The sequence below is a fragment of the Leptonychotes weddellii genome, chromosome X (genome assembly GCF_054177405.1).
Source record: "Leptonychotes weddellii isolate Sample4059 chromosome X, ASM5417740v2, whole genome shotgun sequence".
In the NCBI taxonomy this organism is placed as follows: domain Eukaryota; kingdom Metazoa; phylum Chordata; class Mammalia; order Carnivora; family Phocidae; genus Leptonychotes; species Leptonychotes weddellii.
In genome coordinates, this window is record NC_138385.1 from 39322316 (window position 1) to 39427107 (window position 104792).

Consider the following 104792-nt stretch of genomic DNA (forward strand, 5'->3'; position numbering starts at 1 on the left):
GTTTATCATCCTTCTGCTCATTCCCACACCCCCAACGGATGAATGCATTTCTCCCTTTCTCGTGTATCTCCTATCAGTGGGGTATTTTGATGGGGAAGTCAGCTAGATGCCTCTAAGTTAACCGAGGAATCGAGGCTAGTATGGCCACTGCCTATTGGGACCTAGTATCCCAGCATTTACCTAATGCTTACCCCTCACACACCAGGAAAAGTCGAGAATCCCTAGTAGCATGTGCCAATTGTTGCTACCACAATGTTTTGAGAAATTGTGAACGATCTGACCTAAAACTTCTCGTCCCCATCCAATTTTACTCATGAGATCATGTTAAGAGGTTATCTTTAGCCGTTTCCCTTTTATCCAGTGTCAGGAGTTTATGGCAGAGGAGCTCCCTCCTTGAAGTAGCAGGACTGTTAGCCAGAACCTTCCTATTTCCTGGCATGTCTAGTGTGGTTGTCCCATCTTCAACCACTGTTTGGGGGCTAAAAGGATTGGAAGATTAATTTGGGGGGAGAGTCAAGTGACTTGCTTTGGAGCAGTGGACACTTTTTTTTTTTTTTCAATCCATCATTTTATCTTTGATGAAGAGACTTAACTTAGGTTGGTGTCAGAAGAAGTTCACACTCCCATCTTCTGACTGTGTTATTTAAGGTGAATTTGAAAGAATCTATTAAGGCCTCCAGAAGAACACTCTGTCTCTTTGGAATTCAAGCAATAATTTCTCCCTGGTGGTTAATATGCCCTTCTATTAAAATCAGAAGCAGCGTGGAAATGTAATTTGGTCCATAAAAGCCATGTGAATCAGCTACTTAAGGCACAGGTGCTGTGGGAACACAGTGACACACATTAAGCCAAGCAGGCCAATTAGAGCTAGAGTGGAGATACACAGGGCAGAAACATGTGCCTTGGTACTGGACCAGGCGTATTTTTTCCCACTACCCTCCGCAGCCTCCATGACTTAATATTTCTGGAATGCAGGGAGTTCAGGGTGAGGGCTGTGGAGCAGCTTTGGACCTGAAAAACCTGCTGCCCTTAACCCAAGGAGAAGAGATTCTAGCGATATGTTATGCAAATGAATTCTCAGAACCTCCTGTAGGTGGTGGCCTTTCTGTTCCACAACAGTCTTCCAATACACCAGAAAAGGAGAAATTTTGGAATATGGTGGTGGGGCAAGGGAAGTGCTCCCATCTGCAAACACCTCTTTAATTGACTACTCTCTTTGTACCCTTTGAAATCTTAAAGTGACACAGGGTAGTTGTGTAGGGGCAAGTGGTAGTGGGAGAGGAGGCAGAGATGGGGCCAGCAAATGGGTCTTGGAAAAGGAAGGCAGAACCATGAAGTGTGGTGGGAAAGAGAGGCTATTGTAGCAACAGCTTTTTTTTTTTTTCCACATTATTGGAAATTCGGTAGGCTGAGTATGGGCAAATGAACATGTTAAGGAAATGTATTAAATAAACTCATAGTTGTCAATTTCATTTGTTCTATGGGGCATAGAACTGGGAGGCACTGTAGAATTAAATAATAGCTGATATTTATAAGCATTTACTGTATGTCTGGCATGGTGCTTTATATGCATTATTTCATTCAGTCCTCAAAACAATCCCTTATGAGGTAGGTACTATCATCCCCCATTTTACAGATGAAGATTCTAAGGCATAGAACAGTGAAGTGACCTGCCCAAAGTCATGGCTAGTATCAGAGCCAGGATTCAGTCTTAGGCACTTAGGCACCCCAGAGCTTACACTCTTCATCATGACACAAGCCTCTAAATCCTCTTAGGTCCTTTGTGGAATTAGTTTAATATGTTAGTGGTTCCAGGAATCTTTTCTGGGCTGTGGCTCGGTTCATATCAAGCATTCTTTCTTACAAATACTTGTAATCAAGAGGCATCACTCGATTTACTCTAGAGAGAAAAAGGTCAAGTCCTAAAAGGCCTGGGATGAAAATGGGGTATGTGTTCACCTGTACTTATAGGTTGATGTTATTTAATGTTCATATGTACTTATATGTACTTATATTTAATGTTTACAGGTACTTATGTACTGGGAGTGGGGGGATAAGGTGGGGGAGAGTGGTAGGTGGATCCATTTCCTCTCTAGTTTCAGGATTTTGTCTCCTGTGTGTTCTTAAACACACAGCTTCCAGACCCTGGTCGTGGGAATAAAACTAGAGGGAGCAATTACTACCCAGGTTTGTATGAATCTTCTCCCCCCTCACCTCCCAAACAACCAACCACAGCAGGGGAGTGCTGAAGCCCACTCTCTTATACTTCCTCTTAGCAACACTGCCCTTACTCCTGCTGAGAAGCTGACTCCTAGTTCTTTTTTTTTTTTATTTAAAGATTTATTTATTTATTTGAGAGAGCGAGAATGAGAGAGAGTACATGAGAGGGGGGAGGGTCAGAGGGAGAAGCAGGCTCCTCGCTGAGCAGGGAGCCCGATGCGGGACTCGACCCCGGGACTCCAGGATCATGACCTGAGCCGAAGGCAGTTGCTTAACCAACTGAGCCACCCAGGTGCCCAGCTGACTCCTAGTTCTAAAGCAGGCCACGGATAAGGATGTGGAAGAATAATGCCCCTCCCCCATCTGTCCTAGTCCTGAGAGCCTAAATCAACATTCAGTGCTCTTTCAGCTAACCTGCTCCCACCTGTACCTCTCAAGCTCATGGTCCTCAGCATTCAGAGTTGATTGCTACTTCCATGGTAAGGGTGGTGTGAGCAGCTGAAGGGTAGAATGTTCACCGGGACATTCCATCTAAACCTGTGGAGTTCCGGGGCACCTGGCTGGTTCAGTCTGTGGAGCCTGCAATTCTTGATCTCGGGGATGTGAATCTGAGCCCCTTGTTGGGTGTAGAGATTACTTAAAAAGAAAATCTTAAAAAAAAAAAAAACCTATGGAGTTCTGTTTCTGAAAAGTCCTTTAGTATAAAAGCAGTGAACTCTGGACCCTCCAAAATATTTACCTCCCCAAGAGTGGGGAACCTCATTCTCTGAAACTTTTGCTGTTGGGCTTTATTACTGTCTTCAGGGGACACACATGCCCAGAATCTTATGCCTTTCCTCTTGAAGGACTAGCACCATTAATCACACACTTTAGACCTTAGAGCCTCTGGGGTGCACAGGGAAAGTGTGATATGAGCCTTGGCAACAAAGCATATACCATGTGAAACTGGGAAGCAGCAAGGCTAACCTGTGTGAGCCCTCTGAGCTGTACATTTGAATTTGCATTGTTCTAACCTTTAATTTATTAAACAATTATTAAACTCATTTTGTGCCAGGAAAACCTACATGGATATTTCAGAGTGCTTTATAGATGCTGAAAGACTCAAAAACAAATCCCAAATATTGAGCTTAAGTGACATTGGAGATAAATAGCCACTGGTTCTCATCACTGGTATGAGAGTAAAGTATTGGCCTAAGTTTTTGGAAGGCAATTTGTCAGTATTTGTCAAAATTAAATGGGCATACTTTTTGTCTCAGAATTTTAACCTCTAGGAATTTTTCCTATGGCAACATAGCCACACTTGTGCAAAGAGATGTGTACAGGAATGTTCATTATAGCACTGTTTGTAACAATGAAAAGTTGGTAACAACTTAAATTTCCACCTATAAGGAAATGATTAAATTCTGATAATTCTATCATTGGAATACTGTCCAGCCATTAAAAAGATATATGCACCCCTATGTTTATTATAGCATTATTTACAGGAGCCAAGATATGGAAGCAACCTAAGTGTCCATCAATAGATGAATGGATAAGGAAGATGTGTGTGTGTGTACGTGTGTGTGTATAATGGAATATTATGTGGCCACAAAAAGGATGAGATCGTGCCATTTGAGACACCGTGGATGGACCTAGAGGGTATTACGCTAAGTGAAATTAATCAGACTAAGAAAAATACCATATGGTTCCACTCATAAGTGGAATCTAAAAAATGCGTAAACAAAATGCAAAATCAGACCTATAAATAGCGAACAAACTGATGATCGCCACAAGGGAAAGGAGTGGGGGATTGGGCCAAATGGGTGAAGGGGAAAGGGAGATACAGGCTCCCAGTTATGGAATGTATAAGTCATGGGAATAAGAGGCACAGCATAGGGAATAAGTCAATAATATTGTAATAGTGATGTATGGTGACAGATGGGAGTTCCACTTGTGAGCAAAGCATAATGTGTAAACTTGTCAAATCACTAAGTTGTACACCTGAAACATAATGTAGCATTGTGTGTCCACTACAAAAAAAAAAAAAAAGAATCGGGTAGACATATACAGTATGTGCTAAGTGAAAAGATTGGTGAAAAACAAGTTGAAAAACAAAATGTATAGGACGAGATTATGAAGAATTATTCAAAATTTGGAAATGAGTATCATAGGAAGAATAGTGTCTCCCTCCCAGATCTCCACGTCCTAATCCTCAGAATTTGTGAATATGTTACGTTTCGTGGTAAAGGGGAATTAAGTGGGGAATTCAGGTTGCTAATCAGCTGACCTTGAGATGGAGAGATTACCCTGAATTATGTGGGTGTGCTGGATGTAAACACAAAGGTCCTCATGAGAGAGAAGGTGATGTGAAGATGGAGACACAGATATGGAAGACGTTAGACTGTTGGCTTTGAAGATGGAGGAAGGGGCCACAAACAGAAATGCATCTCTAGAAACTGTAAAACACAAGGAAACATTCTCCCAGAGAGTGTCCAGTAGGAGCAGGTCCCTGCCAACACCGCCTTGATTTCACCTTGAAATCAGTGAAACTGATTTCGGACTTCTGAACTCCAGAGCTGTAAGAAAATAAATGTGTGTTTTTTAAATCACAACTGTTTGTGATGATTTATTATAACAGCACTAGGAAACTAATACAAAGGAAAAAGATGATTACTTGATGCTTTAATGTCACCTTAAGAGCATTTTCTAACAGGCCTGAGGGTCATCTGACTCTCTACACCTAGAGAATTGTAATTTAGCACAAGTGATTAGGGTTCAGTCATTTTAAATATCCATGAAACTCACCAAATGCAACAAGATTTTCTATCTACCTAAAGCATGATTTTGGTTCTTAGTGCCTGGTAGGACTAATCAGCTTTAATTCTAACTTAGCAATATTATTTTAGTGTTATTTTAGCATTTCTTTGTTTTTAAGGGGACTATAAAATGCCAGTTCTCATATCCTCTTTTGAGTGAACTTTGCCATCTTTCTGGTTTCCTCGTTTGTGAGTTAAAATTAAACTTTGACACATGCTCACTCTCTATTTGTATGAAACTTTAAAAAAAACATTCTGAGAATCATACTTTAACAGTGATCCTGCTTTTGTAAAAACAAAACAAACTATATGGTAGTTGCGGGAGCTGGAGAAAAATGCTCCAAATTAATTTACAGCAGCTCTCTGGTTGGGAGGGGGTGTTGGGGGATTTCTTCTGTGTTAAATAGTTTGCAATATTTACATTTTGTATAACTTTACATGATATTTGCAATCAGAAAAATATATTTAAAAAGTAAAGACGTGTAAAAAATGACTCATACACAGTGTCTGCCTTCAAGTTTAAGATCTGATTGGAGAGAGCGAGAGACGTGTATTGCATACAACTGACTAGAAATAGGCAAATTATGATAGGTGCCCTTTAAAGAAGTGGACTGTCATCTGTTGAGTGTTTATGAGATACCAAGGTCCACGTTGTTTCATTTACACAATTTCATTTCATCATCATCATGATCCTCTGAGATAGATGCTATCTCCATTTTTCAGATGAAGAAGCTGAAGCTGAGTGACTACCCAAGATAACACAACTAATAAGGGGGAAGAGTCAGAATTTAAACTCTGGTCTGATTCCAAAGCTCATATTCTTTCCAATCAACCACACTGCCTCCCATAGATGTTGGGTCCCATGGTCTGGACTGGGTAGGACTGAAGAAGTTGGGTATTTTATACTCATCTTTGGCTCTTTAACTGGGGGCAGGTGCATTCACATATAACAGAAGGGAACAGGCAAAGGTCAATATTTACCCAACTAGCCTATGGCTTAGCCTGCTCTAATATGGTTCCCAGCCATCTACATGTGCTCATGTTCTTGGCTTTAGGCTCTAGTCCCTCCTTGGTTTCTTGACGTAATTTGGCTCTGCTGCTCTGGTTTACCAACCTCTGCCTGCCTCACTTGACTCTCCAATTTGCTCTTCCCCATTGGATTGGCTCGCTTCCCAATGAGACATTCCTCCCACTAGCCTCAGCCCCAGGTACCCACACCTGTTAGGCAAGCTCCCTTGTCTTTCAGCCAGGAGAGTAGGATTGAACAGGCATAGGTCAGAAAACTAGATTATCCTGGGAGTGGCATGGAAGAATCATGTGCTTGGGGCCAAGCCAGAAATCCAGCGCCAGAGCAGAAAAGCAGAAATGTATTTGAGAATGAAGTTGAAGCTGGGGTTTGAAGGTTGGGGAGGTAAATAACAGGGCACAACTAAAGTCTGCAGGTGTAGCCTGGCCTGGAAACCAGTGGGTCATTGGGCACCGAGGAAAGGAAAGAAGGAATGCAAATGTTTGACACTAAGTGAATACTTCTGGGTGAGGTTTGGGGTTTTATTGCCTAGTCATTGGAGCCTGCTGCTGCTTGGGCTTTCCCTATAATACCTGGTGGTGTCAGGCAATGAGATCTAAGTAAAGTGCTGTGGGAACACTGAGGAAAGAGAGATTCAGTTCTGACTGAGGAGCTGAGGATAGGTCCGCGGAGGATGTGAGATTTGAACTAAGCCTTGAAGGACAAGCAGGGTTGCCACTGGTGGTGGGTGGGGATGCATTTTAGCAGAGGGATCATTACAAGCAAAGACACACAGGTATCAAGTTCACATGTGACATATGTTCACTGAACAGCAAGAAGTTGTAGTGTGGCTGGAATATAGTGTGCATTGGGGGTGAGGTTCAGTAAGGAGATGAGGTTAGAAAGGTAGACTGGGGAGCCACGGAAAGCCTTCCATATGTTGGCTTAGTGCTGAATTTGAATCTAAGCAATGGAGAATCATTGAAGGCTTTAAAAAATTATCATATGGAAAAAATGGACATCCTGGGGTAATGTAGAGCTCTATGAATTTTAACACATGTAGAGATGTATGTAACCACCATTTCAGTCAGGACACAGAACAATTCCAATACCTCCAAAGAATTCCCTCATACTACCCCTTTGTAATCACATCCTCCTAACACTCCTAACCCCTGGCAACCACTGACTTGTTCTCTGTCCCTATAGTTTTGTCTTTTTGAGGATGTCATATAAATGGAATCATACGGTGCATAACCTCTAGAAGGTTTTTGAGCAGAGTAGTGACATAGGGGTATTTCAGGACGATTATTTTGGTGTTTGTGGGAAGGATGGATTAGAGTAGGGTAAAACTAGAAGCCAGGAGACCAGCTGCAAGAGTTCAAACCAGAAATGACCATTCCTTTGGCACATGTGGCACATATTCATTAAAAGGCTGATTGTGGTTAATGAAACAGCTGTGGGAAGAAAATGGCACTAAACTAGGTCATGTTTTATATCTACAATGTTTTGATGTACTTTAGTATGATTACCCAAAGGATATAACGGTACACACACACACAGAAAGACAAACAAACAAAACAAAACAAAAACAGGCCATGAAAGAACACATACAGTATTGTTCAAATGTCTTTTTTTTTTTTAAAGACATACATCTGTTTTCAGAGAAAAATGTCTGGAAGGTGTCAAATATACACTAAGACCTTAATTTGTTATTTCTGCATGGTGGAATTAGAGGTGATAATTTTCTTCTTTAGAATATTCTACATTTCCAAAAGCCCTGTTTCCTCTGACCCTGATGCCTTGAGAATAGGTAGAAGAATAGGTAGGATTGATACAGTTTTTGTTTTTGTTTTTTGGTCCTTTGTACTACTTGGTATAATTCTAGGTATGTGGCATACATGATACATTTTAATCAGTTATTATTTCTGTATTATGAGAGAGTTGAGGTACTGTAATGAAGTGACTTGGCCAGGATCACACAGCTAATTAAGGGCAAATTAGAATGGAAGCCAGGGCTCATACCCCTAGTTCAGATTAAAACAACAACAACAACAACAACAACAACAACACACCTCTCTCTTATGAAAATGTTCAAACATACATAAGAGAAAATAATATAATGTATTTCCCTGTACCGTCACCCAGCTTCAACAATTATCATTTTGACATTCTTATTTCATCTAGCCTACAATCTTTTTTCAACTGGCTGGAGGATTTTTTTTTGATTATTATTTTTTGTTGAAGTATAACTAATATACAGTGTTCTATGAGTTTCAGGTGCACAATATAATGATTCAATGTTTCTATACATTACAGCTCTTAATTGCCTTTATCTATTTCACCCCTTTCCTCACCCATCTCCCCTTTGGCAACCACCAGTTTGTTCTCTGCATTTAAGAGTCTGTTTTTTTGTCTTTTTTTTTCTTTGTTCATTTGTTTTGTTTCTTAAATTCCACATATGAGTGAAAACATGGTTTTTGTCTTTCTCTAACTTAATTCACTTAGCATTATACCCTCTCGATCCATCCATGTTGTTGCAAATGGCAAGATGACATCTTTTTTATGGCTGAATAATATTCCTCTGTGTGTGTGTGTGTGTGTGTGTGTGTGTGTACACATATATACATATATACCACATCTTTATCCATTCATCTATGGATGGACACTTCGGTTACTTCCATATCTTGGCTATTGTAAATAATGCTGCAATAAACATTGGAGTGCACATATCTTTTTGAATCAGTGTTTTTGTTTTCTTTGGGTAAATACCCAGTAGTGGGATCATATTGTAATTCTATTTTTAATTTTTTGAGGAACCTCTGTACTCTTTTTCACAGTGGCTGCGCCAGTTTGGCTGGAGGATTTTAAGGAAAATTTTACAGTACTTACTTTGGTATGCAATCTGTGACTGATAAGGACATCAAGAAATACACAGAATCACTATGCCATCATCATAGTCAACAAAATTGACACTAATTTCTTAATTCTTAGTTCATATTCAAATTTTCTCAATTGTTTTCAAGATATCTCTCTACAATTGACTTATTCAAATCGGGATCTGAACAAGATCCACCCATTGCACTTGGTTCATAGATATCTTAATAGTCCATCCTCCCTTTTTTATGTCACTGATTTGTTGAAGAAACTGGGCCATTTTTTTCTGTAGACTGTCCTGCACTCTGGATTTGGCCAACTGCTTCCTTATGATGTTGTTTAACTTGCTCCTCTGTCCCCTGTATTTCCTATGAACCAATAGATCTAGAGGTTTGAGTAGATTCAGTGTCAAGTTTTAGACAAGGATACCTGATGGATGGTGCTATTTACTTCCTACTGCATCACATGAAGTACATTATGTCTGCATATCTCATTTTGATTGATGCTAAAATTGGTCAGTAGGGTTCAGATGATGCCAGCCTATCTCCCCATTCTAAAGATTTCCATCAACCTTTTACCTAATAATCATCACCTAGATCCATTATTTTATATTGGAATTGCAAAATGATTTTTCTAATGCTGACATTTCTCCTACATTTATTAGCTGGAATTCTTCTATAAATAAGAATTCCCTCCCATCAGCTATTGCTTACTTTGAGACACAATTTATATGGGAAAGGCAGGATAAATGCTGCATTTTTTTTCTCTTTATCAGTTTTCTAAGTAATAAGTTTATGCTTTAAATCTCCAGTAGCAATCAACAAAGGTTTTTTGCCTTTAGCATCATTATGAACTCATACATTTTTATATGTTTCATATGCTTCAATCCAATGCAGTCATTTTTTAAGAAAGTTTTTATTTTAGACCAATTTTAGACTTACAGAAAATGGCAAAGATAATAGAGTTCTCATATACCCCTCACTCATTTTCCTCTATTGTTAACATCTTACATTGCTATGATATATTTTTCCACAACTAAGAAACCAATATTGGTACACTGTTACTAATTAAACTCCATAGTTTATTCAGATTTCAGTAGCTTTTCCCTAATGCCCCTTTTCCGTCCCAGGATCCCACCCAGGATACCACATTACATTTAACTGTCACGTCTCCCTTAGCCTTCTCAGATTTATGACGGTTTGGTCCTGGTCTTTTCTTTGTTGGGAGGATTTTGATTACTGATTCAATATCTTTACTTGTTATAGGTATGTTCATATTTCCTATAGCATTTTGAGTCAGTTTTGGTAGTTCGTGTGTTTCTAGGAACTTGTGCATTTCATCTATGTTATCTAATTTGTTGCATACAATTGTTCAATGAATACTCGTATAATTCTTTCATTTTCTGTATATTTGGTTGTAATGTCCCACTTTAATTTGTGATTTTAGTGATTTGAATCTTCTCTCTGTTTTTCCTTTTTTCTTTTTGTCAGTTTAGCCTGAAGGCTTGGCAATTCTGTTGTTTTAAAAGAACCAACTTTTGATCTTGTCAATCCCCTTCATTGTTTTTCTGTTCTCTACTTTGCTTGTTTTCACTCTAATCTTTATTATTTCCTTCCTTCTACTAACTTTAGGTTTAGCTTGCTCTTCTTTTTCTAGTTCCTTAAGGTGTAAAGTTTAAGTTATTGATTTAGGATCTTCTTTTTTTAAATGTAATTATTTACAGCTATAATTTTCCCTCTTTGCATTGTATTTGCTGTATTCCATAAGTTTGGGTAGATTATATTTTTATTTTCATTTGTCTCAAAGTATTTTCTAATTTCACTTGTAATTTCTCTTTGACCTATTGGTTGTTTAAGAGTGTGTTGTTTAATTTCCAAGTATTTATGAATTTTCCAGTTTTCCTTTTTTTATAACTTCTAGATTCATTCCACATCTAGTTAGATAAGATACTTTGTATGATTTCAATCATTTAAAATTTATTGAGACTTGTTTTGTGGCCTAACATATGATCTATTCTGAAAAATGTGTACTTGCGAAGAATGTGTATTCTGCTGTTTTTGAGTGGACGTTCTATATATTTTTCATAGGTTTAGGTGGTTTATAATGTTATTCAGGTCCTCTGTTTCTTTATTGATCTCCTGTCTAGTTGTTCTAGCCATTATTAAAAGTGGAGTATTGAAGTCTCCAAGTATTATAGTAGAACTATCTCTTTTTCCCTTCCATTATGTTAGTTTTTGCTTCATATATTTTGAGGGCTCTGTGGTTAGTGCATAAATGCCTATAATTTTTTATATCTTCTAAATGGGTCAACCACTTTGTTAATATGTAATGTTGTTCTTTGTGTCTTGCAGCGATTGTTGGTCTTAAAGTCTTTTTTTGTCTAATATTAGTATAGCCTTCCCAGCTCTTATTTTGTAATTATTAGGGTGAAATATCTTTTTTCCATCCTTTTTATTTCAACCTATTTGTGTCTTCTAATTTAAAGTGAGTCTCTTGTGGGGTGCCTGGGTGGCTCAGTTGGTTGAGTGTCTGATTCTTGATCTTGGCTCAGGCCGTGATTTCAGGGTTGTGAGTTCAAGCCCCATGTTGGGTTCTGTGCTGGGTGTGGAGCCTATTTGGAAAAAAAAAGTAAAGTGAGTCTCTTGTAAACAACATATAGTTGGATCATGTTTTTTAATCCACTCTGCCAATCCCTTCCTCTTAATTGGTGAGTGTATTCCATTTACTTTATGGTTATTGTGTTTGATATTTTGTAGTATACCAATCTGATTATCTTCTCATTTCTTTTTCTGTATTTTGTTTTTTAGGCTTTTTTTCTTAGTAGTTATCCTGGGGATTACAATTATCATCTTAACTTTATAACAATCAAGTTTGAATTAAGACTGAGTTTCAATAGTATACAAAAACTCTGCTCCTATACAGTCCCATCATCCCCTCTGTATGTTATTATGATCACAAATTATATCTCTAAACATTGTATTTTCCTTAACATAGATTTATAGTTATTGTTTTATGCACTTGCATTTTAAATCATATAGGAAAAAAAGAAGTCCATTATCTGAATAATGGTGTTCTAGTCAGAGAGAAGAAGAGAAAATGAAGGGAATAAAGTTTTTAGTATATTAATTCAAGAAATTTCCTCAAAACTGAAGGTCAGGAGTTTCCAGGTTGAAAGATCCCATGAGCAATGAAAATGGACCCATACCAAGACACATCTTCATAAAATTTGTCCACATTGGGTTAAAAGGAAGATTCTACAAGCTCCCAGAGGTAAAAACATGTCACATATAATAGATCAAGAATCAGAATGGCTTTGGATTTCTCAATATTAACAATGTAAACTAGGAGATAATTAGATACACCTTCAAAATTTTGAAGAATAATTATTTTCAACCTTGAGTTCTATAGCAGCCAAGCTGTCAATCAAGTGTGAGGACAGAATAAATACCTTTTCAGACAAGCGAAATCTCAAAAATTTAATCCTCATGCACCTCTTGGTTAAAACAAGATTTTAAAACCAAGAAAGAGGAAAGGTTTGGTTTACTGGGGAAAGGATCCAGCATAAGAAAGAGGCAAAAGGGAAGCTCCAGAATGATGGTGAAGGGAGGTTCCAGGAGGACATCTGCACATCAGAAAGAAATAGAGGGCAACCAGCTCCTACAGGTCAGAAAGGATCAGAAGAGATATCTGCAATACCTCATACACCTGAACACATGGAGAGGTGACGGAAGTAACTGAGGAAGAGCTTAAAATTGAATTTCTGCTAAGTAAATAAAAAACTATTTAAAGAAAAAGCAAAATAAATATTAGCTCCAGGAAAAAACAATATGTTGTGTCAGTAAGGAAAAGTTATTTGTGATACTTCATGGCTCAGCTGTGAATAATGTTTACTTGGCCAACTATAAACGCTGAATAGTGGTCCAACCAAAATTATGACATGCCTATGTTGGAAGAATGTAAGGATAGGAAGGGTCTTTGGGTGAGGTGGGGAGCAGGGTGTGGGTAGGTAGTTCAATAGACAATGTAAAAAACTTAAAGAAGTAGCAATAAAATAATGTTATTTAGAGAACCAAGATAAGTACCAGAAGAATCAGCTAAAAGAGTTGAAAGCTTGGGCCCCTCTGAGGAGTGGGAAATTATGGGGAAGGAGAAAGAGAGCCCTGTTTTCAGAACAAAACTCACAGAATGATTTAACTCTGTAAATTATGATAATGTAGAACTTTGATAAAAATAAAATATAAAAGCAATGCATGCTCATAAAATTTTAGGAAATTCAGAAGAGTAAAAATAAAAAAAATCGCAAAGAAACTCACTTATCAATAGCCACACTTAATATGTTTCTATATTTCCTTTCAGGTGTTTTTACATGCCAAATTTTACATAATTGTGATTACGCTGTAGCTTGTTTTCTTTCCTCCATTAACTTCAAAGCATATACATTTTCCTGTTACATTCTTTGAAAGAGCTCTATAGTGTTCCACTGTTTAGGTATGCTATAATTGACTATATTCTGCTATTGAGCATTTAGATTGTTACCTTTTGGTGGGGGGGGGCATTATAGCTAATGCTTCAATGAACAATGAACCTCTCGATTCATAAATTTTTTCCTGTACTTCAAATTATTTCCCTAGTATATATTCTGAAGAGTGATATTATTAGGAACTGAACCATACGTTGAAGCCCTAACCCCTCCCCCAATGCAACTGTATTTGAGATAGGGCATATAAGGAGGTAACGTATATTAAGTGACATTATAAGGATGGAATCTTAACCCAGTAGGGCTGGTGTCGTTATAAGAGGAGGAAGAGACACCACAGTTCTCTCTCTCTCCCTCTCTCCCCTTGCTCTCCTCCCTCCCTCTCTCCTCTAGCTCTCCTTCTGGATCCCTGTTTCTGTGCACAAAGAGGAAAGCCCATGTGAGGGTGATAGAGCGAGAAGGCAGCTCTAGGCAAGCCAGGGAAAGAGCTCTCACCAGAAACCATCCTGAGGGCACCTTAATCGTGGACTTCCAGCCTCCAGAACTGTGAGAAAAGAAATTTCTGTTGTTTAAGCCACCCGGTCTGTGCAATTTTGTGAAGACAGCACATGCAGACTGATACATATACTTACCGTGTATTTTAAATAACCCATGTCAGATTAAGGAGTGCACTTGTGAGGAGGACCAGATGTTGTAGGGAAGTGCGGAATCACTCTATTGTACAGCTGAAACTAATATTACACTGTACGCTCACGAAGTGGAATTTAAATAAAAACTAAAAAAAAACCCCAAAACACCCATGTCAAAATATCAGTGTCCCTGGGGAAGACTAACACAAGGGGCTGTTGTCAGACATTCATGCCCTAGGATTACTTAATTTAATATGCTTTCTTTACAACGAAGTGAAATACTGGCACCTGGAGGTCAAACTAGCTGCAGTTAATTAGGGATTGGCAGAGCTTCTGGAAGTCACAGACACTCCACAGTACCGAGTTAATAAATGCCAAAACAGGGACATCTGGGTGGCTCAGTCAGTTAAGCATCTGCCTTCAGCTCAGGTCATTCAGCTTAGGTCATGATCCTGGGGTCCTGAGATGGAGCCCAGGGTCGGGCTCCCTGCTCAGCGGGTAGTCTGGCCCTGCCCCTCCCCCTGCCCCTCCTTCTGCTCATGCCCTCTTTCTCCCCCCCCACTCTCAAATAAATAAATAAAATCTTTTTTAAAAATGCCAAAACAGGGGCGCCTGGGTGGCTCAGTCGGCTGAGCATCTGCCTTCGGCTTGGGTCTGGGTCGTGATCCCGGGGTCCTGGGATTGAGCCCCGCCTAGGGCTCCCTGCTGGGTGGGGAGAGCCTGCTTCTCCCTCTCCCCATCCCCCCACCCCTCGTGCCCTCTCTCTCCCTATCTCTCTCTCTCAAATAAATCAAATCTTTTGAAAAAAATGCCAAAACAACCATTAATAACTCTGGGAATGATTTAGATATTGTAGCAATGTTTTGTTTTTGCTTAGTGAGTTGTATAAATTGTTTATCAATGTGAATAAACATTGCTAGTTCCTTCTGTTCAAAATATATCCTGACTCCACCCTTTCTTCCTACCTCGCGACTGCCCTGACCCTAACCAATCCACTTTGGTCACAGCCCCCTCTCTCATGATTTGTTCTTTACCAGAGTATACTTATTAAAAAATGGAAAACAGATCCCAACTCTTCCCTGCTCAAAAGTGCTTTCTATCACATTTAAAATAAAATTCAAATTCAGTCCTTGCTATGTTATATTGTGTATGTGCAGTGTTTTATACTATGATTTACTTCAAAACGCTTCAGTATCAGCTGTGCAATATACCTTATTTATTCTAAGATGCAATTTTTTTCACTTTTTATCACCTCTAAAATTGGGGTGCATGTTACTATTAATGGCATGACATAGTTTAAATGAAAGCAGTGTTTCCTTCTTGGTGCACAAAAGAATGATGGGTCTTAAAATCTATGACTTCGTGGATTCATAGAATCAATGATTTAATGAAGTGGTATATCTATCCACAAAATGATCTTTTGAAATACTGGTCTAGGGTGGGGCAGTGGAGGTAGGAAGAAGGGGTGGATTTAATATATATTTTGGGTTTTTTTTTTAACACACTACCATAGTCACCATAACTATTTTTTTTTTTTAAATAACTTTCCTGTAAGAGTTTCTTTTTTTTTTTTTTTTAAGATTTTATTTATTTGCGAGAGAGAGAATGAGAGACAGAGAGCATGAGAGGGAGGAGGGTCAGAGGGAGAAGCAGACTCCCTGCTGAGCAGGGAGCCCGATGCGGGACTCGATCCCAGGACTCCAGGATCATGACCTGAGCCGAAGGCAGTCGCTTAACCAACTGAGCCACCCAGGCGCCCCGTCACCATAACTATTTTTATTACATTACAATTAGGAGCAGTACAGTTCATGACGAAAATATTACAAATTTCAGATCACCTCACAGCACATATTCCTATAAACATTTATTTTTTAATATATTTTATTTATTTATTTGAGAGAGAGAGAGAGCACAAGCTGGGGGAGGGGCAGAGTAGAAGGAGAAGCAGACTCCCCGCTGAGCAGGGAGCCCGATGTGGGACTCGATCCCAGGACCCCCCCGGGATCATGACCTGAGCCGAAGGCAGACGTTTAACTGACTGAGCCACCCAGGTGCCCCAGAGGGTATAAACATTTAAAAGTTCATTTTAATTAGGGGCACCTGGGTGGCTCAGTGGGTTAAGCGTCTGCCTTTGGCTCAGGTCATGTTCCCAGGGTCCTGGGATGGAGCCCCACATTGGGCTCTGCCCAGCAGGGAGCCTGCTTCTCCCTCTGCCTGCCGCTCCCCCTGCTTGTGCTCTCTCTCTCTCTCTCTGACAAATAAATAAATAAAGTCTTGGGCGCCTGGGTGGCTCAGTTGGTTAAGCGACTGCCTTCGGCTCAGGTCATGATCCTGGAGTCCCTGGATCGAGTCCCGCATCGGGCTCCCTGCTTGGCAGGGAGTCTGCTTCTCCCTCTGACCCTCCCCCCTCTCATGTGCTCTCTCTCATTCTCTCTCTCTCAAATAAATAAATAAAATCTTTAAAAAATAAAAAATAAAAAAAATAAAGTCTTTAAAAAATGAAAGTTCCTACTCAGGTATCCTTAACCCAAAAGTAGCTATACCCAGATGTTCACATTTTCCTATCTGAACCTGTGCTAAAGCAGGAGTACTTAAACTTTCTTTGTGCCATGGGCCCCTTTGGCCAACTGGTGAACCCTTTTAAGAGACATGTTTTATTTTATTTTTATTTTTTAAACATTCTTTAAATTTAAATTCGATTAATTAACATGTAATATATTACTGGTTCAGAGGTACAGTCCTGTGATTTGTCAGTCTTATGTAACACCCAGGGCTCATTGCATCACATGCCCTCCAGCAACCCTCAGATTGTTTCCTATGATTAGGAGTCTCTCTTATGGTCTCCCTCTCTGGTCTTGTTTTATTTTATCCTCTCTTCCCGTATGATCCTGTTTTGTTTCTTAAATTCCACATATCAGTGAGATCCTATGATAATTGCCTTTCTCAGATTGACTTATTTTGCTTAGCATAATACCCTCTAGTTCCATCCACATCATTGCAAATGTTAAGATTTCATTCTTTTTGATGGCTGCATAATATTCCTGTGTGTGTGTGTGTGTGCGTGTGAGTGTACGTACGTACCACATCTTCTTTATCCATTCATCTGTCGATGGACATCTTGGCTCTTTCCACAGTTTGGCTATTGTGGACATTGCTGCTATAAACATCGGAGTGCACATACCCCTTTGGATCACTACATTTGTATCTTCGGGGTAAATACCCAGTAGTGCAATTGCTGGGTGGTATGGTGGCTCTATTTTCAACTTTTTGAGGAACCTCCATACTGTTTTCCAGAGTGGCTGCACCAGCTTGCATCCCCACCAACAGTGCAAGAGGGTTCTCCTTTCTCCGCATCCTCGCCAACATCTGTTGTTTCCTGACTTGTTAATTTTAGCCATTCTGACTGGTGTGAAGTGGTATCTCATTGAGGTTTTGATTTGTATTTCCCTGATGCCGAGTGATGTTGAGCATTTATTCACGTGTCTGTTGCCCATTTGTAGGTCTTCTTTGGAGAAATGAGAGACGTGTTTTTAATGCACAAGATAAAACACATAAGATTATAATTAAAACCAATTGTGTTGTAAAGCAATCATCAAAATATTAAAGATACAATTTTGACATATTAATATGCACACTTGTTTGCTAACCCAGCAAATAACAAGAGCTAGCAGTAGCTCTAGTACTAACCATAGTTTTGAAATAGTGATGAACATAAATGAACTTTTGAGATATGGGCAACAGCTGTAATGTGATGTGAAAAAATTTTTGATATGTATTGATGACAAAGTCTCAGATACTGCTAATAAGACTGTGGTTTGTTGACTCTATTCAGTTAGAAATTGATAAAAATAAAGGCATAATTTTTCCCATCAAAGTCCACAGTCCTCCTGAATTCTATCCACAGGACCCAAGGGATCCTTGCTCCACAGACTCCATTAATAGGCATAAGAGATGTAAAAAATAATATTTCACTGGTGAAATGAATTGTGTTCAAAATACGTGGAGTGGCTAGAAATATTGCCTAGGTCCTACCACCCTTGCATGAAGAGAGTGTAAACATCTGGCAAGTCAGCCCAACAGCTCCTCACTATTTGGAGCTGCATTCTCCACCCCAGACTCTGTGGAGTCCTCTATCCCGCTATGTGGTAGCCGGCCTGCCAGATGGTCTGCAGTGATTCCTTCCTTGTGTAGTTCCTTCACACATTGAATGGGGACAACTGTGTAACCACTAGGATATTATGGAAATGCCAGAGTGTGACTTCCAAGGCTAGGTCAGAAAAGATACTGCAGCTTCTGTCTTGCTCTATCTTGGATCATTGCCCTGAACTTGCACATTCTTATAGCATATGGTAAGGAACTGAGATCTCCTGCCAACACCTAACACTAACTTGTTAGGCATACGGGTGAACCACTTTGGAAGCAGATACCCCAGCCCACTCAAGCCTTTAGATGACTACCACCCTAGCCATCATCTTGACTGCAAACCTCATGAGAGGCTCTCAGTCAGAATCACCCAACTGAGATGCTTCCAGATTCATGATACATAGAAACTATGTGGGATAATAAATGTTTGTTGATTCAAGGCACTAAATTTTGGGGGGTAATTTGTAGCACAGCAATAGTTAACTAATATATACCACTCGGTAGAAGATTTTCCTGCTTCACCCAGAAGATAGACAGATCCTGTTACCTACCATTTGATGAGGCTATCTGTTTCAGGTAAATCTTTCACGGAAGGAACTTGCTAGAGTTCCTAAAGGTCAGAGAGCAAGTCCTGCCTGTTTTGGTCCCTAACTGCTAATAACTGTATGTGTCATAGAATTCAATCTGGCAGTTACCTTCATTGCAATATACTGTAGTAAGGAGGTTGTAGGGGAGGTGATCTACAGCCCTCACCTACCTCAGATCTTCAGGGGCTACCTAAATATACCCGAAACACTAGGTTTAGGTCCATTCGAAACACATTTGCAAAGGCCTGCAAGGCCCTAGAGAATCTGACTTTTATTTCCCTCTCTGACCTCAACTCTTTTTTAAGATTTTATTTATTTATTTGAGAGAGAGAGAGCATGAGCGGGGAGGAGAGGGAGAGGCAGACTCCCTACTGAGCAGGGAGCCCGACGCAGGGCTCAATCCCAGGACCCTGGGATCATGACCTGAGCCAAAGGCAGTCGATTAACCGAGTCACCCAGGCGCCCCCTGACCTCAACTCTTACCACCTATTCCCGATGTTTCTCAGCAGCACTCACTGTATCAGTTTGCTAGGACTGCCACAAGCAAGTGTGATGAGTGGCTTAACCAGCAGAAACGGGTTGGCTTATGCTTCGGGAGGCTACATGTTTGAGATCAAGATGTCGGCAGGGCGTCTCCTTCTGAGGGCTGTGAAAAAGAATCTGTTCCATGCCTGGTCTGTCCCCCTAGCTTCTGGGGGCTCGGTGGGGGGGGCAACCTTGGGTATTCCTTGGCTCATTGAAGCATTGCCCTGATCTCTGCCTTCATCTTTATATGGTGTTCTCCGTGTGTGCATGTCTGTGTTTGGATTTCCCCCTTTTTGTAAGGACAGTAATCACATGGGATTAAAAACCCACTCTACTCCAGTACCACTTCGTCTTCACTACATTAAATAAGGTCACATGCTGGGGTACTGGGGGTTATGCCTTCAACATATGAATTTTTTGACACGATTCAACTCATAACATTGGCCTTCTTTCTGTTCGTCTAGCATACCAAGCTCATTTTCTCCTCGGGTACTTTATACATATTAGTCCTTCTGTCTAGAACCCCAAAGAAGCATGACTCTTCCCTTCTCAGCATGCAAGTGTCATCCCCACAAAAAGGCCTTCCCTGATCACTCTATCTAAAATAGCCCCTCCACCACACACACACATCATTCTCTATTCCCTTATCTGTTTCAATTTTTGTTAGTGATAAGGAAAATCTGTGTCCTAAGATGGCCGACCGAGCCAGCGAGAGAGTCCCAGTCCTTGCCCTGGGGCTCTTCCAGGTTCTTCTCCCTGCCCCGCTTCGCACACGTGCCAAAAGTGCCAAGTATGCGGAAGTAGAATTATATAAATTGCCCCCTTTGTGCTCGGGGCTCAGACCTTTGGAGACCACTCTCCTCTGAGCCCGCCGGCATTAAATAAACCTCCTATCCTTCAAGATCTTCGAGTGCGCTTGGTTCTTCCGTCGGGTGATCCAGTCCAGGTTCCGTAACAATAGCACCCTTCACTACATGAAATAGATTTATTTTTACCTTTTTAAAAATCTGTCCCTCCCACCAGAATATAAGTTCCATGAGGACAAGGAGCTTGTTCAGCTTATTATTCACCTAACACAGTATCTGTTAGGGAGCAAATATTTAATAAATGTTCGTTGAATGAACGTTGGATGAGCAAATGCTTACTTTGAGATTGTCTGATATAGTCCCTGGAAAGCCCAGGAGAATCAAGTTTTCCCTAAGAAAATGGAAATTATCCCGGGGTAATCCTCAGATATTCACACACTACCCCCCACTTGGAAATGAACTAATCTTCTGTAAGAGATCAACTATAAAACAATAAAATAATATTACTCCTCGCTCCCAGAGTTACTTAGCTGTTTTCTCTCTGCTTGGACTACCGGGAAACAACCTGAAGGCAGCAAAAATTCAGAGTGAAGAAAGGTCATTTTCAAGGCAGAGGCACATTTTCAATCTTTCCTCAAAGATTGCCCACTTTCTGCTCTTTCTCCAGCCTGGCTAGTTCTTTGCAGGGCCAGTAGGCACCCATTTATGGGTGTGGCTGGGCTGCTCATTAGGAAAAAAGGGGATTCCTTTCATTGGATCAACTTGCTCAGAAAAGACCAAGGAACTAAGCTGACTTCTAATTGAGATACCTAAATGTAAGAGTCTTAAGTCAGAGCAATGGCTATAGTTTGTTCTTCAAAGCTTTTTAAAAAGAATTGTACATTTTGAGTTCTGACCTGCGAAGTTTGAAACTAATGACCTCCCACCTGCCTCCCTGCTCTGAGCTGTATGAGCTATGACAGGTGTTAAGATAAAGTGATATTTAAACAAAGTCTCTTGGGAGTTTTTGACCATTGCTTGTTTTCATATTTCCTTAATGGTCATAAGAGGACTCTAACCTGAATCTTTGATGTTTATTCACCTAAACTTATATTTTTCCTGTAATAAAAAAGGGGATTGTTTGTGGTTTGTGATCTGGGAAGATTCAAGCAAGAGGGGAAGAATGTTTAGTTTCTAAACTATTTCTTAAAAGACAAATTTCGTCAAATAATGGAGAAGGAATTTAATTAAACCATTTTGTGAGATCAGTTCCCAGCTTTTTTCCGTTTAATCTTTTTCCAAAACTGCTTGAGTCAATGGTTGTTTGAGCCCTTGTGGGTTGCAGACCCGTTAAAGCAATACTTCTCAAACTTAATGTGCACACGAACCACCTGGTGATCCTATTAAAATGAAAATTCTGATTCCGTAGGTCTGGACAGGGCATTATAAAGTAGATCAAGTGGGTCTTCAAGCTTCCCCTGTTAGGTACGCGCTTATGCCTCAACCCACCTCCAAAGACCCAAGGCATCCGTTTTCTATTTTTTTTTTTAAGATTTTATTTTTTTATTTATTCATTTGCGAGAGCGAGAATGAGAGAGAGAGAGAGAGCACATGAGAGGGGGGAGGGTCAGAGGGAGAAGCAGACTCCCTGAGCAGGGAGCCCGATGCGGGACTCAATCCCGGGACTCCAGGATCATGACCTGAGCCGAAGGCAGTCGCTTAACCAACTGAGCCACCCAGGCGCCCGGCATCCGTTTTCTAAAGCTCTCTGCTACAGTACCCCATTTTAACTACCACTTTTTTTTTGCCAGAAGCCCCAGCTACAGATGTTTCTGTTTTTACCGCGCCTTCAAATTTACCTATTTTAGGTCCCTTTCTCTCTGGACCCTGCCATCTGTGAAAATATAATGGATAGCAGGTGATAGTGGATTGATTAGTTACTTTTCTCTCTCTCTCTCTCGAGCAGAAGACCAACCCCACCCACTCCTCCACCAGCACAAGGTAGCAATGGAGTTTAACCAATGGTAAGAATTTCCTGCCCTATAACAGACTAATTAAAATGCTATTTTTTTAGTGGGGTGGGGAGGAACAATATAATTTTGAATTTCTCAAAATATTATACACCATAAGAGACTACCTACCTGACCTACTTATACTTTCTGTTCTACCTCTCATTTGCGCTGGTCTCATTAAAAACAACATTGTCTAATTTTAGAAGTGGAACCATGAAACTGTCAAATGACCAGTTATTTCATGTTTATGTACAAAGGAGTTGCAGTTCCAAAGCAAGTGAATCAAGAGATCTAGACATGGGGCGCCTGGGTGGCTCAGTCGTTAAGCGTCTGCCTTCGGCTCAGGTCATGATTCCAGGGTCCTGGGATCGAGCCCCGCATCGGGCTCCCTGCTCTGCGGGGAGTCTGCTTCTCCTTCTCCCTCTGCCCCTCCCCCTGCTTGGGCTCTCTCTTTTTCTCTCTCAAACAAATAAATAAAATCTTTAAAAAAAAAAAAAAGAGATCTAGACATGATAGTACATTGCTTGGTATTTACTGAAGCTTAAAGAATCTTGATATTGGTGGCCTGGGGACTGTGGTGGGGACTCGGGCTGACATGTCAGCTCTGACGCTGCTGGCATCTTTCCTCTACGTTGGAGGCCATTTCTTGAGAGGTGGCTCCCCGGCAGCTAGATGCAGTGGAGTCCATCTTGCTGGCGGTGGTGTGCATATCGAGCCGTGGTATACAGTTTCCCCAGCTGACCAGGTCCCAGGTGACCGCAGCAGAGTTCTTCAGTATGACCATGTGGTTTTGGATTCCCTGGCATTTTTGGCATGACTCGGATGCTGTACTGGGTCACTTTCCATATCCAGATCCTTCCCTGTGGACTGATGAAGAACTGGGTATCCTTTCTGATGATGAAGACCGAAAGTGTAGCCTGAACTCTTTACAAGAGCCAGGTGAGAATTTCAAGCAATTGCAGACTTCATATAGTACATGAAAGTTGTAAATTAAAGTATTTTGGTTAACAGCAAGGGGTAAAAAAAGAATCCTGATACTGTTTGACCAGTATTTCACCCAATAATTTTTCTTTAATTTCTTCATTTTTGATAGAATTGAAACTATTTAAAACTATTGATTTAGGCCTTCAACCCACAGCACAAAGTATTTTATATGGCTTATTATCTCTCTTTTTAAATTTTTAAAAAAGATTTTATTTACTTATTTATTTGAGAGAGAGAGAGCGCGCATGAGAGAGTGAGAGAGCAAGAGAGCCCACAGAGGGAGAAGCAGACTTCTCGCTGAGTAGAAAGTCCAATGCAGGGCTCGATCCCAGGAGCCTGGGATCATGACCTGGGCCAAAGGTAGACACTTAACTGACTGAGCCACCCAGGTGCCTCTATATGGTTTATTCTCATGCCCATTTATAGGAACAAAAATGGGCTCCTCAAGAGATAAATTTGCATACTAGAGATGTAAATGATTGTCTGCTCTACTTAATGCCATACCTATACTCTAGTGTTTTCATATCCTCCTCCTGCTTGAGTGGCATGTCCTGCACTAATAGTCACACGAACTGATTGGATGATAACATAACCCAAGGATAGGCAATCCCGTCCAATAGAATGGCCAGCGACCACACACATCTGGCCTGTAGCATAAGAAAGCCTCAGCCAATCAAATTCTATTCTCAGGAACATTGGTGAGAGAACAGAGACGGTATAGAGATGAGAGGGAAAGTAATCCATAGAAATAACAGAGAAAATGCACCTGAAACTAGCCCTCTTTATTCTTGAAGTACATTTAGTTGGTTTTTATTCTTTGAATCACAAGGGTGAGAAAATAAGCAATAATGAAGGAAAAAACACTGGAGCCTAGAGGGATAAATGAATAGTAGATTATGAAGTCAGTGGCTTCCACATAAATATAACATTAAAGCCACTCCTTCCATCCCTCCTGCTACACTGTGACCTCCTTGAAGGAAAAGACTATGTCTCATTCATCTCTGACTTCCTTATATCTTGTTTATGACAAGTATTCAATAAATATCAAATATAAAATTCAATTTTTCTATGATGAATGAAAGTCACCAAAATTGGATAGCATAGTTTGGTTGATCGCAATCTTTTCATCACTTAGGACTTCTTTCCTTATATTTCTCTCTATAGACCTTATAGTTTGAAAAATATTGTCTAACCTGCATTAAGTAATAATGATTTTTAAAAGATTTTTATTTAGGGGTGCCCAGATGGCTCAGTCGGTTAAGTGTCTGCCTTTGGCTCAGGTCATGATCCCAGGGTCCTGGGATCAAGTCCTGCATTGGGCTTCCTGCTCAGTGGGCAGCCTGCTTCTCCCCCTGCCCATGTTCGTGCTTTCTCTCTCTCTCTCAAATAAATAAAATCTTTAAAAAAATTAAAGAAAAGTTTTTATTTATTTATTTTGGAGAGAGAGAGCACAAGAGAGCACACGAGTGCATGCAGGTGGGGGGAAGGGGCAGAGTGAGAGCGAGAGCAAGAGAGAGAGAGAATCTCAAACAGACTCCCTGCTGAGCGTGGAGCCCAACACAGGGCTTGATCTCACGACCCTGAGATCATGACCTGAGCTGAAATCAAGAGTTGGAGGCTTGAGCAACTGAGCTACCCAGGCATCCCAACAATAATTTTTAATAAGGTGGCCACAAACTTCATTAACTTTCACATTGTAACATCCAAAGAATGTCCAGATTAGATATTAGAATTTTAAAAAATTGAGCTAGGTTCTTGGATACAAAATAAATATATCAGTTGAATCCTATATAGGTGACAAACAGATAAAAGTGAAATCTAAAACATCATTCAAATTGTCAGGCAATAATAAATATAAATTTTTTTAAAGATTTTATTTATTTATTTGATAGAGCACAAGGAGGGGGAGTGGCAGGCAGAGGGGGAGGGAGAAGCAGGCTCCCCACTGAGCAAGGAGCCCAATGTGGGGCTCGATCCCAGGACCCTGGGATCATGACCTGGGCCGAAGGCAGACGCTTAACTGACTGAGCCACCCAGGCGCCCCAATAAATATAAATTTTTAAGAATACACAGAAAAATATGCAAGACTTCTATGGTTAAATAATACTTTATAGAGAGACATTACATTTTAAAATACCAAATGCTGTGTCCCAGCCCTAGGGTTTAAATTTGCTCTGTTCACATTCCCTCCCAGAACAGATGTGTATGATCATCCTCACTACCCTAATAAATATCTAAGGCTTATAGGTGTTGAGAACAGAATAGTCCATGGGGCGCCTGGGTGGCTCAGTCGGTGAAGCATCTGCCTTCGGCTCAGGTCAACATCTCAGGGTCCTGGAATGGAGCCCTGCATTGGGCTCCCTGCTCAGTGGGGAGTCTGTCTCTCCCTCTCCCTCTGCCACTGACCCCCACTCATGCTCGCTCGCCCGCTCTCTCTCTCAAATAAATAAATAAATCTTAAAAAAAAAAAAAAAAGAACTGAAGAGTCCAGGATTTTACCTTATTTACAGGCTAATAAGTGAGATGGCATGTGTCATGGATGCTGGCAAAGACCCGAGACTCGTGGCTCAGAGACACTGGACTTTATTACCCATGGCACAGCAAGTAGCACGAGCTTCATGTTGGTTTGTGTGGGTGCCCCATGCCTCTCAAGTCGCACAGGGGAGGTGTAAACAGGGTAGGGTAGGGCCAGGCAGATGCTATGCTCGGAATGGGTTTGCTTTGCGGCCAAGGAACACTCAGCTTGGGGGATTCGCTGATTTGCAGCAAGCGGAAGAAAGCCCGCTTTTTGTCTGTGGAGAGGTATTACCTCATCCCGCAAGGCTGCTCCCTGTGAATCTGACTCGGAGAAATGGCTTGGGCAAAGAGCAGGTCGGGACCTTGCCTCCTTGGCATATCCAGCAAGATTTGTAGGAGCATAAGGGATTCTTGGAGGAGGAGCTCCAACAAGTGGTGTTTGTGGGTATTGTGGGGAGATATCTGCCTGGAATATGGGTGGTTGGTGACAGGGAGAAATATTGTTTTTCCTTTTTTCTCAACAGAGGTATAATTGACATAGATTCCTTTCTGGTGTGCACATGATGATTTGATGCTTGTATACATTGTGAAATGATGGTAGAGACTGGTAATGGTTGTACAGTATTGGGAATGTACTACCTGCCACTAAGCTGTACATTTTAAAATGGTTCAAATGGCAAATTTTAGGTTATGTGTATTTTACCACAATTAAAAAAAATCTTCCTGAGGTCCAGGCATTGCTGCCTCCCACAGGATGGTCGGCTGGTAAAGCACTGGGCAGAATGGAATCATGTTCCTGCCCCTGTGCAGACCGGAAGACCAATGGGCACCGGTTCTAGGTGCGGGTTTTGCCTTTTGGTGTGGCTCTTAGCGCCCTTGATTAGCGATAGGTGGGGGGACAGCTTTCTAGGACTGAGCCCCAGAGCATCTGGGCCACTTTTCCCTAACATATCCAGCAATTCTTTTCCTTGTCTCACCACCCCCCTGCAAATCCACCCTGGGTTTCAAGATGCCTCCTCTCTATCCCAAACCCAGTTCTATTATCTTTTCTTTTTTTTAAAGATTTTATTTATTTATTTGAGAGATAATGACAGAGATAGTGACAGAGATAGCAAGAGCAGAGAGGAGAGGGAGAAGCAGGCTCCCTGCTGAGCAGGGAGCCTAATGTGCGGGGCTTGATCCCAGGGCCTGGGATCCTGACCTGAGCTGAAGGCAGATGCCCAACCGACTGAGCCACCAGGCACCCCCAGTTCTATTTTCTTTTTTTTTTTTTTTTAAGATTTGTTTATTTTTTATTAGAGAGAGAGTACAAGCAGGGGAAGTGGCAGGCAGAAGGAGAGGGAGAAGCATGTGGGGCTCGATCCCAAGACCCTGGGATCATGACCTGAGCCGAAGGCAGACGCTTAACCGTCTGAGCCACCCAGGCGCCTTCCCAGTTCTATTTTCTTTACCAAGAAAATCAAGGTTTCCTTTCTGATATAATCCATGGTGAAGAGCCTGAAACCAGAGTCCCAACTTTTAACAATCAAAAATCCTTTTCCTGACAGCAGGAAAAGCTCAGTTTTCAAAATTTAGGTAATCTCATCTCGTGCTCTCTGGAAGGGAGGGCAAATATTTGCATCCTGTTTTGGGAGGGTTCCCTTACCCCAAGAATGGGCTAAATCTTTCTTTCTTTCTTTTTTTTAATCAGAGAGAGAGAGAGAGAGCCCAAGCAGGGGGAGTGGCAGGCGGAGGGAGAAGCAGGTTCCCTGATGAGCAAGGAGCCCGATGTGGGACTTGATCCCAGGACCTTAGGATCATGACCTGAGCTGAAGGCAGACACTTAACTGGCTGAGCCACCCAGGTGCCTAATGTTTCTAATACAACAAAGGAAAACTTTTTTTTTTTATAAAGCAGTTACCTTTCTTTATTAAAAAGGCCAATCATTTATATCCTGCTTTGCTTGCAACCAAAATAGTTCTAACTCATTTCCCCTACAGCACATGTTAATAGTAGGAACTGTAGACTCTCAAACTTGAGCTCTGAAAACTTGAGGCTTTATCTTGTTAGGCTGAGTAGGAAGTTCAGAGCCACTGAATACAGTCACAGAAAAGTCATTTCTTGCCATCTGTATTACTTTCCTATAGCTGCAGTAACAAAGTCCTGCAAACTGCTGGCTTACCCTTTTGGATGTTAGAAATCTGCAGTGGGTCTCACTAAGCTAAAATCAAGGTATTGTCAGGGCTGCATTCCTTTCTGTAGGTTCTAGGGGAGAACCCATGTCCTTGCCTTTCCCAGCTTCTAGAGGCTGCTTACATTCCTTGGCTCTTGGCCCCTTTCCTCCATTGTCAAAGCCAGCAATGGAGGATCATGTTCTCACATTATATCATTCTGACGTATTCTGCCTCCTTCCACTTTTAAGGGTCCTTGTGATTACATCAGGCTCATTGCATAATCCAGAATAACCTCCCTGTTTTTTTTTTTTTTTAAAGATTTTATTTATTTATTTGACAGAGAGAGACACAGCGAGAGAGGAAACATAAGCAGGGAGAGTGGGAGAGGGAGAAGCAGGCGCCCCGCGGAGCAGGGAGCCCGATGCGGGGCTCGATGCGGGGCTCGATCCCAGGACCCTGGGATCATGACCTGAGCCGAAGGCAGAGGCTTAACGACTGAGCCACTCAGGCGCCCCAATAACCTCCCTGTTTTGAGATCAGCTGATTAGCATCCCTAATTCCACCTGCAACCTTAATTCTCCTTTGCTATATAAGGTGACATTCACAGGTTCCAGGGATCAGGATGTGGGCATTTTGGGGGGAGCCATTATACTGCATATCATGCCATCACTTGACAAGTATTTTTTGAGCACCTATGAATAGAAAGCTTTTTGCTCTGCCTTAGGGGGCCATGTGGATGAGACAGGACTTATTCAGAGAAAGGTAAATAACAATAGAAGGTTTCACAGGCTGCAGGAGCTGTAAGAAGATAAGAGGAACCCCTGTGAAAATTAGAAGAGGGTGTGGTGTGATTGTTGATGTATTCAGAGAAGGCTTCCTGGAAGAGACAGAACTTGCTCGGTCGGTCTTAAAGGGAGTTTGACTATTGTTCCAACAATAATGAAACACTGAACTGAGTTCAAGGAGTTGAACAGGTCTTACATACTGTTAAATTAATTAAACAAGGAGGCCATGAGACTGAGGTAGCTCTAATGCTTTGGTGGCCTATATAAACAAACTAAAACCTCTGCCTGTAAGTGCCTCAAGATTAAGAAATAGAAACCTAAAGACAACCAATCACAAACAGCCAACTAGGCTCTGAGCTACAGTCAATCAAATAATTTCCTTTCTTTGCCTCTGCACCTTCTCTATGGGAGTTACTGCCCTAGCTCCTGCCGGCCGACGGCTCCTAACCATTTCCGGTTCAGTGCTCCCTGATAAGAATTGATCTTTGTTCACAGAAACAGTCAATATTTTTTTAAAAAAGATTTTATTTATTTATTTGACAGAAAGAGACAAAGCGAGAGAAGGACCACAGCAGGGGGAGTGGGAGAGGGAGAAGCAGGCTTCCCACTGAGCAGGGAGCCCGATGCGGGGCTCAATCCCAGGACCCTGGGATCATGACCTGAGCCGAAGGCAGATGCTTAACGACTGAGCCCCCCAGGCGCCCCTGTCAATATTTTTAATATACCTCAGTTTCTCTTTTAACACAGTTTGAGTGCAGCTTTCCAATGTAATAGTTGTAAAATGAAAGTACTCACTATTTAACATGATGTCTCTGTAACACTTATCCGCTTAAAAAGCACTGTCATAAGCTCATTTGATGCTCACCACAGCCCCGTGAGGGACAGAGAGGGGACAGGGAACCACATGAACCTTGCCATCATTAAGTCCCCAGGCCCCTTTCCAGGTCTAGGTCTGCTTCCCATGTTCCTTCTTCCTTGTAGCCACCGAGACACCCCTGTTTTCTCTCCTTTTGGCAGCTGTCTCTCTAAGCCTAAATGCAGAAGGAGACAGTCTCTCTACCTCCCCCACTTCCTTGCTGCCATTGAAGCCAAGCATACAGGCTCATTGAATTTTAAGTTTTATCTGCTAACCACTCTGGACAAACAGGGGATAAAGCTAATAGGTACAAAGCAGTGGCAAATGTTCCATAATCTTACAAAGTTTATATAATGTTGGCCTCTGATTAATAATTTTTGCTTTGCCTGAACACAAAGTACCGTTGGGTTCAGGCCCTCTGCTTATATTTTCTTAGGGATCCTCATCATAGCAGCAAGCAACTATAGAGTGCATTGTTATAATTGCTTTACATATTTTAACTCGTTTTAATTCTTACAACAACCCATTTTATGGATAAGTAAAATGAAGCAGACTTCAAATCCCAGTAGACTGGCTCTGAAATCTGTTTCCAACCACTATACCCCACTGGATCATCACTGCCTCTTCTCTAACACCACCTCACCTTCTGCCTGTTAATATAGACTACTACTTGGACATTTTCACCATGAGGAACCAACACACTAAGTTACAGATAAAGAAACTGAGGCCAAAAAAAGTGACACTTTTCCAAGGCAACACTGGTAGTGAGTAGGAGCTGGGAGTTAAATCCAGCTTCATCACTCCATGTTGTCTTTAATAGAGGCCACTTTGTGAGGTCTGGTTGTGATCCGACATAGGAAAAAGAATTTAAAAGAATAATAAATAATAGGGGCGCCTAGGTGGCTCAGTTGGTTAAGCGACTGCCTTCGGCTCAGGTCATGATCCTGGGGTCCCTGGATCGAGTCCCGCATCGGGCTCCCTGCTCGGCAGGGAGTCTGCTTCTCCCTCTGACCCTCCCCCCTCTCATGTGCTCTCTCTCATTCTCTCTCTCTCAAATAAATAAATAAAATCTTTAAAAAAAAAAGAATAATAAATAATAAAATATTTATTTCAAATAATACCACATTATCATTATGGAATGTTTTCTTTTTAGACACTGTGATCAAGGCCAGATTAATACCTTTAGAAACTCTAAGTTCTAAAAAAGAGAAGGCTGTCTTTCCCAAACCATCCTCTATGGATTCAAATTAAAAACAATTAATAATAATTATAGTCATAAATGGTAAAATAAATACAAATACCATTTTTTTCATCATGACTGCTTAAATTTTTCTTTTTAAAAACCAACAAATTCTTTTTTTTAAGATTTTTATTTTTTTTAAGTCCTCTCTACACTCAACATGGGGCTTGAACTCACTGCCCTGAGATCAAGAGCATGTGCTCTACCAACTGAGCCAGCCAGGCACCCCCTCAACAATCAAAGTCTTAAAAGAATTCTTAAAAGCATTTTTCTGGGTGTCCTAAGCACACGTTTCAATGGTTAAGTAATTCAGTACTGACCGTTACTGTTACATATTAATTCCTGGAAAAGGTGTATAAAAGTTACAGTTGTAAAAGTACGTTTGGGACAAACAATGACAGAGGCAAGTGATCAGGAAGAAGACAGAGCACGCAAGTCAGGGAGGGACTCTGTGTTTGCAATTTACAAAAATCTACCTACGATGGGTGGGATCAACTGTCTACAGGAAATTTTTCCAAAAGACTACAGCCTATAGTTTAACTGTGGATAAATTACTGATGACATTTAAGTACTCCATAGAGGTCTCCAGGAAGCAGCCAACCTCAAACTTGTCAATCTATAAACCTGGGAAATGCAAACATTAAGACAGTCTGGTAAAACAGAAGGGAGGGGAGGTATTATAAGGTCTGCAGCCAAAAGAAGGAAAGCAATTCTTGGAGAATTTATAAAAAAAAGGGAAGTTGACAGAATTTTTTATTGTGTCCAGGATTGCCCAAGAAAAAGGAGCCTCAGATTTGGGGCATGGATAATTTATTTGGATTAATAGTGCCCTATTTTGAAAGGGCCCAACTGATCCTGCTGCTGTAGTTTAATAATAATATTCCATTAAGATCATCAGACTCTCTTTGCCCAGATTCTATGCCCACCAATTTATTAACTGACTTCTTAGTACTCTGATATTGGGAATAGGGGCCCCTCACACAGACACAAGGCTCCATTCAGTGTGGCATGTATAATAGTTTAGATAATACATAAATTGTCATCTAGATTATGAATCATGCTCTTATGAATCACAGGATCTCAACATTGAGGATACTTCAAAGACATTTAATTAACCATCCATCTGGTGCTGAAATTTCCCCTATAACGTAGCTGGGGAGGAGTCATTCATTTTTCCTTAAGCATCTCAAATAACAGGAAACTCATTACCTCTTCAGTTCTCTGAACACCTGTGTTAGAAAATTCTGCTTTATATTGAACAAAAATGCGTTACTACTTTAGAGCCCTCAGTCTTAGGTTGACCTCTTGGGACCATATACAAAACAAACTAAACCTCAAAAACAAAAAACAAAAAACAAAAAACAACCCAACACCCAAACATAGATAAGCTCATGTTCTGGACAAACCTCTTTTCCATGGCCAAATTCCCTAAATCCTTTAACACCTCCTAATATAAGATGGTTTCAAATCATTACATCATCCTGGTTACCCTCCCAAGGACAGGCTTTCGTTTCTCTTTTAAGGTGTGGTCATGGGCATGGTCGAGTGTTTTTGTAAAATTTGCAAAAGTAAGATATTTTTATCACACGTGGTTGAGATGATGGCCTCTTTCTTCTCCTCCTTCCCCTCTGTCATACTTCCTCTCATGTCAAGCCACACTGGAATGGCCATGAGCATTTCTGGATAGAGCTAAGGGGAAGTTGTGTTGGTGGTATATTTAGTTTGAGTTTAGGAGAATATATATCATGTGGTTCACTGATACTTTCATATATAGTTAACTGATTGCTAGCTGTCATAGTGTAGGAATGGCTTCCAGGAATACCCTTACCACCCACTGTGCTAATTTCACGGAGCATTGTGACACTAAGTTGCAGGTATGTTAGAAAGCTAATGAAAGTGTTATATTTATGAGCTTTGTGATATTGAAGATATTTATCAGCTTTTTAAAATACAAAATGTGCTATGCATTGAATTATACCCTTACAATGAGGAAATTTTATGGTATGTAAAGTATACCTCAATAAAGCTGTTAAAAATGTGCTATGATTTCTTTTCTTATTTTAAATATTCACTTTTGTAATAAAGTGAGCCTGGGTGGCTCAGTTGGTTAAGTGTCTACCTTTGGTGCAGGTCATGATCCCTGGGATTGAGTCCCACATCAGGGTCCCTGCTCAGCGGGAGTCTGCTCTGCCTCTCCCCGCTGGTTGTGCTCTTGCTTACTCTCTCTCTCAAATAAATAAAATCTTAAAAATAGGGTGAAATGTTGAAAGAATCCCCTTTGAGACCAGGAATTAGATAAGGAGATCACTATTATTATCTTTGCTCAACATTGTATTGGAAGTTCTAGTGAGTGCAGCAAGCGAAAAAAAAAAGAAAGAAAGAAAGAAAGAAAGGAAAAAGAACTAAAAGATATAAGAATCAGGAAGGTAGACATAAAACTGTAATAACTGTAATACCAAAAGTATGACTTAGTTTATAAAAATCCAAAACATTAAATACAAAATTATTATTAGAATTAATAAATAAGTTTAGCAACCTTGCTGGATATAAAAATCAATATGTAAAAATAAGTTGCCCTTTTATGTAATAGCCACAATTAAAAATTAAAAAGGTATAATTTACAATCCTATAAAAAATATAAAGTACTGAGCAACAAATGTAACAAAGGAGGTGCAAGGGGAAGTTGAATCCAAAACTTACATAAAAGTTCAAAAGGTCAAGAATAGCCAAAACATTCTTAAAGAACAAGGTGGGGAAACTTGCCCTGTCATATGTCAAGATTTATTATAAAACCATAGGAATTGGGGCGCCTGGGTGGCTCAGTCGTTAAGTGTCTGCCTTCGGCTCAGGTCATGATCCCAGGGTCCTGGGAATGAGCCCCCATTGGACTCCCTGCTCAGCGGGAAGCCTGCTTCTCCCTCTCCCACTCCCCCTGCTTGTGTTCCCTCTTTCGCTGTCTCTTTCTGTCAAATAAATAAAATCTTTAAAAAAAAAAAAAAAACCATAGGAATTCAGACTGTGGCATGGGGTGAGCTGAATAGAGTTCAAGAATAAACCCACCTGTATATAGAACTGACACTTTAGATCAGCGAAGAAAGTGTACTTTTCAAAAATGGTGCTGGCACAATTAGTTTTCCATATGGAAAAATAGTAAATTGGGCCCCTACCTCACACCATACTTAAAAACATCAACTCCAGATAAGAGTCAATGTGAGAGTCAAATGTGAGAGGCAAAAATATAAAACTTAGAAGAAAATGTAAAAGAATATCTTGATCTCTGGGTATTAAAGGATTTCTAAAAGAAGACACAAAAAATGTATAAATTACAAAAGAAAAAACTCATAAATCAGAATACATGAAAATTAAGAACTTTGTTTATCAGGAAACATTGTTGAGAGGATGATAACACAGCCATAAATGTAACCAATCAAGGATTAATATCAGATTCTAAAGAGAACTCAACTCTATAAACATAGAAAAATAAAACAATAGAAATATAGGTCAAAAGCTAAAAGTCACTTCTCAAAAGAGAAAATTCAAAGGGTCAATGGTTGAGTTAAAAGATGCTCAACCTCTGGTGCCTGGGTGGCTCAGTGGGTTAAGCATCTGCCTTCGGCTTAGGTCATGATCCCAGGGTCCTGGAATTGAGCCCCGCATTGGGTTCCTTGCTCAGTGGGGAGCCTGCTTCTCCCTCTACCTGCAGCTCCCCCTGCTTGTGTTCCCTCTCTCTCGCTCTCTGTCAAATAAATAAATAAATAAATAAATAAATAAATAAATAAAATCTTTATTAAGAAAAAAGATGCTCAACCTCATTAGTAATCAGGGAAATGAAAATTAAAATCACAACAAAGTATTTTATACTCACTGGAATCATAAAAATAAAAATGTCTAATAAGAAATACCAAGTGTTGGTAAGCACGTGGAGGAAGTGGAATGTTTATCCATGGCTCATTGGATTATACATTTATGTGAGCACTTTGGAAAAAGGTTTGGCATTATGTAGTAAGGTTGAACATGTGCAAATCCCAGGACCCAGGAGTTTCACTCCAGGGTATACTCTAGAGTAACTGTAGCATATATACATCATTTTATCAACATTATTCTGTCATCATCCAACACAATATTGAGTGAAAGAAGCAAATCCCAGGAGCGTATATACATACAAATAACTAGGTTCTATTTATTAAAAAGTTCAAAAACAGGAAAAATGAAACAATACAGTATATTGTTTAGGGATGCATACAGTTAGTAAACCAATGAAGAAAAGCAAGGCAATAATTACCCCAAATTTTAAGGTAGTGGTTACATCTGATGGGGAAGGGAGAGAGGAATAAGGGAGTTGTAATCAGAGAGGGACATACAGAGGGTTTTAAGATGCTGGAAATAAATATTCTGGTTTTTTTAACCTGGGTAGTGAGTACATAAATAATCATTCCTTAAAATTATTCTTTTACATACATATATATGTTTTATGCATGCTTTTGTGTTTGATATATTTCACCATTTTAGAAAAGGAAAAAAAAATCAGTGCCCAGAACTGAACACACAACTCCAGTTAATCCATACTAGAAAACCATCACCTCTCTATTTTGAGTATTCTGTCTCTGTTTTTTTTTTTTAAGATTATTTATTTTGAGAGAGAGAGAGAGAGAGAATGCTCATGGGCTCACACTCACAGGGGGAGGGGCAGAGGGAGAGAGAATCCTCAAGCAGACTCCCCGCTGAGTGTGGAGCCTAAGGCAGGCTCGATCCCAGGACCCCGAGATCACGACCTGAGCCGAAATCAAGAGTTGGACGCTTAACTGACGGAGCCACCCAGGTGCCGCCCTGTCTCTGTTTTTTCGAACTGAGGTGTACTTTTATATCTCCTAAATTTTCTCTTATTTATTTAGCCATTTTTTCCCCTTGTCCTCCCAGCCAGTCAAGCTCTCCCCAGAGCCAGATCATCCTCCAGGAGAACATATAGAGCGACATTTCTGAGCTAGCCAGGCTGAGGTCCAAGTCGCAGTGGGCAGCTGCGGCAACTCTTCCGAAAGCCCACCTGCAAGCTTAACGTGCTTGCTTCCTCTCCTGCTTCTCCTGAGGTCATCTGTTTATAGCCCTAGCCTTTAGTGAGCAACCGTAGCAAATGTCTTATCAAGGCAAGCAATGCCTCACATTAGGTCATGTTGATAAGATGATGAAAGAATATTCTCACTCAAGAAGATTGCTATTTCCTGAAGGGATAAAACCCCACCAGGGAAAACCCCTGTGGTTGTCATAGGTAGGGCTGGTCTCCTCAAGCTGATAACATAGTTCCGACCAGAGGAGGAAGGCTGAATGCACTTACTTCATTGCTTGAAGCTTTCTGGGTAATTGTGCATCTTTCATATCTTAAAGACTCACATACTCTGAGCTAGACAGAGGTCCCGACCCTGAAGAACCTCTCCAGAATCCAGGTTGCTGAATCTTCCCTGCTGCCTAGAGAGACTCCAAACCACCTTTTGGCAATGGGCAACTGGGTGGTTAACCACTGGTTCTCAGTTTTGTTTCTGGTAAGTAATGTTTCACTATCTATTAATTACTCCTAACAGAGTAAGGACAGATTATGTTTGTTAATATTTCTTTTTTAAAAGATTTTATTTATTTATTTGACAGCGAGAGAGCACCAGTGGGGTGCAGGGTAGAGGGAGAAGGAAACTCCCTGCTGAGCGGGGAGCCGGATGCGGGGCTCCATCCTGGGACTCCGGGGTCATGACCTGTGCTGAAGGCAGATGCTTAACCGACTGAGCCACCCAGACACCCTGTTTGTTAATATTTCTAAAGTTATTTGAAATGGAACTATTCCATGCCAAGATTGGGCCCATTGAGGCCAGTTATCAGTTAAAAAGCCCAACTCTAAGATTACACGTGTTTTATAAAATCTTCTGTGTATGATGTATTTCACCATTTTAGAAAAGAGGAAAAAAATCCAACTCCAGAAATTGGTTGGTAAAGAGACAAATGATATAAACCACAAGTATTTGGAATTTCAATGTTTCCTTTTCCATCTTTTTTCTCTTCCATCTCACTTCTAACTACTGCCATGCAGCCTTCATTTCTCTTCATCCTTTCTGTACCACCAAAGGCAAGATTTCATAAAATCATCGAATGTCTGAGATAGAAATACTCCTGGAGATCATGGCCCAGTGCTGTCCATTTTAGAAATGTAATGTGAGCTACATATGTAATTAAAAATTTTTCTAGTACTTACATTGAAAAAGGTAAGAAGAAATAAGTGATATTAATGTCTAGTAATTTTTTTAGTCTAACCCAATATATCAGTAATGTTATCCTTTTGGGGCGCCTGGATGGCTCAGTCTGTTAAGCATCTGCCTACGGCTCAGGTCATGATCCCGGGGTCCTGGGATGGAGCCCCACATCGGGCTCCTTGCTCAGTGGGGAGCCTGCTTCTCCCTCTCCCTCTGCCTGCTGCTCCCCCTGCTTGTGCGCTCTCTCTCTCTCTGACAAACAAATAAATAAAAAATCTTTAAAAAATGTTATCCTTTCAACATGTAATCAATATTGAAAATATTAACAAGATGAGGGTGGGCAGTGCTCTTTTTCTAAAACTAATATGCCTTACATGTTTGGCTTATGCACTTTGCTGTAATTCACTGTGTATTTGGGTGTGATGTGGTTTACTTTTCTACCATATTTGTAATTTTATGTGTTCCAACTCCTTTGTGTGAATTCACGTATTATAGCAAAATACAAGGGAAATGGGACTAATTTGCAATGTCATATGGGAAATCTTTTAATAAATATATGTAAATAAAATACAAAATATTTGTCCCCATCTCCTCCCCCAGAGCAACGGCAAGATATATTTTGTTAGATATTTAATTTTTAATGTTTTCTATAATTTAAAAATGTATAGCTTCCCATAATTATTATTTTCTTAACCATGATACTACAGCTTTCCTAATTAGTTTTTTTTAAAGATTTTATTTATTTATTTGACAGAGAGAGAGAGAGCACAAGCAGGGGGAGCAGCAAAGGGAGTGGGAGAAGCAGGCAACCCCAATGAGCAGGGAGCCCGACTTGGGACTCGATCCCAGGACCCTGGGATCATGACCTGAGCCGAAGGCAGACGCTTAACCGACTGAGCCACCCAGGTGCCCCAATTTTCCTAATTAGTTTTATCTTAAAATACTGAATGTCCTGACCTTTTATAGATGTTTTTAATTTGTTTTAAGTAATTTTAGTCTTTTTTTATGTTCAATTAGCCAATATACAATAAATTATGCTTGACATAGAGTTTCCAATAAATTTTCCAGTCAAAAAAATATTTAAAAAAAGACAAAAGAAAATAATAATGAGATCATTTTTTTTTTTAGATTTTATTTATTTATTTGAGAGAGAGAATGAGAGACAGAGAGCATGAGAGGGAGGAGGGTCAGAGGGCGAAGCAGACTCCCCGCCGAGCAGGGAGCCCGATGCGGGACTCGATCCCTGGACTCCAGGATCATGACCTGAGCCGAAGGCAGTCGCTTAACCAACTGAGCCACCCAGGCGTCCCAATAATGAGATCATTTAATGTCTTTTATTTTTACTAAGTTTTTGAAACCTGATATGTATTTTGCACTTACAGCATATCTAAATTAGGACTAGCCACATTCCCAGTGATCGCAGGTGGGTCGTGGCTAATGGCATTGCCTAGTGCAGCTACAAACCAGCGCCTTTATTTTTTACAAGGGAAAATAAGACCCATTTGTCACACAGTGAATGGATGCAGAGCCATCACTCAAACCCAACTTCCCAGTGTTCAGGCCAGAAATTGTTTACTGTGCACACCACGTATGCACAACCCCCTTCTCCTCACACACACACACACACACACACACACACCCATCCCCACTCTTTCTTCCATTTCTGGGCCACCCCAGAGCTTGGAACTCCCTTTGTCCTTTCTCACATTCCTAGATCTTCATGTCATCACCCCTTCTGGGGTCATCTCTTTTCTTCCACTTTTTCCTTTCAGTCCCCTAGGACGACCCAGGTGCTCGAGGGAAAAAGGCGTGAGGAGCAATCAAACTTCCCTGGAGGGTTGTTTGTTTTGCATTTAACAAAAGGCCAAGTGCTTATTTTGGCAGGTTACCCTATGCTTTATATTTTCCACGCTCAATGCTGTATATTTAATTTCTTTTGCACTAGTTTAGGAGACAGGGAACCTGGGAATGAGTTTCACTTCTGCTGTTAATTGAGGGATCTTGATCAGATTATTTATTTTCTCTGGACTTCACGTCACCTGCGTGTGTGTGTGTGAGATAAATTAAATAACTAGATTAGATACAAATATAAGCCTGCTTCTACTTCTAAAATCCTCTGCATTTTGTATCCCTCTCTTAGTTTTTGCTCAGACAGTTCATCACCCATTATGGTGACTCACATTTAACTATGTAGCTTTGAATTTCCACCCCCTACCAATCCTGCTGGCAGGCTCAGACTTCTTGCTATCTCTGACATATACTCTTATACACTGTTTTTTTTTTTTTTTTAAGATTTTATTTATTTGAGAGAGAGAGAGAAAGAAAGAGAGAGAGCATGAGCCGGGGGAAGTGGAGGGACAGAGGGAGAGGGAGAAGCGGACTCCCCGCAGAGCAAAAAGCCTGACCTGGGGCTCGATCCCAGGACTCTGGGATCATGACCTGAGCCGAAGGCAGAGGCTCAACCGACTGAGCCACCCACGCGCCCCGCACTGTTTTTTTTTAAAAGGACTTATTTATTTATTTGTGCGAGAGAGCATGCAGGGAGGCAGGGCAGAGGGAGAGGGAGAGAGAGAGAGAGAAACTCTAGCAGACTCCAAGCTGAGCAGGAAGCTGGTCTCATGGCTTGATCTCATGACTCCGAAATCGCGACCTGAGCCAAAACCAAGAGTCAGCCCTTAACCGACTGCATCACCAGGCACTATTTTTTTAAAATAAAAAATAAATTATTCAGAAAACATTCTTACTCCTCCTCTTGCCAGGTCTTCTACTTCACTTTCCACCCATAATGTAGGAAATGATAGTGAGGGTGGGAAATGGAATTCCTTACTCCCAGATGTCACTCTATTCACCTGGCCCACAGTTGGTGATGGTCTGATGCAGAGACAAAGAACTCTTGGATCCTAAAATAGTTCTGCTCTCTCTAAAGAAACTTCTCTGTCTTCTGAACTCTTGAGGTATCTGTGGTTCTCACCTCTCTTTTTCTGTTAGGATCAAAGAATCTCTGAAAGACACTCAAGTCCAGAAATGGTGTCTGAGCAAAGGATGCAGGAAGAAATGGACTAGGGAAGCCTGGTAATAACCCAAATTGCTCCTACTATGTACCTATAATGTACCAACCATTGTATTAATCACTCCGCATGTGTTATTTCATGTAAGCCTCACAGTATTGCTGTGAGGGTAGATAGCATTATTCTCTTCACTTTATAGAAGACTCCAAGGCTTAGAGAAGTTAAATCACATGTTGTCTAAGATTACAGAGTTAGAAAGTGGTGAGGCTAGAAGTTGAACCCAAGGAGTTTGACTCCAATATCACTTGAAATAACTATGCTATGCTGCTGGAGGTATGTGAGTGGTCCATATCTAGGGAATCTGAATGGGCCATGTCCTAAGCTAAAGGCTCTCTACTTGTGGGGCTGAGATGGTTCTGATCCATCCTGGGGCCAACAATATATATTAAGGGCATCCCAGTGCCCTAGAGTCCTGCTCCGTTACAAACGAGCACCTCAAAGCTTGGGCTAGAGCTGCATTGGTTGGTCTCCAAGGCAATGCGGCAGTGGGTTCCAAGTTCCCCCTTTGCCCACAGAGACAGAGCCTGGGATAGACAAAAGCAGTCTTAAGAGCTCAAATGAGTCCAGGACAATGACAGGTTAATTTGAAAAGAGACTCACAATCTGAAAACAGGAAAATGTGTGTCAGGGAGTAATTAAAGAGGCAGGCCCATCTGGAATGGTTTAGTCCTTTTCAAATGGGTATTGTTATAGATGTTAAATTTATTCTTTGTTTCTTTAGAAATCCATTTATTCACTTATTGCCATCTTTTGGTTGCAATAGTTCGAATGCTACCAGTCCAGAAGTTGGCAAATGTTTTCTGTAAAGGGCTAGGTAGTACATATTTTAGGCTTTGCAGACCCTATGGTCTCTGTCACAGCTACTCACTGCCTCCATCGAATTATGGAAGCAGCCATAAACAAGATAAGAATAAGTAGGCATGGCTAAGTTCCAATACCACTTTATTTATGGACACTGAGATTAGAATTTCATATAATTGTCACGTCATGAAATATTATTCTTCTTTTAATTTTTCCAACCACTTAAACGTGTGAAAACAGGGGTGCCTGGGTGGCTCAGTTGGTTAGACATCTGCCTTCAGCTTGGGTCATGATCCCAGGGTCCTGGGATCGAGTCCCACATTGGTCTCCCTGTTTGTTGGGGAGCCTGCTTCTCTCTCTCCCTCTGCCCCCTGCTCCCCCTGCTTGTGCTCTCTGTGTGTCTAATAAATAAATAAAATCTTAAAAAAATAACATGTGAAAACAAACAAAAAAGTAAAAACCATTCTTAATTTGTAGGCTGTACAAAATAAACGGTGAGCTAGATTTGGCCCATGGGCCTTGATTTGTTGACCCTGGTCTAATGAATGCATGTCTTGAAGTGCTAACTCTCTCTGAAAGTAAGTTAGATACTAGAGGGATTGTACTCATTTAAAATGAAAACAGGTAAACACAAAATCGCCAAAATGGTGACACTATTTCCTATCCCTTACCTATTCCTTCCCATACCCAAATTTTACTTGAGTCTTTGCTTGTTTTTTTTTAAATTTTTTTATTGTTATGTTAATCACCATACATTACATCATTAGTTTTTGATGTAGTGTTCCATGATTCATTGTTTGCGTATAACACCCAGTGCTCCATGCAGAACGTGCCCTCTTTAATACCCATCACCGGGCTAACCCATCCCCCACCCAAAACCCTCAGTTTGTTTCTCAGAGCCCATAGTCTCTCATGGTTCGTCTCCCCCTCCGATTTTCCCCCCTTCATTCTTCCCCTCCTGCTATCTTCTTCTTCTTTTTTTTTTTTAACATATATTGTATTATTTGTTTCGGAGGTACTTGTTTTTTATTTCCTCCAGGCTACTTGGTTGGGGCTGAACGTTTTCCTCTTTGTGCATGCCTTCCTGTCATATGAGAAAGCCGATAAGTACTACTACACAAGAGAAATCCTGGGGGTGAGTATCACAGTTGTGATATGGAGAATCTCTGTTTGTTGTTGATGTTGTTGTTGTTGTTTGTGACTTTGGTTCCTTTGAGACCCAATGCCCTGATTTCCTCTAGGGTTAGGGTTCCCAGAAAAAAAAACAGGATACCCAGTTGAATTTTTTTTAGAGATTTTGTTTATTTATTTGAGAGAGAGAGTGAGTGAGAGAGAGAATGAGCTGGGTGAGGAGCAGAGGGAGAGAGAGAAGCCCAGGGAGGAGGGAGCACGAGGGGGGTGGGGAGGCTTGATCCTGGGACCCCAGGATCATGACCTGAGCTGAAGACAGATGCTTAAATGACTGAGCCACCCAAGAGACCCCCCCCAACCCCGCTTAAATTTGAATTCCAGAAAAATCATTTTTTTGGTATATTTTGAATATTGCATGGGACATAGGTATGCTAAAAAAAATTACTCACTTTTTAAAATCTGAAGTTCAAATTTATCTGGGCATCTGGTATTTTTGTTCACTAAATCTGACAGCCCTATCTAGGGCACACTCCCCAGACCCAATGATAAAAACACACAGTAAAGAAAACTATTAAGCAGTCATTTTCAAATGACTCAAGGACTCCTATAGGGTGTGAGGGGAAAGCTAACTGGGTAGCACTCCTGCCCCTGCCCCTACTTCAACCAAAGCAGCCTTTACCTGTCTTTTTTAAAGATTTTATTTATTTATTTTTGTGAGAGAGAGAGAGAGTGCGCACGAGTGGGACGGAGGAGCAGAGGGAGAAGCAGGCTCCCTGCAGGGAGCCTGACATGGGACTCGATTCCAAGACCCTGAGATCATGACCTGAGCTGAAAGCAGACACTTAACCGACTGAGCCACCCAGGTGCCCCTCAGCCTTTATCAGTCTTATGGACTCCTGCTTATGATTTCCAGAAAGAGTTTGGTTTATAACAAGTAAACAAACAACTTGAAAGCCACCGCTGTGGACTGATCTCACAGAAAAACACCTCTCCATCAAATAAGAGGGATACTTAGAGGGTCTGTGGGGTGAGGGGCGCAGCAGAACTCAAGGCCTGAAGAAAGGCAGGGGTCGGGTGAGAATAACAGGACAGAGAAGGCTGTAGAAGCAGTAGGTAAAGAACAGAAGAGGGAGGGTGGGGGCCGGATAGGGTACGTCAATGTTTAGGTGACCAGAGTTAGAAGCATGGAGGTGAGAATGATTCTCTCACAGGCTCATCAGTCTGGCCACTATCTGATTAGAAAAGCAAATCTAACTGCTAACTCTAGTGAGTTTTTCAGTAGCAGGGAAAGGATTTGGTTAAATCACTTTCATCTTGATGAGATCATTGGCTTTCCACAAAGACCCATCCGATGTACATGTTTAAAGACAGCTTGTCCTTTTAAAAAAATCCTTCTTTTCTCTCTATAATCAAAGGATCCATGTTGAGATCACAACCAATTTGAATGTTCTGTTCATGGCTTATTTCACCCTGCTGTTTTCCATTTTAAATGTTGGTCCTTGATCCTCCTTTGGAAACTCTAAACTCCAAAGGAAGTGTTAATTTATTTTAAAAATAGCTTTTTAGTAAGAGAATGATGCAATAAATGTGACTTGTTATTAAGAGCTTAATTGCTTTATGACCAAAATGTCAGCAGCAGAAAAATGAATCATGCTGATATCCTGTGGACATTTCATTCACTTCGTTTTTTAAAAACACTTAATGATAAATACTGCTACTTTCCGTGATAGCAAATGATACAGAAGTGTATAAGTAAAAATGTGAAAATTGCCCTCCCATCCATTCCCCAGAGATAACCACTGTTAATAGTCTGTGTGTGTGTTTGTGTAGATGCACTGACTTAATTAAGCTCATGAATGCATCGACATATAGGTTTTGTTTTTGAGGTAGGTACCATTCTTACTCACTTTTTAATTTCCTGTATACAGTAAAATTCGCTCTTTTTTTCTGGTGTATGCACCATTCTATGAATTTGGATAAACACATAAAGTAGCAAAGAGGTTTTTTTGCCATTGTTTTGTTTTGTTTGGGGTTTTTTTTGAGTTTTGTTTTGTTTTCACCAAAAAAGGGATCACATCGTAGATATTGGCTGGAAATTGCTTCTTACACTTAATGTATTTCAGATAGCTTTCCATGTGAGTACGTAACTAGTGATGTGCTGGAACTAGCTCATATCAGCTTGCAATAGCCACTTATGTGCATCTCTTCCCAGCCCTATATTCAATGGTGTTCAATGACATCAAATTGGTATCTTGAAATCTGCCACGGCGGGGGTATTGACATCATGTAAATTGGCAAAGGCTGGAAACCAATCTCCCCTCTTCCCCTGAAAGCTGGTTCTTAAACGTTTACCACTCCTACTCCCCTGCATATAGCTCTCATCCTTTTAAGAACCTAACCGTCCATGGCATTGATGTGCCATAATTTATTTAATCATTCTGTAGTTATTTCTTGAATTTGTGCTTCCTCTAAGAAAATACAGAGTTATTTGATTCACTATGAAGCAGAGCGAATAAGTAACAGAATAAGCAGTTTAAATCCATAGTCAGTGAGACATTAATGATAGCAGCAGTTGAATTTGAACATCAGGTGGTGTTGATATCAAAAAGTGCACGTAAATTGGGATATTTCGGTGTGCTGCAATGGGGGGAGAAAAGATTCCCTCTAAAAAGAATTGATCCCATACAGATAGCCCCTCCAGAATATGGAACTATGAAAGTGTAGTCCTATGTTTTCCACTCACTTGCCAATTTTAGCTTTAAGAAACCTCTGTGTCTCAAATAAGCAATTCCAATTGCTTATTTGCTTTCCAATGTGGAAAGGCAGGCTCTTTGAGATGCGCAGAGAAAATTTACTCAGAAATGGAACAGGATGTCTCTCTGAAAAACAGTCGGAGTGTGACTCAGCGGAGGGAGAAAACACAGATCATATGGAAGAGCCAGCAATGGAAAACAGTAGGGCGGCTCCTGTTCCCTGCGCTGCCAAACGCGGGAAGCCATTACGGATGTTAGGTGGATCTTGACTTGGCTTGATGTCACATTGCCCTGGGTTTAGGTGTCACATGAAAAAGAGTTTTTGTGCTGAAAAGATTATTAGAAAAATTTAGGGAGAAAAAAAAAAAGAGAGAAAAAAAGAGTTAGAAAAAAAAAGGAGAAATCGTTAACTCTAACCCATATTCTTCCTTTCGGCGAGTCGCTGATGGGCACACATGTGAGGCTGGCCAGTCTCCTTTTCTGGCAACTTCTACTGCTGGATCAGACTGATCTTGGTGTATGCTGCCTGACCACCCAAGGAAATCAGTTTGAAATTCTGTTCTCAGAAGCTCTCCTTTCTCAAATCTTTGCCTGAGTTTAAAATGTTTGCTCTGAGGGGTTCACTAGTTTTGCCTAAGCTGTATTCAATCATTAAAGGCGTCTTAAATATAAATGGTTAAATTTTTTTGTTTGCATGGTTATTACAATGCAATATTTGTAATATTGCTTATAATTATATCTGCTTATAATTGCAACGTTAGAAAATACAGGAAAGAGAAAGTCACTGTCTGTAATTATACTTTAAATATATAAGCTTTATTTAAAATGCAAATAAAAACATACAATCTTCAAGATTGTTTTACAAATGACAATAAAATAATAATTGAGTATATTTTTTAAAGATTTTATTTATTTGTTTGTGAGAGAGAGAGCGAGAGGGAGCATGAGCAGGGGGAGGGGCAGAGGCAGAGGGAGAAGCAGGCTCCCCGCTGAGCAGGGAGCCCGACATAGGGGCTCGATCCCAGGACCCTGAGATCATGACCTGAGCCGAAGGCAGACGCTTAACCAACTGAGCCACCCAGGTGCCCCAATAATTGAGTGGATTAGGCGAAAATACTCGTTGCAAAGTATTACAGCGATAGAATGTATCTGTTAATGTGAAATTATTGAATCCTGTTCTCTTTCGTATTGTTAGATGTGTAGTCAAATATTTCCAAGCCACTTGTCATGAGAATTTCTCAATTCACTGGTAAGTTCAGCAAATGTTCTGTCATTTTGCAGAGAGCCTGGACCTAGTGTGCTGGCTACTGAGAAAGGGGTGAGGAAGATGTTGCCCTGCCCTTTTCCAGGTCTCAGACAAGTGGACTGGGCTGTGCTCACCTCCTAGATGATGCGATGAAGCAGCTGATGGTCTCTTCTCTCCTCTGCTCTAGTCGGCATTGGCCTGGGCCCGAGCCTCTGCTCGCTGCCTGAATTTTAACAGCATGCTGATCTTGCTTCCTGTGTGTCGAAATCTGCTGTCCTTCCTGAGGGGCACCTGCTCAGTGAGTTCCAACCACTCCTAGGTCAACTTTCACATTAAAGACAAGAGACCCTGAACTCTTCAGTGGGACAGCCCAATATCTTCAAACCCCTAGGAATGGAAGCCAGGGATCTCCTTTGGTAGCCAAGGGGGTAGGCAAGTATTGGTGTGGGGGTGGGTATTGGTATGCTTTGTTTAAGACATGCTGGTTATGGGTTGCTGAATTTTATCAACTGCCCGGAGACACCGGACCTTGATCACATTCCATTTGTAGTTCTGCAGGTGCACCCTGAGAAAGCAACTGGATCACAACCTCACCTTCCACAAGCTGGTAGCATATATGATCTGCCTACACACAGGTAACTGAGGCAAACCACAAAACTGCAAGCTCATGAGCATTCAGAATATAGTTTCATTGACCTCTGCGTTTAGATATTCAAAAAGTATTTATTGAACACCTGGCACTATGTGCCAGGCACTGTTGTAGGCCTATTTTCTTTCTTTCTTTCTTTTTTTTTTTTTAAAGATTTTATTTATTTATTTGACAGAGAGTGAGAGAGCGCAAGCAGGGGGAGCAGGCTGAGCAAGGAGCCCGATGCGGGGCTTGATCCCAGGACCTGAGCCGAAGGCAGACCCTTAACTGACTGAGCCACCCGGGCACCCCTGTAGGCCTATTTTCATGGAACTTATATTCGATTCATTTGGGAACAGAATGAGAATACAAAAAATCTTGGTTCTCTCTGCAATCAAGATTTATCAGGCACCTTCCATGGACTGAGCATTCTGCTAGACACTATCCACAGGATTCTCCTTTGCTAGTGGGGCATGCCTGCAGTGAGGTTTCTGAGACACCTTTCAATTCCCCGTCGTCTTTCTTTTTTTGTTGTTGTTGATATAACTATATTTTATTTATTTTTATTTTTTTAATTTAATCTTATTATGTTATGTTAGTCACCATACATTACATCATTAGTTTTTGATATAGTGATCCATGATTCATTGTTTTTGTATAACACCCAGTGCTCAGTGCAATACGTGCCCCATCGTCTTTCCATTTAGCTATTCACATCATTGCACACCTGTTCAACTTTGAACACTACAGCAGAAGCCGACAGGACACAGATGGATCCCTTGCCTCCATTCTCTCCACCCTATCTCATCAAGAGAAAGGGGAAGGTTCGTGGCTAAATCCTATCCAGTCCCCAAACATGGTGAGTTGACTCAATGGCAAAGCGTCGGCGATCTGGTCACGAGTATGGAAGGGCATGGTGTGTCTGGCACCCACTGTGTCAGGCTGAAATTTCTCCTTTCGTAGACAGTGGAGTATCTGACATTTACCAGCATTGCTGGTCTCACCGGAGTGATCATCACAATAGCTCTGGTTCTCATGGTGACTTCAGCTATGGAGTTCATCCGGAGGAGTTATTTTGAGGTCTTCTGGTACACACACCATATTTTTATCATCTACTTCATTGGTTTAGGGATTCACGGCATTGGGTAAGGTCCTCGAACCCTCATTCTCATGCCCCAGCCCCTGACCTTGCATAATTCTTTGCCTCCAACTGTCCTTCTTTGTCTGTCTCAGTGGAATTGTCCGGGGTCAAACAGAAGAGAGCCTGAATGAGAGTCATCCTCACAGGTGTGCAGAATCTTTCAAGCACTGGGATGATCATGACTCCCACTGCAAGCATCCCCGATTTGAAGGGCTCCCCGCTGAGGTAAGAACCCCAGAGACAAGGATAGACTCTACTTAGGAGCTGTTATTGCTACTGTTGTTATTATTACTCTTATTATTGTTCCTGTTACTAGTTCAGTGCTGTGCTGAGTCCAATGGAGGATATATTCACAAGGCTCCTTCCATCAAGGAACTCCATTATTCCTGGCAACAGGCCAGGGAATTACCATTAGCAGGGGATCCTGAAGAGGAAGGACTAATGGTTATTGCATGTTGTGAGACCCTATCTAAAAGTAATAATGATACCTCACATTATTAATAGTGTTTACCATGGGACAGGTTTGCTGTGTAATATGGATTATCTCATTTATACATAGCAATAATCGATGAGGTAGGTATTTTTTGGTCTCCATTGTGAGACAATAGGACTAGGATTCAAAGAAATTCAACTGTCAGGCTCTCACAGTAAGTAACTAGTGGAACTGAAATTCAAGCCCAGGCTTTTCAGATTCCAAAGACTGCGCTCTTAACCACTGAAATCCAGTCAATTTTCTTGGGGGGAAGAAATGCATTCTTTTCCCCCCAGCTTTATTGAAGTACAATTGACAAATAAAATTGTATATATTTGAAGCATACAATGTGGTGAGTGACACATGCATACTTTGTGAAATGATCACCATAATAAGATTAATTAACACATCCATCACCTCACAGTTACCATTTTGTGTGTGTGGTGAGAATGCTTAAGATCTACTCTTTGAGCAAATTTCAAGTATGCTATACAGTATTATCAACTGCAGTCACCATGCTTTACATTAGATCCCCAGAGCTTATTCATCTTATGACTGAAGTCACATACCCTTTGACCAGCATTTTTCCATCACTTCCCCACCTCCCATCCCAGACCCTGGTTACCCACCTTCCTAGTCTCTGTTTCTATAAGTTCAATTTCTTTTTTTTTAAAGCATTCTCGAAGTCAGTTTTCTTTGGTGTTATAAGAACATGCTTGGAAATTATTATTAAATAGCGGACAACCAAGAAACTGGGTTCCAGGGAACTCAAGGTGTGCCTTGGGATAATTATTGTGGATATCATGGTTTACCTTTACATGCTCATAACATATGTTAGATGGAGGAATAAATGGAAGGGAAAGGTAAACTTGTGGTGTCTCAGAGTGCTCTGGGGGTGATTAAAATCTTTAAATCAGTTGCAGAATTAAGAGCACTATCTTGATCCTCATCAAAAATGGGAATAATATCTTTTAAAAATCCCCTAAAGTTGGCATTTCAAATCAGTTGAGAAAAATATATATCATTCAACAATTTTTTAGAACAATAGGTTATCCATCCAGGAAGAAAAGCTGAATCTTGATTCCACATTTTACACTAAAATATGAATCAGGAATGCATGGATCAAGGATTTAAGTGTTAAAGAAAGGAAAGAAATCATAAAAGCATCCTAAGACCATCTGGTAAATTTTTTTCTAATACCGGAGGATTAGCAAAAAATTCCCTCAATAAGATTTAAAAAGACCTTGAAGTCAGAAAATAAAATAAAATAAATTTGAATAAATATATATTGAAATGTGTTCTATATAAATTTTTAAGTTTTTATTTAAATTCTAGTTATTTAATGTACAGTGTAATATTAGTTTCAAATGTACAATTTAGTGATTCAACACTTCCATACAACACCTGGTGCTCATCACAAGTGCACTCCTTGATCCCCATGTCCATTTCACCCATCCCCTCACCCACCTCCCCTCTGGTAACCATCAGTTTGTTCTTAGAGTTAAGAGTGTGTTTCTTGGTTTGCCTCTCTCTCTCTTCTTTTTGCTATGCTCATTTGCTTTGTTCTTAAATTGTACATGTGAGTGAACTCATATGGTATTTGTCTTTCTGTGACTGACTTATTTCGCTTAGCATAATGCTCTCTAGCTCCATGTTGTTGCAAATGGCAAGATTTCATTCTTTTTTATGGCTGACTAATATTCCTATATATATATATATACCACTTCTTCTTTATCCATTCATCAGTCGATGGACATTTGGGCTCTTTCCATAATTTGGCTATTGTGGATGGTGCTGTTATAAACATCGGGGTGCATGTATCCCTTTGAATTAGTATTTCTGTATCCTTTGGGTAAATACCTAGTGCAATTGCTGGATCATAAGGTAGTTCTATTTTTAACTTTTTGAGGAACCTCCATACTGTTTTCCAGAGTGGCTGCACCAGTTTGCATTACCACCAACAGTGCAAGAGGGATCCATCCCTTTTCTCTGCATTCTTGCCAACATCTATTGTTTCCTGCGTTGTTAATTTTAGCCATTCTAACTGGTCTAAGGTGATGTCTCATTGTAGTTTTGATTTGCATTTCTCTGATGATGAGTGATGTTGAGCAACTTTTCATGTGTCTATTGGCCATCTATGTGTCTTCTTTGGAAAAATGTCTATTCTGTCTTCTGCCCATTTTTTAACTGCATTATTTGGTTTTTGGGTGTTGAGTTTGATGAGTTCTTAATATACTTCGGAAACTAACCCTTCATCAGACATGTCATTAGCAAATACCTTCTCCCATTCTGGAGGCTGCCTTTTAGTTTTGATGATTGTTTCCTTTGCTGTGCAGAAGCTTTTTATTTTGATGTAGTCCTAATAGTTTATTTTTACTTTTATTTCCCTTACCTCAGAAGACATATCTAGAGAAATGTTGCTATAGCCGAAGTCAGAGAAATTACTGCCTATGGTCTATTCTAGGATTTGTATGGTTTCATTTAGGTCTTTTATCCATTTTTGAGTTTATTTCTGTGGATGGTATAAGAAAGTGGTCCAGTTTCATTCTTTCGCATGTTGTTGTCCAGTTTTCCCAACACCATTTGTCAGAGAGACGGTCTTTTTCCCATTGGATATTCTTTCCTACTTTGTTGAAGATTAATTGATGATACAGTTGTGGGTTCATTTCTGGGTTTTAAAATTCTATTCCATTGATCTATGTGTCTATTTTTGTGCCAGTATCATACTGTTTTATTTATTTATTTATTTATTTATTTATTTATATTTTTTATACTGTTTTGAATACTACAGCTTTTTTTTTTTAAGATTTTATTTATTTATTTTGAGAGAGAGAATGAGATAGAGTGAGCATGAGAGGGGGGAGGGTCAGAGGGAGAAGCAGACTCCCTGCTGAGCAGGGAGCCCGATGCGGGACTCGATCCCAGGACTCCAGGATCATGACCTGAGCCGAAGGCAGTCGCTTAACCAACTGAGCTACCCAGGTGCCCTGAATACTACAGCTTTCTAACATAAATCTGGAATTGAAGACTGGAATTGTGATACCTCCAGTTTTGTTTTCTTTTTCCAGATTGCTTTGACTATTTGGGGTCTTCTGTGGTTCCACATAAATTTTAGGATTGTTCTAGTTCTGTGAAAAATGCTGTTGGTATTTTGATAAGGATTGCATTAAATCTGCAGATTTCTATGGGTCATACACACATTTTAACAGTATTTGTCTTCCAATCCATGAGCATGGAATATCTTTCCATTTCTTTGTGTCATCTTCAATTTCTTTCATCAACGCTTTACGGTTTTCAGAGTACAGTCTTTCACCTCTTTGGTTAATTTTATTCTTAGTTATTTTATTATTTTTGGTGTAATAGTAAATGGTGTTGCTTTCTTAATTTCTCTTTCTGTGGCTTCACTGAAACATTTGTTTTTAAAAAGCTCTATGGTATACCATTTTTGTCAATTTTTTAATGTGATCATTTTTAATGACCTGAGGGCATTATGCAAAGTGAAATAAGTCAGATGGAAAAAGACAAATACTGTATGATCTCACTGTATGTAGAATCTTACTTTAATGAACCTAACTCATAGATATGGAGAACATATTGGTGGTTTCCAGAGGCAGGGGGTTCGGGGAGTGGGCAAAATGAGTGAAGGTGGTCAAAAGGTACAAACTTCCAGTTATAAAATAAATAAGTCATGGGTATGTCATGTACAGCATGGAAACTGTAGTTAATAATACTGTATTGCACATTTCAAATTTGCTAAGATAGTAGATATTAAAAGTTCTCAGCACAAGAAAAAAATTTTTGCAACGATGTATGGTGACGGATATTAACTATACTTATTGTGATCATTTTGCAATATATACAAATATTGAATCATTATGGTATATACCTGAAACTAATGTAATGCTATATGTCAATTATATCTCAATACAAAAAAATGAAATAAAAATAAAAATTAAAAAAACACATTTGGGTATTGGCAAAAAAATCTGTGTGGTATACCATTTTTGTCATTTTTTTCTTAGTAAATAATAGGGCCATTCCTATACTCGTATACTTTGTGCACACCTTAATTATATCTTTATGCTCCATTTCCTAGAAGTGAAATTTCTGGGTCAAATAGAAGGAATGCTTTTAAGGCTGTTGGGATGTATTACCAAATTGCTCTCTGGGAAGATGCTACTAATTTGTCCCTCCACTGACTGCATATGTGAATGTGCCCATCTCCCTGCATCCCAGTTAATGGTGGGCATTATTGTTTAATGTTGTTTTCCAATCTGAGAGGCTAGAGTGTTATTTTGGTTTAATATTCATTTCTCTGATTACTTCTGAGGTCAAAATTTTTTTTGCCACGTTGTTATTAGCCATTTCTTAAATATATTTTTTGTGTGTTTTCTCTGAAGACATGGAGAATTTTTTTCCAAATCAGGAGTAGCATCAAATTGTATAATACCCACTCTCAAGTTCACCTGCCACATCTCTGCCCCTTTCCTCCCTGGAGATACCCAAGGAAGTTGTTTGCCTGAAACAGCATAAGAAACCTCATTCCACACAGTTCTGATGTTTCACGCTGAAGCAATTTTGCAAGAAAGGACATGACTTAGCATTGCTAGGAAATACATTTTTAGTAGCTCCTGTGCATATTGGAGCAACCTGCTACCTTTGAGAGGATCTCAGGGATAGAAAGACTGCTTTTAAAAAAAATGTAGAGAAGATAAAAAGTATAGTACTATGTTAGGTGTTTTGAGCACCTGAGAAAAGATGTGATGGATAAATAGTGTCAGCCATGGGCTTTCTCTTCTTTGTTAGTTTTGCTTTTATTTTATTTTTTTTTTAAAGATTTTTATTTATTTATTTGAGAGAGAGAGAATGAGAGAAAGCACATGAGAGGGGGGAGGGTCAGAGGGAAGAGCAGACCCCCCGCCGAGCAGGGAGTCCGATGCGGGACTCGATCCCGGGACTCCAGGATCATGACCTGAGCCGAAGGCAGTCGCTCAACCAACTGAGCCACCCAGGCGCCCTGTTAGTTTTGCTTTTAATCATCTGCTTCTCTCTTGGTTTTTCAGTTTGGACAAATTGTACTGGAAGACTGTCTTGGAGTCTTAAAATTAAAATGTATATATAATTTAAGAATATATATAATATACATTATATGTATAATTACCACATATTTTATTTTTGTGTTTTTCTTTGCTTCCTAGTGAGACTTGTAAAACTTCAGGAAATGATCTGCTTTATGAGTAACAGATTAGCAAACAAAACCATTATAATTTATTCCTTTCCATTTCCGTCTGTGAGATCTGGCGAAATTAGTGGCTTAATAATGATACACATCAGAGAACTTGATAAATATTATTGAATGAAGAAATGAACTGCTACACATATAAATCTTCAACAGGAGATTAATATGTAACCTCACTCTTGTTTCTCTGTGCAGTCTTGCAAGTGGATCCTTGCACCAGGGGTTCTTTATATCTTTGAACGGATTCTCCGATTTTACCGCTCGCAGCAGAAGGTCGTGATTACCAAGGTAAAGAATATGCACTTTCCAGGGATCCTGGCTGACTCAGTGGGAGGAATGTGTGACTCTTTTTTTTTTTTTTTTTTAAGATTTTATTTATTTGACAGAGAGAGACACAGCGAGAGAGGAAACACAAGCAGGGGGAGCGGGAGAGGGAGAAGCAGGCCTCCCGCGGAGCTGGGAGCCCGATGCGGGGCTCGATCCCAGGACCCTGGGATCATGACCTGAGCCGAAGGCAGACGCTTAACGACTGAGCCACCCAGGCGCCCCGGAATGTGTGACTCTTGATGTTGGGGCCATGAGTTCAAGTTCCACATGGGGTGTAGAGATTACTTTAAAAAAAAAAAAAAAAACTTTAAAAAAGAATATGCACTTCCGGGCACCTGGGTGTCTCAGTTGGTTAAGCGTCTGCCTTTGGCTCAGGTCATGATCCCAGGGTCCTGAGATCGAGCCCCATGTTGGGCTCCCTGCTCAGCGGGGAGCCTGCTTCTCCCTCTCCTCCTGGCTTGTGCTCTCTCTCGCTATCTCTGTCACTATCTGTCTGTCTCTCTCTCAAATAAATAAATACAATCTTTAAAAAAAAAAAGAATATGCACTTGGGGCACATGGGTGATGAAGTCGGTTAAGAGTTCGACTTCTGGGGGCGCCTGGGTGGCTCAGTCGTTAAGCGTCTGCCTTCGGCTCAGGTCATGATCCCAGGGTCCTGGGATCGAGCCCCGCATCGGGCTCCCTGCTCCGCGGGAGGCCTGCTTCTCCCTCTCCCACTCCCCCTGCTTGTGTTCCCTCTCTCGCTGTGTCTCTCTCTGTCAAATAAATAGATAAAATCTTAAAAAAAAAAAAAAAATTCGACTTCTGGTTTTGGCTCAGGTCCTGATCTCAGGGTTGTGGGATGGAGACCTACATCGGGCTCCACACTCAGGGCCAAGTCTGCTTGAGGACTCTCTCTCCCTCTCCCCTACGCCACTAAAATAAATAAATAAATCTTAAAAAATATTTTTTAAAAAAGAATATGCACTTTCTTCTAGCTGTCATAAGAGTTCTTTTCTTCCTGATTATAGGAATAGATTGTGATGTTGTCACTCTGAAAGGAATAAAAAAGAGCTGGAGGCAACATACTTTAGTTCCCCCAGTGCTGGACAGAACTATGGGGAAAAGTTTTGGCAGAAATCATCAGCATGGGTCTTCGTCAGAGGCTGCAAACAGGTGGCCTGGGCCAGTCCACAGACATCCTTCGGTTGGCCCGCACACTGATTGCTTGGAAAGTTGAATTGGTTGCTGACATTTAAACATCCAGAGGGAGGCTTTCACAGTAAAAGAAAAATGGCCCTTCTATCTTCTACTGAAGAATCAGGCAACCCGATAACGCTGAGTTGCGGTTCCATAGTGCACCCACCATCTGGGCAAAGTCACTGGTGCCCCCTTTCGAAAGGACTTCTGCTCGCAGTTCACCACCATCGCCAGCCCTCCCGCTTTACTGATTTAGTTCATCTGCCTGCCCCTTATCACCATTTGAGTTTGCCTCCTTTGGCCTCTGTGCTTCATTCGCAGGTTGTCATGCACCCATCCAAAGTTCTGGAATTGCAGATGAACAAGCGTGGCTTCAGCATGGAAGTGGGACAGTATATTTTTGTTAATTGTCCCTCCATCTCTTATTTGGAGTGGCATCCCTTTACTCTGACCTCTGCTCCAGAGGAAGACTTCTTCTCTATTCATATCAGAGCGGCGGGGGACTGGACAGAAAATCTCATCAGGGCTTTTGAGCAGCAGCAGTCACCAATTCCCAGGTGGGTCCTTGAGAGCAGCCGAGACCCAGAGCAGAGGCAGACAGGCAGAAAAGAGAAAGCGATTCCTTGTTGAACCTTAAGTCTGGTGCAATCGAATATGATGAAGATAAACAGGCACTGCACGAACCATGGGAACTGCTATGTCCTGGGAGGGATGTTTGAGGTTGGGGCTGGAGGTGAGACTTTACTTGCCCATTGTCTTCTGTCTGCTGCCAGGATTGAGGTGGATGGTCCCTTTGGCACTGTCAGTGAAGATGTCTTCCAATATGAAGTGGCTGTGTTGGTTGGAGCAGGAATTGGGGTCACCCCCTTTGCTTCCATCTTAAAATCCATCTGGTACAAATTTCAGCGTGAAGATCACAACCTTAAAACACAAACGGTAACTCCCTCATACTTCTTTTCATCTGGTCTGGGACTGACAGGTCCACTGCTTTCATGGCTTAAGCTCTTCACAACTGATCCCTGGAGCTATGAGAGTGAGTGATCTCTTCTCTCTGCCAAGGTATCCATTTCTGTAAGATTCATCATAGGAACAGGGTCTTCATTTTCAATTTGGAGTTTAAAATCACCTTGAACCATAGATGACGTTGGAAGTCTTTTTCCTTAAGGGAAGTTGTGAGAACTCTGGACGTTCATGCTGCTCTGTACAACTGATTTTTCAGGTCACCTGTAGACTTGACCAACAAATATAGAGTAGATATAATAGTCATGTCACCACAATGGACATCTTAAAGGCACTTGAATAAGGCTGTGTTCTCTCTTGCTGGTTCCAGATCTATTTCTACTGGATCTGCAGGGAGACAGGTGCCTTTGCCTGGTTCAATGACCTGTTGGCTTCTCTGGAACGTGAGATGGAGGAATTAGGCAAAGTGGATTTTCTAAACTACCGTCTCTTCCTCACCGGATGGGACAGCAACATAGTGAGTTCAAACAATTGATTGAAACACTAATTCCCATGTTAGATGCAAGATCATTGTCAGACAAGGTCGTGCGTGCTGATTGGAAATAATGATTTCTTACCTGCCCTCACCCCCACCCCCAAGTTTAAAAGTGGCTGAAGGAAGAGACAGCTGTCAGGACCTGCTTTTTCTAACTTTTATTTCTTTGAATCCAGGCCGGTCACGCTGCATTAAACTTTGACAAGGCCACTGACATCCTGACAGGTCTGAAACAGAAAACCTCCTTTGGGAGACCCATGTGGGACAATGAGTTTTCTACAATAGCTAATGCCCACCCCAGGTAAGTGTATTCTCCTCTAGTTAGTTGAGTTTGCAGAGTTAGGGTTTAGGAAAGCTATTACAGCATGTTGAACACTCTTAGGAAAAAGATCTCTGGGGCAGAAACTATTTGCACCATTCTTAGATTCTCGCTCCAAGCTGAACAAAATTTCATCCGGGGTTTTAGCCAAATAAGGGTTATGACCTTGTAATGGATGAGATGTTTTCTGCCCCTATATTCCCCATTCAAACAGTGAGGCAAGGGGACTCAGTTCTGATCAGTATTACCAAATAAAATGGAAAACTGGAAAAATTCAAATGCATTGTTTTTGGCCTTAATAATCCCTACTTAAAGTAAGAAAGGTTTAGAGTGTATTATCTAGTTAACTGATAACCTGACCTCTGTCTTTCTGAAGAGTTTTGAGATATGCTAGAGCATATAGGAAAATCTGGTGCCATGAAATCAGCCATTTCAAGGGGAAGGAGATTGAGCTGATCATTAGATAAGTTCCTGGAACAAGTTGGCAGCTGAAGATCAGTTCAATTCCACAGACATTATTGGTTACCTTCTATAAGCTCAGCACTCACTATTCTACAAGTTTTGGAGGTTGAAAGAGAAATAGAATATGGTTCTTGCCCTCAAGGAGCACACATTTTAATAAGAGGTGCATACAGTCAACTCAAAACAGAATGATGCACTCTATGAAACAAGTACGTAGACATGGAGGGAAGGAAAGTCTATGCCCACGTGGGGTGGTCAGGGCAGGCTTCATGAAGGCAGTGGTGAGAACACTTAGTCACTCGGATTCAGATGATCCTGGGTCCTAATGCTAGTTCTGACACTTTCCATTTATGGGACCTTGAGCTAGAAAGTCCTCTGATCTTCCGATTTCTTATCTATGAAATGGGGGTTATATTAGTAAATGCCCTCTCTACTCACTTGCAGAATTGTTGTAAACATTAAGCAATACATACATGAAAAATGCTGTGTAAACAGTAAAGCAGCATTTAAACGAAAGAGATTATGTTAATTATTGTGTTGAGCTGACCATAGCTGAAGTTGTGAGAATGGATGAGATTGCCAGGAGAGAGGGTGGCAGAGGACAGAGTGAGGAATGCTTACATTGTGTGGGAAGGGAGAAAAATGAGCCAAGGAGGAAGTAGGAGAATGTGGAGAAATGGTGTCACAGAAGCCAAGGGAGGAAATATTAGAGAAGTGTGGTCAACAATGCTGGAGGAGTGGCAGGGTCCAGAAAATGCTTATTTAACTTAACGATGATCTAAGCATACTTATAGACAGAACAGGAGCCAATGGATAGGAATAAAGTAAATATGCAAAAATGGGGAGAGGGCTAGGGTGGCCATGATAAAAGATGGGCAATAAGGGGTGCCTGGGTGGCTCAGTCAGTTGGTTAAGCTTCTGTCTCCGGCTCAGGTCTTGATTTCAGGGTCCTGGGATCGAGCCCCACATCGGGCTCCCTGCTCAGCGGGGACTCTGCTTCTTCCTCTGCCCCTCACCCTGCTTGAGCTCTCTCTCTCAAATAAATAAATAAATAAATAAACAAATAAATAAATCTTTTTTTACAACAGATTTTATTTATTTATTTGACAGAGAGAGACACAGCGAGAGAGGGAACACAAGCAGGGGGAGTGGCAGAGGGAGAAGCAGGCTTCCCACGGAGCAGGGAGCCCGATGTGGGGCTCGATTCCAGGACCCTGGGATCATGCCCTGAGCCAAAGGCAGACGCTTAACGACTGAGCCACCCAGGCGCCCCAATAAATAAATCTTAAAAAAAAAAAAAGATGGGCAATAAGAGTTGGCGAACAAGTGGAGAAATTGTAGGAGAGTTCCTCCCACATTGCTTGTGGGAATGTGGAACAGTGAGGCACTTGGGGAAAACTCTGGCATTTCCTCAGAATGATAAACATAGAGTTACCACCTGACCCAGCAATTTCGCTCCTAAGTATATACCCAGGAGAACTGAACACAGCCTTTGCTCTCCACACAAAAACTTGTACATGAATGCATGCAGAATAGCCAAAAAGTGGAAATAACTCAAGTATCCATCAACAGATGAAGGGATAAACAACATATGGTATATCCACACAGTGGGATCTTATTCAGCTGTAAAAAAAGGAATGAAGTACTGACACACGCTATGACATGGATGAACCTTGAAAATAGCATGTTAAGTTCAAGAACCAGACCCCAAAGGCCACCTAGTGTATGGCTCCATTTATTTTATTTCATTTTTAAAAAGATTTTATTTATTTATTTGACAGAGAGAGAGAGCGCCAGAGAGCACAAGCAGGGGGAGTGGGAGAGAGAGAAGCAGGCTCCCCGCTGAGCAGGGAGCCCGATGCGGGGCTCGATCCCAGGACCCTGGGACCACGACCCGAGCCGAAGGCAGACGCTTAACGACTGAGCCCCCCAGGAGCCCCTGTATGACTCCATTTATATGAAATGTTCAGAACAGGCAAATCTAGAGATTTAAAAGTAGATTTGAGGGGTGCCTCAAGGAAAAGACCCAGAGAACAGTTAGAAAGATTATCCTTGGCAAGAAGGCTCACCACCTCTTCAGTGTGAGAAATTTTGGAGTGGGGTAGATGCACAGTGGATGGCTCTAACTTGCTATGTGCCAGGCACTTTTCGAATTGCTTTACATACATTGTCATTCAAACCCCCAAACAACCCAGTGAGGTGGGGCCTATTTTGATCCTCGTCTTACGGGGGGGAAACCTGAAACAGAGAGGTTAAAGAAACTTGCCTGAAGTCACCCAGCTGGGGTAAGTGTCAGAGCTGGTATTCCAACCCAGATAGCTGGGCTCCAGGGTCTAGCACTTCACCTGTACCCTGCACCGTTGTCTCCAGAGTTTCTGTTCTCAACAGAACAGGCAAGGCTGCCCGCGGAGAGTGTGACCGCGGAGAGTGTGACAAGGGCTGAGAGCACGTTGGGGGCTTGCGGGCAGAAAAGGTGAGAAAACTACCGCGAAGAATGTGAGGGAGTCAGAATGCCTGAATAGGCAAGGTTGTGGGAGTAGTAGAGGCCTAGCAGAGGCAGTTTCTCCAGCCTCACCAACATAGCCCCTTTCGCTGGATTCTAGCCCTTTCAATTGTTCTATTCCTGCAGGTCTGTGGTGGGAGTCTTCCTATGTGGTCCTCAGACCCTGGCAAAGAGCCTGAGCAAACGCTGTCACCAATACTCCAGTCTGGATCCCAGGAAGGTTCAATTCTACTTCAACAAGGAAAACTTCTGAATTACAGGAATGAGGATGCTACTCTGCATTTTAGTCTCTCCTCTGAATCTCCCAACAACTTAGTCTGATCAGGTTTGGGCAGCCCTTTAAGGACAGTAACATGCCTCAGGCTCTGACTCCCTGGCCTCTCTTTTTTGATTGGATTCAACTTGGATGTCACTGATCTTCACGAGGCCACCATAATTGCAAAGGCATGGATCCTTTCTTGGGAAAAGAACTGTAAATCCTTCTGGAATGCCATGACTGCAACAAGGCCTGAGAGCCGAGGTGGTTGACAGCTACATGACTTGACCCCAGGTGATACTGTTGATTCCAAGTGTTACTTGGAATCTCCCAGCCTTCGGTCATATTTTCCCCTCCCTCTCACCTTCAAAGAAAATTTGTAAATAGGGTGATTTTTTTTAAATAAAAAATTTATTGAAGAATTAATGACAAAACATAATCATAAGCATAAATAATAAAACAATGAACATAAAATCACCAAGAACCCCATCCCTATATAACACTATGTACATTCTTACTGTTATTTAAAACATGATCTTATCCAGTGTGAATAGCAATTTCTGCTTTACTTATTTTTGCTTGTCAAGAAATGAAGGATTTTCCTCTTTGCTTAATGAATGAATCTTATTACTTAATCTAGGTTCTCCATTTGGGAAAGAAAATCTTGAAACGATGCTAATTATAATTGAAATTATAATTGAAAGTCAGATATATTATCATTAGCTTACATGGTTCTGTTGGAAATAATTGCAAAAACTTGAACTCCATCTTAAGATGACTTAGTCAACAGGGGCTCTTTATCATCATTTTTACTAAGGTGGTTTACGAACGTTTCTTTTTTAAAAAAGATAATTTAAAACTTTGATACCATTTTTCCGGCTCTTCCCTATTTATTAAGGAATCATTCACCTAATGACATAAGCAAAATGTCTTATCTCCTATCAAAATGCTTTTTATTTCTCCCATCCACCTGGCTCTGGGATATTAGTAGACACAGTGATCAGTAGAAGCGAAGAAGACTGAGGGGCCCTTAAAAGAGAGGGGGAAAAAACCCATATTTCATTGTGCCCAAAGACAAGTCAACTGATTAAATTTGTAAGACTGTTTCTACTAAATTAGCATTATAGCACCTATTTCTCTACCATTAAGTGACCAAAAATGAACAGATGGTTGTTTCTAATTATCCAAAAATTTGTATGACTTGAAGTTTTAGTAAGATCCATTTTCAGTAACTAGTCTGAACAAAACAAAGGTGTCATGAACTCACGGCAGCTAATTGTGTTTCATTTATTAATTGGACATCAGAAAAAATAGTAATGGATATTTCTGTAGGAACAGATTGGAATATCCCTGCTGTTGCTGATTTCCTGGATTTCAACAATCTAAATGAAATTTAATAAGGCTTTAGGAAAATGCACAATGGAACCTGGATGATTTGGTTCCTCTTAGACAACTGCTGACTACATAATTTGATCTTCGTTGATTTTGATCTGGAATCTTAGTGTTCCTTGAAACTTACATAATGAGTTCCTAATGAGAAAGGCTTCACTCTCGGTTTCAATGTCTAACTATATCAATACTTTGAGATAGGACTACTGCTAAAATCAACATGTTAAGGCCTAGAATATTCATGGAAGTAGGCAGAAAAGGTAATGATAATAATAAATCCTATGTATAATCAACATCCAAGCCTGAATTGGGGATGAGCAGGAGACCCAGAAAGCTCCCCAGCTGTTTTGAGCGTTTTTCTTCCTAGGTTGTAATATGAAGTAGCTTATTCAGCAAATTTTTGTCGTAGTAAACGTTTATATATCAGAATAGAAAATCCCTCAATTTCAATGTCTCTCATAAAGTTGATTATCATTGCATTCTTTTGCTTGACATGTAAGCAATATGCTATTACATTCTCTAAGCCTATGGCAGGCTTTTAATTCACTTGACCATAATCCTCACCCAGAGGGTAGGATTCTGAGAATATAAATAGGTTCAAAGAATAGTTCCAGTGGAACTTTACTAATTATTAAGGCATCTCTTAACCTCTTGAGGTTGGCCTGATGGGAGAGAAATCATGTTCCTCCTTAATGCCACTATGAGAGAGAGAATACTAGGTAGGAGGAGCCATAGGTCAGAGCGAGTGGCACTAATTACTGTCACATCCATCTGTAAGGAAGCAGGCAGGGGCAGGCCTAATGGGCAATCTGACTGCTTGTGATCTACATTTGGTCCTCTTAAAATAAATGAGAAGAATGTAAAAGTTTTAGGGTTTTCTATGTTTTAATTTCCCAAAATAAATTTGGTTATGGGGGAAGGCTATAAGTTAGTGATTATCTAGAAGGCAGAATGAAATGTATTTTGTTCCTTTGATTTCTATTTAGTTTTTACTTCATCTTGAACATGTGAAAAGTTAGTGGCTTCTTTAACTTTTAAGGTTGACTACCAAGACTGAAGAGGTTTAGAACAGACAGGTAAATGTTAACAGTCTCCTGTGTTGCTGACACACTTGAACCAGTGCCAATATAACATTTTTGTCTTAGCTCTGAAATATGCATGTGAATAAACCTGCTATTGATAAAAAAAAGTGCATTTTGATCATTAGATTTTCCTAAACTAAATACACTGCTCTGCTAGGCTCTTTGCTTTGTTGGCCTTCTGACCATTTAATAGCTCTAAGCAGGGGCTATTTTCTCCCCGTAAACTCAGAAGTTCTAGCAAGTTCTCAAAGGGCAAATCTTATTATTCCTGCTGGAAGCAAACAAAGCAAAAACTAAGTTCCAGAAAACATTGCTTCTGAGAAATTCTCAAATATCACCAAGAAGAATAAGTGGTTAACTTAAAGGAAAAACAGAACTATGGCAATATAACATTAAAGTACAATACTGCGGTAAGGGTTGAAAACACATCTAAGGTTTCACCCTTGGTGTTCAGCCTTTTAAAAGCAAAAAGGTCGTGTATATCAATTTGCAGTATACTAAAATTGTGTTCAAAGTTTATTTCAAGTCACAGAAAATATACAAACTAAGACAACAGAATGAACTGATTTTGTTCTGAGAGAAGGTGATGGGAATCCTCCACCTGGCACCAATTTGAGTCATTCAAGGGTTAGGATGCAGAAGTCATCTTTTTGCAACATTTCAACAAAGTTATGGAATTAATTTCCCGATTTGTTGCCAGGTATTTTTGAAAACCTGTAAGGAAAAGTTGGGAGAAAGCCATTAGAAATGGAGACGAAGTTCTCTTTCCCAAACATCAGGAGAAAAAATTTCAAAGCGGGGGAGGGAGGCTATGCAAAAGAGCAAATCACCAGGGAGAGATTCCTAAGGGGTCTGCCTCCAGGATCCCCAAAGTAATCACCTCTTATAGCAGGGTTTCTCAACCTCAGCATTACTGACATTTGGAGACAGAGAACTCTTTGTTATGCGGGGGGGCGGGGGGGAGATATCCTACGATTATAGGATGTTTAGAAGCATCTCTGGTCTCTACCCACTGAATGCCAGTAGTATACCATATCCCGAAAGTTGTGACAATGAAAAATGTCTCCAGACATTTCCAAATGTCCTACAGGGAGCAAAACTGCCTCTGGTTGAAAACCACTGATCTACCAGTAATAGTAGAGAGACCTGTCACAAGTGATAGCAGAAATGGATCACAACCAGCAAGGTACCGGATGGACAGAGAGCCAACATTTTGGCCACAGTATGCACGGGTAACAGCAAATACACATTAAAACCTTGCCCACGTAAAACTGTATAGAACTACATGCACACAGCACATCTCACTCACATGAATGTAGGTTTAAGAAATGGTGAAAACTGAATGTAGGTTTAAAAAATGGTAAAAATGGAATAAGGTCTGTAGTCTAGCTAACTGTAATGTACCAGTGTCAGTTTCTTGGTTTTGTACTACAAACCAAAAAGGTATTGCACAACAGCTTCTCAAGATGTTATCACTGGGGGAAGTTGGGGGAAGGGTACAAGAGGCTCTTTGTACTATTTTTCCAACCTTCTGTGAATTTATAATTATTTCAAAATAAAATATAAAACAAGCAAAAACCTTTGCCCTGTGGTGTATGTGCAAGGCTTTGAAATATCTTATAAGCTAGAATACGTAATGAAAGAACTTTCAGAAACATTTCTGTCTCCACGATCTAAAAAGAGTAATTTCCCCATATTGTAGGGAATACCTTCTCTGACATAAATAAATTAGAAAAAGTAAAAGAGGAGAACAGTTTTTAATCTATTCCTCTGAATATAATAGTCTATACTTTTACTAAAAAAAAATGGCCTTGGGCATCTGGACTAAAAAGGTAAAGTAGTGGTCATACCAAAAGTCTGGCTAGCTATCCATCTATGATAGCTTCTCATTATAGTTCAGTCATTTAAAGTCTAAATACAGGGATGCCTGGGTGGCTCAGTCAGTTAAGCGTCTGCCTTCGGCTCAGGTCATGCTCCCAGGGTCCTGGGATCGAGCCCCACTTCGGGCTCCCTGCTCAGCAGGGAGCCTGCTTCTCCCTCTTCCTCTGCCTGCAGCTCCACCTGCTCGTGCTCTCCCCGCCCCCCGTCAAATAAATAAGTAAAATTATTAAGAAAACAAAGTCTAAATACAGATATGAAGCATATTTCCAGTTTAGATGTTTTAGTAACTTTGCAAATATGGATTAAAACACAATATATTTGGTAAAGACTGCTAAGTACTGTAAATGAGTTCATTATTATATGATAATATATGAATGGGATTATAATACAGATGGGGTAACAAGTAGAAATTCAAAATGTGATATTCCAGCTGACACTGGGACAATGTGAATTTTAAACTGTTTTTAGAAAACAGAATTATTGGGGTGCTTGGCTGGCTCAGTTGGTAGAGCATACGACTCGATCTCAGCATTGTAAGTCTGAGTCCCAAGTTGGGTACAGAGATTATTTAAAACTAAAAGAATCTTTAAAGAAAAAAGAAAATTATTTATTTTTTTTAAAGATTATTTATTTATTTATTTGACAGCGAGAATTGAGAGCGTGTGCACAAGCAGGGGGAGAAGCAGGCTCCCCACTGAGCAAGTAGCCCGACGCGGGGCTCGATCCCAGGACCCTGAGATCAAGATCTGAGCTGAAGGCAGATGCTTAACTGACTGAGCCACCCAGGCTCCCCAAGAACACAATTATTTATGAAATACAAGATGTTGGGCAAAATGGTTTTTAAAAGAAATGCCAATACATGGAATCAGATGGTTCCATGATTATGATCCGTTTTATCTGACAGATAAGGAAGAAAAAGAAAGGGCAGCAGTGTACAGCAACCTCTAAAACGTAAAGGGACGGATGGTGATGGTGGACGGTCACTACTCTGAAATATGTGCTCTAACAGTTTAACATCAAAATAGTTAATATTAAATAAATACTGGAAACCAAAATATTTACACGTTTTATTGAAATGCTTTGTATTTTCTCCATTTTGATGGGACAGCTGGAGTAAAATAACACAACTGATCCTGGAAGGATACACAATAAACTACACTTAGAGGTTGTCTGGGGAAGGAGGTTAAGGAAGCAGAGCTTCTTACCCCGACTTTTCTCCATTTTGGTATTTGATTCATTTTGTAAAAGTGATCACGTTACTTTTGCCATTAGGAAAGAAAGGTTAAAAAAGATTACAACCAACTCAACAACTGAACAGATACCCTGTTGCCTTTCCCTACCCTGACAGAGGCTGACCTAATGAAGGGTGAAGAGTCTAGCCACGAGGAGTGTGGGCCTCGGATAGTCTTTAGATCAGGAGAATGTTGTTGGTTAAGGCTGAAAGTATCTAATACCCCAAATGCACAAGGAGTTTGTTCGACTTAGGCAGGTTAAGTCTGCTCACCTTTCAAGGTGCTCCAGTGGATTTCTGTATTTGTTCCTTTAAGATCAGGATACTCTGCCTTTGCTCAGGAGGCAGCATGGCAATCTGGTCTGCAGTCAGCTGAAGAACCTGCATGATCAAAGCAGCCTGTGAAGAGAAAAGAAAGGGAATGAGTTTTAATGATGGCAGCTAAAAAACCACCACCAGCTTCTGTCCAAAAAGGAAGGATACCTCACACATAGAATAGTGCAGGCAAAAAAACCCCACCCCAAACCAAATCAAACCAAAACCGGCTGGTGAGAAAAGGCACAATGAAAAGCTCAAGTACAATCATACCTAAGATTAGGAGACTCAAATCAAACAGACACCTGCATGAACCCAAAGTTCTTGCAGACTAACATGATATCTGTGGACCTTGGGAAGTCTTCAGTTTGTAATCCTGTTTTAAAGACTTTATTTCTTTAATTGAGAGAAAGAGACAGAGCGTGAGCATGCACAAGAGCATGAGTGGGGGGAGGGGGGCAGAGGCAGAGGGAGAAACAGACTCTTCACTGAGCAGGGAGCCCGAAGCTGAGGTGGGGCTCAATCCCAGCAGGACCCTGAGATCATGACCTGAGCCGAAGGCAGATGCTTAACCACTTAACCGACTGAGCCACCCAGGCGCCCCTTTAATCCCCTTTTAAAAGTCTCTCTTTTTCACAAGTTTTAGTCTTTCCATCAGACGTGAGCTCCCCATGATGGTCAAATATAGAAACATATATACTCATGGGGAATCTGCTATTGTTTTTAGGGATAAAACAGAAAGGGGAGGGGAAGAAAAGGGACTTAGAGCTTCAGGTCAATCAGCACAAAAAACTGTTATTGGCTGATGAGTCTGAAATGTAAGATAAGCTGCCATTTACATACATCCATTTAAGAATTTTAAGACCAGGCCCACAGATATTCAGATAACAAGATCATAAAAACTTGTAAGAGTAAATATCACTTCCAAATGAACTCTAAAGACCCAGGACCTCCACATCGTAACTGAAAAGAGGAATCCAAAAGATGTATGCCTCTGGAGACAGACAGTATTGCTTACCTTCTCATGATCCTGTGGGGTAACTTGGTTCTGGCCAGGACTAAAGCCCCCAGGCTGACCTCCACCCTGAATGCTCGCTCCTTGCATGCCTGTTCCCTGCATGACTGGGACCTATGTGCACAAAGAGAGAGGAGGAGGAGAGTTTTCAGAACTTCTCATATAGTATTCAGAATCCAGTAACAGCAATGTGAAAGATATGATCTCATTATGGATATGAGTAAAAAAAAAAGCAAATTAATGACTCTGAAGATCATTTCCTACTGTTAGCAATGGCAGGAGGCAGGGTTTAGCAAGAGATCAACTAGCGAGTTAGACACATTTGCTTACAGCAGCTCTAGCATCATCAACAAATATCACACAGTACCATCAAATCAAGCAAAATCCAGCCACATAAGCACAGAGAAAACTGAGAACATCCTAGAAACTAGTGCTCAGTGGAAACAGAAATGAAAGCCAGCAGATTCTAGAGATAATGTATGCTGGTCCACTGGGGAAGCTTCATTCACAGAGATACCGCCTACCTCTAGTTCAATAAGACATAGGCAGTTCGCCCCAAAGGGCCCTATCCCACAAGTAAGGCAGAGACGATCATTATGGCAGAGGCAGAAAGGAGATGGGAAGGCCTCTGGGAAAAAGACTGCTATTAGCCCAACATTTGCTTTTTATAACTTTCCAGAGAGAATATGCAGCAGATGCTTTCTGCTAGATACAGACCAAAAAATGACTCAAGTTAAAAGAACAAAATGCAGTTATATCATACTTATTTAAGATCTTCAGTGAGTTCGATCTTTGGGAAGACCACCAGAACCCAAAGAAAAGGCCTCAGAGCACCAAGAATAACTGTTAAAGGTCCCTATGTTGTTATGTTCACACTCAGGCATTCACCGAGAGTTTAGGTACTCTTATGAAACACAAACTGTGAACAAACTTAGTTACCTGCTTCCCCAGTAGATCAGAAGCAGCAAAGCACAAAACGAAATGTGGATACACTGTTAGGAGCAGATACCATGACAGCAATGTGAAGAGCCAGGCGACAGCCTGATGGTGAAGAAGACCAGAAACCAAACAGGAGGTAACTGTACTTTCTATTATAGCACATACAATAATAGGCACATTCAATGATGACCTTGAGTAATCAAAAATGGTTAAAATCATTTTTCATTATCTTATTTAAGAAGGGAAGGAAGCATAATACACTTCATTATCACTTTCTGTTCTTTATCAATACTGAATCCAGAGACAGGTCTGAACCTTAATGTTACGTTACAGATCTGAAACATCTAGGAGAACAATGTTTTGGAAGCTTCACAGTTAATACTAATTTGAGGTATTATTATCATGAGCTAACCATTCAATAACGGCCATTTATAAAGTTTCCAGGAGTGCCAACATGTTCTAGGCAGACAAGTCACAATATAGGTGACCACACGTCCAAGGTCTGCCTAAGTCCCAGTTTATGCTTTTGCCCCAGAGTAACTATTTAACAGCACTCTCACTCCAAACATGTCCCTGTTTGGATAAGTCATATAATCACCCTAGTAATAATAAGCCTTTTAACTAACAAATTTCCAACTAGGTGAACTGGAGTTAATTTTAAAATCTGATTTAAAATTATGAATTAGGGATATACTGTAAAGTTAAAAAAAAAACAAAGCACAGAACAGTGAAAGAAAGGAAATACAGATGCATTTCTTCCTAATATCTTCTTCTTTGTTAGAAAGATACATCCAAAATTGAATAAAAGCAATGATCTATAGGGGATGGGGGTCACAGGGGAGATGGATACAGGGGAGGAAGCAAGGGTCTCACTATCTCACTTATATATGAGTAAACATATTAATTTAAACAATATAAAAAAAGTTTGAAGATAAAATTTTTATTTTTTTCCACTCAGATCCAATAGGCTTTATACAATCTACTAATGAAAACTATATAAACCTAATATTACAGAGTAATGAGTTCAAGCACTAGCAGAGACAAAACAGCAACACATTATCCAGAATGGTCTTCCAAACATTATTTTCAATGTCTTTCTCCACAAAACTACTGACAGAATTATATAACGACATCATGTAGTTACTTGTTGTCAGTCTCCCCAGCTAGAATGCAAGCTCCACGGGAGCAGGGACTTTGTTTTGTTCACACTGCTATATCCTCAGTACCTAGAGCGCTCTCTGGTACACAGTAGGTGCTCAATAAATATCTGCTGAATGACTGAATAAATGAATAAAAACCATTTCTATTATAAGGCTACTGATCCTAGAGGGCAGAATAAACATCAAGGCCCACAGACACATTTTTAAAAAGCACAATTTGAAAAAAGGAGAACAGTTTTCTTTTACACGTACCAGAAAACAACATATTCGTATTTCCTATTAAAGAGGGGGAGGTAGACACACACATACACAATACATGATGTGCAGATAACAGGATTGAGTAGTACACTGAAAAAAACAGGGGGTTCTACTCCTTGCTCTGTCACTTTTTAGCTGTGTGAATTTGGATAAGCCACCTGAATTCTTGGATCTCAGTTTCCAAACCTATAAAATGAGAGATTTGGATGACTGACATGTTCCATTCCAGTGACACTCTCCCTCCCTCTCTCTCTCTGTCTCACACACACATACACACACAGGGGAGCAAGACACATAAACATATGGAAGAGGGAAGAGAGAAGAAGTACATAGAGGAAGGAGGGGCAAGAGGGAGACGAAGGTGCTAGCACATACAAATTCAGGGAACAGACACACATACCATCTCCCCACAACCAACTGTGTGTGGAGAAGGAGGAGATGACAACACATAGACGATCAGAGATCGCCATATACACTTAGCTAGAGAGAGCCAAATAAGGAGAAAGAAGAGGTAAGAATTCAGTTCCATAGGTTTTAAGGTGAACGTTAGTAAAACCTGCCTTTCATATTCCACTGTTCACTTAGGCTACGTGATGAAAGTAAACTAAAATAGGTTTCGGCAAACCTAAGATTATCGAAATGACTGCTAATAGCTCTTCACATGCTCTAATGCAGTTCTTACGGTTGTATGTTAGAATCGCTTGGGGGAAGTTTTTCAAATTATCCATGCCTAGATTCTAGTGATACACACTCTGTCTCCTAAATCTGCAGGGGCTCTGCTCTGAATGGAAGAACTCCTTAAACTGTGGGACAAGGTTGCTACAATCCTGGTGGCCAGAAAATAACCACCTTAAGGGACAAAGAAACTAGAAGAAGGGAGTTTTCTAATCTTCCTGTTCTAACAAGCTGAGAAATAGCCCAAATCAGAAAGCAGTCACAGTCAGGCTCAACGGTCAATTCCGGAATAGATCACGATTTCACGTAGAAGCAAGAAGTGAGTATCGCACATACCTGTCTGGATCCCTGGGGGCCAACTGCGCCCATGTTAATTGGACTGGGACCCTGGATTCCACTAGGCATAGGGCCTCTAGGGCCAGGGACCGGGCCCCTTGTATCCATACTTCTGGCCTCTATCCCTCTGACTTCCATTGCACGGGCCTCCATCGCACGGGCCTCCATCGCGCGGGCCTCCATCGCACGGGCCTCCATCGCACGGGCTTCCATAGCACGGGCCTCCAATCCTCTGGCATCTAATCCTCTAGCCTCCATGGCTCGTGCCTCCATCCCCCGTGCATCTATGCCTCGGGGATCTCTTCCGCCTGTAAAGTAAGTTGTAAGAAAACCATTGTGTAGCTACTCATCTTTACTGCAAAAAGAAACAATAATCAAAGAAAGAAATCTATTCCTCCAGTCACGTCTCCCCCCAACTACAGGGGACCCTTGAACAAGGCGAGGATTGGAGCACTCCCCCAAAACTTAACTACTAGTAGCCTACTGCTGACTGGAAGCCTTACCAAAAACATAAAACAGTTGATGACACCTGTTTTGTATGCTATGTGTATTGTTCTGCATTCTTACAATAAAGTAAGCTAGAGAAAAGAGAACGTTATTAAGAAAATCGTTAAGAAAGAGAAAATACACTTACAGTACTGCACTATATTTATATAAAAAAAAATCTATGTGTAAGTGGACCTGCGCAGTTCAAACGTGTTATTCAACAGTCAACTGTACACGAGACCGTTTTCTCCTTCCCAGTTTTACAGGTCTGCAGATAAATCTTAAATATGTTTGCCAATCCCACTGCCCCAGCCTTCTTTATCCTAGATTAGAACCTAAGACAGTTGGGTTTATTATCAGCCCACAACTACCAGTCGGCCTTGTGACGTGGTCTCCCCTTACCTCTGCCATCCAAGGGTGGACCCCTCTGATCTAGCATGGGTCCTCTTGGCTCCGCCATTAGAGGTCTGGGCTCAGCTAATGGCCCTCCCCTCAACTCATGTGGGGGTGGGCCACGGCTGTCATGGCCCGGGACATGGTGCATGGGTGGACCCTGATGAGGTGGTCCCAGGTAACCTCTAGAGATGGAGAAAAATGTTACATTTTAAAACAGAACAAAACAACAAAAAAAAGTCAACCAGAAGGATCAGTAAGTAAAAAAATCAAAGAACTGATGCAAACATCAGTCTATAAATGCTAAGAGAATAAACATCAAACAGGTCCAAAAAGAAAAAAAAAAAGCTATGGAGATATAAACGCACGTATTCTAGAATTTCATATTTGCTTGGGGCACTCATAATTAAGGAGGAGGTAATGGATATCCATTGTATAGAACGAGTATGTAGTACAGTGCTTAAGAACGTGGATTACTCTATAGGTTCAAATCTAGGCTTTATCCCTTATTAGCTGTGTGATCTTGGGCACATTTACTTAACTTCTCTATGCCTCGGTTTCTTCATCTGTAAAATAGGACTGTATTAGTACCAATCTCACAGGGCTGTTGTGTGGATTTAATGAGATGATCTAAGTAAAGTACTCACAGCAGAGTCAGAGGCATAATCCCCATTCATATCAATCATCATCATCTTATCATTATTGCTACTACCGAGAAGCAACAGAAGTTTTTCCCGTTTGGGTATGTGCTAGAATTTCCAATTTCTAAAGACTCGGGTAGCCATGGTTCATTCAAAATGACATACTCAACAGATACAGTTCTGTCCAAGGAGAAGTGCATCCTTAGTCTCGGACAGCGGCCATGAATATTTATTTGCTGAAGTAGGCAAACAGGTACAGAACGACAGTGTTCTCAGACCAAGGGAAAGTTCGGATCCCCGCAGTCTTTTCCTTCTATGTTAGCGCTTACCTAGGCTCTACCTCTCCAGTTACAGAAAGTAAAGTGCCTCCACGCGGGTCATTTGGAGCGTCTCCCAATAGACCTCGAGGAGTTGGGACGGTGGCAGGCAAGGGCCCACGCTGCATAGCGGCTCTGGGGTCCTGCATCGGCACTGACAGGGAAACAAACAGGGAGTTACTGTTGTGAAGGACACAGAAGGAAACAAGAAATGACTCTATATACCACTGACAACATAATTCAGACACCTGAGAGCGGGTGAAACCTCACCACGGCAGACTCCTCTTGCAGCTCAAGAACAGAAGCAGGGTGTAGGCAGCATCTGTGCCATGTCAGAGGTATGGATGGAATTATATAAAGAGCAAAGTGGGGAGCAACCTGCCAAGGACTAGCACTGCAACCTGAAGAAACTTAGGCTCCTGGTTTTCCTTATAATCAATCTTAGTTCAAGGACCAGAGTCACAAAAGAGAGGTAGGGTCTTGGCATATGTGAACACTGCCATGGCTCTGCAAGAACCTGCTGTCTCCTTACAGACTGCTATTCCATCCAAGCCTCCTGACACCAGTAGGGAGGGAGTACAGCCTCGGACAGATGCCCATATCATCCATGTTCTCTGCCCTGTGTGAAGAGGTCAATCTTAGGCTTGTGGCCCCAACAGGAAAAAATGTAAAAACAAAAGCCCAAAACACTACCCTTTTGGGTTCCGAACGTGAGGATGACTGCCAAGCAGCCCTTGTCCTCTCAACGTCCCACCCTGAACACCACAAGCAAAAGGAAACCCGCAGATACAATGGGTACCTTGAACTCGCTCAATTGATGCAGGCCCGGCGGGTCCCACGGGCGAGTGCTGTAGGGTTCCTAGGTGAGCAGTAAGTTCAAAAGGAGAAAGAGCAGACACTTAAAATAGCTTGCACGCACACGCACGCACGTACACACACACACACACACACACACAGAATCATACACATACAGACGGTGGAGATTTACACATGTAAATTAAAAAGCCAAGAGTTCAGGAGCCTGCCTCAGGCTACAAAATCTTCCTATAAGTAGCTTCTTTGGGATCTGAAACTCTTCTGCTGTAATGAGATTGCCTCCTAAGGTGAAACCGGTGGGCCCCTGATTTTATTCAGCCACTCTCCATTTTCACCTCTGCTACTACGAGTCCACCTAAATCTCCTTATACCATTACAAGAAAAGAAACAAAACATAAAAAGTATGGTTCTAAACCTCTAGTTAGGCAAAGAACATAAACATAGTTTCATAAGCAAAACATGGAAGAGATTGTACTGAATCTGGAAGGCAAGATTTTTCTGAAGAGGCCCATAACAGAAGTGGACCGTACGATTTTTTGCCGTATTTTAAAGCACAAAAATCTCTGCGGGAAATGCAGCGAATGACCTTTAGACAAAGAAAGAGAATATCACTCCTCAAAAAATACTCCGCTGCTACGAGTCCCCGGTGATAACCAAACGCCATGACAACAGCAGACAAAGACTAATGAGATGACAAGGGCACCAACACTACACAGAGGTGGCAGAAGGCAAGAAGTGTCTTCTTAAACTAATCTCACTGTCTCCTTTTATCATTACAAAGGTGCATAAGAAGTATGGCTTCCAGGAAAAGAAAGAAAACTGGGTACAAGTGGAAAGATTCTTGCTTCCTCTGCTGGATACTGAACAAAAACTATAAAAGAAACTCATCTCACTTTATCTCTTCAAGAAGACACACCTCATATACCTTCAGAACTCAAGTCATTTCCCTTTGCTAACTTTTGACCCAGAGAGATGAAGACAACTATAGCGGGAAAAAAGAGGTCTTGCGGAAATATATATTAAACGGCTGAAGTTTGGAAAGACTGATTGATGGCTTGGGAAGAAGAAAAATATGACTGGAACCCCAATGCCTTCTCCCTAGTGCAGAAATACTGTGGGTGCACACACCATCTACTGAGAGTGGTCAAGGGCGTGGGGGCACAACAGCACAAAAGCACAGGCTGCTTAGATGAGGCATTTGGTCAAGAGCTTGTCCCACTGTCAACCATCTGACCAGATGATCCGTTCTGTCACTTCAGCAACCAACCCTAATGGACAAACCATAGACGAGGAATATAGTACACAGGCTCCACCTTAATATTTTGCTTTTAAAAAATGGGTTTCACTTATAGGCCATATGCTAAGAAGAAGTAACTTAAGTTTCTCTGTGCTGCCCAAAGCAGTTCTTTCTCATCACGATGACAACATGAATAAGAATGGAAGACACTGAAGAGTGTTTCTGGAAGTTAATAGAGGCGGTGTGGATTTTCAGAAAGAGGAAGATTTTAGTCAGAGACTTCAGAATCTTGCTCTGCCACTTACTAGCTGGAAGAGATGAGTGCCCCAAGTCCTGTCCACGTTACTCAGCAGTATTTACTTACCATGTGCCCTTGAATAAGTAACTTAAAACTCTGAGCTTCCATTTCTTTATCTGAATACTGAGGTGCTGCCCCCTAACTCACACAGTTGTCTATGAAAATTACAGTGCCTTGCCTATAGTATGCCCTCAGTTTTACTGTTAGTTGCTTCTGTTTTCTCACTCTCTCTCCTCCTAACGTTGTTTTCAACCAAACCACTGCATTTTCTGTTTCTTCAAACTCCAGCAACAGAGGGAAATAATTTGGAGATTCTGGAGTGGCTCTTGCTGTGGTATCCAGTGTTACTGCCACAGTACAACATACCCTTACCAAGTAGGCTTCACAGACCTCTGATCCCCTCCCAGTTTTCTCTGTGGTTTAGATTTAGGCTTCTACATGTTACATGCTCATTATTAAAGCTCCTTACTCAGTCAACAGATATCCACAAGGGTGAGAGAGAACATGTCAGCAGTGTCATTAGGCTATTATGAAAAGGTGATATAAATTAAATAGAAACAAAGGATCCATCTGCTTTGATTCTTGTAGAGCTGGGCTCTGAGTCACTAGATGGAAAGTCTAGACTAGCGCTGTCCCCAACAGAATATTGTGCAATGAGGGAAATATTCTATATCTGCCATATCCAGTATGTGGTGCCATAACCACATGTGGCCGTCGAACACTTGGAATGTGGCTAGTGTGATGAGAAATTGAATTTTAAGTTCTACCTAATTTCAATTAATTTAATGTTCAAATAACCAGTGGTTAGTGGCTGCCATATTAAGACAGTGCAGATAAATACAACATTTCCGAGTCCAGTCCACATTAATCAGATATTAACATTTATTTACCTTGTCCCCGTTCAATGGACACTGGTCCACTTCCTGGCATTCCAACCTGGGCTTGCATTCCTCCTAGAAGATAAAGGGAAGGAAAGAAAAACACAAATTAGGACCGTGTAGAAAAAAATTAGGACAGTGGCTGAGTTAACAAATTCCCTTCTTCTGCCTCCCAGGCAGAAAACTACAAAGAAAGATCATAACTATCACTAAACAATGCAGTTATACAGAAGATAAAGTTTGCTAGTAAACTCTAGGCTTCAGTGACAGAAAAATGAGTTAAATGAGAATACTTAATCTCACTGGTTACTAAAACCTTGGCAGAAGTTCTGTGATATAGGAGAATGATGGCACTTGCCCACAAAACTCCTCTCAGAGGAGGCAATACTGTTCCCAGGGTATTTTGTAAATTTGTGGATTTTAGTTGTGAAAAGATTTATGGGGCATGGCTGGCATTTAATGAGAAGCCAAGAGGGATACTAGATGCCTTGCAATGTCTGAGATAGTCCTCCAAAATCCAGAATTATCTTGTCTTGCAAAATTTTCAAATGTCTTGGTGAACGTTTTAACACAAATGAAAATCTGTTTACAGTCATCTGAACTTAGAACCTAAGTCTGCCATATTTGTAAACAAAAAAGCTCTTTGCCCTATTTACAGCTGTACACATATATATTGAATTTTCCAGAAATACAATTACTGAGTCAATTCCAGGTACTGCATTTTGTTTTGTTAAGAACTTTACCAAAAGTTTTCACCATTTGAGAAAATCACAACACTAATGTCAACAGTCCCTCCAGTATTTGAGTTGCCAAAACATCATACCTGTATTTGTCTGCATCTGTAGCTTTTACACTGATGGGATAGGTGCAAGCATCTGACTGCTACCTTTTGGTTTCTTGTGTAGTTGTGCCTGAACACGTGCATATCAAAAATATTCTTTACTATAGGTTAATTTCCTTTTAACTTCTTTATATTATAGTTAGGGCATTATATTTTTTTGGGAACTCATGTTCAGTAGGTTACATCTGTGCATTTCATTTCAGGATAGTAAAAAGTCACTACAAAATAAAAAGAGGCCACAGGGTCTAATAGGGTTGAGAACCACTGCTCTACCCTAACCAGTTGGGATAGAATGACTGCTATACAAAGAATAATTATGTACCACAAGTCCTTGTCTCGTCCTTTCTACATAGCAATAATTCTCTTTTCCTCAAAGGAAATTTATATGCTGTAAGTAGGGAGAAAAGACAAGCTTAACTGTTTGCAGTTCGTTAATACTTAACTAAAAGATCAAGTACACATCATATTCTTTCTTTTTTTAAGATTTTATTTATTTCAGAGAGAGTGAGCGTGCACGAATGGTGGGGAGGGGCAGAGGGAGAGAGAGAGAGAGGCAGACTCCCTGCTGAGCAGGGAGCCCCATGCAGGGCTCATGGGGCTCAATCCCAGGACCCTGAAATCATGACCTGAGCTGAAGGCACACGCTAAACCAACTGAGCCACCCAGGCGCCCCCACATCATATTCTCTTATTCCATTTAATATGCCAGGCACCAAAGAGCCATGGATTAAGAACCCGTGCTAGCCCCACCCCTACTACTAAGTAACTGATTTTGAACAAGTGATTTGATAAAGTTAACATTTGCCCATGCTTACTCATCTGTAAAGTGAATGAGTTGGTCTAAACCAGTGGTTCTCAGAATGTGCTGCTCAGACCAGAAGTGTCAGTATCACCAAAGAATTGTTAGAACTGCAAATTCCAGGGCCCTACCTCGGGCTTGCTGAATTAGAAAATCTGGTGGTGGGGACCAGCATCTGCGCTTTAATAAGCTAATCAGGTGATTCTACTGTACATTAGAGTTTGAGAACCACAGGTCTACATAATTTCAAAGGTCTCTTCTAACCACAAACCACTCTCTGATTTATTCAGACCATTCACTAAAACAATACAAAGATTTAGAATCTGAGGAAAGCAGTGGCAGAAGGACTTATGGGCATAATTTCTCATATTATACACTATCACATGATGGCACTTTTATTTGTATGGGGCTAGCTTTCCAGAAGTGGAATTGGTGGGTCAAAGTGTACATGAATTTTAAATGTGAGACTACTTTCTTAAAAGGCTGAAACACGGGGCACCTGGGTGGCTCAGTCGTTAAGTGTCTGCCTTCGGCTCAGGTCATGATCCCGGGGTCCCGGGATCGAGTCCCACATCGGGCTCCTTGCTCAGCACAGAGCCTGCCTCTCCCTCTGCCTGCCACTCCCTCTGCTTGTGCTCTCTCTCTTTCTATCTGACAAATAAATAAAATCTTAAAAAAAAAATTAAAAAAAAAAAAAGCCTGAAACACTTCACATTTCTCCTGGCAATTTATGATCCCCACTTTCCCCACCAATAGTGTCATCTCTCTTTGAGACTTTGGTTCGTCTGATGGGTTTAAGTAAAGTGAAATATTGTAATTTAATTTGCAATCCCATGACTACAAATGCATTTGTTTTTGTTGCCATTTGGATTTGCTCTTCTATTAAGTGCCTACTCATTTTCTTTGCCTCCTTTTCTACTAGGTTGTTTCCCCTTCTCACCAACTGTCAATGGAGTTTTGTACAGGGTATTTCAAAAATCTGAGTGATGGGGGCGCCTGGGTGGCTGTCGTTAAGCGTCTGCCTTCGGCTCAGGTCATGATCCCAGGGTCCTGGGATCAAGCCCCACGTCGGGCTCCTTGCTCAGCGGGAAGCCTGCTTCTCCCTCTCCCACTCCCCTGCTTGTGTTCCCTCTCTCGCTGTCTCTCTGTCAAAAAATAAATAAAATCTTTAAAAAAAAAAAATCTGAGTGATGTTTTAATAACTTCAGAAATAGAAATGCTACAAACTCACAAAAAATACCACTTGAAAATTCAGTAATTTAAGTTCCTTTCCCATTTACTTTCAACTTCTGTATTTATTAATTTCCTCTTTTTGGTCTCTTGTTTCTTTTTTTTTTTTTTTTTAAGATTTTTGTTTATTTATTTGAGAGAGAGAGAGAGAAACAGCATGAGAGGGGATAGGGTCAGAGGGAGAAGCAGGCTCCCCGCCGAGCCGGGAGCCCGATGTGGGACTTGATCCCAGGACTCCGGGATCATGACCTGAGCCGAAGGCAGTTGCTTAACCAACTGAGCCACCCAGGCGCCCGATCTCTTGTTTCTTTAAAAAATTATTTTCTTAATTCTTTAAAACTAGTAGAGGTCCTTTATTCCTTAATAACACAGGCATTTGAAGATATTCATTTTAAGTACTGCCTTCACTATTTCCCATACTTTTTTGTATAAGATACACTTTTTGTTGTCTTTTGGGTAATTTATAAATCTCCTTTTTATTTTCTCTTTAATTCAAGGATTACCTAGTGTATGTTCCTTATTTTTCCAAGTAAAGGTTATTTTCAGTAACTTATTACTGTAAATTTTATTACAATAAAATTACTTCTAATTTTATTGGCTTATATTAAGAGAATGCGGCCTGTAAAATCTCTACTTTTTAAACTTGTTTTTATTTTATGGCCAAGTATGTGTTTTTTTGTTTTTTTTTTTTAACTGTTCCATGGTCATTTGGGGGCGAAAGTGTATTCTTCAGTCAAAAGACATAAATCTCCCATAATAAATCGTGCTTATTGGTTCCACTACTTTATTCCTCAATATCTTTACTTGTCTATTAGTACAAAGGTACTCAAAGTGTGGTCCACAGACAACGTTGATCCACACACTGTATGTTAACAATTCAGGACAAGTACAGAAATGGAGAGCAGACACTTAGAAACTTTTACAGCAATTTGACACTCCTGTCACATTCAAGTGCATGATCAGGGCACTTCTGTCACTGAACAGGATACAGACAACTTTGGGTGTTTTTCAGCTCATGTTATGAGCTGCCTATGTCATGGGTTGCATACTTGGTCATGTGTAGTAGGGCCACATTTCAACTTGTGATATTTTAAGGTAAGTTAGGCACCCATGACTCAAAAATGTATAAAATACAGAATCCGTTTCTTTCACTGAAAGATATTTACTCTATAGATAAATGAAAATCATGAGTTTGCTGAAATTTCTTTTAAAATCCCTTCCTCTAGGGGCGACTGGGTGGCTCAGTTGTCAAGCATCTGCCGTCAGCTCAGGCCATGATCCCAGGGTCCTGGGATCGAGCCCCACATCGGGCTCCCTGCTTGGTGGGAAGCCTGCTTCTCCCTCTCCCACTCCTTCTGCTTGTGTTCCTGCTCTCATTATCTCTCTGTCAAATAAATAAATAAAATCTTTAAAAAAAAATAAAATAAAATCCCTTCCTCTATTCCTTGTCAACTTGCTCTGTAGACCAGTTTCTCTACAAAACAGAACAATTTAGATTCAATTATGCTCTATGAGTAGTGTTGTAGTCAATCTAACCCAGATTAGATAAATTAACAAGAGGCAAATATGTTGCATAAAAAACTTTAAATATGGATATATATCATGTGTTCATATAGGAGTTTCATATAGGGAACCACTATTTCACTCATAACTTTTTTAGTTATGATTGTTGAATGATAAAAAGCTACAAGCATAATAGCAATACTCAGTAGTAATTTCTATATACACACTTTCAATCAAAATACACAGTTTTTTTTTAAATTTTATTTATTTATTTGAGAGAGAGAATGAGATAGAGCATGAGAGGGTCAGAGGGAGAAGAAGACTCCCTGCTGAGCAAGGAGCCCAATGCGGGACTCGATCCTGGGACTCCAGGATCATGACCTGAGCCGAAGGCAGTTGCTTAACCAACTGAGCCACCCAGGTGCCCCAAAATATACAGTTTTAAAAATTCTTTTTTCCTTTTGTTGTTTGGTCTGATTATATTTAGTGAAATGCAATTTCGTATCTGTTAAATATAATAATAACAAATGTGACTCTGTATTTTGTGTCTGTTTTTTTTTTTTAATGTGCCTTTTAACCTAATCTAAGTCTCTGGCTTTTAGTGGGAAAATTCAGTCCATTCACATTTAGCAGAATAACGACTGTATGAGATTTTATTCCTTCCTTCTTACTCTATGTTTATTATTACTTACTTCCACAATGTTGTTTTCTTTTCCCTCTATTTGCTGGCTTTGTTGGCTAGTTTCCATTCATTCCATTTCCCCCTTGTTAATTTGGAAGTGTTACCATACTTTTCCATTTTGTGGTCCTTTTCCCTGCTCTCTGTATATAAGAGATCAACTATTTCCTCCACCTAGGATATATGTTTCCTAGCTGTGTATTAATTTTATATAAATATCTCATTACCACATAATAACTTGGCAACATTAGAACATTTGCTACAACAAAACTTTAGTAAAATATCAAAATGGTGAAGACTGTAACTGAAACATACCTCCAGGAGCTAAGGAACCAGGACCAGGTCCTGTTACAGCTGCTGGTATCTGCCCTGGAGCTGGAACTCCAGCCTGCATAGAAGCTTGCATCAGAGGAGGTGCACCATTGACATGCATTCCACCCTAACCAAAAGAAAAAACAGAGTATGTATATGCCTCTGGACAATACACATGATGAGCCTGGTTATATAGAACACAATTAAGATGGACCATATTCTAAAAGCAGAGACTGACAAGTCTGATCTGTGTTGTGAGGCCATATGTGGCACCTATGGTTGACTTCAAGTTCTTTACCTCTCCCAATCTGAATGGTAAAAAATGGTAGATTACTGTTCTTTCTGTTTATGTTTACCTTATTTTGAGGTCGAACACTTTTCTTATGAAAAATTCCAGATATATAAATTGCATAGAAAATAAAATAAATATACAGTTTAGGAAATAAATATATATATTTGAAATCTGCCTTATGGTCTTCCCCAATTGCATCCTGTGTCCCCTTCTTAAGACAAGCACTTAAGAATTTTTACAGATGTTTTGAAATTGTATGTAAATCATTATGTACTAGACATATTTGCAACTCATTCAACATGGTTTTGGGATATGTGCAAACACATACATCCCATATTTTGGGAAGGCTTCCACAGTCACTTATTTTCACTTTTGTAACTTTTGAGTTATCTGTGTTAATACCATGTATCCTAGTTCATCTTTACTACTACATGGAATTAGGTTTTTGAAAGTCATTCATGGTGACCTGTGCAATTTATTTAACTGTTATAGAGTATTTCACTGGATAAATATACAACATTTTCCCCATTCTTCCACTGATTTACATTTAGGATGTTTCAATGTTTCACTATTATAATGTGGCAATAAACATTCTTGAACATGACTAAGAACTCTTAATCAGCCTGTTGTCCGTCATGTGTGTGGCAAACAGTTTTTCCCAATTTGTCATTTGTCTTTACAGTTTCTTTCTTTTTCTCTATACAGAAATTTTTCAGTTTTCAAATGTACTGATTTCTTATGGCTTCAGTTTTTGGTCATTCTTGGCAAGCAAGCTTTACTTTTTACCACTGGTAAAGAGATAGTAAGAGTGCCAACCTCATTCAATTAGAGTCTAAGTACTAAATGAGATAATGGATGTAGAATAACAAAGTGCCAACCATAGTACCACACATGCACATAAATATCAAATTAGCCTATATAAAAGGACACACAGGAAGGATCTCTTTGTTTCACAAACTTGGCACAGATGCCATGTACTCTGCAAACTGAAAATTGCTTTTATGTCCGGGAATTGAAATTATCATCTTCAGCTCCTGACTGTTCTTCTCTCAGTATTATCTTCTTAACATGAAAATGGCATTCAAAACACGTAAAAGAAACGTTAGGAGATAAAGCCCTACCAAAGACTGGGCCTGAGGGGCCTGAGGATTCTGCTGGTTCATTGACACAGTGGATCCTGAGCCAGGCCCAGCACTGTGGACTGGCTGAGGGTTGCCTGCAATCAGCGTTGGGATATTTGTCTGGCGATGGAGAATTTTCTAAAAAACGAAAAGACAAATCTATGAGCTGTCTGCTTAACAAAGCAATCAGGCAGTTCCTACCCCACTCAAGGTTTACCGTGGCGTTTCCATAAAAGAATAAGAAGCACTCACCAGGGCAATCTCTGGATCCACAATTCTCATCACTACCTGTGCTTGTAGCAAAGCATAAGCCAGCTGAGGGTTCTGAAGCAACATGTTCCGTGCTTCCTGGGGACTATTCTGGACACAGAGCTGAGAAGATAAATAGATTCATCATCAGGTTCAATACTTAGTACTTAGAAATTAATAGCGATTTAGAGCCATTCCCATCTGAGAAATATAATATTCAAGAAGCTTTTTAAGCTATCATCGGTTTTGGCATAGCACACAAAATTTTGGTCATGTCAGGCAAGAGAAGGAAGAGGCATTTCAAATACCATAATACCACCATTTAGGAGAAAAGCCACATTTGAATATCTACATCTGATATCTATGGGTCACAAAAAGCCAGATTGTATAGTTGTGTCTGTGTACAAAAAATGGAAAGCTCTTTGTACGAAATGTAAAATATGCTGTGCACATATGGCATATCGAAGGTGCAAGAAGTGGTGGTCAACAGGCACACCTTATATTTGAGCTCAGGGAATTATTTCCATTCACTCGATCAATTAGCTCCTCGAAAATTTGATGTGATTTGATTTGTTCTTAACCTAATGCCTCCTCCCACCTTCATTTGTTTCATCAGCTCAAACATCTGCTCTGGTGGAAGACTGGCAACTGCTTTGCTAATGGACTCAGGGGCATCCTCAGGACTGATGGTCTCTCCATAAGGTGACTCAATGACAGGGGCACCAGTGCCAAGGCCTGATCGGGAAGAAAGTACAAAAAGTTAAGGAGGCAAAATTATGAGCTAAATCATTTCAAGTATTTACTTTCCAGGGCTGCTTCCTTTCCAGGACCCGTTGTAACTTTAAATTCTCTGGAACTGAGAAGTAAGTGATTTGCAAGTCCTTATTTCTGCAGAGGAAAGTGACAAGAGTGTATTTTCTGCTCTCAGAAGAAAGCTGGGACTAGGATTACATAGGTGGACAATGTTAACCTGAATTAGGGATGAGGCATATCGATTTCCTCTGACAAGTCATTTCAGAAGAGAAATAATAAAGATGCTAATTTTTAAAAGCAAAAGAATAGAAAAAGATGCTAATTTCAAAATGGAATCCCTGATCTGTTGCCTCGTGAAAGAAGCCAGAATGCCTTAGTAATCCCACCAATTACAGATCTGACAAACCGTTACAGCAGTGGTAAACTAATGACATAGTGCAACTAATGACTTGGTGAGCCTGAATTCATCTTCAACTGTCAACCAACTCCTTCACAACTGAAGGACTTCTAAAGTCAACTTTACCTTGTTTCTCAAAGATATACACTTCCCTAATGCAGGCGCCTAAAGTGGGTCAAGAAGCTACGAGGCTAACCATTTCAGCGAGTGCTAAAACATATCACAAATGGAAAAATCTTCATTGTTACATCTTTACTAATTCATGTTGCGTACAAATCAGGTTCATACTCACTCTTCAGTTCTTCTTTGTTCTTTTCACTGGCAGCATTGTCCACTCGGAGTGCTCTCCCGCTGAACTCACGCCCATTCAGGTTTCGCATGGCACTAAGTGCTGTCTCCTGGTCTTGGTATTCACAGAAGCCATAACCCTTTGGTTTTCCTGTCTCCCTATCATATACCAACCTGGAAGAGCAGAACCAAGTATCAGGCACAAATGTTACACACATATAGTGTTCCTGCTAACATGGCCATGTTCTAATTTGGTCCACTGTAAGACAAATAACGTTATAACTGACTGCTTCACTGAAATATTTTTTTAAACATTTTTAAATGAAAAAAAAGTATCTTTTAGTAAAAATAAATGTCAGTTGTATGGTATGTGAATTATACCTGAATAAAGCTGTTACAAACAGAAGGATGCATGTGAAAAGTCACCAGTAAAAACCTTGCTATTATTACTAAGGGCCAAATTTGTGATTTTAAAGAAAACCCCAAGTAGTCAAAGGAGAATCTCACCTGAAACTAACAACAGGTCCAACCTCAGAAAAGATGTCCTTTAATTGCTCTTCAGTAGCCTCATATGGAATGTTCCCCACTATGAAAGAAAATAGACAATATATTAAAACTCTTGAGTTTGTAACCTATTTCCCTTGTGAGAAAGTAAACAGAATCAGAACTTATATCATTGAAAATGTAACAACTACCTCAAAACAGTGTTCCTACAATCCCAGTTCCATGGTATTTCAGACATTTCAATCTTGTCTGCTGACTTTAATTACAAAACAAATAAACCACTAAGACTAAAATATAAAAGGTATAGGCACTTCTAAAAGTTCTCAGACTTATCTGACAAGTGTTATGATTTTCCTTAACTTCGGTGAAAATAAATACCTTCGCACTGGTATTTACCTGAAGATCTGCAAGTCTTATCGATAACTACTAAAAATACCAATGTATTTGGTATTTTAAAAACTGGCACATTATGTCCGTATTTCCACACATACACACACACTCAAGAATAACCATGAATGTAGTGGAGGATGTTTAAAAATTATTCTAATCTGTTTTGTTATGTTCTTTCCAAAAGGTGCTTTAAAATCACCACACGTACTTAAAAGAAACTTATTTCATCTGAAAAGATTACTCAGAATAGACCTGATCCTCTTTAAAATTTCTTCGACGAGATCTTAATCATTCGTTCATTCATTCATTTACAATCCACTTTAAGACTCCAGGTGGCCGCTACCAGTATCGAACTAAAATGTTACGGTAAAAAGCAGAGGATGAAAGTCCTTTTGAGAGGGCGGGAAGTGGACATATAGTTCTATACACTCAGCATATAATCTGTATTCTGGGATAGGGAGTGAGAAGTAGTACGGGACAGTTGCCATGCGCCCTCGATTCCAAACAATAATTGAAGCTCATAAAAGGAGAAACGCATAGAAGCTGAACGCTAGTTTAACTTCCTCAGCCACATCATGGAAAGGCTTTGAGACCTCAGGGGAAGAGAGCATCACTTTGCCCGCGAGTCCACTAGATTGGCCGCCCCAAAGGATAGGCAGGTAGAGCTGCAAGCCCGACCCATCACCAGCTCCTGCAACAATTCAAGAGGTGCAGGGGGCATTCCTTGCTGCTCCCTGTCTCTTTCTGTCCCTCCCGGATGCTTGGCTCCACGAATTCGTCTCACCGAACACCGAACGCAGAGAACGATCCACCGCAGGGTCTCTCACAGTCAAACCCGCCATCGCTCTCTTCCGGCAGCTTCCGGTGCGCCAGAGCACACTTCCGTACGGCGCGTGAGCTCTGCGCTAAACACGCTTCCGCACGGCGCGTAAGCCGGAAGCACCTGGGCGGGGCGTACACATGGCCCCTCCCCTGGCGTCATTACGTCAGCAGCCGGCGCACGCTCGGTCCCCAAGAGCTAACCACTCCGGGCTGGGCTGCGGCCGGAAGAGAACTCCGTTCCGACCTAGAGTAGGGCCGCGCCAGACTAACTTGCAGGATTTTAGTCTGTAGAATCCCTTATTATTCATTTTTTCTTAGACCAACACGAGGAATCATCGATCACAATAAAGATGGCGGCAGCCGCTTTACCATGGTAATAGGGAAGTCATTCGCTAACAACCTTGGCCCTTTCATTTTAGTTCCGCCCTGTTGGGGAGGGGAAGTGCTTGGTCCCGCCCCAGCAGCGTGCCTGTTTGTGAAAGCTGGAGTGTACCAAGCAACATGAGGAGAGAGAGTTGTGGCAGTCTAGGGAATGAAAGACTGCGGAGGGCTCAAATTCAAGGCGTCACCATAGCCGAGGAGATGGAGAGGTAAAGGGAGAACAGACCCCTGTCTGCTCTTGTGTAGCCCCTGGGCTCCATGCGTTTGGTGGTGAGGGAGCGAGCTGGCGGAGGGCGTCGCTACGGGATTCTCAGAAAAGATCATTGACTGCTGGTACTCAACAAGCGGCTAAAGCATGATTTGAACTCAGATTGCTTTGGCTCGGAGACTGAATGTTTAACTGCTGTAGCTGTTGCCTCCCAGTATAACTGAGGGAATATGAGTGACTCAACATGTTTTATTACCATTTTTGGAAAAGAACTTAGAGCATCTGACTTGGTGACCCTAGGCTGGTGGCTTATAACAATGAACCACCCAAGAATAGGTCGAGGCACCTATAACCAGGGGCTTGTTGTGCTGTCATCGGTCATTTGTAGAGAATGGATTGTTGGTTCTCTTCAACCAACCTTACTCTACTGGTTATAAAAGAGGAGGTGTGTGCAGGGAATGTTTCGTAAGCTTTTGTATATTTGGGTTTCATTTATAGGCCCCGTGCTAGTGACTCCTGCCTCAGTGCCTCTTGTCCCTCAGAGTCGTTTTCCTTCACTGCAGCAATCTTGGAGTGATACGTATCTTTAGCCTATAGGTTATAACAAAATGAAGACAGAAGATAGGGCGTCTGATGCTGTTGTTGTAGGTGTTATGACTGAACCTCAGTTAACACAACAACATAGGTGCAGTATGCAGAGGTGGGGGGAAAACTAGGAAAGATGCATTTCTACACAAGTGGGACTATATTTAGAATAAGTGTTATTTGGGGGAATTGTACAGAAGAGAAAGGGTGCGTTGTGGAGAATCAAAGAATTTGGGAAACCACAGTCAAGATTTGTGGGGCACTGGCAGAAAGTTCTGTGGAAAACAGTTGTTACTTAGTCTGGTTGATGATACTAAGAATCTTGGATAAGGTATAAATGAAGCAAGCAAAGACATTCAAGATTGTGAGGGCACAGAGACTTGGCCATAGAAGGTCAAACTTCCAAGGCTGGGGTAAGTACTACTTCATGTTTGATCTACATTTTAAGTTCCTCAAAGAGCCATGGAATAAAAGCCCTCATTGGTCTCCAGGGACTATCTGCAAAGGCAGCAACCCCTGGATATACATCACTGCATGAAGAAGATTCCAGATGGCACTGTAGCATTATCCATGTTTGGAGAAATTCTCAATGAGCAGCACCTGTTATAGCTAAGGAAACTTGGGGCTCTCAGAGAGCACCTGAATGCTGACACAGATCCTGGTCAGTATCTGGATGTAGGTTCCAATTGGCTTGCTTTCCAGAAAGAAACATTCCTAAGTTTTGCACTACTGCATTATCATACCTGTTCTGCAGCAATATTTATACTTTCTGTGAGTATTTGAGGGTTCAGCTCTGAGGCTACAATATCGAGAATTGTGCAGTCCATCAAAGCTGGTCATTCTGGTCTTTTGATTTTAGCATTTTCATTTTTTCTTTTTTTTTTAAAGATTTTATTTATTTGAGAGAGAGTGAGCGAGAGAGAGCAGGGGCAGAGGAAGAGGGACAAGCAGACTCCCCTCTGATCAGGGAGACCGACGTGGGGCTCGATCCCAGGACTCTGGGATCATGACCTGAGACAAAGGCAGACAACCAACTGAGCCACCCAGGTGCCCCTCATTTTTTATTTCTTATCTAAGTACTTCTATTCTCAATTCATGCTCAACGAATACATTTCCTATATTTGTTTCCTAGAATCCGGAAGGTTCCCGATTGTTCACCTGCTCAAGGGCTGTCTTATGAGATACATTGCGTGGTAGCAGGCCAGGGAGTTAGTTGGTCAGCTGAATTGGAGGAAGATTTTCCTTGTTCTTGGCAATGGCATGGTGACCTCTTGCTGCTGAATGAGGACTGCTTCCAAACCAAGCATTGGGGAAAACTGGGTAAGAGGAGGAAGTCTCTGAGTTTTTTCTCGAGACTCCAATCAGACTTGTCTAAAACTTATGTCTTTTGGGGGGCTTGTTCTGTTTCAGGACCAGAACTCTGGGAGACTGTTGCAGTGACACGTGAAATCCAGGGTTTAGCAAAACGAAGGTGGCTATCACTGTACCACACTTACACTCCAACAGTGTGCTGCTGGGTGAACATGGCTGGACAGAACATGTGGATAATGGTATCAGGTTGGGGTAAACAGGGTGATAATGATTAAAAAGAGCTAGTATTTGTGAAGGGCTGTATAGATTACAAAGCTTTTCTACATAGGTCTTCAGTCTCACAACACTTGGGAGATTGTTTTAGTGTGCTCTCTCTATATATTTTTATTATAGCAAAGTATGCATAGCAAAATATACCATTTTAACCATTTTTAAGTGTACAGTTCAGTGGCTCTAAGTATATTCACATTGTGCAACCATCATCATTATCCATCTTCAGAACTTCTTTATTTTCCCAAACTGGAACTCCGTATCCATTAAACATTAATCCCCCATATTCCCTCCCGCCAGCTCCTGGCAACCACCATGTTACTCTCTGTGTCTATGAATTTGACTATTTTAGGTACCTCATATAAGTGGAATCTTAACACTCTATTTTTACTTTTGTGACTGGTTTATTTTGCTTAGCATAGTGCCTTCAAGGTTCATCTATGTTGTAGCGTGTGTTAGAATTTCCTTCCTTTCTAAGGCTGAATAATATTCCATTGTATGTACACATGAAAATTTGGTTAGCCACTCATCCATTAACGGACACTTGGGTTGCTTCCACCTTTTGGCTATTGTGAATAATGTTGCTATGAACATGGGAGTACAGATACCTGTTTGAGTTCCTGCTTTGAATTCTTTTGCATACATATCTGGAAGTGTAATTGCTCGATCATGTGGTAATTCTATGTATGATTTTTCGAGGAATCGCCATACCGTTTTCTACAGTGGCTGCATCATTTTACATTCCCATCAGCAGTGCACAGGGTTCCCATTTCATCCTTACCAACATTTGTTATTTCCTTTTTTATTTTTGGAATAATAGCCACCCTAATGGGTGTGAAGTGGTATTCCATTGTGTTTGTTTAAATATTTTATTTATTTATTTGAGAGAGCAAGAGAGCACCAGCAGTGGGGAGGGACAGAGGGAGAGGGAGAAGCAGACTCCCCACTGAACAGGGAGCCCGATGTTGGGCTTGATCCCAGGACCCTGATATCATGACCTGAGCTGAAGGCAGATGCCCAGCTGAGCCACCGAGGTGCCCTTCCATCGTGGTTTTGATTGGCATTTCACTACTATATTGGGAAACCTACTGTTCTCCTCTCCTGTGTGCCTCCTTTACTTTTACACAGAACACTTTACTTTTGACATTTCTGGGCACCAAATATGTGGAGATTTTTTTCCCACAACAAACAATTCTCTGCAACACCAGCTGGGTGTCCTATAATTTAACTCAATTCTGACACCTGGAGATAGTGTCAGATCCCACAGGTTAAGGGTTCAATCCTACAAGACTCCCCCTACCCCACTTCAGATGCCAATTGTAAGTTTAGGTTGTCACCTGTGCTTCTCACTGATTGGCTATAACCTTGGGTTCAGTTAATTTGCTACAGCAGCTCACAGACCTCAGGAAAACAGTTACTAACATTTACCAGTTTATTAAAGGATATGATAAAAGATACAGGTGAATAGCCAAATGAAGAGATATGTAAGGTGAGCTCTGGGAAGGTCCTGAGTGCAGGAGCTTCTGTCCTTTTGGAGTTGGGATGTGTCACCTGACTGGTACCTGGATGTGTTAACCTACCTGGAAGCTCTGTGAATCTCCTACCTACTTTTGGGATTTTTATGGAGGCTTCATCACTTAGGCAAGATCAGTCATTAACTCCATTTCCAGCCTCACTTCCCTCTCTGGAGGATGAAGGGTGGGGCTGAAAATTCCAACATCTAATTATGGCTTAGCTATTCGGTGACCAGCCCCCATCTAGGAGCCCACCCAGAGTTGCCTCATTAGGGCAAAAGATACTCCTAATGCTGTTATCACTTAGGAAATAACAAGGTATTTAGGAGCCCTGTATCAGGTACAAGGTTAAAGACCAAATATTAGAATAAGAGACACTCCTTATGCTCTTATCACTTAGAAGTTATAAGGGTTTTAGGAGTTCTAAATGGGGAACCAGGTGCAGAGACCCATATATGTATTTTCTGTTATCTCATACCTAGTGATGAGTGAGGTTGAACATGTTTCCATGTGCTGTTGGCCTCTTGTATATCTTTTCTGGAGAAATGTCTATTTAAGTCCTTTTCAATTTTTTAATGGGATTGTTTTTGTTGTAGTAGGAGTCTTTTTTTTTATCCTGGATACTAATCCCTCGTCAGATATATAATTTGCAAATACTTTTTCCCATTCTATGGGTAGCCTTTTCTCTGTTGACAGTGTCCTTTGATGCACAAAAGATTTTAATTTTGATGGATTCCACCTTACCTATTTTTTATTTGTTCCCTGTACATTTGGTGTTACAGCCAAGAAATCTTTGTCAAATCCAGTGTCATGAAACTTTTCTCCTATGTTTTCTAATAAGAGTTTCATAGGTTTAGCTCTTACATTTAGGTCTTTGATAATTTGAGATAATTTTTTTGAAAAGATTTTATTTGAGAGAGAGAGAGCATGAGTGCACAAGCAGGGGGAGGGGCAGAGGGAGAAGCCGACTCCCTACTGAGCAGGGAGCCCGACATGGGGCTTGATCCCCGGGTCCTGGGATCATGACCTGAGCCAAAGGCAGTTGCTTAACTGACTGAGCCACCCAGGCACCCCGAGATAACTTTTGTATATGGTTTAGGCAAGGGTCCAACTTTATCCTTTTGCATGTGGATATCCAGTTGTCCCAGCACCATTTGTTGGAAAGACTGCTTTTTCCCCCCCAGTGAATGGTCTTGGCACCCTTATTGAAAATCATTTGAGGGCGCCTGGGTGGCTCAGTTGGCTAAGCGACTGCCTTCAGCTCAGATCATGATCCTGGAGTCCTGGGATCGAGTCCCACATTGGGCTCCCTGCTTAGCAAGGAGTCTGCTTCTCCCTCTGACCCTCCCTCCTCTTGTGCTCTCTCTCTCTCAAATAAATAAATAAAATCTTTAAAAAAAAAAAAAGAAAATCATTTGAACATAACTGTGAGGGTTTATTTCTGGGCTATTTCATTGATCTGCATGTCTGTCTTCATACCAGTACCATACTGTTTTGATTATTGTAGCTTTTAGTAAGTTTTTAAATAAGGAAATGTGAGACCTCCAACTTTGTTCTTTTTCAAGATTATGGTGACTATTCAGAATCCCTTGAGATTCCATATGAATTTTAGGATGGATTTTTCTATTTCTGCAAAAATGTCATTAGGATTTTAATAGGGATTGCTTTGAATTTGTAGATTGCTTTCAGTGGTATTAACATCATAACAATATTGAATCTTCCAACTCATGAACATGGGATGCCATCTTTCTATTTGTGTATTCCTTAATTTCTTTCAGCTACCTTTTGTAGTTTCTGGCATTAAAGGCACCTCCTTTGTTAAGTTTACTCTTCTTTAGAAATGTCCATATTTAAGTAAAATTAATACGCAGTGTTATATGTGAGTTTCAGGAATACAGTATAAGGATTCAACAATTCTGTGTGTTACTCTGGTCATCAAGATAAGTGTACTCTTATCTCCTTTATTTCACTCCTCCCCCCACCAGTCTTCCCTTGGTAACCACCAGTTTTTCTGTATTTAAGAATCTGTTTTTTTGATTGCCTTTTTTTTGTTCCTCTATTTTTTATCTTAAATTCCACATATGAGTGAAATCATATGGTATTTGTCTTTCTCTGACGGACTTTTTTTCACTTAGCTTTATATTCTCTGGGTCCATCCATGTTGTTGCAAATGGCAAAATCTCATTCTTTTTTAGGGCTAAGTAATATTGCGTTATATGTGTGTACACACACATACCACATCTTCTTCACTCAACTATGGATGGACATTTGGGTTTCATCCATATCTTGGCTATTGTAAATAATGCTGTAGTAAACATAGAGTGTAGGGTGTGCATATATCTTTTCAAATTAGTGTTTTTCTTTTCTTTGGCTAAGAAGAATTACTGGATCATATGGTAATTCTATTTTTAATTTTTTTTTTAAAGATTTTATTTATTTATTTGAGAGAGGGAATGAGATAGAGAGAGCATGAGAGGGGGGAGGGTCAGAGGGAGAAGCAGACTCCCCGCTGAGCAGGGAGCCCGATGCGGGACTCGATCCCGGGACTCCAGGATCATGACCTGAGCCGAAGGCAGTCGCCCAACCAACTGAGCCACCCAGGCGCCTCTATTTTTAATTTTTTGAGGGACCTTCATACTGTTTTCCAGAGTGGTTTCACTAGTTTCCATTACCACCAGTAATGCATGAGGTTTCCTTTTTTCTCCACGTTCTCGCTAAAACTTGTTATTTTTTGTGTTTTTGATTTTAGCCATTCTGACAGGTATGAGGTGATATCTCATTGTGATTTTGATGTGCATTTCTCTGATGATAAGGGATGTTGAGCATCTTTTCATGTATCTGTTGGTCATCTGGATGCCTTCTTTGGAAAAATGTCTGTTCGTGTCTTCTGCCCATTTTTAATTGGATTCTTTGTTTTTGTGGTGTTTAATTGTATAAGTTCTTTATATATTTTGGATATTAACTGCTTATTAGATATGTCATTTGCAAATATCTTCTCCCATTCAGTAGGTTGCCTTTTTGTTTTGTTGATGGTTTCCTTCACTGTACAAAAGTTTTTTATTTTGGTGTAGTCCCAATAGTTTAATTTTGCTTTTGATTCCCTTGCTGGAGGAGGCATATCTAGAAAAATGTTGCTAAAACTGATGTCAGAGAAATCATTGCCTATATTTTCCTCTAGGAGTTTTATGGTTTCAGGTCTCACATTTAGGTTTTTAATCCATTTTGAGGGGTTTTTGTGTGTGTGTGTGTGTGTGTGTGAGTGGCATTAGAAAGTGGTCCAGTTTCATTCCTTTGCATGTAGCTGTCTAGTTTTCCCAGCACCATTTGTTGAAGAGATTGTCTTTTCCCCATGGTATATTCTTGCCTCCTTTGTCCTAGGTTAATTTGACCATATAAGCATGTGTTTATTTCTGGGTTTTCTATCCTGTTCCATTGATCTATGTGTCTGTTTTTGTGCCAGTATGATACTGTTTTGATTATTACAGCTTTCTAGTATATCTTAAAATCTGCGATTGTTATACCTCCAGCTTTGTTCTTTTTTAAGATCTTTTTGGCTATTTGGGGTCTTTTATGTTCCCATGCAAATTTTAGTATCATTTGTTATAGTTATGTGAAAAATGTTGGTATTTTGATAAGGATTGCATTAAATCTGTAGATTGCTTTGGGTAGTTTGGACATTTTAACAATATTGTTTCTCCCAAACCATGAGCATGGAATGTCTTTCCGTTTCTTTGTGTAGTCTTCAATTTCTTTCATCGGTGTTTTATAGTTTTCAGAGTACAGGTCGTCCACTTCCTTGGTTAAGTTTATTCATAGGTATTTTATTTTTATTGGTACAGTTATAAATTGGATTGTTTTCTTAATTTTTCTTTCTGCTACTTTATTATTAGTGTATAGAAACAACAGATTTCTGTATATTTTTGTATGCTGCAAATTTATTGAATTCAATTATTACATCGAATAGTTTTTTTTGGTGGAATCTTTAGGGTTTTTTATGTAAAGTACCATGCAATCTGCAAATAGTGATAGTTTTACTTCTTCCTTACCAATTTCGATGCCTTTTATCCTTTTCTTTTGTCTGATTGCTCTGTCTAGGACTTCAGTACTATGTTGAGTAAAAATGATGAGAGTGGACATCCTTTTCCTGTTTCTGATCTTAGTGGAAAAGCTTTTAGCTTTTTATGATTGATTATGATGCTATCTGTGGGATTGTCACATAATGTCTTTATCATGTTGAGGTGTGTTCCCTCCAGACCCTCTTTTATAAGAGTTGTTTTTTTTTTTTTAAGATTTTATTTATTTATTTGACAGAGAGAGACACAGTGAGAGAGGGAACACAAGCAGGGGGAGTGGGAGAGGGAGAAGCAGGCTCCCCGCAGAGCAGGGAGCCCGATGTGGGACTCGATCCCAGGACCCTGGGATCATGACCCGAGCCGAAGGCAGTCGCTTAACCGACTGAGCCACCCAGGCGCCCTAAGAGTTTTTATTCTGAATGGATATTGAGTTTTGTCAAATGCTTTTTTTGCATCTACTGAGATGATCATATGATTTTTATCCTTTATTTTGTTAATATGGAGTATCACGTTGATTGGTTTGCAGGTATTGAACCATCCTTACATCCCTAGAATAAATCCCATTTGATCATGGTGAATGAACCTTTTATGTATTGTTGAATTTTGTTTGCTAATAATTTGTTAAGGATTTTTGCATCTTTGTCCATCAGAGATTACTAATCTGTAAATTTTTTTGCAGTGCCTTTGTCTGGTTTTGGTATTAGGGCAGTGCTGACCTTGTAGAATGAATTTGAAAATACTCCTTCCTCTTCTATTTTTTGGAATAGTTTGAAAAGGATAGTTATTGTTTTAAAGATTTTTATTTATTTGCGAGAGAGAGGGGGAGAGCACAAGCAGGAGGAGGGGCAGCAGGAGAGGGACAAGCAGACTCCCTGCTGAGCAGGGAGCCCAACACGGGGCTTGATCCCAGGACCCCAGGATCATGACCCAAGCCAAAGGCAGATGCTTAGCTGACTGAGCCACTCAGGTGCCCCTGAAAAGGATAGTTATTAAACTCTCCTGTAAATGTTTGGTAGAATTCACCTGTGAAGCCTCTGGTCCTGGACTTTTGTTTGCTGGGATTTTTTTGATTACTGATGCAATATTGTTATTAGTAATTGGTTTGTTCACATTTTCTGTTTCTTCCTGATTCAGTTTTGGAAGAGTATGTTTCTAGGAACTTATCTGTTTCTTGTGGGTTGTCCAGTTTTTGGCATATAATTTTTTGTAGTAGTCTCTTAGCATTTGTATTTCTCTGGTGTTGGTTGTAACTTCTCTTTCATTTCTGATTTTGAGTTTTCTTTTTTTTTTGATGAGTGGCTAAAGGTTTATCAATTTTCTTTATCTTTTCAAAAAACCAGCACTTAGTTTCATTATATATTCGATTGTTTTTTGGGCTCTATTTCATTTACAGTTGATCCTTGAACGGTGTGGGGGCTAGGGGTCCCAACCCCTGCCAAGTCGAAACTCTGCATACAACTTTTGACTCCTGCATAACTTAACTACAGATAGCCTACTGCTGACTGGAAGCCTTACTGAGAATACAAACAATTGATTGACACATATTTTGTATTTATGTATTCTATTCTTACATTTAGGTAAGCTAAAAAAGAGAAAATGTTATTAAGAAAATTATAAGGAAGAGAAAATACATTTACAGTACTGTACTTTATAAAACAAAATCTGGGGGCTCCTGGGTGGCTCAGTCAGTTAAGCGTCTGCCTTCAGCTCAGGTCATGATCTCAGGTCCTGGGATCGAGCCCCACATTGAGCTTCTGCTCGGTGAAGAGCCTGCTTCCTCCTCTCGCTCTGTCTGCCACTCCCCCAGTTTGTTCTCTCTCTCTTCTCTCTCTCTCTGTCAAATAAATAAATAAATAATCTTGAAAACACAATCTGTATGTAGGTGGCCCTACTCAGTTCAAACCTATGTTGTTGAAGGATCGACTCTATTTTTCTCTGATCTTTATTTTTTCCTTCTTTCTGCTAACTTTGGGCTTTTTTTGGTTCTGTTAGGTGTAAGGTTAGACTGTTGGAGATTTTTCATATTGAGGTAGTCCTGTATTACTGTAAACTTCCCTCTTAAAACTGCTTGGGCTGTGTACCAAAGATTTTGAACCGTTGTGTTTCCATTTTCATTTGTCTCCATGTATGTTTGATTTCCTCTTTGATTTTGTAGTTGACCCATTGGTTGTTTAGTAGCATGTTTAGCCTCCACGTGTTTGTGTTTTTTCCTTTTTTTTTTGGTAATTGTTTTCTAGTTTCATACCATTGTGGTCTGAAAGGATACTTGATAAATATGATTTCAGTCTTCATCAATTTATTGAGACTTGTTTTGTTGCCTAACATGTGATTTATGCTGGGGAATGTTCCATGTGCACTTGAATGTGTATTTTGCTATTTTTGGATGGAATGTATATATCTGTTAAGTCCAGCTGGTCTAGTGTGTTGTTCAAAGCCATGGTTTCCTTATTGATTTTCTCTCTGGGTGATTCATTGATATATGTGGGCTGTTCCCTACTCTTACTGAATTACTGTTAATGCTTCCCTTTAGGTCTGTTAATACTTGCTTTATATGTTTAGGTGCCCCTCTGTTAGGTACATATATATTTATAATTGTTATATCCTGTTGTTGAATTGATCCCTTTATCATGTAATGCTCTTTTTTGTCTCTTGTTATGGTCTTTGAAGTCTGTTTTGTCTTATATCGGTATTGCTACCCTAGCCTTTTTTTTTTTCTTGCTTTATGTAGAATATCTTTTTTTTTTAAAGATTTTATTTATTTATTTGACAGAGAGAGACACAGTGAGAGAGGAAAGACAAGCAGGGAGAATGGGAGAGGGAGAAGCAGGCTTCCCGCAGAGCAGGGAGCCCGATGTGGGGCTCGATCCCAGGACCCTGAGATCATGACCTGAGCCGAAGGCAGTCGCCCAACCAACTGAGCCACCCAGGCGCCCCTGGAATATCTTTTTCTATTCCTTCACTTTCAGTTTGTATGTATCTAGGTTTGAAGTGAGTCTCTTGTAGGCAGCATATAGATGGGTTTTGGGTTTTTTTATCCATTAATTCACCCTGTGTCTTTTGATTGGAGCATTTAGACCATTAACATTCAAAGTAATTATTGACAGGTGTGTACTTATTACCATTTTTGTTAATTGTTTTCTGGTTGTGTTTATAGTTCTTCTTTTTTCCTTTCATCTTCTCTTGTTCTGTTCACTTGTGATTTGATGACTTTCTCTAGTGTTATGCTTGGATTCCTTTCTCTTTACTTTTTCTGTATCTATTATAGGTTTTTTGTTTATGGTTATCATGAGGTTCATATGTAACATCCTATGTATATAGCAATCTGTCTTAAGTTGATGGCCACTCAAGTTCACATTCTAAAGACACTACATTTTTACTTCCCCCACTCCACATTGTATGTATTTGATGTCATATTTTACATTTTTTTATTTTGTGCATCCCTTAGCTAACTTTTGTAGATACAATTGTTTTTACTGCTTTTGTCTTTTAACCTTCATATGAGCTTTATAAGTGTTTGATTTACTACCTTTACTTGGTTTGCTTTTACCAGTGATTTTTTTTCCTTTTATAATTTTCTTCTAGTTATGGCTTTCTCTCTTCCACCTCAAAAATTCCCTTTGACACTTCTTATAAGGCAGTTTTAGTGGTGATGTACTTTTATCTTTTGTTTCTGGGAAACTCTCTCTCCTTCAGTTCTGAATGATAACCTTGTGGGTTGAGTATTCTTGGTGGCAGGTATTTTCCTTTCAGTGCTTTGAATATAACATGCCACTCCTTTCTAGCCTACAGATTTTCCACTAATAAATCAGCTTATAGTGTTATGGGATTTTCTTTGTACATAACTATTTGCTTTTCTCTTGTTTTTAAAAGATTCTCTTTATTTATTTATTTGAGAGAGAGAGAGGAAAGGGAAAGAGAGAAGGTGAGGGAGAATCCCGAGCAGACTCTACGCTGAGCACAGAGCCGACATGGGGCTCAGTCTCACAACCCTGAGATCATGACCTGAGCTGACTGAAATCAAGAGGTGGATACCCAACTGACTGAGCCACCCAGGTGCCCTAAGGAGTCTCCTTTTATTTTTAACTTTTTGACATTTTAATTATGTGTCTTGATGTGGACCTCCTTGGGTTCATCTTGTTTGGGGCTCTCTGAGCTTGCTGGACCTGGATGTCTTTTTCCTTCCCCAGGTTAGGGAAATTTTAGCTATTACTTTTTCAGATAAGTTTTCTGCCCCCTTCTCTCTGGGTCTTCTCCTTCTGGGACCTCTCTAATGTGAATGTTAGTATGCTTCATACTGTCTCAGAGGTCCCTTAACCTATCCTCATTTTTAAAAAATCTTTTTCCTTTTTGCTCTTTAGCTTGGGTGCTTTCCACTACCCTGTCTTCCAGATTGCTTGATTGTTTTTCTATATTTTTTAATCTGCTCTTGATTCTCTGTAGCATATTTTTTCTTTTTTTTTTTTAAAGATTTTATTTATTTATTTGACAGAGAGAGAGATAGCGAGAGCAGGAACACAAGCAGGGGGAGTGGGAGAGGGAGAAGCAGGCCCCCTGCTGAGCAGGGAGCCTGATGAGGGGCTCGATCCCAGGACCCTAGGATCATGACCTGAGCTGAAGGCAGATGCTTAACGACTGAGCCACCCAGGCGCCCCTCTCTAGCGTATTTTTCACTTCAGTTATTTTATCCTTCAGCTCCAATTGGTTCTTTTTCATATTTTCTGTCTCTTTGTTGCTGTTTTCACTTAGTTCATCCACTCTTCTCTCAAGTCTGGTGAATATCTTTATGACCATTACTCTGAAGTCCTTATCAAATAGATTGCTGATCTCCATTTCATTTAGTTCTTTTTCTGAATTTTTGTGTTATTCTTTTGTTTAGAACATACTCTTCTGTCTCCTCATTTTGTCTGAGTCTCTGTGTTTGTTTCTTTGAATTAGGTAGGTCAGCTATGTTTTCTGGTCCTGAAAGTAGTGGCCTTATGAAGAAGGCATTTTGTGGTGCCCAGTAGTGCAGGCTCCCTGGTCAACAGAACCAGCCACTGTGGGAGTGTCCCCTCTGTGGGTTCATATGTCCTCCTGTTGTGTCTGGTACACTCGGGGGCGTGGCTGGCCCTCAGCCCTGTTGTCAGCAATGACTGGTGTGACTGCTGCGAGCATGCTGGTGGTGCTGGTAGGTGGAATTAGTTCCCATTGTAGCTGGCTGAGAGGCTGGGCTATAGATGCTGGTGGCTCTTGGGTGCAACCGTCTCTTGGTACAGCTGGCTGAGTGGGCTGGCCAGAGTGGCTGTGGGTATGCTGCTGGATGGGGCAGGAATCCTACCCTCCTGCCAGGGCAGAAGTCACTTTGTAGGGGTGCCTGTCCCAGGCTGGGCTACCTGCCAGGCATGGTGACGCAGTAGTTGCTTTGGAGGGGCTCCTGCCGGGGCGGGCTGGCGGGCGAAGACTGAGGCAGGGCAAGCAGTGCTAGCAAGGTAGATGGAGAGCATCAGAACTGCTGTCCACCAGCGCTGGGCCAGCTAGACTGAAGGAGGGCAGGAAAAATGGTGCTGCCCACCAGCACTCCCGTCCCTGGGGAAAGTTCCAGGAGATCCCTGTGTCTCCAGCACATACCTAAAATTAGTAAATCTCCTTCATGTATAACACAGGTGTTTTTCAAACTGCTGTTTCCGTGCTGAGTCTCAGACCGAGTGTAGAGGGTGCAGAGTGAAGTCTGTTTCCTAAAGCCCCATGGCTCTCCTGGAGTCAAGCCCTGCTGATTTCCAAATCTTCCAGTTTTGAGTCCTGCTGATTTTCAAAGACAGACATAATGGAGGCTCTTCTTTTTGGTGTAGTTCCCCAGGGCTGGGGGGTGCCCAGTCTGGGTCTTGATCCCCTCACTCCTCAAAGGAGAGGACCTCCATGCCTGTGATATACCTTCTGCTTGTGGGTCACCATGGCAGGCATTTGATTCCTGGCTATGTCTCTGCCCCTTCTACTCTTCTCAATATGGCCTTTTTTTTTTTTTTTTTTTTTTGGTAATGTCATTGGCTTTGGGAGGATCTGTTCTTCCAGTGTTAGGTAATTTTCAGAGTGCATTGCACTACATGAAGTCATTGCCTTGGTGTGTCTTGGAGGAGGTGAGCCCAGGATCCTCCTACTCTGTCATCTTCCCTGTCTCCTCTAGTTTTTTTTTTTTTTAAATGTCAGTGTGGGTCGGGGATGGAAGGCCTAGACAGAGCTTCCTAGTCTGCTAACTTGCAGATGTCCCCTAAAACAGAGTATCTATTTTATAAACAGGGATATCAAAGCTCAGATAGTGACTTGTACAAGGTTACACAGTTAATAAGGATAAAGGCTGGGATTTGACTGTATTTCTTTCTCCAGGTTTTGTGATTTTTTTTTAAAATAAACTTTCTATTTTAGAATAATTTTAGATTTACCAGAAAAGTGCAAAGATAGTACAGAGAGCTCCCATATCCACCCACCCTCTGCCCTACACAGTTGTCCCTTTTATCAACATGTTAGATTAGTATGCTCTATTTGTTACAATTAATGAACCAATACTGATATATTATTCTTAACTGAAGTCTATACTTTATTCAGATTTTCTTACTTTTAACTTATATATTTTTTTCTATTCTAGGACCCAGTCTAGGATACCACATTACATTGTTGTCATGTCTCCTTTGGCTCCTGTTGACTGTGGCAGTTTCACAGAATTTCTTTGTTTTGATGACCTTGACAGTATTGAGGAGTACCACTCAGGTATTTTGTAGACTGTGCCTCAGTTGGAATTTGTCTGATGGCTTTTCTCATGATTAGACTGGGTTATGGGTGTTTGGGAGGAAGACCATTTTTATCATGTCATGTCAAGGCCTTGATCAGCTGGCCAAGGTAATGTTTGCCAGGTTTCTGCTCTGTAAACTTACTTTTTCCACTTTATATACCACAGTTAAGAAGGGTTGGGAAAAATTAAGTTCTACTTCCTGGAGGGTGAGAAGCTACATAAATTATTTAGCATTCTTCTGTAGGAAGAATTATTTGTTTCTCAGATTGTTTCAGCTTTGGGGTGCCTGGGTGGCTCAGTCGGTTAAGCGTCTGCCTTCGGCTCAGGTCGTGATCCCAGGGTCCTGGAATTGAGCCCTGCATCAGGGAGCCTGCTTCTCCCTCTCCTCCCCACTCATGCTCTCTCTCTCTGTCTCTGTTACTATCTCTGTCTCTCTCTGTCAAATAAAATAAATAAAACCTTAAAAAAAAAGACTGACAAACTTAAAAAAAAAAAAAAAAGACTGTTTCAGCTTTGTCCCCTGGAAGCTCCATGTTGGTGCCCTTGTCCCTTTGGCATGCCCCCACTGTTGTGTTTTTTGTGCACTTTCTTTACTTTCTTACACTACAGGATGCCTATTTTGTATATTCCCTGCCTTAGCCATTGGAGAATCAGTCATCCAAAGAGCTGTGGTTCCTTTTAGTAAATCAAGATGTCTTCCAGAATATGAAAGGTCTAATAGATTGTAGTAGCCAATAGAAACTCATTTGGAAGGGTATGTATGTGTAGGAGGTGGTTAACAAGACCAAAGAAGAAGAGAAAGCCGGAAGGGTCATAATCCAATTTTCTGCTGAATGATAGTTTACGATTGGAGGTAATTTAACAGCATAAACTAAGATTTAGAAACCTTAGGTTTAAATGCCAACTCTGACATTATTTTAGTTGTGTGTCTGTGAACCTCAATTTCCTCATCTGTAGTATGGGTATAATTACTTCATGAGGTTGTTGGGATGATGATTAACTAATAGAGAGCACATGCTCTGCTGTGCCTGGCACGCAGTAAGTATTCATATGTTAGCTATCATTACTAGTCTCATTTCTGTACTCATCTGAACTAGCTACTATAATGTCACGAACAGCTATGAACCCTCACCATTTTTGTTTGATGCCTCCGTTACTCAGCTTCCCTTGTATTTCTTTCCCTAGGAATCTTTTTGATGTGACCTGGTGCGTGTTTTCCTTTGAGATCATCACCAAGATGCTGCAAGTGGCGTCACTGCCTCGTACTGGAGAAGCACGTGGGGGTCTGTATGCAGATGACATTTCTAGGGACCTTTGGCTTTAAGTAGCTATCTCTTCCGCAGACCCATATTCAGGTTCAGTCTACTCTTGAGTCTTTATCAATCTTTTTCTTCAAGACCATAAAAAATCGGTGCTGGGTATTAAGGAGGGCATGTACTGCATGGAGCACTGGGTGTTATACGAAAACAATGAATCGTGGCTCACTACATCAAAAAAAATAAAATAATTTGCAAGAAGCAAAAATAAAAAAATCATGTTGTTCAAATATGAAAAGTGAACTGAACACCAAATCTCTTTTTTTATAGATTTTATTTATTTATTTGAGAGAGAGAGAGTGTGTGCGCACATGAGCGGGGGGAGGGGCAGAGGGAGAGGGAGAAGCACACTCCTCGCTGAGCAGAGAGCCCGACATGGGGCTTGATCCCAGGATGCCGGGACTGTGACCTGAGCTGAAGGCAGACGCTTAACCTACTGAGCCACCCAGGCACCCCCCCAAATCTCTTTTTGTTAATAGAATTAAAATGTTTTATTATCTTCCTAGCAAATTTAGTGTCCCCTTAACTGTTAGGGGAGCTCTTTAAAGTGATTCCTTTAAGAAGAAATTATCTTCCTTTTGTTCATGTGATTCTTATCCTAAAGAGTCTTCCTATTTCACTATGGGCGATGTCTAAAATCTTCCTCCTGAGTGTCAGCACCCCCTATAAGATTGCCATATTTTTTATACCTGTGAACCTTCTCCCATGATTTTCATGCATGATATGTTCTTTTCTCATCATTTTCTTCACTAGACTATGATTCAAATAACTTCAAACTCCACCTGGAGTAATACAAGGAGTGCTAATACCTCCCTATCTACTGCCTTTTGAACACTGCGGTTTATCCCTTAGAATGTACTGGTCCTTGATATGTGTATGGTATAAATACTCAAAGTGTTGAACATTTGATTATGTTCCTACATATCTTCTAAATATTTGTATTAATGCTGTCATCTTCCTAAAGAACGTGTATGTAAATACCCCAGTCAAGATAGTACTAAGTATCTGCTTATTGATAAACAGGAGGAAGATAAACACTCTCTAATAGCTCTGGACTATAGTCATCTACAAATTTGAGTAAGGGGACTTCTTAAATCTGAGGTAGTCGGTTTCACTGTGCTTTCTTTAGTCCCTTGGCTGTGATTATAGGAAATTAACTCCCGACTCAGTCCAAAGCTGGGTATTCCCTCAAGGAAATTGCTATTTCTGATTCTTAGAACATGGAACCTTTTTTATGGTTGGCTACTTGGGGTCCATAATATCAAGCAGTGTCTAGTCTTTCTGTAGAGATTGACTCTTTTACATTGCCATTCCCAGTTGATGCTGTGCTACCTTCCATGGCTGTGATTGGAATCCTCATAGCTGCTCTGAGAAAAAAAATCCAGAGATAGATGGAGTAGCCGATTGGTGCCAAATATACTTTGAGAATAACAGGTGAGTGCCGGGGAGGTATATCTTTTGACAACTCGGAGTGACTTTCTACAATAAAGTCAGAAAATATCCTTTTCTCCAAAAACAAAATAAGACCAACTCTATCGCTTGCCTTCATCATCTCACTATACAAAGTACTGCTCTTATATTGATGATTTTACTCAGAATTTGAGTGATAACAATGTAGGAAGTTATTTGCATGAAATTGCGTGTGGGGAGGGGATGAGGTAGGAAGTCAAGGTCTGGAACCAATACAGAAAGATAATAAAGTGGTAGAAATAAAAGTATGGGACTTTGGGAATTTAAAACTGTTTAAAGATGTGTATTGCTTGCATTAAAATAAAAGGAAAATGATGTGAGAAATGTTAAGTGAAAACTCGTGAAAGATGAGTCATCCTCATTTCCTACAGAATAAAGTGCGGAAGAATTTCTTTTTCTTCTTTTCAGAATACGCAACTGGAAAAGAATTGGGAAAATCTAGGTAGTCATTTTTTCTTTTGCTTTGCTATGGCTGTGTCCCATTTGATAGTACTGCTGTTGTTCCTCATTTCATTTCTTTATGCCTCTTATAGCTGAAACTGTTTCACATCACTGATAGGGTAATTCTGAAGAAGGCTGGTTCATTTCCTGTTAAATGTTGTATCAGAACTGGGGGCATTTTGCATGTCCACCAAATAATAGGATCTTTCCTGGGGAAGAATCTCCCATCTTCATGGGAGCAGGGAAATAGAGGCGAAGAAGCACTGTCATTATCCTTAGCAAATTATCAATGTCCAGTGGAAATATAAGGCTACCAGGGTTTCTGTGAGGAAACCTGGCAGTTAGCCAAGCTAGAGTGGCAAACGTGGGTTCGATATGTAGAAACTCACTTTGCGGGGCGCCTGGGGAATTGGGGTGGTTAGACCTAAAAATTACAGGGTTTTTTTGTGATGTGATAAAAATATTTTGAGGCACCTGGGTGGCTCAGTCAGTTAAGCGTCTGCCTTTGGCTCAGGTCAGGATCCCGGGGTCCTGGGATTGAGCCCTGCGTTGGGCTCCTTGCTCAGCAGGGAGCCTGCTTCTCCCTCTGCCTGCTGCTCCCCCTGCTTGTGCTCTCTCTCTCTTGCTGTCTCTCTCCGACAAATAAATAAAATCTTTTTTTTTATTTTATTATGTTATGTTAGTCACCATACATTACATCATTAGTTTTTGATGTAGTGATCCACGATCTATTGTTTTCATATAACACCCAGTGCTCCATGCAGTATGTGCCCTCCGTAATACCCATCACCGGGCTAACCAATCCCCTCTCCCCTCTCACCTCTAAAACCCTGTTTGTTTCTCAGGTCCATAATCTCTCATGGTTCATCTCTCCCTCCAATTCCCCCCCCCATTTTACCCTTCCTTCTCCTAATGTCCTCCATGTTATTCCTCATGTTCCACAAATAAGTGAAACCATATGATAATTGACTTTCTCTGCTTGACTTATTTCACTTAGCATAATCTCCTCCAGTCCCATCCATGTTGATGTAAAAGTTGGGTATTCATCTTTTCTGATGGCTGAGTAATATTCCATTGTATATATGGACCACATCTT

The 104792-nt window shown here is 40.7% G+C and overlaps 4 protein-coding genes across 6 annotated transcripts; 3 read left to right on the top strand and 1 right to left on the bottom strand.

The window, feature by feature from the left end:
• Positions 1-22633: 22633 nt before the first annotated feature.
• LOC102729262 (NADH dehydrogenase [ubiquinone] 1 beta subcomplex subunit 2, mitochondrial-like) lies at positions 22634-23048 on the top strand. Its single transcript, XM_031039761.2, is given in 2 exon segments — positions 22634-22776; positions 22778-23048. Coding segments are annotated over 2 exon segments (384 nt in total). The 5' UTR covers positions 22634-22648; the 3' UTR covers positions 23034-23048.
• Positions 23049-36006: 12958 nt separating this feature from the next.
• On the top strand, positions 36007-62867 carry NOX1 (NADPH oxidase 1). Its single transcript, XM_006743912.3, has 13 exons — positions 36007-36122; positions 41727-41822; positions 46005-46115; positions 46368-46452; positions 47153-47304; positions 47409-47590; positions 47679-47811; positions 53493-53585; positions 55125-55360; positions 55577-55739; positions 56134-56280; positions 56475-56599; positions 59709-62867. The coding sequence occupies exons 1-13, from the start codon at positions 36078-36080 to the stop codon at positions 59833-59835; spliced, it is 1695 nt and encodes a 564-aa protein (XP_006743975.1). The 5' UTR covers positions 36007-36077; the 3' UTR covers positions 59836-62867.
• CSTF2 (cleavage stimulation factor subunit 2) lies at positions 62813-85476 on the bottom strand. Of its 3 annotated transcripts, XM_031039770.2 has the most exons (16): positions 85327-85476; positions 84156-84234; positions 83653-83822; positions 82809-82945; positions 82214-82333; positions 81962-82099; positions 80552-80675; positions 75198-75260; positions 72756-72815; positions 72489-72575; positions 71969-72110; positions 71008-71183; positions 70120-70427; positions 66755-66865; positions 65695-65820; positions 62813-63023 (listed from the first exon to the last, which is right to left on the bottom strand). In XM_031039770.2, exons 1-15 carry the CDS (start codon positions 85382-85384, stop codon positions 65698-65700), a joined length of 1896 nt encoding a protein of 631 aa, XP_030895630.1. In that variant the 5' UTR covers positions 85385-85476; the 3' UTR covers positions 62813-63023; positions 65695-65697. The 3 variants fall into 3 exon arrangements, with proteins under 3 accessions (XP_030895630.1, XP_006743978.1, XP_006743979.1); XM_006743915.3 differs by lacking the exon at positions 72489-72575; XM_006743916.3 differs by lacking the exons at positions 72489-72575; positions 72756-72815.
• A 292-nt stretch (positions 85477-85768) lies between these two features.
• LOC115944474 (tRNA wybutosine-synthesizing protein 2 homolog) lies at positions 85769-103093 on the top strand. Its single transcript, XM_081808539.1, has 5 exons — positions 85769-85954; positions 87671-87858; positions 87949-88095; positions 100326-100447; positions 101655-103093. Exons 1-5 carry the CDS (start codon positions 85866-85868, stop codon positions 101664-101666), a joined length of 558 nt encoding a protein of 185 aa, XP_081664665.1. The 5' UTR covers positions 85769-85865; the 3' UTR covers positions 101667-103093.
• The last annotated feature ends 1699 nt before the right edge of the window (positions 103094-104792 follow it).

Excerpts from the sequence above, each read along its gene's own strand:
- CSTF2 (XM_031039770.2), bottom strand. The coding sequence starts at position 85,384 with ATGGCGGGTTTGACTGTGAGAGACCCTGCGGTGGATCGTTCTCTGCGT. Across the intron at positions 75,261-80,551 it reads TGGTTCCTTAGCTCCTGGAG|GAGGAATGCAAGCCCAGGTT; the intron begins GTATGTTTCAGT and ends TTTATCTTCTAG. Across the intron at positions 72,111-72,488 it reads CTTGGATGGAATAGCAGTCT|TGCCGATGCAGGACCCCAGA; the intron begins GTAAGGAGACAG and ends TTTCCCTGTCAG.
- LOC115944474 (XM_081808539.1), top strand. The coding sequence starts at position 85,866 with ATGAGGAGAGAGAGTTGTGGCAGTCTAGGGAATGAAAGACTGCGGAGG. Across the intron at positions 85,955-87,670 it reads ATAGCCGAGGAGATGGAGAG|AATCCGGAAGGTTCCCGATT; the intron begins GTAAAGGGAGAA and ends TTTGTTTCCTAG. Across the intron at positions 87,859-87,948 it reads CAAGCATTGGGGAAAACTGG|GACCAGAACTCTGGGAGACT; the intron begins GTAAGAGGAGGA and ends GTTCTGTTTCAG.
- NOX1 (XM_006743912.3), top strand. The coding sequence starts at position 36,078 with ATGGGCAACTGGGTGGTTAACCACTGGTTCTCAGTTTTGTTTCTG. Across the intron at positions 53,586-55,124 it reads AGAAGGTCGTGATTACCAAG|GTTGTCATGCACCCATCCAA; the intron begins GTAAAGAATATG and ends CTTCATTCGCAG. Across the intron at positions 56,600-59,708 it reads ATAGCTAATGCCCACCCCAG|GTCTGTGGTGGGAGTCTTCC; the intron begins GTAAGTGTATTC and ends CTATTCCTGCAG.